This window comes from Phyllostomus discolor, chromosome 8 (genome assembly GCF_004126475.2).
Source record: "Phyllostomus discolor isolate MPI-MPIP mPhyDis1 chromosome 8, mPhyDis1.pri.v3, whole genome shotgun sequence".
Lineage (NCBI taxonomy): Eukaryota > Metazoa > Chordata > Mammalia > Chiroptera > Phyllostomidae > Phyllostomus > Phyllostomus discolor.
In genome coordinates, this window is record NC_040910.2 from 109342218 (window position 1) to 109481516 (window position 139299).

The 139299-nt window shown below is 55.1% G+C and overlaps 3 protein-coding genes and 1 long non-coding RNA gene across 9 annotated transcripts; 2 read left to right on the forward strand and 2 right to left on the reverse strand.

Annotated features, from left to right (window-relative positions):
- Positions 1 to 1014: 1014 nt before the first annotated feature.
- LIG3 (DNA ligase 3) lies at positions 1015 to 21891 on the reverse strand. 2 transcript variants are annotated; one of them, XM_036034073.1, is made up of 21 exons: positions 21770 to 21858; positions 20816 to 20890; positions 18823 to 19373; positions 15146 to 15289; positions 12909 to 13106; positions 12166 to 12317; positions 11307 to 11473; positions 11126 to 11203; positions 10854 to 11022; positions 9280 to 9435; positions 7266 to 7397; positions 6837 to 6916; positions 5925 to 6012; positions 5566 to 5643; positions 5129 to 5252; positions 4369 to 4511; positions 4073 to 4147; positions 3536 to 3682; positions 3033 to 3231; positions 2596 to 2714; positions 1015 to 1544 (listed from the first exon to the last, which is right to left on the reverse strand). In XM_036034073.1, the coding sequence occupies exons 3-21, from the start codon at positions 19367 to 19369 to the stop codon at positions 1311 to 1313; spliced, it is 3030 nt and encodes a 1009-aa protein (XP_035889966.1). In that variant the 5' UTR covers positions 19370 to 19373; positions 20816 to 20890; positions 21770 to 21858; the 3' UTR covers positions 1015 to 1310. The 2 variants fall into 2 exon arrangements, with proteins under 2 accessions (XP_035889966.1, XP_028377381.1); XM_028521580.2 differs by lacking the exon at positions 20816 to 20890 and having other exon boundaries at positions 21770 to 21891.
- Positions 21835 to 56011, forward strand: CCT6B (chaperonin containing TCP1 subunit 6B). 5 transcript variants are annotated; one of them, XM_036034077.1, is made up of 14 exons: positions 21835 to 21951; positions 36776 to 36839; positions 37599 to 37733; positions 40255 to 40428; positions 42059 to 42162; positions 44664 to 44774; positions 45152 to 45311; positions 47002 to 47084; positions 47434 to 47530; positions 47832 to 47979; positions 51932 to 52065; positions 53589 to 53691; positions 55191 to 55263; positions 55772 to 56009. In XM_036034077.1, the coding sequence occupies exons 2-14, from the start codon at positions 36837 to 36839 to the stop codon at positions 55842 to 55844; spliced, it is 1398 nt and encodes a 465-aa protein (XP_035889970.1). In that variant the 5' UTR covers positions 21835 to 21951; positions 36776 to 36836; the 3' UTR covers positions 55845 to 56009. The 5 variants fall into 5 exon arrangements, with proteins under 5 accessions (XP_035889970.1, XP_035889971.1, XP_028376611.1 ...); XM_036034078.1 differs by having other exon boundaries at positions 21847 to 21956; XM_028520810.2 differs by lacking the exon at positions 21835 to 21951 and adding an exon at positions 34755 to 35125.
- Positions 33401 to 34840, reverse strand: ZNF830 (zinc finger protein 830). Its single transcript, XM_028520102.2, has one exon. It carries the CDS (start codon positions 34803 to 34805, stop codon positions 33702 to 33704), a length of 1104 nt encoding a protein of 367 aa, XP_028375903.1. The 5' UTR covers positions 34806 to 34840; the 3' UTR covers positions 33401 to 33701.
- LOC118502242 lies at positions 52097 to 53432 on the forward strand. Its single transcript, XR_004904952.1, has 2 exons — positions 52097 to 52927; positions 52972 to 53432. It is a non-coding gene; the product is annotated as an uncharacterized LOC118502242 (long non-coding RNA).
- Positions 56012 to 139299: the final 83288 nt, after the last annotated feature.

The following is a 139299-nucleotide window of genomic DNA, read 5'->3' on the forward strand; positions in this document are numbered from 1 at the left end:
GACCTCCAGGAGCCAGCAGGCCCGAGGATGTGGGAGCCAGCGTGTGACCAGATGGCTGGAGAGCCCGTGTCCGGCCGGCGTGAGCTGGCACAGCCGCCGGAGGCCGGGGAACTGGCCTGACAAGAGTTGTGGGGAGAGGCCAGGACTCCCCAGGGCAGCGCCCAAATGCGCTGCCACTGTGGACTTCCCAGCTCTGCTAGAGAGCGCCAGGTGCTGGGCAGGACCTCCCGTGAGCCCATTTGAGCCTCACAGCCACCCTGAGATTCAGGTGCAGTCCGTCCCTGTCCCCATCCCCTTCGGAGGTACAGAGGTCTAGCTGGTGAGTCGTGTAAGGTCGTAGCTGTTAAAAGTCTCAGGACTGGCTTCGCACCGCTCTGTCTCTACGCGCCCTACGCGGTGCGGTGGTCTGGTCACACACGACAGCTCGGCCGTGCAGCCCCGTTCCACATGCTCAGCAGCCCGGGGCGGCCAGCTCGTGCCGGGCGGCGCACCGGCTCCTTCCCTTGCCGCAGGAAGTTCTATCGAACAGCACTCATCTGCACTCCATCGTTCTCCTTTTATTCAAGTAAATCAGCCTCAGGTGGCAAAGGAGGGAGGCTCTCTTTATAAGCAGACCAGATTTGTCCGCAGTCTTATTTCCAGGGTTCTGGGGAGGCGGATCCTCTGGGGGGCCTTACATGGCCCCAACGGCCACGGGCCCCACTTGTCCAGCCGACCGGGCCTGCCCCCCTCTGAGCAGACCCGCCCCGAGGACAGGGCAGCACGGGCGGCAGCGGCATCGTACGGTGCATCCTGTGTTCTCACGTGCGGCCCCACTCCCGCGCGAAGGGCTGGGCCGAGCACAGGTTTGCCGAACACCAGCAGCGTTCTGAGGGCCGGCTCCGAAGTCCGGCTTCAACCAGGGCCTGCACGTCGGGGGGCAGGGCAGGTGGGCCGTCTCGGGGCTTGGCTCTGGGGACAGCCCTCGCTCGGCTCCTTAATCATTGGGGGGGGGGGGGGGCTGGGGGACAAAGGTCATTGCAGGTATTTTATTCAGAAAAGGAGTAAAAGCTTCTTTTTAAAGAAAACAGATGACAACAAACCAGCACCCAGATCCGAGAGATCCATACAAGCAGCAGGAGAGAGGGCTTCCCTGGCGGAACAGAGCACCGGGCCCTGGCGGGGAGAGACCGTGTGTGGCCGGGGGGTTTGGAAGACACCGCTTGGAGGAGAGAGTCCGTCCCCACCCGGTCCTCTGCCCCGGCGGTAGACTGTAGACGCAGCCTGTGGTGGGGGAGGGCAGGCCACCAGGGGGAGGGGAGGCAGAGGCCCTAGCAGGGAGCGACCAGTCTCCGTTTCCGGATACAAGCCCAAATCCACTCTGGGGAGACCTGCTGGGCCTCAGGGTTCTTGTCCCCGCCGCCCAGCACATGTGTGGCCGAGGCCACGTCAAACTCCTGGACCAGGTCCCCATCGAATGCCACAAAGTAGCGCCTGAGACGGCTGAAGTCGGGTGTGGAGGGCGGCAGGTAGAGCCGCACCCCCGAGAAGATGTCCAGCAGCACCTGCGAAGCACAGGGTCAGGGTGGGGTCACTCAGTCTGGGGGCAGGGGGGTCTCCCGGCTGACGAGCACAGGCCAGAGAGCAGGGCTGGACAACTGCCGGACACACAGGGGGTCCGGCTGGCCGTCGGGACACGAGCAGAGTTCACTGGAGAGAAGGCACAGGCTTAACCGCGCCCCCAACCCTCCAGCTCCTTCAGAGTGTGCAGGACCCACACTCCGATCCCTGCCTGGAGGAGTGGGAGAGGGGACGGGCCCGGGCAAGGGGAGAGGGTCTCTCCAAGAGCTAGTCGGGGGCTGGCTGGCAGGCAGGGATGCTGCTCAGTCAGCCGGCCATCTGCGCACACACTGGGGGGCTGGGAGCCCAGCCCGTTACTGTGGGGGGACCCAAGGGCTTCAGGCAGGGAGAGACAGCAAAGGTTCTGCAGGTCAGCTGGGACAGGGGGGTTGGGGGTGGGGTTCGGGGCCTGAGCTGCAAGGCCTCTGCTTACTCTTGGCTGGCCGGGGTGTGGGGTGGCCTGACCACATTCCATAGTGACCCGGTGTTTACTTGTCTACCTGCCCTTGGCCGCCAGCTCCCCCAGGACTAGCGGCTGTAGTCAAAGACTGACAAGGGAGTCCAGGAGGGAAAGGGCTTCTCAGGTGAGGGGACAGTCACCAAGCCAGTCGGCACCCTCCCTGTCCTGGCCGGCAGCCCCGCCCCGCCCCGCCCTGAGCAGGAACTCACTGCTGCACACCCACACCAGACCGGCCTTCTCCCCTTTAATGCAAACTGTGCCTGGGGACCGGCAGTTGGGCGGGTCCCTGCAGCCTCTCCTGCTAGGCTGGCTGGCTACCTCCTGCCTGCAGACTCGGCTCTCCGTCCAGTCTGCTCGCTGGCCCTCCGCCTCTGCAAGGCAACCAGAGGGCACGGGGGAGAGCAGCTGCAGGACGGAGGGGGCTTGGCCCTTGGTCCCCCAAACACCCTTGCCCAGCTCTCAGTGTTCAAGTGCAGACTGTCGGGAACGTGAGGCCGAGCCGCCCCCGGACGCACGCCCATCCTTACCCTCCTCACTTTCGCCGGGCACGGGATCTCGTCAGAGGCCTTGCGCTTCTCTCCCACCTTCACAGGAGTCTTCACGCCCGGCCTCTCTGCCCCTCTCACAGCGGAAGGCTCTGCAGCCAGCGTGGGGCCTGCAGGGAGAGGTCGGGATGAGAACCCAGGGGGCGGGGAGCCGACACTGGCCCCTGGGGTGGGGCAGCAGAGGGCCCGGCCTTGCCCTGCAGTGCGCGCGGGGAGGGGCAGTGCTCAGAGGCAGCTGGTCCCCGGCCCGGCATCAGGTTTATCGAGCGCAGGGAGGGTGCCCAACAGAACGGCTTCTGGCCCGCGGCTGGACGCACAGCCGGAACGCGGTCACTGTCGGCTGCGAGGCCCGGATCCCGCGGTCCGCGTGCTGGAGCGGGAGCCTCCGCCCACACCGCGCCCGCCACCCCAGCGCCCCCTCTCCTTACCGCCTCCGCTGCCGGAGTGACGCAGCTTCCCCTGGGCCTTCTTGGCACTGGTGGGGGGCTGCTCCGGGGAGGCTCTGGCCTTCGGGGACGGCCCCGAGGCCCCCTCGTTCTCCCCGCTGCTGCCCCCCGCGGGGGAGCTCCCCTCGTCCCCGGCCACCACGGTGAAGTCCGCCCTCTCCTTGGACAGCTGGTACAGCTCCTGTGGGGGCGGGGAACGGCAGGCGGGGTCGCACCCTCCCAGCCACCGGCCTCAGGGGCGGTCTGTGCAGTCTGTTCTGGGCACATGTGGCTGGGGAGTGAAAAGGGACAGAAGACGGAGGAAGAGAGGCCGCTTCCTTGGCGCCGTTTCCTCGGGCAATGGCACAGGCGGTGCCCGGGGCCCGAAGCCCTTAGCGGCTGCTCCCTCCCCGTCCCCCCGCCCTGTCTCAGTGGCATGCGGGGAGGAGAAGACAGGACCCGTGAACAGCTGGGACAGCGGGGTCCAGGAGACAGGCAGCCGGCACCTTGAGTTGGGGGAGGTTAGTGGCCGATTTCCAGTCCTTATCGTCCCGGATTCGGGTGCAGCGAGGGAAGCGGATGGAGATGCCATCGGCCGTGTGCGCCTCGGACTTGGAGAACTCGGCCCCTGTGATCTCCCACACGGCGGCTCTCTGTGGGGGCAAGCCGGTCACCTCCTGGTTAGGAAGTGAACACCGCCGGAGCGGCTAGAAGCGCTACCGGTCAGTGGGACTGAGTCGGCACCGGCCTCGCTGCAGCTGCTGGCGCTGCGTGAGCTCAGGGCAGCGCTGTCTCCTGTGGGCCTCAGTTTCTCCCACTGCAAGGAGGGAGCGGGCCGGGTCACTTCCCCAGCAGCCCCCTGCGACTGGGGGCGGGTGGTCGCTCCCCCTGCCCACTGGAGCTGACGCCTCTGTGCTGACCGGCCCCTCCAAGGGGGAACAGCCCAGATCCCCGTCTCGGGGTGGACGGTCCATGAGGCTGAGACGGCAGCTCTGTGGCCCCAGAGACTTCTCAGGCAGGACTGCAGGCCACCGGGGTGGTACCTTTGGGTCTGGGACGATGAAGTCAGGGTAGTAGATCTTGTTGACCTTCAGCCAGCTGGGGATCTTGCTGGGGTCCTGGAGGAGAAAGGAGGCCGTCCTGGGCTGTCCCCGCGCCCAGGCCAGACTCAGACCCCCCCTTAGGCACGGGACTGTGGGGGGAGGTCGCACGCCCCAGCTCCCACAGGGTGGGCACCCAGAGACCATGCAGGCCCAATGCCGCCCCACGGCCGAGCAGCACCCTCCTCCCCGTGGAGACCGACGGACGACCCCCGCGGGCACCGGGGTCTCCTCCTCACCTTGCTGATCTTCACCATGTCCAGCTCCTTCTGCAGGCGGGCCAGCGTCGCGTCGTCGTGGCCCCCCGAGCACTTGGTGACCGTGCACCACTTCTGGCTGCTCGGGTCGTAGCAGCCCATGAGGAAGATGGACATCATGCCACCTGGGGGGGGGGTGGTGCTAAGCTGCGGGTCGGGGGAGCCCCCTCTGCCAGCCCCACCGGCCCAGTGACAGAGGGGTGGCTTGCTGGGGCGAGAGGGGCCCAGGCCGCGGCATCCGTGGGCCACGGCTCACCGTCTGGACTCCCTCTTACTGGCCGTGTAGGCCTGACCTTCCCGAGCCCCTTCTGCAAGGGGCTCCTCGTTTCCCCGCCAGCCAATCAGGATAACAAGCTCACGTGACCGGCCGGGCCCTGGCACACCCCGACGGGCTGCCTGACAGGGCTAGTCCCTCAGACCCCGGCTTCCCCCGCCCCACCCCGTCGGGACGCTGGGGTTTCCCCGGAGGAGCAGGCCGCCGGGCCCTGAGCAGCTGGTGGGGAGTTCCGCTGCGTCGGGCGAGCCCGGGGCACCCCCGTCCGACCTCTCCCTGCCCCCGTCTTGAGCTCTCGGGTGTCGCTGACTGCCTGAGGGGACCTGGGCCGCATCTGGGGCCCTGACCCCAGAACCCTGGGGGCACGAGTGGCCTTGCTGGCAGATCCGGCCAGTAAAAAGGCCCACCTACACCTTCAGGGGCGCCTTTCAGAGAAGTAGCATCCCAGGGCCCAGGGGCCACCCTGACCTTTGCTCCCCTGCCCGTAGAAGGCCCCAAGGACCACCAGGTCAGCTGTGTCAGCCATGGCCCCCTCGTTCAAGTAGTCTTTCTTCACTTTCAGCCAGTGCCGCTTTCCAGGCTCATAGGTGCCCTGCAGGGAAGGGGGAGAGACCACGGGCCAGAATGAACACTCCACGAGCCGGGAGTGGCTCCTTCACGCAGCACGCGGGGCTGCCACAGCGCCCGGGCGCTCTCCGGAAGAGCCGCAGGCTCCGGGCACTGCAGGAGACATGCTCCAGCCCCCTCTCTAGGTCCAGCACAGAGCTGTCCAAACCCTGGAAAGGTGCCCCCCCAGCACCCATCCCGGGCACCTAGGGCCGCCACTGCCATCTGCTGGCCGGGGCCGGAACGGCCCGGCGGGCGGGCTCAGGCCGCGGAGGCAAGCGGAGGAAGCGGTGCCTCACCTTCACGTCCTTCAGCACCAGCCCCTCCAGCCCCTCCCGGATCACGCGGTTGATCATGTCGACCAGGTCCGACGCTTTCTGAGGGAGCGCGGGGAGACGGGAGGGGCTGAGGGGCGTGAGAGGGTGCTGCAGGGCAGCCCTCCCGCCCCGCACACCCCTGAAATGCCCACTGGAAGCGGAGCACCCCGACTGCATACAGAGAACCAAGGGCTGGAAAAGCGGGGACCCCCCCCCCCCCACCGAGCTGCTGTGCTGGGAGACACAGGAGCCCTCAGAGGCGAGACCGGCAGCCCTGCCCCGTGCACGGCGGCGGCCCCCAGAAGAGGACGGGGAGCCCTGACGGTGCGGTCCGCACTCACGGACACGCGCTTCATTTCCGAGAACATGATCCGGTTGGGGATCTCCACCATGTTGTCGTGAAGGAACTTGCGCCGCTCGCACAGAGGCCTGCGGGAGGGGACACGCGGGCTGAGGCCAGGCCAGGGCCCCGCCCCCGCTAAGGGCCCCGAGGAGGGAAGGGACACAGTGACACGCTGATTCACGAGGGCGTCCGCCCCGGCGCAGGGCCCGAGTCTGCCGGTCCCGCCCGCCGAGGGCTACCGGGGCCCCATGGGGACCCAGGACAGACACCTGTGGCTGTGGCACAGAGCCACTCCGTCCTGGTGGCTCCTCCCTCTCCTTGATCCAGTCACCGGACACCTGTTCTCTAGCCCACATGGACCATGAACCCGGGTCCCACCTGAAAAGTGGTTCTGACTCTTGCTTTTCGTGCCCGGCACCCTGCGTCCTCCCAGGCCCGCCCACTGGTTCTTGGGTCAGCGGGCTGGCGGGCCTCAGGACCTAACACCCAAACCCCAACCCCTACCCCCACATTCCTTCTCCTTTCCACCTCCTTTCCCTTCCACACTCAAGGATCCAGGCCCGTGTGGGAGGGGTGGTGGCAGGGGCTAGCACTCGTTTTTGGGCCTGAGAATTTGGAGGGAGCCAAGCCAAGCTGGCGGGCTCTCCCTAGGACGGCCCTGCCCCCCGTCCCCCGACAGCCAGCGTGTCCTGCTGTCCGCTCTGCCGACAGCAACACCTCTGAGCTGGAACCGCCTGCCTGCCTTACGTCCCCGTGGGTGCTGACACCTGCTGTGCCCACAGTCTACTTCCGGTCAGCAGTCCCTTCTGCTGCGGCAGAGAAACGTGGTGGTGGGGGGGGGTGTCCCCACCCTCCTCTCCAATCCGAACCCCCCACCTGCCCACCCGGGAACTGGAGACAGACTCCTCACCTGTCCATCAAGCTGACCTCGTTGAAGTAGATACAGTCGAAGACAAACAGGCAGACGTTCGCGTCCTGGAAGGCGGCTTTCTGTCAGGGAGAAGGGCGCGCGGGTGGGCACGGGAGGGGAAAGAAGAGGGCGTGGGAAGCGGGTGGCGGCAGCGCCCTCCGGGGCCCTCCCCAGCCCCCGACAAGGAAGACCGTTGTGCTCCGAGGCCCCTGGTCCGACAGGGCACACGGCAGACGGCCCCGGACGGAACCCAGCCCAACCACGGCCACTTCCCAGTACGGGCTCCTTCTGATGCACCAACACACACGCACTCCGGGCTGACTCCCAAACAGTTCCAAGTCAAGAATGAGCGCCCCCCCTCCCCCGGACCGACAGCACACACACAGGCGCACGTGCACACCCGTCCTCGCACACCTGCCCGGCCCCTACCTTGTGCACGCCCAGCGTCCCGAAGGGCAGCGGCTTGCCCGTCTGGTTGTCGATCAGGAGCACCTCCGAGTCCAGGATCATGCTGTGGCCCCCCGGGAAAGCCTGGGGGATGTAGTCCTTGAAGTGGGCCACCTGCAGGTGGACAGGGCACGTGGGTGGGAGACACATGGGCAGCGGGGAGCTGAGGCCGGGCCACAGAGGGCACACCCAGGCCCGGGAAGGGACACATGACACGTGGAACACGTGGAAGCCCAGCTACCGTGCAAACAGACCTCGGCCCTGCCAGCCGCCGCCTGGACGGGAGGACGGGGCGTGTTGCAGAGCCTCCGCCCGAACCCAGGGGGCGGCCGGCCCATGCCGAGTCCCTCCCGGTGGGCTGCCGGGGAGGGTTCGGAGGAACAGGGAGAAAGAGAGACCGGGTGGGGGCAGGCCCCCCGGGAGGGAGGGAGGGAGGAAAGGCGGGCAGAGGTCTGTGGGAAACCAGACGGAGGGGAAGGAAGAAACGAGCCCCCTTGGGAGCAGCAGGGGGCCGTGAGAGAGTCTCCTCTGGGTGGAAGTTCTGAACCCACAGCCATCTTCGAAATGAGCAAGAAAGGGTTTTGGAACTGGGTTTTCCCGGTCAAGGCAGAGCCCTGGTCTCTGACAGTCCCAGACGGGGGAAGTCCCTCGGCCGTGCACGGCGGCCCCACTGAGCGATACCAGCCACAGCGTCCAGAAAGCACGACTGTGGTCCGGCACGTGACCCTCAGAGCGGGGACGGGAGAGGCCTGCCCCTCACCCCACCCTGTCTCCGTCCCCCGAGGGGCCGGGGCCGCAGGACAAACGAGGAAGGACAGCAGCTGTGCTGAGGGGGCGGGGAGGCTCCGGTTCCATGCTCCGGCCTCGTCCTGGGCACCAGCGGGGCCCGCTGAACCACCTCAGCAGGAGTGGCTGGTTCCTCAGCGGGTGCTTTTGTAAAAAAGGCTTTATTTTTTTAGAGAGAGCGGAAGGGAGGGAGAAAGAGAGGGAGAGGAACATCCACGTGGGAAAGAAGCATCCATCGGTTGCTTCTCGTACACGCCCTGACCAGGGCGGAGCCCTCAACCCAGGCACGTGCCCTGACTGGGGACCGAACCAGCGGCTTTTCGCTTCGTGGGGACGGTGCCCAACCAACCGAGCCACACCGGCCAGGGCCCTCAGCAGCTGTGCCGTGCACCCCGGAGCCAGTGAGCCTGCACTGCAGCTGCATGGAGGGGGGGCCACCGCCCGCCGAGCTGCCCTCCGGGGCACCGGAGGCGAACAGCCGGGCCGCTCCGTGACCCCGCAGGACGGCCAGGCCGAGGCGAGGATGTGAGCCGCACACCACGACCTCTGTCCCCCGGGGCGCGGAGCTGGGAAAGAAGGGGTAGCAAGGACAGGAAGCCCGCACACTCACAAGCCGCTGGAGCCAGGTATTTCATCCATGACGACACCTCTCCCTGACGCCCTGAGAGCTGGGGAGGGCTGGGGAGGGAGGTTCTCAACACCCCAGTGAGGGCCAGGGGCCTGGGCCCCCGGCGGTCCCCTGAGTGGCTTTGTTTGCCTCGGAATGGAAGCTGACCGAGGGCCGGGACTTTGTTTTTTTCTTTCCTCTTTTTTTTTTCACTACTATTTGCCCACCACCTAGAACAGCACCTAGCACAGACTAAGCATTTGGTGAGTGTTTGTGGAACACATTCATGAATGACAGCCCAACGGCCCCGCTGGAGGTGAGCCCCAGTGAGCCAGGGGGGGGGGGGGGGCAGGCACACAGGGAATGGAAATGCAGGTGACAAGCGCTACTGCGGGCGGCGCCAGGCAGGCTCCCTGTCCCCACGTCCCCGCGGGCAGGGAGGCGGCCCTGTCCTCTGGGCCTCCCGAGCCAGCTGGCACTGTTACAGGGGACCACAGACGCACGAGTGGATGCACACCTGGTGCCCACCAGAGCTGGACGGCCACGGGGCCTGTCCGTGCGGGCAGAAGGGAAAGGCAGTCCCGGCGGAGGGCGGGGCCCTACCTTGTGCGGCAGGACGGGCTTGAGGCTGCGGCTGAAGTAGCTGAAGTGGTCCCCACTCTTGTGCACCTGCACGCGCTCCCCGTCGTACTTGATTTCCGAGAACATGCCGTTAGGACACTTCTTCATCGCGTACTCGATGGACTTGCAGGCCTCGGCCTTGGGGGGCGGGGCCGGGAGGGAAGGGCCCGGAGCTCTACAGCTGGCTCGGCGGGGACGGCCGAGGCCCCAGGCACGGCCTCCGGCAGGACACCACCGAGGAGCTCGCGGGGATGGAAAGGGCTGGGCGGTGTCGTGCCTGGGGCTGACACGGGAGCTCGTGTTCTGAAGGGTGTGAATGCGGCTCCTTGTGGAGCTGATCGAATTCCACTGGAAGAGCATTTCCATTTTCCCCCAGTAATTTAGGATCGTGCAGGGCTTCTGGCTTATTATTAAACGTGTTGGTTACGTGAGCGCAGGAGGTACACAGAGGTTAAGACTCAAGAGTGCAGGGGACAGTGAGGCTGGCAGGGTGGCAGCGATCGGGGACACGACCCAGGAGTGCCCATCGGACACCCATGTGGACCGGACCTGGGCCACCGCGGCCGCCCTCTGGGGGCGCCGGTGCGTGTCAGATCGCACACGCAGCTTCATTCCAGCCCAGAGCACGGCAGATCACGTGACAGGTGCTAGTCACCGCTGTCAGTTTAGGAATGCACAAGCTGACGTTCAAAGAAGTCACGTACTCGGTTAAGATTCCAGAGCCAGTAAAGGGCAGGAATGAGGCCTGAATCTAGGAGCAACTCCACAGGTCGCGTGGTTAAGCACTAAGCTACGCAGCCCACGGCACTCTAAATGACAGACGGTTTGCAGGGCAGACTGCTGAGGGAAGGCCTACAAACGTGAGAACGGCCACTTCCGCGGGTGCCCGGGGTCCCGTCCTAGGGGGGACGTCTCTCCACTTCGGGGCGGGCTGTCCCACACTCCTGGGAAGGGGAGCACACTTCCTCTCCCCGAAGGCAGGACCCTAACCCAGGGCTTCCGTGTCACGACACGACAGTGTCATCGAAAGCACGGCACCCCACTGGGACAACCCCGGGGCCCCCCGAGTCGGTGTGAGGCACACCGGGAGGGCGAGCCTGCACCAGAGGCCCGGGACCGTCTGGCGGTGCTGGTCCGCCCTCCTCAAGCTTCCTCCTGCCGGAGGAAGAGGGTGTCCCACCGCGCCGTCCCAGGAGGCCTGGCTCTGCCACCGACTCTCAGAGCTCCTTTGGGACGGGCCACAGAAGCTCGGGAGTTACTTGCACGCCCACCTGTCTCCAGGGGAGGGTTTCATGCGTCACTCACACACGAAAACCAAACACCCAGGGAGGCGAGGGGATGCGTCCAAAGTTCTGCAGCTGGTTGGCTGCAAAGCTGGGCCCAGAGCTCGGTACTTCCACTAGGTCACGCTGCCTTACCCTTCTGCCTCACTCCCCCACCGAGGAGCGCTCTCTGCCTGCCCGCTCCTGCTTCCCCAGACCCCTGCGGCGAACTGGCAGGGGCTGTTGGTTACCCATGCCCTCGCGGACCTCACACGCAGCGGGGCGCACCCTTACCAGCATGGGCTGCACCGGGGTCATCAGGGAGGCCTGCACGCTGAGGGTCCGCCTGCGGCCCGGCTCCTTCTCCACCTCCTGCTCATTGTGCAGGACCCGCTCCACCACGTCCTGCAGGTTGCGCGAGGCTTTGAAGGCTTCGTAGGCATTGGGGTCGAGGGCGTCTAACCTGCCAGCGGAGACAGGAGCATGGGAACGGGGACCGCTGCCTGCGGCCCCGTCGCCTAGGAGGGCAGGCGGTCCGCCCCGAGGGGAGAGGGGCTGGCACTTACACGTGTTTGGCACCTGAGTTCATCTTCAGGTCGTGCTTGATCAGCCTGATGATGCATTTGAGGTCGTTGGCTGTGCACCTAGGGGCGGGGCACGTTCAGCTTGGTCTCTGAAGAGCTCCGAAGCCCCGAACCTTCCTTTCCCAGGGACTCCACCCCTCCAGGCCCTCCCCCCGCCCCGGACCTGGAGGCGATGTCTTGCAGGGCCTGCTGCTGCTCGTCCTCCTTGCTGAGCCCGGAGAGCCGCAGCAGGAACTCGTCCACCTCCTGGATGGTGAGCAGGCTCTTGGCGGCGGGCGGGAAGGACGTGCTCTGTTCGAAGAAGACCCGGATGGTCTCCGACACGTCGCCCTGTCTCCGAGAACCAAAACGCCAGCGCTGCAGCCCCCAAACGGCCAGGCACACCCCCGGCCCCCAGGGCTCGAATCAGAGATTTCAGTCCTTGCTCCTGCCTGAGCTCAGGCACGCCGACCTCACGCCTCAAGGGAATCTACCCCACCCACGGGGTCCGGACAAGGGAGGCTCCATCCACCGAAGGACAAGGACGAGGCCACCCGCCCTGGCTGGGAAGGGGACTCGAGGACTAGTCCAGGGCGGGGCCGACTCGACTCCTGCTAGCATCTGAACCAGGAGGCGAGCACGACCATCAGATGAGGCAGGTGCTCAGACAGAGACTTTCCACGCTGCCAAGGCTGCCGTCGTGAGCAAACCGAAGCCGAACGGTGAGGCCGACTTGTAGGAGGAACACAGCGGTAAAGAAACAGCCCTGGGAGCGAGAGCAGGAAGTCTCGAACCCCGACCCTCGAGAGCGAGGCTTTCGTGGCTCAGCAGTGATGCGGCTGCGGTCCTGGGAACCTTGTGAAAGTAGCAGCTGCGGCCTCACCCGCGGCCTCTCACAGCGGAGGCTCCCTCCGCTCGGTTTCACTTCCCCAAAACAGCACTCGCCCCAGCTGGGGAGCGGAGCCTGCGGCGGCCCGGCCCAGCACACGGCCACTGCAAGGCCGCCCACCCCCTCCCCTCCCCTCCCCTCCCCTCCCGCTGACCTGTTCCAGGTCTCGAGCCATGTCGTCCGGGTTGCAGTTAAAGATGCGGCTGAAAAGCTTCACAATCTGCTTATCGTTCAGGTTGTAAACACTCTTAACAACACCGGGTAGCAGCAGCTTCACCGTGAGGTACACGTCACCATGGAAACCATCTGGAGACGGGAGAAGTGAACCCTTCTTGACACACGGAGCTTACACAGGGAAGTACGTAAACTCCAGGAGCCGGAAGAGAGGTCTCCCCCGCGGCCTGTGCCCCCGCTGCTACTGCAGCAGAGGTCAGTTTGGTGGTTGCGCCCCTGCCCTCCACCCCGGTTCAGCCCCCGGATGAGCCCCCGCGGCGCAGGGCCACGACCCGCACCTCAGTGCCGCCAGCAGCAAGCACACCACGGATGCCCAGTGGCGACTTGGCAGGTGGGGGGAGGACGCAGAGTTGGAAGAGCCTACCCCACGCTGTGCCCGTGACCCACTCAACCCAATCACATGTGTAGGACAGTGAACCTCCATCCTGGTCAGTGGGACAGATTCTCCTGGCCTCCGGGGGCAGAGGAAGTCAGGTGCCCATGTGCCTGGGGCCCGGCACAAAACAAAGATGCGGGACTCTTTTCAAAAGTATTAAGTTTGGGGCCAGCAACAGCAGAGCACTAAGCCAAGCACGGGGCCCAGAGCAACTGCAGTTCACAGGCCCAGGAGTGCGGCTCCGGCTCAGAACAGGGGACCCGCCCCCGGGGCGCTCCGGCACCCACCTCCCGCGGAGCCCTTCCGGAGGAAGTCCTGGATGATCTGGGTCTTCGTGTTGTAGCTGGGGTTCTCGGCCACCGTGGCGCACAGCTTCCGAAACTCGCGCAGCAGGCAGTCCCTGTGCTTGGGGTCGCACTTGCTCGAGGAGAGGCTTCTCTTCGGCGTGGGGCTTGGGCAGGCCTCCCCGGAGCTGTTGGGCCTGGCTGTTGGGGGGGGGGGGCAGGGAAGGAGAGCCGGCAGAGGGGACTCGCTTCGCCTTCCTGATGAGGAAGGGGAGCCAGCAGGCGTTCGGCCGGGCTCTGGACGCAGCCCCACCGGACCCCCAAACAGCCCTTCGGGTGGATGCCGCACTCGTCTCACAGGTGAAGAAGTGCAACCCCCCGACACCTCACGGCGTCAGCGGTAAGCGAGCAGTGGCTTCTCGCCCAAGCAGAGGCCCAGGTGACGGGGGTCTCTGCCCGAGCGCTTCACATTCACAGGCGGACAAGGGCCCCTCGGTGCCCAGGCCGGTGGGGGCGTCTCAGCGCAGCTGTGAAGCCGGCGGCCCACAGGAGCTGGGGCGAGGGCGGGGGAGGGGTCAAGGGGCAGGTCTGCCCTAGTGTGAAGCCACTGCTGTCATGGGGGCGGAGCTGGGAGAAGCCCTGGAGGTCACCCAGCTCCGTCTCTTCGCTCTGATGCTGAGAGAACCACCCCCCAGCCCCGGGCTGCTCCCACCCACCTCCATCGCCACCTTCTTTTCTGCCTTAGGGGTTGTCACCAAGCGGGGTTCTTCTCCAGCCACCCCCAAATAACTGCACAAGTCTTGAGTGACCCCCTCCCGATGTCCCCGTGTCAGTTTACAAAGCGAATTTCTCTCCGCGAGCTTGCAGCAGAGCCATCAGCGCGCAGGCTGCTGAGGTAAGCTGCTTCTCGTCCGGGCTTTGTCAGTTATAAACGCTAGGGAGAGTTTCCAGGCACGGCGTCTCCAGAGCACTGATGGCCGGCAGGCTGCGAGAGCCAGAGCACCTGCTTCCCTCAATGTCTCCCCAGTTCCCTCCCCGGGTCCTCCGGAAACACGCTGTCCTGATTGTCACCTGGGCTCCTCTGTATTTCTGGCTCTCACCTACCGTTAAACACACACACACACACACACACACACAAAACCAAACCTCAGACTTGTAGATGAATAAAACCCCAACTAGTCCGACTGCCACTCTGACCGCTGCCTCTCCTGCAGCCCTGGGTGGACACTGTGGGGTCGCAGCCGAGGCTGCTGAGGCTCGGAGGGCCAGCGCCTCGCTCCCCAGAGCACGGGCCAGGCCCCGGGGCCGGCACCAGGGCCTGGGCCTTCTGACTGCAAGTCTAGGCTGCTTTCGCGCCCGTGCAGCTACCACGCTAAACGAGTTCCGGGGCCGTGCGTTTCGCCTTCGTGTCCTTTACCTGAGCTGGTCGCAGCACGCTCCCATGTGAAGAAGACACGACAGGGTGCGGGGGAAGGGGCACAGGTGCTGGAGTCAAACAGACCCCGGTGTGCGTGCTGACTCCACAGTGAACCTGAACGTCAGCTTTCTCATTCATAAAACAGACCCAGTGAAAGTACTTCCGAGGCTCACTGCAGCCACACAGACAAAACCACAGCTGTCGCGGCTGTGAGAGCCCCGACCCAGCCCGCTGCCCTCTGTCACGTGAGGCGCGTGTGACATCGGCCTCTTTCATCTCCGGCTCAGGCAAGTTCAGGGATGCAGTTTCTCAAAATTCTTTCATCATCAAAAAAACCCCAAGGAAGTAAAGGACAGGTTATAACAACCTGTCTGACCCATGTAACTACTTCAAAGGGAAAAGTCTGGACAAACCAAACATCTTTTTGCTACAACAGAGAATAAAGTATACAAAGAGCCCTAGCTGGGTGGCTCAGCTGGTTGGAGTGCTGTCCTGTACACCAAAAGGCCGTGCGTTCGATTCCCCATTGGGCCGTGTGCAGGAGGCCACTCTTTGATGGTGCGCTCTCGCTCTCCCTCTCTCTGTCCCCCGCCCCTAAAATCAATAAAAACCTTCCCTCAAGTGAGGATTTTTTAAAAAAGTATACGAAATAAAAATGCTATACAGGCGGAGCACTGAGAATTAGCCACTACCAGTCTCTGCTCAGATGGAAGCAAATTATTAATGAGACGAGACAGCACAGCCCTCTCACCTTCGTCCACAGCCCCAGACAGGACGCCAGATGAGAAGGACCGTAGCCCGGAGCAGCCCTGCCCTGTCTTACCTGCAAAGCCAGAAAACTTCCGGGGGTGGGTGCCGGGGGCCACTGAAGGCCCTTTCCCCGGAGACGTCACCTGGCCGGTGGCCGTGAGCCTTGCCTGCACGACGGCTTTCTTCTTGGGCGTGCCTCCCGCTTTGGAAGACAGATCTGTGGGCCCCAGAGAAAGGAGGGCATGCTTCAGTGGGAGAGCTTGGAGAAAGCCCCGGAAGGGCCCAGCCGCCGCCCGGACAGCCCCGACAGCCCCAGCAGCCAGGCCTGGAGAGCCGGGGCCAGCACGAGTGACCCGGAGCCCGGCTGCCAGTGCGGCAGAGGGGCCTGGTAACACAGGATTGGAAAGCAGAGTGTTCTGGGGACAAAGGACCCAGTTCCCCCTTATTAGTAGCTCCTATTTTCATCAACACTCTCTACCTCTTCGTCGACATAAACAGCCTCCCGGTTGTTTGGGGGGAATCAGAAATCACACCTCAATAGACAGAACTTGGGAACCCGATGCCACAGAATTAGCCCCCGCTCACAGGTGCAGAGGAAATGAAATGGGAACGGGGGACAGAGCCTGACGGTTTGGCACAGACAGGACCGCCTCCAGCCGCCACGTGACAGTGGACCACGGCCCTGGATCCCCTCCACTGAGTGAGGCGGGTTAGGAAGTAACAAGGCTGGGTCGGTGGCTTGGGCGGGGCCGGTGGGACGGAGGGCTGGAGAAAGGAATACGTGGGAAGCAGTTCTCTCTCCTGGACGTCTTTTCCTCTCGAGAAACGAGGACAGACGTGCATCCTTAGAGCCACCGCTAAAAAAGCTGCACTTAACTGAAGCCATGACTCATAATGCAGACACTACAGTCAGAAAAGACCAGAGGGGTTTGGAAGCACCAGTGTAAGATTTCTCGAGTAGGCATACATGTGAATATGCATGCATGTGTGCCTACGCTCTATGTATCTGTGTATGTATGTATGTGTGTCCTGTGTACACACATACATGTATGTCCTAGTCCCGGTCTGCTGAAAGGGCTTAAGAGCAGCGACAGCTCATGGCAACAAGGACACGGAGCGTTCAGACTTTGGTCTCTCAGGCCCTTCCTCACTGGCAGGGCCCAGGGCTTCTCAGAGAAACGGCTGAGTCCAGGGCGGGGGGGGATACATGGAAGGCAAGACCAGGGGCACGCTGTTACGCCAGAGGGTGAGGGAGCGCTTTAAAATGTTTTAAAAAGATGAGGGTATTCAGCACATAAAGCCAGCTCAAAGGGTCTCCCGACTGGCCAAGCGTGGGGCATTCAAGAACCAAATCAATCACCTACGGTACAGTCATAAGCCACCAGGCAAAAGAAGTAATCTGTGAGATGAAACAGATAACAAATGGATAGATAAAATGTATCAATAAATATCCTGTTCTTCAAAAATGGCAAGGTTAAAAAAAGAAAGACCACGGAGATGTGCCAGAGGCCAAGGAGATACGACTCCTAAGTGAAACCCCTGACCTTAATGTAGGAATTCTGTCCTGGAAGGGGAAATGCTGTAAAAGATACATTTTATCAACGGAAAAAACTGGGACACAGATGGTAAAGTATTGTATCGAGAGTAAATTTACTGAAGTTGTTAGCTGTAGTAGGGTTATGTAAGCACACACAGGCACAGCGCCACGTGTACAGAGCCCCTCCAGCAGTCCAGGATGAAGCTGCGTGTGGAAGGAGCAACGGCGTATGTAGCCACACACAGTGAGAAAAAGCCAGCGGAGTGTTAGCAAAAGGTGTATCTGGGTAAAAGGGGTGTAAGTGTTCTTTGTCGTACTGTTATTCTTGCTACTCTTTTGTGCGTTTAGAATTTTTTCCAAATAATAGGTGGACACACCGTACCCCCACGAACAACCAAGATTGGAACAACAACAATTTAGAGGCAGAATAACATCCAGAACTGACAGAGAATTTATCTGAATGGAAGTCGGACAGCCAAGAAGTTGAAATAGACCCGTTCATCCAGACCGGTAGGAGGGGCGGAGACGAGCAGCCGGGCGCGGGTCATGGCGTGGAGAACAGGGAGAACTGGGCGCATAAGGCAACCAGGAGCCTGTAAGGCATCTGGGGCGCGCAAGATCGCAGCGGGTGGACCCTGAGTGTGCAAGCGGCAGCTGGCGGACCCAGTGAGGTGGCAATTTCGGAGCAGGGCAGAGCGCGCAGCCCAGGATCCCAGGGAAGGGACTGAGGTCCCATGGAGAACAGAGCAACCGCCATTGTTCCCTCTCGACCCCGCCCTCACGTGCAACGTCACAATCTAGCGACTGAGGTGCCCCGCCCTGGCGAACACTTAGAACACCTAAGGCTCCGCCCCTCACTGTAACAGGAGCGACCAGATCCCCATGACTCATCCTTTTAAGCAACGGAGAGATAGCCAACCTATCAGATGCACAGCTCAAAGCACTTGTGATCAGGAAGCTCACAGAATTGGTTGATTTTAGTTGAAAATTAGATGAACAAATGCAGGTTATGATAAAAGAAATGAAGGAAAATGCACAGGGAACCAATAGTGATGGGAAGGAAACTGGGACTCAAAACAATAGAGTGGACCAGAAGGAAGAAAGAAACAACCAAACAGGAAAGAATGGAGAAATAAGAATTCAAAAAAACGAGGAGAAGCTTAGGAACCTCCAGGACATCTTTAAACGTTCCAACATCCGAATTCTAGGGGTACCAGGAGGGGAAGAGGAAGAGCAACAAATGGAAAACTTATTTGAACAAACAGTAAAGGAGAACTTCCCCAATCTGGCAAAGGAAATAGACTTCCAGGAAGTCCAGGAAGCTCAGACAGTCCCAAAGAAGTTGGACCCAAGAAGGAACACACCAAGGCACATCATAATCACATTAGCTAAGATAAAAATGAAGGAGAGAATCCTAGAAGCAGCAAGAGATAAGGGGACAGTAACCTACAAAGGAGTTCCCATCAGACTGTCAGCTGATTTCTCAAAAGACATCTTACAGGCAAGAAGGGGCTGGAAAGAAGTATTCCAAGTCATGAAAGGCAAGGACCTACAGCCCAGATTGCTCTATCCAGCAAAGCTTTCATTTAGAATGGAAGGGCAGATACAGTGCTTCTCAGATAAGTTCAAAGGTTAAAGGAGTTCGTCATCACCAAGCCCTCATTTTATGAAATGTTAAAGGGACTTATCTAAAAAAAGATTAAAAAAAAACATGTATAGTAAAAGGACAGCAAACTCACAATTATTAACAACCACACCTAAAGCAAAACCAAAAGAAACTAAGGAAACAACTAGAACAGGAACAGAACCACAGAAATGGAGATCACATGGAGGGTTAGCAACAGGGGAGTGGGAGGAGGAGAGAGGGGGAAAAGGTACGGAGAATAAGTAGCATAGATGGTAGGTTGAAAATAGACAGGGGGAGGGTAAGAATAGTACGGGGAATGCAGAAGCTAAAGGACTTATAAGTATGACACATGGACATGACTGAAGTGGGGGTATGTGGGTGGGAGAGAGGGTGTGCAGGGTGGAGGGGAGTGAAGGGGGAAATGGGACAGCTGTAATAGCAGAATCAATAAAGTATATTAAAAAAATAAAAAATAAATTTAGATTTGTGAATTAAAAAAAAAAAGAAAAAGGAAGGAAAAGCCCTGCAGTCTACGCCCCTTATTCCCCAGCACCAGGGAGACGAGAGAGCTGCGTTCGTCACCCACCTGCTATGTGCTGGCTTATCTGCTCCTTCTCGCCGTCTTCCAGCTCTTCCCAGCCTTCCAGCTCCGTGAGGTCCTCGATCTTCTTGGTGGTGGCCCGGGCCCGCTCCAGCTTCTCAAACATGCACTTTACGTGATACCACTCTTTCATCTCCCCCCCGGACTCGGAGAAGGGGTTGGGCACCACTTTGCCGATGCGGCACACGCCCTTCACGATCTTCTCCTTGCATTTCTTGCAGCCAGCCGTGCTGCGCTTGGCATAGTCCACACAGAAGCGCTGCTCGGCCATCTCGCAGGGCTCGCCGCAGAGTCCCGCATGCGACCCTGGCGAGGAGACGAGGCGGGCGGCGCGCGGTCTCAGACGGCCGCTTTGGAAGGACAGAAATGGCTCTCTCTTCTGCAGGAGGCGGCGCCCATGAAGCCGATCTGTTTCTGGCCACCGGCTGAACTGTTTTACGTCAGTCCAGAGGCGTTTCCGGAACAGGCACGGTTCTTTACGGCAGAGCGCGCGGAAGGTCGCCGGGAAGAGGATCTTGAACGCCAAAGTCATGCGGCTGCACAAACGGGTGAGAGGCAGAGAAGGTGAGAGGCAAAGGACAGGCTGGGCTTCCAGCGTCCCCAAAGGCCAAGGTCCTCCACAGTCCATGCTACCCCACCAAACCCTTCCTAAAGTGGTGACATATAATGCCTGCAGATGTGAAGAGTTCCAACAGAGGAAACTTCAGTTTGCAAAAGGGTGTTCAGTGATCTAATGTAGACACATGTAATTGGTAAAGCACAATCATGAGAGTCTAAATAAGCCCTGGCTGGCGTAGCTCAGTGGATTGAGCGTGGGCTGCGAACCAAAGTGTTGCAGGTTTGATTCCCAGTCAGGGCACATGCCTGGGTTGCAGGCCATGACCCCCAGCATCCGCATATTGATGTTTCTCTTTCTCTCCCCCCCCCTTTCCCTCTCTAAAAATAAATAAATAAATCTTAAAAAAAAAAAAAGAAAAAGAAAAGAGAGTCTGAATAACATAAAGGCTTTTCTCAGGTCAGCAGCAATACCTGATACTCAAAATGAATGATGACCCTTCGGTATTACAAGACCTCAAGTTCTTTTTAATTGCCAAGAAAAATGACACTGCCCATGCTGTGGCTCAGTGGATTGAGTGCCAGCCTGCAAACTAGAGGGTTGCTGGTTCAATTCCCAGTTAGGGTACATGCCTGGGGTGTAGGCCAGGTCCCCAGTAGGGGGGGTGTAAGAGGCAACCACATTGATGTTTTTCTTCCTCCCTTACCCTGTCTAAAAATGAACAAAATCTTAAAAAAAAAAATGAAAAAAAAATGACATTATGAAGTTTTTAATGTGAAGAATACATATATGCCATCCTCAGAAACTAATTAAACCACTCTTCAGATTTGTGACTTAATCAGAAGCCCTATTTTGAGAGATGTGACTTTTGATTTATCCCAAATAATCTGGAGAAGCAGACTGCTTGGGTTCATACCCTAGCTCATTAGCTGGGTGATCTTGGAAGGCTATGTAACCTCTCCATTCCTCAATTTCCTCAACTGTAACATGAGGCTACCGACCGCACAGAACCCAAGGGCTTGTCGACCTCAGAGAGAAGGCTCTGGAACAGAGCTGGGCACCCACCAGAGGCTGCCCTGTGCACTCAGCCTGTTCAAGCCTCAGCAGCTTGACCTGGGGAAGGCAAGGGCCCAAGCCACGGATGAATCGGCCCCAGGGGCAACAGGGGTAATTTTCTGAATTATTCTCGGTGCTCTGACTTTCAGTATCCCGGAAATTATTTTGGCCTGAGCGCCTCTTCGTGTGAAACTGCTGTTACATACAATGAAAAGCAGACTTCATTCCACCTAATGCAACCCGACGCGGAGGGACGCAGTTGGACGGGAAGGCAAAGGTGGCTGTACAGTTTAGGGACTATGCTGTCCGTGAGAAATCCCTGAGCCTCGGCGTCTTTATCTCTAAACCAGGGAAAATAACACCTACCTCCCGGAATGGTTGGGGAATTAAAGTGAGTACACGGATGGGCTGGTGGGCTCTGTGTGTGTGGCTCTGAACGCCCTGGAAATGTACACAGAATGTGCGTATTCATACGTGTACTTTTCCTGGAGCGGTCTGAGTTCCACGAAATGTCACAAAGGGCTCTCTTTATAAGCCCCATGAATTTAGGAACCGCAGAGCTGAAGTATAGGAAAGTACGACGCGCCCACAGGAGCAGCTCAGAACACACGGGGTGTCAGCGACTTGTATGACGCGGCCCCCACGCCCACAGGGAAGGGGGCCGACCTCAGGGCCCCTCGCAACGCCCTTCCTCGCTGGCCCGGGCCACGAGGACGCACAAGGCTCCTTTGAGGAAACCCGTGGGTCCCACAGTCCCCCACGGCGGCTGCTCGGCTTTTCGGCAAAGGCAGTCGAGACGGAAACCGTTGAGGTCTGAGCGCAGCTCCGGCCGCCTCGGCTCAGTGAGCTGCACCGGGCCGGGGAGGGGAAGCCCTGCAGACGCTTTTCCTGGAGGGCCTTCCCGCGGTGCTTTCGGGGCGGGGGGCGGTGGGCAGTGGGCAGTGGGCAGGGGCTGCTAGCTGGGGGCGCACCCCCGGGGCGCCGGGGGACGGGGAAGCGAGTCCCTGGGACTGAGGACTCAGCCCAGGGCTGGGGAAAGGGACGCGACGGGAAGAGAAAGGGTCCAGTGTGCTCGGACCCGGCCCGGGCCAGAACGGCTCCCGCGGGGGATCCTCCTTGGCGTGGACCCGTGGGGGTCCGAGGGAGACGGGAGCCAACCCCCACGGGCTCCGGGGGGCCGCCACGTCACGGAGGGTGTGCCTCGGGGCTCCGCGAGAGGGCGGGGGAGGAGCCGAGGGGGCTGGCTCTCCAGCCGCGCTAAACCCCGGGCTCCGGGCCGCCTCCCTCCCCACGGCCTGGGCCCGCCGCGCCGCTTCTCACCTGCCTTCCCGGCGCCGGCGCACCCCGCAGGCCTCCGACCCGGCGCCCACGGGGCGAGATCAGTCACCACCGTTGTGCTCTGTCTCTTTAAATCCGGGTCCTTGAGCCGGCCTCAGCGCGCAGGCGCAAAGGCCCAAACTGCGCCGCGCGTCCCCGCCCCCCAGCCAGCCACGTGGGCGACGGTAAGGTACCGAACAGTGAGGGCTTGGGCTTTGTGTTGGGGGTGGGGGGCGGGGGAGTGGTTCGCTAATCTTGACGGGGCCGGGGAAAAGCAGAAGTTACGGGGTGTGGTGGCACCCTGGGGCGCAGCCCGGCCTGAGCTTGTGAGGACTCTGTTGTTTGCTGATAATGTGAGAGGCTATCAAGTATCCTGCAAGATTACTGGTCGGGAACCTGCATGGTAATCAGCTCGAGGAAGGCGACAATCACGTCATTCAGTCTGCTTTTCTGTCTGCTCTCTGTCCTGTTGGCACGCCGAGCAGTGCCTGCTTGCAGTGCCTAGCGCCTGGGAAGCATTCTACAAATAATACTGAATTGAAAAGAGGCACTAGCTAGATCGAAAATGTAAAGGAGCGATGGGGAGAGTAGTCCCGATCGTGTGTCGTTTCAAGTGTCTTAATCTCCTTTAAATCTCGGGTCGACTTTTTGAGAGATTAGGATGGCCGTTTTTACAAAAGAGCGGCAGGCTCAGAGGAGGTAAGTGAACTTGTTCAGGATCCAGGAAGGGCAAGCGACTAGGCATTGTTAGAGAGGTAAGCCAAGTTGAGATCCTGAACCAGTCCTGTGTTAGTTGAAAAAGAGCTGGGCCTGGGGAGCCGGGAGAGCCTCATGAAGCAGCAACTCCTGTTGAAGCCGGGCAGGGGAGGGAGAGCCTGAGGTCAAGGAACTCACTGAGCAGTTCTCCACGCTGGCTTTGGCAGCGTGTACACACTGGAGCCATACACAGAAGATTAGGTTTCGCCCCTGTGCAAGGAAAAGGCGTGCAAATTCGTGAAGCGATCCATCATTTTAAGGAGAAACATTTTTTTCTTTGTATTATGTCTGGAGGCCCAAGGGCCAACTCTGGCGGTTGGATGATGCTGAGCCTCTGCCACTGCGTTTACTGTGCCGAATTAAGATGATGGGTGCTAATTGAACTCATTGCAGTGATTATTTCACAGTTGTGTGAGTCAGACCTTTATGCTTGCCCACCTTAAACTTAGGCAGCGAAGTATTCCAGTTCTATCTCCATGGAGCCCGGGGAGCAGAGGTTCTTGGGACAGATGGTGGCGGCCTGAACAAGCTCATGTAGTTGGGGCGGAGAGAAAGGTGTTTCGTGAACATTTAGATTTGAAATTATCTTCCAGACAGAGTGCTGACGTGGGTGACATGAGGATAACCTGAGTGAATAGGTAGATGATGGTGCCGTCCACTGAAGCAGGAAATGAGAGGAGGAGGCACATGAGGGGAAAGGGTGAGTTTTGTTTGCCCCCCCCCCCCACGATTCCATTGTCTGGAGTGGGGTAGAGCTCTAACGTGTCACAGAATAAACGAGGTGTTGGGATCGGAAGGTCACTGGAGGCTCAGGTCCTGACTGGCAGCGAGTGGTCCCGAACAAGTGTCTGTCGCTGCATTTACCGTGGTGTTTGGGAAGTCCCCACGACCGCATCTTTCTCCTGTCCCTGCCCTGTCTGGTGCTGTCACCAGCAGCCACATGTGGCTCTTGAGCTCTTGACACGTGGTTCCTCTGAATGGAGAGTGGCTGGAAGTGTGAAGTCCACCCAGATTTCAAAGATGTGTTACCAAATGAAACACTGTGAAATATCTCATCAAATATTTATAACATAAATATTTATAGCATAAATATTTATAGCATAAATATTTATATTTAGATATCAAATCAAATGATATAACATCAAATATTTATAACATAACTAACTTAGTTATGTTGATTACGTGTTGAAGTGATTATGTTGGATGTGTTGGGTTCAATAAAAATATATTATTAGAATTGATTTCAATTTTATTTTTACCTTTTTGGGAATGTGGTGACTAGACGTACAAAACGGTATACTTGGTTCACGTTGTGCTTCTGTTGGGCAGCGTGGGCCCAGACGTCCAGCCTGTTTGTACAAAGTGACGCCTGCGTCTTAAGCGCCACCTTACCCTCGGTGCCTAGGTGGGTACTGGGCACGTCGTAGGCGCCCAGCCCATATTCACGAATCAATGAATGAAACCCAGGAGTGAATGGAATGAATGAACGAAGCTCTGGAAGTGCTAAGCTCCCTCAGACGAGTGTTCGTCACATCGCACCTCTGACTGTGTTTGACACAAACGTGTCAAAAGACAAATGTGTGTTTTGCTTGATTAGATCTCCCAGGAACCCAAATGATGGATCGCTTTTACTCAAGCCTCTGAGGCAAAACGGAAGTAGCCGGCAGTTGTGTTTCCTTAGAGAAGGGGGAACTGCCACCATGGAGAACGAGCTACTGTGTGGTGGGAACCACCCAGACGTAGGTTTCCGTTACGGTCCACCACTGGCTGTGTAACCGTCATCTGTTTCCCTAGCTTCTCCGGGTCTCACTTTTCATGGCGACGTGGGGATCAGAATACCTCTCAGGAGTGTGTGTGACAATGAAACGAGATGACTTGTGTTACCTTGCAAACTGCTCGGCACTCTGGGGTGTTTCAGTAAATGTACATTCCCTCTGCTCCCCAGCCTGGCACGTTCATACCACTGCAGAGTTGAATCATTCAGTTGCTCATCGATCAGCCCATTATTTATTGAGTGCCTGCCCTGTGATAGGCACCCTAACAGGAGCTGGAGGGCAGCAGTGAGGCGAAACGCAGAAATCCCTGCGTAACGGGTGGGTGTGGGAGATGAGGCAGTAAACAGTCAGTAAAGTGCACGGCGTGTGAGATGAGGTGGGTGCTCTGGAGGAAGAGAAAGTAGAGGCGGATGGGTGGTCCCAGGCAGGGCAGGACAGGGTTGCAGTTGCGAACACGGGGGCCAGGAAGGCCTCACCAACCAAGTGACAGTGGAGTAGAGATGGCAAGGAGTGAAGGAGAGAGCCGCGTGGAGTTCTGGGTACAGGATGCAGCAGGAAAAGACCAGGATGTGTCTGTCTGGTTGGGGGATAGCAAGGGTGTGGCTAGAGTAGCAGGAGTAGAGGCTGAGAAAAGGCGGAGGTGAGGTCACAGGGTATCCCAAGACAGGTCTTGTAGGATCTTACAAACCACCGTGAAGGTGTTGGCTTTTATGGCAGGTTTGTGGATTGTACTGAACAGAGAAGTAGCGTGATCGGACTGGTTTTGGCAGGATTGCTCTCCCTCTGGCTGCTGCGTAGAGAAGTTGGGAGTGAGTGAGGCGGCTTCTGTAAAGATGCAGGGGAGAGCCCTGGCTGGTGTGGCTCAGTGGTTGAGTGCTGGCCTGCAAATCAAAGGGTCACAGGTTCGATTCCCAGTCAGGGCACATGCCTGGGTTGACAGCCAGGTCCCCAGTAGGGGGCGCACAAGAGGCAACCACACACTGATGTTTCTCTCCCTCTCTTTCCCTCTTCCTTGCCCTCTCTAAAAAATAAATAAAATCTTAAAAAAAAAAAGATGCAGGGAAGAAATGAGGGCTACTTGGATGTTAACAGTCAGAGCAGTAAGAAACGACCTGAGGCTCGTGGACCCCTCAGGGGTCTGTGGATAGGGTCTGGGGTGTCCTTGAACCTCCTGAAATTCTTATATGAATATTTGTGTGTGAGTGCATATTTGAAGGGAGAGTTTTGTTGGATGGAGTCTCAGGATCCAAATCAAGAACTGCCTTGGCTGCAAATAAGCAGGATGCCCCCTGCCAGTTCCTAGTCACTCCAGGTCCCAGGGTGGTGAAGCCCTTGCCCCAGACCTTGACCCCACGTCCTCCAGGGCACTGACCCTGTCTGTGAGCCTGTCGGAGCTCCTGCCATCCCTTTTAAGAACTGCCAGTTTAGATTCTTTAGGATTGTTACAAAAAAAAAAATCACAGGAAAATGGGTAAATTTTGTTCATTTTTTTTTTAAAGTTTGTTTATTTTTAGAGAGAGGAGAGGTGGGGAAAGAAGCATTGCTCAGCTGCCTCTTCCATGCCCCCGACCCAGGCAGCGAACCAGTGGTCATTTGGTTTGGAGGGCGGGGTTCCACGCACGGAGCCACGCCGGCCGGGGCAGAGTCTGTTGGTTTTTTTCTGCCGCTCACTGTGCTGGCTTGGCAGCTGTGGGCAGGAGCAGGGGAAGTCCCCACACTTTCAGAGAGGCCACGCGGGGCCAGTTCGCACTCCGTGGATTCCTGTTCTGATGACCTCTGGTCTGGGAATCGTGTAAACCTCAGCACTGAGAGCCGATGTTATGATTTGATTTGCTTAATAATCACCCGATTAGACTAAATTGTAAAAAAAACCAAACCAGCGGTGGTGTTTGCCAGGATAAATATTTAAAAGGGAACAGCTGTAGCAAGATGTAATCACTGAGATCAGCCCGTGGCCGTGGAGGCTGGTTCTTAACCAGAGGGGCTTCTTGGCCCCTCCTCCTCCGAACGTCTTGGCGCTGCAGCTGCCAGTCGGGAGGAGGACGGAGCAGAGAGGGGCTGAGTCAGGTGCGTCTTCAGGAGTGGCCGGCCCGTGACGCAGGGGTGGGCCTCGAGGGCAGGGTTGGAGTCACAGATACGGAGTGAGGGGGACTCCGAGCGGCTGCCATCCTTCCTGAAGTTCTAGGGTGGGTTTTCTGGCGTGAAGGCCTGCTGGTCGTATTGTTTCAGGAGGCCAGTTAATAGTTTTCAAAGGGCTAATAATGTGTTTTACAAAGAGTTGAGCCTGTTTGGAAAGCCAATTCAGTTCTGTCTGCTCCCCTGGGCTCGGGGCTGGTGGATGGGCAGCGAGGGTGAATGTTGGTTTTCCAGCTCTGATTCAGGGGCAGAAGTTGCAGACCAGGCTGAACACGTCCTTGCTCTCTGGTTCCTCATGCCTTTTCCTGTACACACACCACGGAAGCCCTGCCCCTTCTCCCCTCCTCTGGGAGCTCCCAGCCGGGGAGTCCGGGGTGCTCTCCCTCGCCTGCCTTGGGCTCCAGGCGCAGCCACCGGGAAGGGGAAGCTCCCTTGTTGGCGTTTCCATTCCACCCAGTGTGCTCTCCTGCTCTGACTCCTGCTGCACTTCTGACACCAGACCTGGGGGCTCCTACACCAAGCAATTCCACGACAGGCCGGGCGCCCTGCAGTCTAATCCAGTCCTGACGCTGTCCACCTGGAGTCAGTGTCGGACGGCATAGGGTGAGGGCTCCGTTGCACACCTGCCCCTCCCACCACTTCAGGTGATAATCAAGCCCAGCATGTGACCTGAGCTTCTGACTGGCCGTTCCCACCGCCCCCTTCTCTGGGTCCATTGATTTGCTAGAGAAGCTCGCAGAACTCAGGAAAACAGCATGCTTAGTGGATTGCCGGTCTGTTATAAAAGGAGGTAACTCAGGAGCAGGCGGTTGGAAGGGGTGCACGTGGCAGGGTATGTGGGAGGGGGTGCAGGGCATCTCCACGTGTTCACTCACCCAGAGGCTCCTGAGCCCCATCCTTTTGGGTCTTTATGTAGGCCCCGTCACCTAGATTATGATCACGTGATTGTTTAAACCGTTAGCCACTGGTGATCGAACCCAGGCTCCACCTCCCTCCCCTGCGGGAGGAAGGAGGGCGGGTGGGAGAGAGGGCTGAAAGTTCTAGCACTGTACTCCTGCAGCGGGTTCCACAGGCAGCCAGCACCCACACTTCCAGTGTCACCTCGTTAACATAAACTCGGTGTGGCCAAAAGGGGCTTGTTTTGAATAACAAATGACACCTTTATCCCTCTCACCACTCTGATCCTTTAGGGAAATTCCAAGAGTGTTAGGATCGTGGTGACAGAAACAGAGGAAGGCCCAAATAGATGCAGGAATTTTTTAAAAAGATTTTATTTATTTATTTTTAGAGAAGGAAGGGAGGGAGAAAGAGAGAGAGAGAAACATCAATGTGCGATTGTTGGGGGCTGTGGCCTGCAACCCAGGCATGTACCCTGACTGGGAATCGAACCTGCGACACTTTGGTTCGCAGCCTGCGCTCAATCCACTGAGCTACGCCAGCCAGGGACACAGGTATTTTTTATTATACTTCACAATGTCACAGTTACACACAGGTGGGGGTTTCTAAGGGAGTGTCCCCGGATAGCCTCATGCCCTGAGGGGGCGAAAGTGAGGCTCAGAGAATCGACTGGGTGGGTGGATACCACATGGCCAGTGGGAGGGGAAGGTCAGATTCTCCATATGATCAGCTCCATCTCGTCACAGTCAATGCGGAGTCCTGCCCAGTTTCTTACACTGTTTACACAACGCCAGACTGGAGTTTTCTTGAAGGTAGGGCTGCATCTTATTCATTTGTTCAACTAGTGTTGCTTGAGTATCTGTGCTAAAAGGACTCCCTTGCGTGTAACTCACTCAGTCCTCTCAGCAATGCCCCTGGAAACAATTGCTCCTCCTGTTTTGTAGCTGGGGAACTGCGGGTGGAGGAACTCACCCGGGGCCGCGTAGCAAGGAAGTGGCGGACCACAGGGCACGGGGCAACTGGTGTTTCCCAGTTGGAAGGTCTGGGAATTGAGGTCATTATTCTCGCTTCCATCGGAGCCTGCTGAGGAGTTAAATTGGTTGCCGGTGGGACGGGGAAAGCAGGGCAGTGTGGAGAGTCTGAGAAACCTCAAGAAACACGGCTTCCCAACCCAGCCGAAGTCTCTGGACAGCACCCGTGAACTTGACAGTAAACGTCTCTGCTCTTACTTCTTGCTGTTTTGGGGAACCCTCTCCCATTTCCCACATTTTAGTAGAATATTGGACTGGGAACCAAAGTTACATCCTAGTACTACTTTAGCAATGAACTTGTGGAGTGAGCTTGGATGAGATGTCCAAAATGGAGGTGATAATTGTTTTATTCATCTGGGGGTGTGGAGACTTGAAAATACAAGGTATGTGAAATCATGATGGTGCGGGGTGCTAGGAGGGACTTGGGGATTGTTGCCTTGAGTGGGCTCCCTCACTTGTGAGCATGCGCCTTCATCTGGCCAGGGGAGCTGCACTTTACGGGGTTGCTTTGAGGAGACATGCACGTCAAGCCTTGGCATTCTGCCAGACACCTGTCGGAATTCAGTAAATGGTAGCCGTCGTTAGTAACCCGACAGCCCGGCTTGGTTGGTTCTCACTCACAAGTATGCTTGGCAGACCGGCAAACAGGTACCACATGCACGCATGTGCACACATACACACACAAGCAGTAACCACCACCACCACCAACGACCACCCGGTCAGCGTGGTCCTGTGAACCCCCCTAGAGGTGACCGCTGGCTCCCCAGTGCGCTGGTAGCTGCCAAGTGCTGTTAGGAAAGTGGAGGGGCAGCCAGATGGAACCGCTCTCCTCCTCGGAGGCCGGGAGTGCTTTCAGTGAGGGATGGCTGGAGCCGAGACGCTGAAATAGCTTTGACTGCCAAGTGACAGGCAGAACGAGCCAAGCGAGATGGTGATGGCAGGAAAGGGGGCTGAGGACTGAGAGCAGCTGGGAGGCCGTGTGCACTGGCCGACTCTAATCTCTGCCGCCAACTCACTTTCTCCCTCGTTTCCCCATTTAAGGTGCCTCTGGGCCGTCAGGACTGCCCACGAGCTCCTGCTGACGTGTGGCTGTCCCTCTGCTGTGTGATGCCATGAAGAATTGTTCCATTTGTTTTTAAGTCCTCACCAAGGATATGTTTATTGATTTGAGAGGGAGGGAGGGAGGAGCGGGAGAGAACTCGCCCCGATTGGGATCGAACCTGCAACGCACATGTGTGCCATGACCGGAATGGAACCTGCAACCTTTTGGCGCATGGGATGACACTCCAGCCGAGCCACCTGGCCAGGGTGCCACACACTCAGTTTTCTAAACCCCTTTCACATGTCCTGTGACTCACCACGCCCTGTGAGGTAACACCATTTCGCAGTGCAGCAAACGAAGGCTCAGAGCGGTGATGTGCTCAGGGGTCACTAGCCATTGAAAATAGGAGAGTGGGAACTTGAACCTGGGTCATCTTTTCTCTCGCCCGTTCCCTGGTTCTTTTCATTACTCCACGCTAATCCAGTGGTTGTTACTGTTAAAGACTTTAGGTCTAAAGTATATTCGCTTTCCTGCAATTTTAACTCCACAGTTTTATTTTTTAAGATTTGATTTATTTATTTTTAGAAGAGAAGGGAGGTAGAGAGAGAAACATTAATGTGCGGTTGCTGGGGGTGATGGCCTGCAACCCAGGCATGTGCCCTGACTGGGAATCGAACCTGCGACGCTTTGGTTCACAGCCCGAGCTCAATCCAGAGCTACACCAACCAGGTAACTCCACAGTCTCACTTTGTTCCTTGGGATGTAAAAAGTAGTCATTACTTCCATCATTAAATGAAATATATGTGAAAGCATTTTATAGGTTGTAAGGCCCTGCGCAAAGTTACATTTGAAGGCTATTAGGAAGTCAACATTTTTTTTCTCCAAGTTAGAGGGACTGTGTGAAGTTGGTAAGTGGGTGAGAGAACTACCTTTGTAGCATTCACGAGAATTTTAATAGATTGTTGCCTGAATCACAGGGTTTTCTAAAGAGAAGAGGCTGGAGAAATCCTTGGGCTTAATCCGTCACACTTGAGAACGTTGTTGGTTTTCAATGTAAGGCCACAACCTGCTTGGCCGGCTCACAGAGGCACCCAGGAGCTCTCAACCTGTCTGTGGTGGGCAGGAAGGACCCCCCCCCAGCTCCTGCCGCTGCTTGCTCGGATCTCTGACCTAACGAGGATTCACCTGATTTGGTCAGGGCCCCGTGGCTCGTGCTCGTGCTCTGGGATACAGAGCATTGGGAGATTTTCTTAAAAAGGTTTCATTTATTTATTTTTAGAGAGAGGGGAAGGGTGGGGGAGAGAAAGGGTGAGAAACATTGATCGGTTGCTTCCTGTACACCCCCCATGGGGAAGGGAATCAGACCTGCGACCTTTCGATTTGCAGGATGATGCCCCACCACTGAGGCACTGGGAGGTGAGGGCTGGGAGCGGGTTTTGAGAGCTTTTTGCACTTCCTAAAAACCCAGTGGGGTTTGTGCGTGTAGTAACACACGTGGCAGTACTTAAGCTCTTCAGCTGTTACACGTGAGGGCTCAACAACCTCAGGACTATACAATTGTTGAGAAAGTTCCAGCCCTTCAAGGGCTTGGCAGTCAGGGCCCTCCATGTGGTTCATAAACTGCCTTTCCAGTCCCCACCCCCCCACAACCCCGTTGTCAGGGATGAACACTGCTCCAGTTAAACTGTCCTGCCCAGTGCCTTCTGAGCATGTTTTATTTTTCCTCTTGTGTACCTTTCTCTTTAAATCTGCACTTCTCATGGTAGCCATCAGTCACAAACGGCTACTGAGAACTCGAAAGGTGGCCAGTCTAAACTGAGACGTGCTGTTAGATACACCCAGATTTCAAAAACGTAGAACCCGGCCCTGGCTGGTGTAGCTCAGTGGATTGAGCACGGACTGCGAACCAAAGTGTCGCAGGTTCAATTCCCAGTCAGGGCACATGCCTGGGTTGCAGGCCATGGCCCCCAGCAACCGCACATTGATGTTTCTCTCTTTCTCCCTCCCTTCCCTCTCTAGAAAATAAATAAAATCTTTTAAGAAAAATGTAGAACCCCCCACATGTAAAATATTTCAATATCTAAATATCGGTTACATATTGAAACAATACTTTGGATATAATGGATTAAATGCATTACACATAATTTCACATTTCTTTTTACTTTTCATGTGGCTACCAGGAAGTTTTAAAACCTGTCTGTGGCTTGCAGTGTATTTTTAAATGGACAGTGCTCCTCTGGATCATTAGCCTAGCCTCTTAAGTCAACCCAGAACTGGACCCGCCATTCAAGCCCATCTTTGTACTTTTCATCTGCTGAAATAATAAAGCAGTGGATGATGGAAAACTCTCGGGTGTGGTTTCTTCCGTACAGTTCAGGCAGGCACGCCTGCTGTGCGTTGTCGGACCGAAGCTGCTGTCACCCATCAGCTGACAGCACAAGGAAGCAAAGGCTTTTTGCAAAAGGCAAGATAATATTCTCAGTAAGTATTAGATGATTTCTCTTAGGCACCCACACTAAAAAACCCTTCAATTCCATCTTTACCTCTCCTGTTTCTCTTCCACTTCTAGTCACTAAAATGTTATTTTTCCTGTGAAATTCTTTCAGTTCTACTCCTTTTCTCTCAATCTATACCTAATCAAAGTCTTGGTTACCCTGTTTTAAAATCTAGTTTCCAAGTAGTCTGCCAGCTTCCTCCCCCTGCACATTCATTCCAGTCTATAGACTATATACCAGCCCGTACTATATGTAATAATATAGTATATACTGCAAGTAAAGTTGTTTTCTGTAATTTTCTTGTAGCAGATACGATTTTTTTTTTTTGCTCAAAAACTTTTCCCACATTGCCTACACGAAGAATTTCCATCTGGTGTTCAAGGCTTTTTCAAACCTAATCTCTTGGTACTCTCCATAAAATCTGAGCTTTAGGGAAACGAGACCGAGTCTACACAAATCACTTAGAATCCTGCCTCACCTATACTGTACGAACCATACAAGTCCTGGTTATTATCATCACCACTCACTTTTGACTATGCCGTGTGCATTTCTATGTCCGGAGCACTGCTAATTCCTTTTTCCTGTTTGAATACCTCTGTCTCCAAAGAGAGAAGTAATGATTTAAACCAACAGTAGCACAAGCCAGTTGTTACTCAAGGAGAAAACTTACATAACAGGTCCTTGAGAAATGTTTTTGTTCAGTATCCTTTGGTTATAACGTTGGTGAAATGCCACAGGAATTGAACTCATTGATACCAATTACCTATGGTAACTGATTTCAATATAAGTAATTTCACTGCACATCCAAGAACTTACAATGACCTTAAGTGAGGCCTTACTGTACATTCTTCCTACAATAGACAAACCAGTAACTCTGAACCCTAATTTGCCATAAACTTTAAGACTGGATGGAACGTAAATAAAAGATAGTATTTCTTTTCTACAGTAACAGTGACCTGTGGAATGTGTTATTTACAAAATAAAAAGCTTGAAAAAATATGAATGGGTTCTGGATTTCGGGCAGTGGCTCTCCAACTTCGGTGTGATTAGAATAAACTGGGAAGCTTTCAAAGTTAATGCAGATGCCTGGCTCCCACTCCAGATTTGCTGAACTGAATAGTAGGGCTTGGGCACCTGAATTTTTAAAAAACCTTCAGAGTTGATTCTTAAGCTTTGTGGGAGATTTTCATGTGCCCCTACATCCAAGAATCCTTGGTTTAAGCAAGAGACACTTTGGGAGAAGGAGGCTGGTCACGCTTGGCGTGTTTTTCACCGTGTTCTCCTACAGTGTGTTTTTGAAAGAGAAACAATACAGGGAACTGATGAACTCTGAATGATGTATGAATCGGAGTAGTGTTCTTGAAAACACCCAAAGCTCCTGCACCCTCCAGTTTGATCAGGGGATCAGAAAAGAAAAAGGCACATATACCCCAATACACTCGGTATTCACCTAAAAGCCTGCCTGTTGGTCTTCTACTAATTTATAAATTTCAAAAACGTAATTACTAAGTAAATATGTATTTATGAACCATATTTACAACTTAGGTTTTTTTCCAACCCCCAATTATATATTGCAATCCATAAATACGTGAAAAAGTTGGCATTTTAATACAATGCTTAAAAAACTCCAAAACAACTCTACCTCAAAAATACTTTAAACCCATTTTCCAAAGTGCTATTTTCACAGGCTCCCATCTGTGCCACAACCACCTAGTCCGGGTATGGAGTAACCGATGGTGGAGGGAGTGGCGGCACTTTTCGCACAGTCACTGAGGGTGTCGGGAACACCGGGTCCTCGCAAACCTACAGCAAGGCCCCCTTCACCCTCCAGTCCTGAGACAGCAAGTCCTGCAGCTCCCCCTCGTCGTCGCTGTCGGCGTTCTCCTCTTCCTTCCTCTGCAGTCCCTTTATGGCCAGGACCTCTTTGAGCTTGTTTTTCAGTTCGTCCTGGCGATTCCGCAGCTTTTCCACCCGGCGGTAGCACTCGATCTGCTCGTCGATCTCCCCGATCTGCCGGTCCAGCCGCCCCTCCTCGTCCTCCTCGGCCACTATCGCTTCGGAAATGGTGTTGACCTGCCGCATGGCTTTCTGAAACTCGTCCCACTCTTTGTCCATCTGGTCCTTTGGGGCGTCCACCTTTCGTACTCTCGCGTCTATCTCAGGGTCGTCAAAAAAGCCTTCTGGTAACGCTTCCGCAGTGTTCTCTTTCCTTTCCACCACTTTTTCATGTATTTCTGCTTTCTCAATGGACCCCGAGTGCGGGACCAGAGGAGCCTTGGGGGGATTTGTATTGGAGAAGCCGCTCGGCAGCATGCCACCTGTTGCCTCCCGCGACGAGGAAAGTGCGTGTTCCTTGCCCTGCACGTCGGGCGGCTGCTTGCTGGCGTCCCCCTCTTGTCCTCCTCCTCCCTCCTCCTCCTCCTCATCTTCATAATCGGGGAGTAAACCAAGTCCCGAAGTCTTACCGAGGGTCGCTCTGCCGGGCTCCTTTCCTGCGTGGTCAGCGTTGGTGAGCGACGCGGACGTGGAGGGCTGTGCCTGGGCCACCTGCGAGGCCTTCGCCCTTTTAGCCTCCTGGCTGTCTGCGTCGGGCGCCTTCCTCTTGGCGGGCTGAGGCGCCGCGCTGGTGGACGGCCCCTGGCTGGGCTCCTTCGCGCCTTTCAGCTCGGCCACTTTCTCTCGGTGCAGCTTTCCCAGGACGTGGGTCTGCCACAGGAGCTCGCTCTTCACCGGGGTGTTGCACAGGGCGCAGCTCAGCTGCCCCAAACGGTTGTACTTGGCGAATGGAGACTCGATGCGCTTCCTGTTGGTGCTCAGGCGCTGCTTCTCCTTCATCAGCCGCCGCAGCTCGTCCTGACTCACCACCCGCTTCCCGGCCGTAGGCCGAGCCGAGGCGGAGGACGCCATCTTCGCGACCCGCCCCGAGGCGTTCCTGGCTTCCGGCGCGGCGACGCCTGATGGCGTCACTTCCTGTTCGGGCGACGTCTGATTGGCTGAGGCTCCAGAGCGTGGACGTTGGCGCCGGGTTTTACCTCGCAGTCGAGACCGAGGTTGTTTTTGCCGGTCAGCTGGTCCTCCAACCGTCCTGCGATGGCCGCGATCAAGGCGGTAAACGCCAAGGCCGAGGTGGCGCGGGCCCAGGCGGCCTTGGCGGTCAATATCTGCGCCGCCCGAGGGCTGCAGGATGTGCTGCGGACCAACTTGGGTCCCAAGGGCACCATTAAAATGTGAGGCGGCGGTTAGGGCGCCGGCGGTGGGTCGGGTGTCGGGACCGGCAGACGTTCCGCCTAGACACGTGTGAACACACCAGTGGGCGATTTCCCTCATTTTCACCCCTGCCCTGCGGTCATCTGTGGCCGGGTGGAGGAGGAGGAGAGAAGCCGCCCCGAGGAGAAGGCCCCACCCACCCATCCGACCAACTTTTCGTTAAGGCTTACGTGCAGTTATAAAGTGCATGTAATATTTCACATGAAACGGAAGCCAGCTAACTCCCCTGCCCTTGAAGACTGTCTGCCCATTTCCCCTTTGTGTCGGCCTTGTTTGGGGGTGCGGCGCAGCAGAGAGGGCACGGGCTTTGGGGCCTGGCGGCCGTGGGTTCAGATCCAAGCTCCCGCAGTAGCTGTCAGTCTTTAGCACGTGTGCCCAAGGTTTCTCCTGTCTGTTCAGCCTTTCAGCGTGGATTTATTTAGCGCCATGCTTCCCTTTAGGAGAGAGCGAGGGAAAGAGACTAGTGAGCGCAAAGAGGTGTGAGAGGAGGGATACAGTCTCAGGATCGAGAGAAATACGTTAACAGGGACACAGGTGCTTGTTAGGTGCTAACTGGGGTACGGAGAACGCAGAGACGACCGAGATAAAAGTTCAGCTTTGGTGGAAATGAACGTGACGTTCGTATGTACTATATAACATGTAGGATGTATTATAAAGTATGTGGCTTGCATTACACTTTTAATCACATAACATGATTATACCGAGGAAGGGGACTAATTATTGATGGGAGGAGGAAAAGACAAATAACAATTGATTTTTGATCATAGTCTTGAAAGGTGAGTTAGAGCTCACTAGCTGAAGAAGTGAACAAGGTCTTGTAGACACAGCAGTTTCAAGGACAAGAAGGCCAACTGGTGTAAATCCAACAAGTGAAAACAAACGTTATGTATTAAGGGAACCACGAGATTTCCTTTGGTAGATGGGGCATTTAAAATAGACGTAAGCCACACTGGGAAAGGTCAGCTATGTCATTGCTGAACAGTTTGGATTTAGCCTTGAGATGGGTGGAGGACATGGAAACCGTTGAAGGGTTTTAATCGGGGAACTGACCGAGCCAGTCTGCCTTTTAGAAAGACAGACGAAGGGTAGATTCCCATTCAGAGCTCTGGGGGCGCTAACCAGTCCAGACGGCAGATGGCGATGATGGTGGTGGGGATGGAGAGGAGGAAGTGGTTTGAAGAGGTGTTTAGGTTGTCCAGCTGACAGAATCTGACGCTCTAATGAATATGAGGGGCAGAGAAAGAAGCTAACCTGAGCGAATGAATGGTGGCGTTTCCTCAAAGTAAAACAACCTGCGGGAAATTCACCCACCTGTGGCTTGTAGACTTCCAGGTACTCTTCTTGAGCCAACCGCTCTCATCGCTCACCAACGACTCTTGTTCTTAAACGTGCACACGCTCCCCCTGGAGTGAAGTCGCTGTGGCAGCGTCTGGGGAAAGTGGCTCCGTGGGCCGCAGAGGGTGGTGCTGCGTGTGGGGGGCCTCCCCGGATTCAAGGGATGTTTTCCAGGCCCAGTTCTCTATATGGAGGAGAACGGAATGGCAAGTACCGAGCATGTCTCGCTTGGTGCTTGCCGTGTGAGGTTAATAACACCTGTGTTTCCTGAACAGGCTCGTTTCTGGTGCGGGTGACATCAAGCTCACCAAAGACGGCAACGTGCTGCTGCACGAGATGGTGAGAGCCGACGCTGCTGACTTCCATGCGCCTTACTGCGACTTAACTGAGGACATAACACAACTCGTGTGTCTGTAAACCAAGGCTGTCAACTGACTATTGCAACCAGGAGATACACTTGTAGGATTAAATGTCAAAAAAAATTTGGGGGGGCTGTTTTCATGTCTTTGTATACTTCAAGTAATAGTTTAGGGATACTTCCAAATTAGTTGTATTTTTTAAAAGATTTTATTTATTTATTTTAGAGAGGGAAGGGAGGGAGAAAGAGAGAGAGAGACATCAATGTGTGGTTGCTGGGGGCTGTGGCCTGCAACCCAGGCATGTGCCCTGACTGGGAATCGAACTTGCGACACTTTGGTTCACAGCCCGTGCTCAATCCACTGAGCTATGCCATCCAGGGGCATTTTTAAAAGACACTGCATTATGCTCTTCATAACCATGGAAAAGTAAAAAAGTCCTTTGCAATTTTAGTAAATATATTCCTCTTCAAGACTGAAGGATTTAATCTAATCTTGGAAATGTCATTGCATTCTTGAGCAAAGACACTCTTATAGAATGTTGAGGTCTCATTAGTTCTTAACTGTTAACTTCTGGTTTTGACATTTATTAAGCGTTGATAATACAACACTTGTGAACATGTAGAGGGAGGCTTATTCAATTCCTTAATTTTGCTATTGGCGGTTAGGTTACCTTGTTTTTGGTGGACTATGTCTGCATTTTCTTCTCTGTCTTTTTAAATCCGTCGCTTGCTTTCCCCAGCAAATCCAACACCCGACCGCTTCACTGATCGCGAAAGCCGCCACGGCCCAGGACGACGTCACAGGAGACGGCACCACTTCCAACGTCCTGATCATCGGGGAGCTGCTGAAGCAGGCTGATCTGTACATCTCCGAGGTACCAGAGTTGCGCAGAATTCGCATCTACATGGGACTTTATTTTGAATGGACCGTTGACTTTTTTACACTAGTAAAATGGTTTAGCTTTGGAGGGCAAAGGTTAATGTGAAAATATTTTTTCACATTATAAGTGGAAATAATAATGAACTGTTTTAGCCAAACCAATGTCTTCTATTGGAATTATGTACCTGTCTTTAAAATGAAAAATTTAAGATATTTAAAAAGGAAAATATGAGCCATTACTGATAAAGTGGAAACCAAATTACAATTTTAAAAAATAACTGGCCTGGCTGGCGTAGCTCAGTGGATTGAGCGGGGGCCGCGAACCAAAGCATCGCAGGTTCGATTCCCAGTCAGGGCACATGCCTGGGTTGTAGGCCATGGCCCCCAGCAACCGCACATTGATGTTTCTCTCTCTCTCTCTCTCTTTCTTTCTCCCTCCCTTCCCTCTCTGAAAATAAATAAATAAAATCTTTTTTAAAAAGTTAAAAAAATAGCTGGGAAAAACTTACTATTTTTAAAGTTAAGCTTACTGAGGTGACAGTGTACGTTTCAAGCGTACAGTTCTATAATCCACCGCCTACCTGTTGCGTTGTGTGCTCACCACCCCAAGTCTAGTCTCCTCCTGTCACCGCATGTTCGGCCCCCCCTTTACCCTGTCCATCCTGTCCCCACCCCCTTCGCCTCTGGGGGCCGCCGTACTGTTGACTACGTCTGTGAGATTTTTGTTTTGCTTTGTTTGTTTCTTTCTGTTTTATACCCCACATGTGAGTGAAATCATATGGTCCTTGTCCTTTTCCACCTGACTTGTTTTACTTAGATGCTCTCAAGATCCATCACGTTGCTGCAAATGGCAGTGTTTCGTCCTTTCTTACGGCCGAGTGGTGTCCCTTGTGTGTGTCTGCCACGCCCTCTCTATCCAGCCCCCACGGGGCTGTGTGCGGGTCTGGGCTGCTGGGAGCAATGCTGCAGCGAACGTGGGGTGCCTGTATCTTTAAGAGTAAATGTTTTCAGATGTCCTGGGTAGACCCGCAGAAGGGGGATTGCTGGGTCAGATGGGAAACCTATTCTTAATTGTTTGAGGAGCCTCCATGTTGTTGTTGTCTTCAAAAAAATATTTTGTTATAATGTCAGACCTATAGAAAAGTTACAGGAATATTCTAAAGAATAACATTTTTCTCAGATAAGTAAATGTATATACATGTGTTTATACTTATTGTAATGTACATGTTTTTGTTTTTTTTATGAATGGTATAAAAATAGGTTGCAGAGACCCTGGCTGGGTAGTTCAGTTGGATAAAGCATCGTCCCAATATGCCAAGGTTGCAGGTTCAAACCCTAGTCAGGGTACATACACAAGTCAACCAATGAATATATTAATAAGAAGTGGAACAACAAATCAGTTGCATGCTATCTCTCTCTCATAAAGAAATAAAATCTTTTAAAAGATTTTATTTATTTATTTATAGAGAGAGGGGAAGGGAGGGAGAAAAAGAGGGAGACAAGCATCAGTGTGTGGTTGCCGCTCACACGCCACCCCACTGGGGGCCTGGCCTGCAACCCAGGCACGTGCCCTGACTGGGAATCGAACCAGCAACCCTTTGGTTCATAGGCCAGTGTTCAATCTACTGAGCCACACCAGTCAAGGAACTAAATAAATCTTAAAAAAAAAAAAGAATAAGTTGGAGATATGACAATCTAAATATTTAAGTGTATATTTCTTAAAACCAGGGAATTCTCTTATATAATTCAGTATAGTGGTCAAAGCCAGGAAACTGATATTAACACTGACACATCGATGCAGATCTTACTCAGATTTCATCATCGGTCCCAATAGCGCCCTTCACAGCAGGAGGAAACCCGGGTCCAAGCGTCACATTCTGCTGTCCTGTCTCTGGTCCTCTCTAAGCTGAGCCATTGTTCGTGTTCCCTGACAGTGTTATTTTTAGAGCACGGGCCAGTTACTTTGTAGAAAGTCCCTCCAGTCGGATCCGTTTGTTTCCTCAGACTAGACTCGGGTGGTACACTTGCGGCAGGAGTGCCATGGAAGGGCCGCAGTGCTCCTAGTGCGTTGTGTCGCCAGGCACACGCCTGTCTGTCCCGTCGCTGCGGCGTTAACTGTGGACACCGAGCGAAGGCGGTGCCTGTCCGCCGGCTTTCTCCACGTCAGTGGGGATTCGTCGCCTCTGCAGGAAGGGGACTTCCGTGCCCCTTCCGCAGGGCACCGCACGGCCACAGTGTCCTAGTTTGCAGACATGAAAAGAACTTACGTCGTTGTTTTGTACTAGACTTAGAATTTTTCTGCAAGTTTGAGATTGTTTTAAATGTGAAGCAATGAAAAATCACTTTTATAAATTATATACATACACTTTATACATTATGTACGTACATACACTTATAAATTATATTCGTACACTGAAATGCTACATGTTTTAGACATACCTACTAATAGGAGAGGATGGTTACTTTTACTTTGCGTGACTCACCTTATAATTTATAGTTTTATGTTGTTTTAATAGGGCCTGCACCCTAGAATAATCGCTGAAGGATTTGAAGCTGCAAAGAAAAAAGCACTTGAAGTTTTGGAAGAGATTAAAATGAAAAAGGAGATGAAAAGAGACTTCCTCTTAGATGTGGCTCGAACATCTCTACAAACTAAAGTTCACGCTAAACTGGCTGATGTGTTAACAGAGGTCTGTGATTACGTTTACGCATTTAGAAAGAGTTTAGCCTGACACGTGGTTTTTTTCCCTATAAGATAATCAACTATCGCGTGTGGTTCTTTGGAACGTAAAATAAATCATGAAATCTGTAAGACGAACAAATGTTTCTAGGCTTGCTTACTGGCTGGATCTGGTTGGTCAGGACAGCTGGCACAGTTTTTTCCCAAACGGTCACCTGGGGGTGATGTGCTGGTCTCTTCAACCCGGAGTCCGTGTGCGCCGGGTGAGGAGCCACGTGGGGGAGCCGTGTGGGCAGCGTGCTGTGTGGTCAGGGGCCGCTTCAGTGAAGCGCGGCGGTTCTCACAGGCCTCGCGTCTGGGCAGTGCACGGCCTGTTGTGTTACTTCTGCACGCGGCATGCGTGTGCCGGAGGGACCAGATCGGGTATTTTGGGGAGCCTTGATCAGGGAGCTGTCGTTGGGTGATACCATCCTGCTTAGCTTTGCGGTTTCTGAGACGTGAATATGTTAATGGATCAGGAGTGATGAGTTCATCACCAAGTTCACAAGACATTGACGTGTAAGTCAGGGTGCCAGCATGCTGGTTTACCTTGAGAAATGTAGATACCGCATGGGTTGGAACGCCTGAGTTGTTTCTGGGCCGTTCTCCTTACCGACAGGAAAACCCGGCTGGGAAAGCAGACTAAAGTCAGAGACGTTCTGACTGAGCGAGCAGAGTCCAGGTAAAGACTCCGCTGTACTTTCCGCTTGGGGACACACGTGCATCAGGTGGCCCAGAACCCTGTGCTCTCTGGTCGGAGCCCCGGCTCTCCTTTGGCGGGGCAGAAGCGCCGAAACTCTCGCGGTCCGGTCTTTCTGTCGGTATTCCCTGGTGGGCTCCAACACCGATAGTCTGCTAAAGTGGGCAGATTTTCTAAGGTACTTTTCTTGCTTTATTTATGTTTTAGGATGGTTGTGCTATCACACTTAATTTCTGTCGTCGTTTTTATATTCCTTCCTGAGCTATAAGTAGCAGGGCGTACTGTGCTCTGCTTCTCCAGCTGCTCGTCCCCGGGGATACCTGGCAGAATAGGGGAGGCACGTCTCTCTGGAGTGTCAGTTCTCACTTTGCGATTTCTGGGGAAAAGCATTATTTCCACGTTAAGCCATACATGTGTATATAATGGTGTGACACGGGAAGTTTTCATGATAAAACACAAGACTTAAAGCTTTCACACTGCTGTAGCCAGCAGATGTGAGCCGTGCCCTTCTGTGACATCCCCTTCTCTTCTCCCACGGTGCCCTTCGGCAGGGAAGTTTGGGCGGTGTTGGTGCAATGGCAAGAGCAGTGGCCTGGCGGTCCCAGAGGCCTGGGTTCTAGGCCTGGTCCTGCTATTGCCGTCTAGACCTTGTTTTAAGACCATGACTTCTTAAAGTCTTGTATTACTTTTCTTATCTGTACAGGGAGGGTTTGGACCGAAAGATCTCTGAAGTCCCTTAGCTATAATTACGGGCCTCGGCGACCAACTGGCACTTTTTGGCCTGGCCCTGTGTTTTGGAGCCGCAGGCTCTTTCTCTGCTTAGTCTGGTGACAGATCACTTGGGCCAGTGGTTTTTTTCAGGAGCCCAAATAGTCACTGTTCCCACCCACGTCTCTTGCAGGCCGTGGTGGACTCCGTCTTGGCCGTTAGAAGACCGGGCTACCCTATCGACCTCTTCATGGTGGAGATCATGGAGATGAAGCACAAGTCAGAAACAGACACAAAGTAAATGACGTGAACTTGGGCAATTCGTAGACTCTACAGTATTTGGTTATCTTCAGATATTCTTTTGTTAATTTCATTAGTTATTCATTAACGTGTGTTAATTGGATACTTACCAGAGCCAGTCACTGTTTCAGGTGCCAGGAGTGAAAAGCCAACACAACAGAACTTCTCCAAGAAGCTGACATTTCCAGTTGGAGACAGTAAACAGACTGGTGACAGTAAATGCTATGCAGGGACTAGAGTGACTGTGTACGTGAGCGTGTGCGTGGTGTAAAGGGACGTGAAGCTGAGCTAGAGGACTGGGGAGGTCTCCGGAGAAACAAGGAGCTAGTCTAGCCCTGCGAGCACCTGGAAGGGGGGTCTTCCAGGCAGAGGGAGCCACAGTCGCGAAGGCCCCGAGGCAGACAGGATGCCCGTTAGGGGGCGATGTGAAGAGGCTGGGTAGAGAGTTGGACAGAGGTGTCTGGGGTTCAGAACAGTGGTCTGGACCGGAGCACACACTTGGCAGTCAGGCGGTGAATGGACGACGTAAGGCTACGAGCGGTGATGAGGTCGTCCAGGAAGTAAATACGGACAGAGGGAAAAGGGATGTTAAGGACTGGGAGCCTCGAGAAACTCCGCTGTCTGGAACTGGGCAGATGAGGAGCGGTCAGCGAAGGGGACCGAGGAGGGGACCGAGGAGGGGCGGTCAGCGAGGTGGAGGGAGAGCCGAGAGAGGGGTGTCACAGACGCCGAGAGAAGGAAGCGTCTCAGCAGGGAGAGAAGAGTCAGCTATGGTGCATGCCGCTGAAATTGTGAGCCAGTGGTTGTGAACTGAGAATTAACTGTTAGATCTGGAAAACATTCGTGGGTTTTTTGGTAGCTTGAATGAGAGCTGCTTCAGGGAAGGGGTGGGTGTGGACGTCAGATTGAAGGCGGGCTCGAGAGGGGAAGAAGGGAGGGTGCAGATGCAGACAACTCAGGGGAGTGCAGCTGTGAAAGGGGACAGAGAGCTGGGGGCGGAGCTACAAGGGGGTGTGAGGATGGGGTTGAATGGAAAGAACCCTCTGTTTAAAAGATGGGAATTATTACCGACAATGTGTGTCCTGATGAGAAGGCTCCCGTGGGCAGAACGGCTTGATGTGGGGGATCAGGGAGCAACTCGGAGCAGAGAGGGGAGCAGGACAGGAGGAGGGGCTAACCTTAGAGAGGGGCACAGACAGTTCTGTTTTAATTGTAGGGTGCTCAGGTTCAAGTGCAGGTGGATTGCTAGAGGTAGTAATGGCCCAGCATTTCATTGGTTCTTAAAGAAACCAGGTCATTCGCTGAGAGTGAGGAGGGGAAGGGTAAAGGAGACTCGGAGAGTGAAGAATATGGAACATGTAGTTTGTTTGTTTCCTCCTAAATAGAACATCGTCATGTTGTTAGGAGTTAAGAGTAATCCAGTTAGATTAAAACTTTGAAAACTTCGTCATTATTATATTTAACTGTTTGAAAATTGTTTCCTTAATGCATAACAAATATTGGTTATAAAAGATTCATAAGTAGAAATGACATTCCCTAATTGAGCATAAATGCATTTTTAAAGAGTTATAAAGATATTTAGTCTTGAAGGAACATTTGGAAAAGAGGAAAAAAAGACCCCCCAACATTATCCATATTTTTAAATTTTATTTTAATCATTGTTCAAGTACAGTTTTCTCACATTATCCATATTTTTATATCCCTAACCACTCAAGTATTATCCCACTCTTTTACTTTCCTTTCATATTTTTTCTTTTCAATGCCAAGGTGCTATTTTTTTTTTTAAATCATCACCTGAGGATCTGTTTATTGATTTTGGAGAGAGGAAATGAGAGAGAGACAGACAGACAGACGGACACACTGACACACTGAAGTGAGAGAGAAACACGGGTCGGCTGCCTCCTGTGTATGCCTGACCAGGAAGCGAACCCACAGCCTTTTGGGGCACAGGACGGCGCTCCAGCCAGTGTAGCCACCTGGCCAGGGCAAGGTGCTTGTCTTTTTAAAAAGAACAGTTATTACCGTGTTTTATGTGCAGTTTGTCACTGAGTGCTTGTCAGCGACCCCTGTAAATATTTTTCTGTGTTACTACGTAGTGTTCATGACTGTGGAAGAGCCAGGCCGTTGTTTGCTGAACAATGCTGTGTTGTGGACACGTAGGTTAACGTTTTAGTTGTTTCGTGTAATTATTTTGAACAAATGTGCCTGAGAAACTCATTGTGAGCCTATCTTTTGTTACTTGATCAGCTGTGGCATTTGTTTGAGCGCATAATTCAGAGGATAATTCTGGGTTGATTTCACTGAGACTTAACAGTCACAGCGTGTTACAGTAGGTTATCATTTCTAATTTTACTAATTATGTGTTAGGATTAAAGTTGGTGCAAGGAAACGGTGTGTGCCCTGGCAGTTCTGTTACAACTGTGCAGAGTGTAATTCTAATTTTATACCAAATTTTAGAGTGTATATTCAAAGAAGGAAACATTAAATATTTTTAATAGGTTGATAAGAGGATTAGTTTTGGATCATGGTGCCCGTCATCCAGAAATGAAGAAGCGAGTAGAAGATGCATTTATCCTCACTTGCAATGTGTCACTAGAATATGAAAAAACGTATGTATACCATTTACTCTTTATCGCTTTTTTTTTTTTAGATTTTATTTATTTTTATAGAGGGGAAAGGAGAGAGAAAGAGGGTGAGAAGCATCACTGTGTGGCTGCCTCTCACATGCCCCCTGCTGGAGACCTGGCCTGCAACCCAGGCATGTGCCCTGACTGGGAATCGAACCGGTGACCCTTTGGTTGGCAGGCCAGCATTCAATCCACTGAGCCACACCTGCCAGGGTTGCTCTTTATAACTTTTGAAATTGTTTTTTTCTAAAAGTGTTTTGCAATTTTCCTTGCCTCCCAAGTGTTTAGTGTAAAGGTCTACCTTTTCTTCTCTACCTCCTCTCACTACCTTTACTAGCTTGTTTTTATTACTCTTTCAGAGAGGTAAGCTCTGGCTTCTTTTACAAGACTGCAGAAGAAAAAGAGACATTGGTAAGAGCTGAAAGAAAATTTATTGACGATAAAGTACAAAAAATAATAGACCTGAAAGACAAAGTTTGTGCTCAGTCCAACAGAGGATTTGTTGTCGTTAATCAAAAGGTAAGAAAAAAAGTTTAGATTTTAACTATTTGTAAATATTTTTCATTGTTTTTATTTTTAAAAAATATTTATTTTTAGACGGAGGGAAAGGGAAGAAGAGAAACATCAATGTGTGGTTGCCTATGGCACACCCCCTACTGGGGACCTGGCCCGCAACCCAGGCATGGGCCCTGACTGGGAGTTGAACCAGCGACCTTTTGGTTCGCAGGTCAGCACACAATCCACTGAGCCACACCAGCCAGTGCTCTTCACTGCTTTTCAAAGTGTGGTCTATGGGCCCCCAGGAGTCCTTAAGACCATTTCAGGAAGTTTGTGAGATCAAAACAATTTCATAGTATTAATAATAACACTTTTTACATTGTGTTGCCATTTGCACTGACGATGCAAAAGCGATGGCAGGCAGACTGGCTGGTGCCTTGGCATAAGCAAAAGCGGTGGCACCGAACTGCGCCCACCGGTGGTCGTCATGCTCTTCGTTGTCTCACCGCCACACACGGGCCGTTAAAGGGGAAGCGGCAGGTTCATTGAGGGATGTATTAATGAAGTGGTAAAACTTACTGATTTTATTAAATGTCGGCCCTTAAGTAATTCCGTGTGACAAAATATCAAGTACGTACAAAACACGTTCAGTGTGTCAAAGTATGCCCTGGAGGAAGCGCTTGTGTAATTGAGTTTCAAGCTAAACTGGCTGCTTTTTTCATGCAGTGCCGTTTTCACTGGAGAGCGTGACTGGCAGACGGACTATGTTTAGACGCGGGCCCGTGGCAGGCTTTTCTCAGAGACGAGCGCGGAGTCTTGTCACTTCACGGGGCACGGCTGACGGTGCTCGTCGCCAACGATAGCATTTAAGCCTTCGAGCAGAAATTAGGGTTTTGGAAAACTTGTATCTGCCACTCTGAGTTCGACAGCTTTCCAATATTTCAAAGATTTTTCTGATGTTATTAGTGATGATAGTAGCAAAGGTGATATTTTTGATATTGTGTAACCATGAAATGTGTCGGCATCGGAAGCCCTGCCTAATTTAGTGAACCGTTATTTTCTAAATGCCTTAAAAATGCATGATTTTACAAAATACGCACAAGTAAATAATTCGAAATGCGAGATGGACAAATGGATTTGAACGCGAGAGAGTGTGGAAAGGTCACTGATGTGGTTTCACGTTCCACATGGAAACTGACCACTTGTTGGGTTTTCCTGTGGAAGAAGAGTAGCCACATTTATCTGAAAAGGCTTTTAAAATACCCCTCTCGTTTCCGTACGTGTTTCTGTGAGGCCAGGTTTTCTTCTTACACTTCAGCCGAAACGACATGTTTTACCAAACTGCACGCGGAAGCAGAGAGGACATGCGAGCTGTCGTCTCTTAAGGCAGGTGTGAAGAAGGTTTAAAACATGTAAAGCAGTGCCACTGCTCCCACTGTCGTTTTTGTTTAGGAAACTATTGCAAATTTTCATTTAAAAATGTTATTTATGTTAACATAAATGGGTTTCTTATATTAAATGGATTAATCAATATTTTGAAAATTCTTCCATTTTAATGTATAATATGATAAATATTGTAGATACAGCTCATATAAACAAAAGCTCTTTGGGTTCTTTAATTTTTAAGCGTGTGAAACAGTGCTGAGATCAGAACGTCTTAGAACTACTGGCTTGCAACATGCTTGTAACGTTTGCGTTAACTTGGTTACAGGGGATTGATCCGTTCTCGCTAGACATGCTCGCACAGCACGGCATAGTAGCTCTCCGCAGAGCCAAGCGGAGGAACATGGAGAGGTGAGCTCGCAGGCGGTTGCGTGCCCGAGGGTCACTGACAGTCGCTGAGAATGATCCCACTGTGCTCCTTTTAGCTCAGACGGAAACATTGTTGAGCAACATAGTAGCATACAAATTTCAAATTTTGTTTCTAATTTCGGTAAATAGTGAAACGGTTAGACATCAAGATTAACCTACCCCAGGCCTTTCTTGAAATACAAGGAAGGTTCTCATCTTCCTAAAACAGATTTTAAAAGCAATATAATCCAGTGACAATGTAGGCTTCCAGGTTAGGTATCTTTTCACCTATAAGAGATTTGTGTTCGTGTTTTCCATAACCAAGGCTATGTTGACATGCATGCAATTCCAGACTCTCTCTCGCTTGTGGCGGAGTGGCTGTGAACTCCCTTGAAGACCTCAGCGTAGATTGCTTGGGACACGCTGGTCTTGTGCATGAACATGTACTAGTGAGTATTTCTGGGGGTGGCGGTTATAAAGTGAACAGTAAAACATTCTTTTAAATACTAAACCTTTTAACTTAGGTTGTACATTTTGAGGTCTGAATAATCCACAGGATGGATTTTACAGTTTACTTACCCAAATGTTTGTTAAGAGTTCAAATATAACTTAACTGCCTTTAACATGTATTTAGTTACGCTTGACAAGAAAAATTCACATGAAGATTGGATTCTAATATTATAAACTAAAGGTCTTGGCTGCATAATGACATGACGTATTAAAGTAACATATTCTTGCATTATCCTTCAGGGTGAAGAAAAGTTCACTTTTATCGAGGAGTGTGTGAACCCTCGTTCTGTCACCCTGTTGGTTAAGGGACCAAATAAGCACACTCTGACCCAAATCAAAGACGCCGTGAGGGATGGACTTCGAGCCGTCAAAAACGCCATCGAGGATGGTACGTTCCTTTTTGTGATGGACTTGAATTTTCATATTTTTAAAGTGGTAATACATCTCATGGTATGTATACTATTTTCAAAAGTATTAATGATAACTATTCTCTCATTTCACTGTGGACACTTTATAGTTTGGGTTGTGAAGGTTTTTCCCTTTGGGATATTCTTAATAGTATGCTGCTTTTTAAATTATCTTCTGTTTATAAAGTGAAAAAGCACTCAATTTAATGCTGTAGTATCAATTTTCACTTTTTTTTTAAAGATTTTACTTATTTATTTTTAGAAAGGGAAGAGAGGGAGAAAGAGAGAGAGAGAGAAACATCAATGTGCGGTTGCTGGGGGTCATGGCCTGCAACCCAGGCATGTACCCTGACTGGGAATCGAACCTGCGACACTTTGGTTCACAGCCCGAGCTCAATCCACTGAGCTACACCAGCCAGGGCTTCAATTTTCACTTTTAAAGCCATGAAAAAGCTTTTACTGCTTCGAACTTAGTCCATTACCTCAGTTGCAGTGTAAAGTATATGATTGTCTAACCACTATGCCAATACAAAAAAATACTGAATGTAAACTGTAATTGAAAAAACTAAAAAAAAGATTGGGGAAGAATATTAGCACTTATTATTTATTGATCATTTATAAACTGCTTCCTCCTGAAAGGAGTTAGGACAGATAATTCAATAAAGCACACGTGTTTGAAGCAGAATAATACGCCCATGAGAAGACGCTCAGAATCACTCGTCACCAGGGAATGAAAATCGGAACCGTGAGAGATGCTGCCACGCGGCAGGATGGCTGTCATCAGAGAGCCGGCCAGTGCAAATGTTGGAGCCCTCGAGTACAGGGTCCGGCACAAGTGACGCCCCGTTTTATTAGGAACTCTTAAGCATGTCATTCTATACCATAACGATATCACACCCAAGCACACCATATGACATTTTAGGTGAAGTGTTCAAATTCAACGTAGATTTACCGTATGACCCAGCAAACCACCTCTCAGGTGCACACAAGAGAGCTGACGACGTATGCCCACACCAAGTGCTTGTACGCTGACATTCACGATAGCGCTGTTCACCGTACCCTGACAGTGGAACCCACCCAAACATCCACTGGCTGATGAACGGACGAGCAAAAGGGGGCATGTCCACATGAGGGAGTAGCATTCGACCACAGAAGGGCGTGAATGCTGATACATGGTCCAGCACAATGACTTTGAAAACATTATGCTAAGAGCCTAGACACAAAAGGCTGTATGTTATGTGATTTCGTTTCTGTGAAATACCCGGGAGAGGCAGAGCCACGCAGACAAAAAGTAGCCTGGTGGTTGCCAGGGGCCGGCGAAGAGGGGAGTGGGGAGTGACTGCTCCCGGGTACAGAGTTTTTTTTTTTTTTTTTTAATGTTTTGGAATTAGGGAGGGGTGATGTTGCACAACCATGGGAATATTCTAAAAAGCACTGTGAACTATAACTTTAAAAGGCCGAATTTTATTGCAGATGAATTATATCTCAAAAAATAGAGCAATTAACTTTATAAACAGTAGGCCAGATTTATCTGATAAGTAAAAACATAGATGTGAAATAATGGTAAAATGAAAGCTGAAATGGAAAATAAGAACCTAGGAAAAAAGAATATAAATACTGTATAGCAACCGTATTAGTCACTATAAATATTTAAGCTGCTAGAATATAAAAGGATATAATTGGTTATGTAGGTTTCAGTATTGAAAAGGAGAAAACACATTAGTTCCTATGTTGAAAAAATACGGGCTCTCTATAAGGGTCACTGCCTTTTTTGGTAGTAATTTTAAAAAAAGCTAGCAGCATTTTTACAGCAAGATCAACATACATGATTTAGGCATGTAGCCTTTGGTAGTTTGCCTTATTAGAATTTACACAAAAAATAAATCGGCTAATTTTAAAAAGTGCCTTCAAGCACTTAGTTTTTAACAAATATTTTTTAAAGATGTTATTTATTTTTAGAGAGAGGGAAGGGAGGAAGAAAGAGGGAAAGAAACATCAGTGTGTGGTTGCCTCTTGCGCGCCCCCTAGCGGGGACCTGGCATATAACCCAGGCATGTGCCCTGACTGGGAATTGAACTGGTGAGCATTTGGTTTGGCACTCAGTCCACTGAGCCGCACCAGCCAGGGCTCCATTCATTACAAGGGTTGTCCTTTCACCCACTGAGCTGCCTTTGCACCTTTGTTGAAAATCAACTGTCCGTATTTGTGTGTTTTTTTTCTGAGTTCTTTACTGTTCCATTGATCTGTTTGTCTTTCTCAGTGTTAACATCATACCATCTTATTACTGTAACTTTTTAAGTTTTGAAATCAGTGATGTTAACCCTTCAATTTTATTTTTTTTCAAGTTATTTTGGTTATTTTAAATATTTTGCATTTGCATAGGAATTTCAGAATCAGCTTGCCAGTTTCTACTAAAAAGACTGCTAGGATTTTGATTGGGTTTTCACAGAACCTGTAGATCAGTTTGGGAATAATTGATATCTTAACAATACTCAGTTGTGGGATATCTGTATTTATTTGGGCCTCCTTGAATCTATTTCAGTAGCATTTTACAATTTTTAGTATATGAGTCTTGCACATCTTTCCCCCCCAGATTGAGCGTATGTCATGATTTGCTGTTCTATTGCACATAGTATTTGTAAAATTTCAGTTTCCAGTTGTTAGTTGTTAACACACAGAAACTTTGCCAATCCCTGAGCTAGGTTTTCAAGTTTCATGGCATAAAGTTGCCCATACTATTCCCTTATTATTCTTACAATATCTTGTAGAATCTGTAGTGAAATTACCTTTTTCATTTCTGACATTGGTCATTTTTATTTCATTGATTTCCACTCTGATCTTTACTATTTTCTGTATATTAGGTTTAATTTGCCCTTCTTTTTCTAGTTTAACAAGGTAGAAGCTGAGGCCCTTGGTTTGAGACCCTTCCTATTTTCTAACATAGACATCCAGGGACAAAAGTTTCTCTTCGGGCGCTGCCTCAGCGGCATCCCACAGATTTTGACATGTTGCATTTTCACAGGAGAGTGGGATCCGGAAAGTTTTGAAACTTAGGGGTAATGTTCTATTGCTGAGGCTGGGTGGTGGGTAGATGGGTACATGCATTTGTACATTTATTCTTTATACCTTATACATGTAAATATTTTTTTGTGTGTATTTAATACTTAATGAAGAACTTTCAAAAAGTGTCAGTGGGAGGTAAGGCTGTAGTTGCCGTTGCTCAGACAACTCTTTTGAGCAGAGAAAGGGGATAGTAATTAAAACATGCTGTGGGGTAAAGGGGAGGTGTGTGTGTGTGTGTGTGTGTGTTGTTTTAAAGATGGGGGATTCCAAAGCAAGTTTTTGTAAAGAGTCATGAACTTGATAAAATCATACAGACAGGTATAAATGTCATATCCTGATACGAAAATGTGTTTAACTAGAGCTTTTGCCTTAGAATACTAAGAACAGCTAGTTTTCCCCTCCCCCTGACCCACAGAGCAGCTTGAGCTCTGCTGCAGCACAGAGAACAAATACTTCACTGAGTCCAAAGAACTGCCTACCCAAAACAAGTTGCCCACTGAAAACTGTGGCCTAATTATCTTGCCCCCTCAAATTTCCAAATTAGATATTACATTTAGTTACTTGCCCCTGGAAGTCATAAATAACTGCATTTTAAATGTAGTCATAAAGGAGTATGGTGAAGGCAGAAGAAACGCCTACTTTTATTTGCCGGGGGGTAAACAGTGAAATAAGCTATTCGTAGCCAGCCTGTACCGTGCCCAATTATTTAATGCTGTGTAACTTCGGGACGTTCATAAGACGTCTTTAAATATATATATTTAAATATATTTTAGATGTAGACAAGATAATAAAACACACTTGAATAGCTCGTTGCACTTTTCTCTGGTTTTTCCGTGTGGCGTGTCTTGCCCATCATCCCCCCTCCGACAGGCTGTGTGGTGCCAGGCGCGGGCGCAGTCGAAGTGGCAATAGCCGAGGCCCTCGGTGTGTACAAGCACAGCGTGAAAGGAAGAGCGCGCCTCGGGGTCCAGGCGTTTGCTGACGCCCTGCTCATTATCCCTAAGGTACGGCCGTCCGGACGGCCCCAGGACAGCTGCTTAGACCTAAGGTGTTTAGTGATAAATTGCTCACATCGTCTGACAGGTAACAGCGTAGAAGACAGGTTTGTATTTGCATTTCCTCACGTAGTTTTGTCTAAGACGTTTTACAGCTAAAGCAGGCAAACTTGTAGAATAACAGCTCAGAATCCTTGTAGGAGTTTGATGAAATAGCCACATTGCCCCCTTGCTTTATTCTCTGAATTCCAAAGTTGAGGTAACTGCAAAAGGTTTTTTTAAACAATGCTTCTTGATTGATTAATTATAATGAAAAGTTTTAGGATTTAAGATTTAATTAGATTTTGATGTAGACCTTTATTTTGTCACTGGTATCCAAAGTATTGTTATCACTTTAAATCGTGCAAAGTGAGAACTTCAGGCTGTTTAACACTCCCAAATACTAGCCTGCGTTTCATCGTCACTGTAATCCCTAGAAGAGAAACCAGATTTTTTTCATGCATCAGCAGAAAGACAGAGAACTACCATTTCTGTTCCTTTGCCCTACTCTGGTTGTGAACCCCTTAGAAATGCAGAAAAACTGTTTCAGATATGCTAGTAACTATGAAGTAAAACATTACTAGTAATGCCAGCAAAGTCTCTTTGATCATTGCTTTAAAATTATTCATGTTTTGTAGAAGCTTTGTGATTCCGAAATCTATTTTTTTCTTTCCTCAAAGCAGCAGAGTCGCTAAGTAATGATCTTAGAACTGACACACACTGGTAAACCTGGTTTGCGCTGGTCCGACCTTCCACTCCTCAGCAGTTGGTTTGGGGCCTCTTGCAAATAAACCCGGTTGGGAGAGCAGGTTAAACCCGGTTTGGAGTGCAGGTGAAATCCATTCGGAGTGCAGGTGAAACCCATTTGGAGAGCAGGTCAAACCCGGTTGGGAGAGCAGGTCAAACCCGGTTTGGAGTGCAGGTTAATCCCGGTTGGGAGAGCAGGTGAAACCCATTTGGAGAGCAGGTCAAACCCGGTTGGGAGAGCAGGTGAAACCCAGTTTGGCCAGCAGGTATCTCCGTCCCTGTTGTCACAGGTCATGACTCTCCTCATGTTGATGAAGGGCACAAAGATGCTGCAAATATTTTTTCCCCTTTGCAAGTGCCCAGAAAAGAATTGGAAGATGTGTGGCTGGAGGGACCAGAAGACACAAGAACAGCATTCTACTGCCTCTCATGCTTTTTGTTTTTAAAATCTTTTGCAAGGAAGGAAATTAATTTAATGGGGTGGATGTGGGAGAACCCTCATGCCCTCCTCAGGATTTATGTGATATGCATGGGGAAAGTATTTAAGTAAATAGAAAAATGCTAGAGATAGAAAATAATAATTTTAGATTCGGAATGAAACTCTTCAAAAGGAGATGATTAGTATATAATGAATGTGTTTTCCCAAGACTAGAGAGCAGTGCCTTTTTATATTTGATATTCAAATGTATGCAGAGGTATTCTACATATATATATATATATATTTATTATTCTTTTCATTTTTGAAGGTTCTTGCTCAAAATTCTGGTTATGACCTGCAGGAAACACTAGTAAAAATTCAGTCTGAGCATTTAGAATCAAAACAACCCATTGGCATCGACTTGAATACAGGTAAGAAAGTGAAGACAAATTAGCTGCTTAATACAGAAAAAGGGTACAGTATAGTGACCCAGAGCTTACAGTAAGTGGGTGGGGACTTTGGATTTTTTTAAAGATTTTATTTATTTATTTTTAGAAAGGGAAGGGAGGGAGATAGAAACAGAGAGAGAGAAACATCAATGTGCGGTTGCTGGGGGTTATGGCCTGCAACCCAGGCATGTACCCTGGCTGGGAATCGAACCTGCGACACTGGTTTGCAGCCCGCGCTCAATCCACTGAGCTATGCCAGCCAGGGACTTTGGATTTTAATATTTAAAATTTGGGTGCCTTTTAGTTTACTTTTGCACTTTTTCAAGTACTCATTCATTTAAGAAGCAGGCATTGAGTGCATGTTGCTTGACTCTTGGGATTCACACAGAACAAAACAACAATCACTGTCCTCATGAGCTTATGTTGTAGTGGGGAAGACAGACAATAAAAAATAACCTTAATAAATAAGTTGTTAGCATTTTTGGAAGTAATACATTCTCTGAAAAATAAAATAAGGGTGATTGTGAATGCTGGCTCACGGGGCGGGAGGAGGTTCCAGTTTAAAGGGGATGGTTGGGGAGGCCACTGGGAGTGGTGACGCGAACACACCTGCTGAAGAAGGGGGGTGGGGAGTCAGCCGTGCGGGGCACTTGCGGGAAGATGCCGGGGAGGGGAACCACCCAGTGGAAGAGGCACTGTCTGGCGGTTCTGAGCAGGAGGAGGGAGGTGAGGGAGGTCGCAGAGGGTCAGACTGTACAGGCGGGTGGGCCAGTCTGAGGGCTGTGGCTCTCCTGCAGTAGAAGAGGGAGCGGTTTCGAGCAGAGGTGTGGTGTGGACTAATTATGCCTAAGAGGATCACCGGCTCCTCTGTGCAGAGCAGTTAGCTGAGCAACTGCAAGGTTAGAGTTGCCGGCCAAGAAGGCTGTGGGCAAGCAGGGTTCAGCGGGGCGGGGGGGGCGGTGGTCAGCGCTGAGCTTTGGCAGGTCAAGTGCGAAGTATCTGCGGACTCCCAAGTGAAACAGACAGTTGGACGTCGGAGTCTGGAGCCCAGGAAAGAGCTCTGGGTTGGAGATAAAAACCTGAGAGCCATCGGGGTGCAGATGGTTTAGCTCCAGAGGCTGGCCGAGATCACCTGGACGGAGTGGGGAGGGGGGAGTCTGGACTGAGCCTCTGGGTGCTCTGGCAGGAGGAGCTCGGGGAGCAGGAGGAGGAGCCAGCAGAGCAGGCGGGAAAGGAGCCAGGCGAGGGTGCTGCCCCGGAGACGAGGGCAGGAAGGGCAGTCGGGAGGGCGAGGCCGGCTGTGTGCGGTGCTGCGCACAGAGGAGGCCTGAGAAGTGCCGCTGGGTCTGACGGAGCCGAGGTGGGCGGTGACCGCGGTGGTGGTGGTTTTGGTGGTGTATTAGCTATTGTAAGAGTATACAACAAATATTAACCATGTGTCCACATGTAGTATTGAAGTAGTTTCGTTTTTTACTTTGTAGGTGAGCCAATGGTAGCAGCAGATGCAGGAGTTTGGGATAATTATTGTGTGAAAAAACAACTTCTCCACTCCTGGTAAGTTTGTATTAATAAAAGAGAAGGACTTTTGGGGACATCATTGCTATATTACATTTTTTTCTTTGTTTTTGCCACCCTACAGTGGAAAAATGGTTAAATGTATGAAAAAGCGTGGTATGGAGTTATTAAGACCAGCTCCTGTCATTTTACAGTCCCTTTAGCGTTTTAGTTCGAGGAGTATAAGCTATGGGAGATGCCACTCGTACTGTTTGTTTGAGGGGGAAGGGAAGGAAAGGACTTGACTGAAATAGTGCCAGATGCACAGTGTGAAAAATCAAATGATGTGCTAAAGGTGAGGTCAGTGTTGCTGGAAAACACAGTCAGGCCTCCACTTTATCAGCAAAAGAAATGATGATGCAAAGGTGCTGTTTGTCCTTACAACACGTGACTCGTAAGACCTCACGGCATCACGGAAGAACAGGGTGCCCGCGGAGGCCGGACACGGCTGTGGGGAGCAGACAAGAGCGAGTGGGCAGGCTTGCTCACCTGTCGCCTTCCTCCTCAGCACAGTGATTGCCGCGAACATTCTCCTGGTCGACGAGATCATGCGGGCCGGGATGTCCTCTCTCAAAGGGTGATGGAGTGCCACGCCGACACTCCGGAGGTGACAGTGAGCACACCGTACGTCCGACTACCTTTACGTAGCCCGAGCCGTTCTCCATTGTTAACAATAAATGCAGTTTGTGTTTGCTGGTCTTAGTAGTCTCGAGAACATTTCATGAAGGTGTAAAGAACACAAGAATTTTTAAAAAAGATTTTACCTGTTTATTTTAGAGAAGGGGGAAGGGAGGGAGCAGGAGAGGGACACATGGATCTGCTTGCACAGGCCCCGGCTGGGGCTGGCCCGCAGCCCAGGCTTGTGCCCCGTCTGGTAGTCAAACCAGCGACCTTCTGCTTTTCGGCGTGACACCCCACCAGCTGAGCCACGCCGGTCAGGGCCACAAGAAATACTTTTACAGTCAAGGAATGATAATGAAAATACTTCCCCTAGGGGCTCTCACTCCCACCCTGACTGTGCATGTCGCAGCATGACGTGGTAAGGTGTATAGTGTGTGAGCCTGACGCTCCAACAGGGGGGGCCAGCAAGGCATGGGTTGATTGATAGATCAGAGCTCTGGAGTAAGGGAAGGTTTCCTGGTCAAGAAGGCCTAGCTCAAGGAGATGGGAGGACTGATTCTCAGATCCACCTTCAGAGGATGGAGTCAGGCATCCTTCATTGTCAAGGGGAGGGAGGAGGGGCGAGGCAAGGAGTGGACGCCGCTGCAGACAGGCAGGCATCGGAAGGGGTCCCAGGAAGAGTATGACATGTCGCACTCCCTCCCTTTGTTCCATCGGCCTGCTGACCCCCGCTGACCTGAGTCCAGTTATGGAGACTCCTGCGAATCTTTATAAACAGTCATGACTTCGCACTTCGTGGGGGACCAGGGTGCTGCTCACGCCTGAAGCGGAATTTCTCCAGTTAGTGAGCAGATGTGTGACGGGAACTATAAGCCCACAGGCCATCAGAGAGGAGCAGCATCTCCCTGTTACAACTGGGGTTGATCGGTGTCGTCACCACGTTTTTTATTCTAATACTTGGTCTTAGTTCTCAATTCCTGACATAAGAGCTTCTCAGAGCCTGGAATCTCTGAATTAGTAAGAGCGTCTTTTTGCATGCTAATGCGGTGACTTTCGGTGGACCCCTGGATAGCTTCAGGATGGGGGCTGGTTGCGGGCGGAACCCAGTTACGACTAGAGGGTTAGCCTTCCTCCGGGGAGGGGAGAGGGACTGGAGACTGACTGACTAATCAGCCATGCCTGCATGAGGGCGCCTCCATAAAAACCCCTAAACTGGGGTGTTCGGAAAGCTTCCGGGTTGGTGACACATCCACGGGCCAGGAGGGTGGCGTGCTCCAGCCTCCCCGGGGACAGAAGCTCCTGCACCAGGGCCCTTCTGGGCCTTGTCTTAGGTGCCTCTTCATCCGGCTTTTCATCTGTATCCTTTATGATGCCCATTACAACAAACTGGTGAATGCAAGTTTAGTGGTACCCTGAGTTCTATGAGCTGTTACAGCAAGTTATCAGACTGGAGGGAAGGGGTCACGGGAGCCTGATTTGCAGCCAAGTTGCATAGAAGTAGGAGTAACATGGGGACTTTGAATTGTCGTTTGAAGTGGGTGGCAGTCTTGTGGGACCGAGCCCTTGATCCGTGGGGTCCGCACTAACTCCAGGTCATCAGCGTCACAGCTGAACTGGGGGACACCCGTTCATACCTGGAGAGCTGGACAGCCAGTTCGTGTGGGAAGACTCCCACACGTTTAGGGTCAAAAGCATTGTGAGTGGAAGAGACAGATTTTCTTTAGGATGCTATTGACGTTTACAAAGAACGTGGTATTATTCTTCTTAGGCACTTTGGGCGACTTGAATGAACAAAATAGTGGAGCACAGTTTTAGGGGACCCAGGTCAATTTCTGATTTATCAGAGGGTATAAATGTAACAGGGCAAACGTTTTATTCCCTCAGAATTCCTTCAGCGACTTCCTGCTGCCATTCTCTCCTATAAATATGACATCCCCTTGCGAGCACACCTCTGGGTTTCATGGACACTCGACAGTTTATTGTACGTACAGTTTATTATTGTTCGCCTGGCGTTTTGGTGCATGTGATTGGCAGCTTCTGCTACACTGCCAGCTCTGCCAGCTTTCTCATTGGCTGGTTCCACAGCCAGGACTCACCCGGAAAGGTGGGCATCGTTGGCGCCAACACTGGGAAGTAATTGTCTTTGGCTTCAAATGCAGCAGTTCCGTGTCAATATTACAACAATATCTTTCTTACTCAAAACACTAGAATTCATCTATTGTACTTTTTACTGTTATTAGGCTGCTCACAGTTAACTTCTTTCCGTGGGTGCAGACTGAGGAGAGACTAAAAGAGGGCAGGTGCATCAATGGCCCGTTGGCCTGCTCAGTGCAGATAGGAGAGATCTGTTTAACCGTTTAATGCTTCAGTTGAAAAGCTCTTATTTTATGGCCTTTCCTCCCCCCACGTAGTGTGTTGTCAGCATCTTTTCGGGTTAATAACCATGTTTCTGAGCTTTAATTTTTTTATGGTTACATGACATTTCATTATATGACTACTTTGCAATATCTTTAACTAATTCTATTTTCAGTATTTTCCATTGTAAGCAAACAGTTCCTTTTCTAGCCTCTATCCTCATTTGAAAACAGGCGTACCCTGCGCATTGCCAGACCTTTTCTGTGTGCAGTGTTTACATTATGAAACATTTTCAGGGCACTGAAAGGACAGACAAAGATAATAAACACCTTTGTGCCCTGCCCCTAGTGTAGACAAATGGTGACATTTGTCACGTGCTTCCGATTTTCTCTAAAGAGAGTAAAGAGGACAGATGGTGTTATATTGCCACCCCCCCCCAGCCAGGCGCCCTCATGGTCTCCCCCCACACTTCCTCCCCTTAGACGAAGACTGCCTGTGTGTCGTCCCCATGTACTTAAAGGCATTTTTTTAGTACGTATGCATATGCCTGTAAAAACATCAAAAGTATTCTTTTTGTGTTTTTAAAATGTATAAAAAGTATATATTTTTGCTGCTTTTATTTCCTTCTTAACATAGAGTTTTGAGACTTACCGTTCATTCCCTTCGAGTGTGTTTTCGAGTGTGCCAGCGTATCTCTGTACTACATTTATCCATCGATGGAGCTTTTGGTTACTAATTTTGCATCACTTTATTTATACCATATTATTGACTATATTACCCATGCTGTGCTTTACATCTCTGTAATTATTTTGTAACTACCAGTTTGTACCTCTTAATCCCTCACCTTCTCCACCTGTCTCCCCAGCTCCTCCTCCCGTCTGTTCCTGCTCTGGTGTCTGTTCGGTTTTCTGGGGTCCACATGGGAGGGACGCACAGGGCGTCCGGCCCCTCCATCCGGCCGATTTCGGTCAGCGCGGTGCCCTCACGCCCGCCCGTGCTGTTGCAGACGGCAGGACGTCATCGTCTAGAGCAACGCTGACGGATGTGTATTTGTTGCCATCGCATTATTCGCACTTTTGATTTTTTTTTTCTTGAAGAAGACCCTTTAACATTTCTTGGAATCTCATCGGTCTGGTGGTGATGAACTCCTTCAGCTTTTTTTGTGTATGATGTGTGTTGTGGATGGAACTTTTTCCTCATACGCTAACCAAGTGTTCTCATACCCACCGTTTGTGATACCACCTCTGTCATATACCGAGTTCTGCTGCATTCCACTGGGTTGATCCCGTTTTCTTTATCTGGGTTTGTTTCTGGTTTGGATATTGTTCTGTTGGTTTGGTAGATTATTTTTAGACAGAGGGGAAGAGAGAGGGAGAGAAACATCAATACACGGTTGCTGTTTACACACCCTGCCCCCAGATGGGGACTTATCCTACAACCCAGGCGTGTGCCCTGACTGGGAATTGAACTGGAGACCCTTTGGTTTGCTGACTGGCACTCAATCCACTGAGCTACACCAGCCAGGGCGGCGATATAAAATGTCTTGGTATGTGGTAGGGTGCTTCCCCCTACCCTGTTTTCATTTACTTTAAAATTGTTTTGGCTACCCCTGGATCTCATTGTATCTCTTCTACATTTAAATTATTTTTAGGATCCGCTTGTTGAGTTCTGTGTTTTGTTAAGAATTGCAGTGATTTTATAAATTATTTTAGGTAGAAATGACTATATATAGATATTTTTATTTATATATATTTACTCCTCCCACTCATAAATATTTTATATCACTTCATTTATGTCTGAGTACCTCAGTTTCTTTTTATTAGTAAATGTTTTATTTTCCTAAAGTGTTAAACATTTCCTGTAAATATGCATTTTATCTTTGGTTAGATTTATTTCTGTGTATCTTGATTTAGAAGCTATTATGAATAGAATTTTTTAATAAAACTTTTTTATTTTTATTTTTTTAAAGATTTTATTTATTTATTTTAGACAAAGGGGAAGGGAGGGAGAAAGAGAGGGAGAGGAAACCTCAGTGTGTGGTTGCCTCTTGTGCGCATCTTACTGGGGCCGCAGCCAGCAACCCAGGCATGTGCCCTGACTGGGCATCGAACTGGCAACCCTTTGGATCTCAGGCTGGTGCTTGATCCACTGAACCGTACCAGTCAGGGCAAAACTGAATTTTCAAATTATTTGTTGCTGTACCATAGACACTCTAGTGGAGTTTTATATATTGACTTTTTTTTTTTTATTACACAGCCTTGCCGAACTCTCTTAGAGTGTAATATTTTGTGTATAGATTATTTTAGAATACTTGGGTTGATACATAGTTCAGTTCTTTTTTCTTGTACTATTTCTGCTGTTTTCCTGTTTTACTGAGTTGGCTACGACTTTTTATATAAATGGCAGTCACTTTTATCCTGTTCTTGCCTTCCAAGGGGATGTTTCTCGTATTTTACTGTTTTGTCTTTTGCCTGTGAAGTGCTGGCAGGTAGCTAGCTGCATACAGTTGTCTGCTCCTGTCTCCGTTTTGCTAAGGGTTTTTTTTAAAAAGTTATGATTCTTGAATTTTATCAAATGCTTTTCTTCATATGTTGAGTTTTTTTCTTTAGCCTGCTAATGTGGTAACCTACTTTCCTATTTTCTAATGTCCAATTGTTCTCGCCTTCCTGAGATGAACCCTACTCGACTGTGATGTGCTGTACTTGACTTGGAGACGCAGGGTTTTCACGTGGTCTGCACTTAGAGTGTGGTTTAGAGTCAATGGCATCTTCTATTTGCTTTTGTTCCGACTTGGCCACTTGTAATTCCTTAGGTTTTGGTCTGTAACCATTTGAGGAAGGGTTATGAATCTTGGTTGTTGCCTGAAAACTTCTTATTGCTATCTTCTGGTAAGTTGAAAACAATTTCAGCACCAAAACTTTAAGAATATGTGTCAGTGGTTTAGAGGGAAATAACAGAGAGAATGGTCGAGACTATTTCATGAACCGTTAACACTACCACTTCTTTTTTTGTTAAGATTTTATTTATTTCTTTTGAGAGAGGGAAGGGGGGGGGGAGAGAGAGAGAGAGAGGGAGAGAGAGAGAGAGAGAGAGAGAGAGGTATCAATGTGTGGTTGCTGGGGGCCATGGCCTGCAACCCAGGCATGTACCCTGACTGGGAATCGAACGTGCGATGCCTGGTTTGCAGCCCACGCTCAATCCACTGAGCTACGCCAGCCAGGGCACACAACCACTTCTTGATGGCAAGAAGGAGTATCAAAAACTCTGAGTTGAAAACTGATTAAGAAGAGTTGGAACTATAACAGTGAAGATCTTACTTGCTTTGTTTGTATTTTCCTTGTTATGAATGCATGAGAGTGATAGTTGATTAACAGTCTGTGTGTGAGCCAGTCTAAAAAACTTCTTCAGTAACTATAAAATAAAATGTATGAGTGGTAAGAAAGCATTATGTTACGGTTGAAGCGACAGCATTTTTCTTTGTCCCTGTATAAACTAATGGTGTATCTTATAATCAGTGACATTTTCAGTTTGATAAAATATCATATTAACTTTTTATATTCACTACATTGCTGGACTTGATGCTAATATTTATTTAGTGTTTTGCATGTGTTTGTGAGTGGGATTGGCCTTACAGTTTTGCTTGTTCTATTATCCTTGTATAATTCTGATGTCAGTGACATCCTAGCTTCCCAGAATGAGTCGGGGGGAGGGGTCCTTTTTTCCTTTTCTTTGCAACGGTCTGAGTCAGTAAGAGGGAGGGTTGTATCTTGCTTGTCAGCTTCGTCTTGGCCTAGTAGTTTTTTAAATGGGAGGGATAGAGTTTTGATAGGTGCTGATTCAATGTTCTTCATTGCTTAGGTCTTGAGTTTTCCTTTTTGAGTCTGTTTTGATCATTTATATTTTTCTAGAAGCCCTCTATAAAATGCCGCTTCTCCCTTAAAGTCAAAGTTTTCTAATACTCCAGTGGTCCTGGCTCTTTTTGGTAGGGCGGGGCTGATGGAGCGGGGGTGGGAGAGGATGGAATGTTTTAATGTATCCTTTTACATCTTTTATGTTTGATTTTAGGTGTTACATATGTCTTTAAAAACAGTCTATAGCTAGATTTTTATTTTAAAAAATCTAGTCAAACATTTTTTTAAAGATTTTATTTATTTATTTTTAGAGAGGGAAGGGAGGGAGAAAGAGAGAGAGAAACATTCAATGTGCGGTTGCTGGGGGCTGTGGCCTGCAACCCAGGAATGTGCCCTGACTAGGAATCGAACCTGAGACACTTTGGTTTGCAGCCCGCCCTCAATCCACTGAGCTACGCCAGCCAGGGCAGTTTTGTTAATTTTTAATGATTCCTGATATAGTGAATTTACTTCTACTGTATAATTTGGATACTTTCTGTTTATCCCTCTTTTTTATGCTTTTTCTCCTTTTATTACTTTCCATTGGTTTGATCCAATTTTAAAATTTTGTTCATTACCCCTTTTTTTCTCTGCTAGTTTGGACATGGTATATCTCTTATTACTACTTGAAAAATTTTAACTTGCATACTTAATATAGTTCATTACTGTCTGCTCCTCCCTAACAATAGTCTTTAAAACAGTTTAAATATAATCATTCCCTTTTGTTTTACATTTCCTTCAACATTTTGGTTTCATTTTATTTTTTATGTCCCCTAAATTAGTTGTAATAATAATTATTGTTCTATAGAGCTAGTTTCTTTTTACGATTTCCATATGTGTATCCATTTGTTAATCATTCTTTCTTGTGGCTGTCTTCTTCTAAATGGGTTCGAGTTCTTTCTCTCCCAAGTGTGTCTTCAGGCCTCATCTGTCGACCTCTGAGTTCCGCTTCCCTCCAAGCGTCTTCCCCGCGCCCTGCCGAGTGGTCGGTTAGCCGGGTGGGGAGCGTTGCTTTCTCCTGGCGCTTCGAAGATGCTGTTCTCTTGTCTTCTGCTGTTGCGTACGCTTTGCCACTTTGACAGCAGTGTTGCCAAATGCCTCTGCGTGGGGGGGGGGGGGGGGGATGGGGCGGTGCATACCAGTTTGCACTGTCATCCGTGATTTATAGAACAGGGGACCCATGTTCACCTCTTTAAAAACTCCGGTAGCCTACATCCTTTGTCTGCGTCTGCGCGTGACGCGGCCTCTGGGCGTCCGTTTCTCGCAGGAGCCCTGAGCAGAGCGAGGGGCCTCGCTGCTGCGCTTCGCGGGTGGGCGCGGCTTGTGCAGCACCGGGGAGCGGCGGCTTTCCCGCGGCTCCCGTGTCACTCTGGGGCCCGCTGTCCCCTCCTTCCTTCCGGTGTGGCCGTCTCTGTGCGGGCGGTGACAGCGGCAGCAGACCGGATCGTGCGTCTGCTTTCCCGTGTTCCCCGTTTCCCGCGGTTCACTTGATCGTTCTGTTTCGTTTTCCTCTGAAGGAAAACCTTCCTTTCTCTCTTTTAAGTTCAGCCACGTAAGTTTTTGTCTTTTTGCCATTTATTAGTTTATTTAAATTGTGTAAAATATACATAGCAAAATTTATCTTTTCAAGCATCCGAACTGTACAGTTCGGTGGCCTTAAGTGCATGCGCACTGGTGTGCAACCATCACCACCGTCCGTCTCAGGAGCTTTTTTCTTTCAAAACTGAAACGTGCGCTTGCTGGACAGTAACACCTCCTTGGCTCTCCCCACATTGTCTGTCAACTGACGTTCTCCTTTCTGTGAGTTTGACTACTGAGTAGAGTCATGTCATATTTGCCCTTCTGTGATTGGCTTACTTTACTTAGCATGATGACTTCAGGATTCATCCATGTCGTGGCGAGTGCTTGAATGCCCTTCCTTCTTTGAGGCTGGGTAATCTTCCATCGTTCGTGTAAGAGCCACATGGTGTCCGTCTGTCCATCTGTTGGTGGGCACTTGGGTGGCTTCTACCATTCGGCGGTCGTGAGTAATGCTGCTGTGAACGTGTGTACGTGAATGTCTGTTCATGTCCCTGCTTTTACTTTTTTTAAGTATGTACCCAGGATTGGAATTGTTGGGTCGTATGGTGATCTTCTAGTTTTTAAAGAAACCACCATTCAGTTTGCATACCTATTGGTAGTGCATAAAGGTTCTAATTTCTCTGCATCCTTACCAGCACTAATTTTCTGTTTTTTTATTTTTATTTTTTGATAATAGCTATTCAAATGAGTGTGAAATAGTATCTCATAATGAGCCATGTAGTTTCAAATGTGCTGCATTTTATTTGGCATTTTTCTTTTTTTTTTTAAAGCATTTTTTTAATTTTTTAAAAGATCATTTATTTATTTATTTTTAGAGAGGGGGGAAGAGAGGGAAAAAGAGAGGAAGGGAAACATTAATGTGTGGTTGCCTCTCCCGTGCCCCCCCAGGCATGTGCCCTGACTGGGAATTGAACTGGTGACCCTTTGCTTCGCAGTCCGGTGATCAATCCACTGAGCCACACCAGTCAGGGTTATCTGGCATTTTTCTGTGTTTGTGAACTGCAGTTGAGGTGGAGGGCTGTCCATGTCATCTTAGTCTGCCATGTGCTGTAACTGCCAGACCTCTCTTTTTTTTATCCTCATCCAAGGACATTTTTTCCCTTGTTCCTTGAAAGAGAGAGGAAGGGAGAGAGAGAAACATGGTATGAGAGAGAGAGAGAGAGACATTAATTGGTTACCTCCCGTATACTCCCGGATCAGGTATTGAACATGCCTGGACTGGGGATCGAACCCACAACCTAGGTATGGGCCCTGACTGGGAATCAAACCTGCAACCTTTTGGTTATGGGATGACGCTCCAAACAACTGAGCCACCCTGGCAAGGGCCAGACCCATCTTTAATGTAAATTGTTTAACTTTTTTCTCTTTTAGATAATAGCCAACTTTTAAATATGTAAAAACTTCATGACAGCTCCCTTAAAAATAAAAAAAACCCTATATCCTATATTTGTTTCATAAACCTCTCAATTTTGGTTAAAGTATCATGAGCCAAGAATCATTATCCTCCATCTGCCGTTCTCCTAATAGTCTGTTTCTCACCTGCCTTTTTAAAATAGTCCTTTCCATAACAATAACTGTTTCTTTGAGATCATTTTATTGGCGCCATCACGATTGTTTTATGTTTTGAGCTTGTCTGGTAGTCATACATTACCGCCCTCCCAGCCTCCCACAACGCCACTGCCCTCTCAGGGTTTTGGCTCTCGAACATAATTCACTTTAATGCCTCTGAGTGTGAAGGCCTTGTAACCACCCATTCACTCTCCCTTTATAGCTGCCTATATAATTGTCAAGGAGATCTAGGGGAACAAGGATGCAATCATTAAGGACATCACCACTGACTCCAGAAATGGTCTTGCTTTCCTTATCCTATTTTACATCATGGTCTTTAAGCCTATCAAGGAGGAAACAGAGTGTCTCAGGAATTACCGTATTTTGCCGTGTATGACGTGCACTTGTTTTTGCCCCAATCTTTGAGGGGAAAAGAAGGATGCACATTATACATGGGTAGTACCCGAAATACCTTTTGTATTTGTTCTTGTGTTTGGTCGTTATCACAGAAAATTCCTTGTACCATATATGTTCAAAAATAAATGCTAAAATTCCTTTACAATACACAAGCCAAGTATCTAAATGGAAATAGATAAAAAATTAAATTAAAAAATTAACATGAAAAGATTTTTTTCCCCTGAAAGTTTGGGCCAAAAACGTGGGTGCGCATTACACATGGCAAAATACGATAGGTTTAATCTTCAGTCGCACTTTTCCCAGCCGGTGTCGAGGCCGCAGAGGAAAGGCACAGGGAGGAGAGGCCGGAGGGTCGGGGTTTCAGCTTCCACAGACCGCTGGTTTACTGCTTTGGCGTAAAACAAACATGTGCCGCTGAGCTACTTATTGATGAAGGTTGCCTTGCAGCGTAACCTTGATCGTTGACTCTTCACAACACTGCTCCTCAGTGATTTCATAAAGACCAGCCTTTCTCTAGAAAGGGGATCTGGGGACCTGAGTGGGGGCCTCCACGGAGGGAGGTGTGTTTGAGGACAGAGAGCAGGGAAGCGCCAGGGCGTGGATACATTCCCGGGGACCACGGATGGCGAGAACGGGTTGCCCGCGACCTGAGGACGTGTCGTCCTCTCGGCTCCGCGGAGTCCTCGGCGCCACAGGACCGAGCTGAGCTGCTGACAGTGACAGTGTGCGATGGCCACGGTCTCTCTCCTCCTGAGCCTCCCTCGGCATTTCCTAGCTGCTTAGTCCAAGAATCCGCTGGCACTGCCCTCGGCCTGCTCGTCGCCTGGGCCAGGATGCAGCCACGTGTCTTCTCGGACAGTTAGCCTGTGGGCCCGGTCGGGCTCCCGCCCGTGCCTTGGAGATGGATCTGGACGTCAGGGCTGAGGAGCAGGATCGGGCCATGTGCTCGCCTGGCAGATGCTTCCGAAATCTCGAGACATGTAAGGCAAGGCTGTGAAAGCAGTGAGCCTAAAGCCATCTCTTCTGTTGCCTCTTGCTTCCGGAGCCCTGGAGCCGTGCACAAGGGCCAGTTCGTGGCGCAGTGCTTATCAGTAGGGGTGCTGGGGACCCCCCACCCGCCGCCAGTGAATGAGTAGTGAGGCTCATTCACTGTGTAGACTGTTCCCCCACTGCGGGTATTGAACATTCCTGGCGCCCTGCACTGAAGGCCAGTGCGCCCGCACTCCTGTGACCGCCAGGAGTGCCCCCGCATCGGGAGATGTCCTCTGGAAGCCAGTACCACCGACAGGAACTCTGTTGTTCGGAAGTGTGCCCACTTGTGTGTTACTTGTATGTATATCACCTGGTTCTTTGTCCTCGCTAAACGTCAGCCTCAAGAAGTTTCCTGTCCTACCCCGACACCAGTGCAGGTCAGAGAGTGTGATGGGCTCTCCGGAGGGAAGGGAAACCCCTTCCTTCAGCCACAGAGCCGTCTCTGTGGAGCGCAGTCGTCTGGCCACCGAGGGTGCCAGCTCTGGAGCCCTCGTGCACGGGATTGTACCCCACCTCTGCCGTCTGTCCGGTGTGCGGCCTGGGACCAGCCCACGCTCTAGGGTTGTTGGGAGGATAAGTTAGTATGTGACATTGCTTTACACGGTGCTTAGTCCATACGTTGTGCTTAACAAGCATTTACGCTATCAGCATTCTTATTACCGTCAGTAGTGTGCATCAGAGGTTAGGGGGACAGTCTGCGACGTAAGCTGAGTAAAATCAACCAGGGACGGTAACCCTGCAAGCTGCTGGCTTTAGCTGGGGAGCTAAAGAGGTGCCCACAGCGCTCTGACGGTGGGACCGGGATTGTGCTGCCCGGAGGCCGCTCGGGCGCTGGAGAGCGTGCCAGGTGAGTGTGTGCTTTCCTGCCCCCCGCCCCCCCTTGACAGACTCGCAGTGGCTACCCTGGACCGTGACGGATGGAACTCGTGCACTTTGGATCGTGCAGCTGCTGTTGCTGCACAGTCACAAGGCTTGTGAAAGCCATTGTCCCCACGGTGTAGGGACAATGTTCCTGCCTAAGCACTGCATGACGTGGACTGAAAGGCCTTTCCTGTCACTCCCGTTTAAAAACTCGAGAGATTCAGGCTTGACCTTACGCAGACACACGAGTGAGCCAAAGGAGTGTGGTTTCGGGCACTAAGAATATCCTGACACTCAGACCTCCCTCCCTCCTGAGGCTAAACTCCAACATTAGCATTTAATTTTTCTGTATGAAGCATTACTTCCTGGGATTTTGTTTTAAATGCACGTGTTCCGGGAAGAGTTAAGGTAGACGCCCTGACTCCTATCCTTTGAAAGGCCTGCAGGCAAGGCTGGTCCTTGCTGGGTTCTGGTAACATGGAGTTCAGGAGTGTTCCCAGCACCTTAACCGGTCCAAGTGGCTCACCGTGCCTGAGCTCAGCTGCCGACAATAGGGTTTATGCTAAATGTTTATTTCCCTTTTGGAAATCTGGGGTTTGGGTGTGTGTCAGGCATAGGCGCCTGTGTGATCTGCCTCTCAGGAAGAACCCCGGGCACTGGGTCTCTGATGGGCTCCCCTGGGTGGTCACGTTTCACACACGTTGTCACAGTTTGTTCCTGGGAAAGTTAAGAGCATCCTCTGACTCCACTGAGAGAGGGTGCAAGGGAACTGGCACTCACGTCTCCTCTGGACTTAACCCCATGCCCCTTTCCCATTGCCGACTTGACTTTGTATCGTCTCTCTGTAATAAGTTATCGTCATGAGTGTGACTGTGTGCTGAGTCTTGAGACTTCTAGTGAATCATTGCAACCGGGGGTGGTCTTGGGGATCTCCGGCACAGCATTCTTGACATCACAAGAAAACGACAGAGCAATATTTAAGCAGAAATCCTCAATAAAATATTAATAAGCTGGATCCAACATCACATGAAAAAGTTATATACAATGTTATACACTGTTATACACTATGACCATGTAGGATTAATTTCAGGAACGAAAGGTTGTTTTAACATCCAAATATCAATTAGGCACTTCTGGTTAAGATGGCGGCAGAGGTAAACACGGCTCACCTCCTTACACAGCCACAGTAAAATTACAACTAAAATATAAAACAGTTATCACTCAAAACAGTCAGAAATCGAGTTGAATGGAAGTCTGACAACCACAGAATTAAAGAAACCACATCCATCCTAATTTTAGGAGGGGTGGAGATGTGAAATGGACTGGTCACACATCGGCATGTGGTGGATACAAATTTGGGAGGGATATCTTGGGAGTGAGGAGTCCCAGCCCCACACCAGGCCACCTGGCCCAGGGTTCTAGTGTCAGGAAGGTAAGTCCCCATAGCTTCTGACTGTAAAAACCAGTGGGGACTCAGTCAGTGGAAGACATATCTGGAGCCAAAAGCAGTTCCCCTTAAAGAACCCACACACAGACTTACTCAGACTCACTGTCTATGAGCCCCATCACCGGGGTAGCAGATTGAAAAGCGCTAGTGGCCTACAGGGGGAACTGAAGTTTCTAGCATCAAGGCGGGAAGCTGGGGAACAGCTTTCTCTCAGACAGAAAGGCGGGTGGAGGCCATTGTTCCTTTTCTGAACCCTTCCCCCGGCAGAGCCTGCGGGGAGCTGCCATAGCTGAGACTCCATCAACCTGGTCAACACAGTTTGCCCCACCCTGGAGACCCCCTGAGGCTCCATTCCACCCGACCTGCTGAAGGGACTTTTCCATATTAAGGGCTGGTCGTGACTCATGCTGCACACCTTCCTAGATCCTCTCAGACAAGCAACAGCCAGTCTCAGTGAGCCTCCAGGTCTGGCACTAGCAGCAGCCAGCCTAGAGTCACAGCTTGGCTTCACCTGGGTATCTCCAAGCCCAGCACTAGGCGCAGCCATCTCAGGTGGCTTTATAGCTTATACAGAGTATCCCTGGGATGAACACAGGTTAGGGTTGACCTTAGCCTGCACCAACTGGGAAACCCCAGAGCCTGCGTGCATACCCAGTGTGCATACCCAGTGGACAGCTACAGGCCACGTTGGAGCACTGCTGCCCTGCCCCTGCAAGGCCGATCTTCCACGGAGAGTAGAACTTGATGGTGGTCACAGCCAGGCCTTGCAGCTAATTGGACTGGGTAAATCCGGCCCATTGACCTGCAAATAGCAACAAAGGCTCAACTACAAGAGGAGGGTGTACTCAGCCCACACAAAGGGCACACCTCGAATACCCAGCATGGGTGATAAGGGAGGCTGTGCCACTGGACCCTACAGGACACCTACTACATTAGGCCATACTACCAAGACAGTGAATCATAGCAGCTCTACCTAATACACAGAAACAATCACAGGGAGGCTGCCAAAGTGAGGAGACAAGGAAACATGGCCCAAATGAAAGAACAGATCAAAACTCCAGAAAAAGAACTAAACAAAATGGAGATGAGCAATCTGTTGTATTCAGAGTTCAAAACACTGAACTCTGGATGTTCAAGGAACTTAGTGAGACCTCAACAGCATAAAAAAGATCCAGTCAGAAATGAAGGTTACACTAATTGAAATAAACAACTTACAGGGAAACAACAATAGAGTGGATGAAGCTGAGAATCAAATCAATCATTTGGAACATAAGGAAGCAAAAAAAAAAAAAAAAACAATTCGAACAAGAAGAAAAATGAACCCAAATAAACAAGGACAGTATAGGTTTACTTGAACCCAAGTAAACAAGGACCTGCCTGTCCCAGGCAGGTTCTGGGACAACTCCAAGCAATCCAACATTTGCATCATAGGGGTGTCAGAAGGAGAAGAGAAAGAGCAAGAAATTAGAAATCTATTTGAAAAAATAATGAAAGAAAACTTCCCTAATTTGGTGAAGGGAGTAGACATGCAAGTCCAGGAATCACAGAGTCCCAAACAAGGTGGATGCAAAGAGGTCCACTCCAAGACATATTATAATTAAAATGCCAGTGGTTAAAAATAGAATCTTAAAAGCAACAGGAGAAAGAGTTCTCATAAGACTGTCAGCTGATTTCTCAAAAGAAACTTTGCAGGCTAGAGGGGATTGGCAAGAAATATTCAAAATCATAAAAAGCAGGGACCTATACCCAAGATTGCTCTGCCCAGCAAAGATATTCAAAATTGAAAGGCAGGTAAAAAGCTTCCCAGACAAGAAAAAACTAAAGGAGTTCATCAACACTAAAGTAGTAGTAGTAGTAGAAATGTTAAAAGGACTTATGTAAGAAAAAGAAGATGAAAACTATGAACAATAAAATGGCAGAAATACATATCTATCAACAATTGAATCTAAAAAAATGAGCTAAGCAAACAAGAAGAACAGAGACAGAATCATGAATATGGAGAGCATTTTGATGGTTGCCAAATGGGAGGGGGGTGTGGGAGAATGGGTGAAGAGGAGAGGGGATTAAGAAGTATGAATAGGTAGTTACAGATACATCCCCAAATAGCCATGGGGATGCAAAGTACAGTACAGGAAATGGAGTAGCCAAAGAACTTCCACACATGAGCCATGGACATGGACAACAGTGTGGAGATTGCCCGAGGGAGTGGGGGTGGGTGCTGGGTGGAGGGGTGCAAAGGGGGAAAAATTGGGACAACTGTTATAGCATAATAAAATGTAATTTAAAAACCCCAAAACCAATATAATATACCACATTAGTATAATAAAGGATGAAAACCACACAATCATCTCAGTATGTACACAAAACTGATTTACAAAATCTGTGATATAGTTCAATAAACCTGGAGTAGAAGGAAGCATCCTAAGCCTGATAAAAGACATCGATAAAAAGCCCACAGGAAACATCATACCTAATGGTGGAAGCCTGAGTGTGTTCCATGTAGGATCAGGAACAAAGCAAGGATGTTGACTCACCTTTTTGATTAGACATAGAGTACAAGAGGTTTTGACTAGTGCTACAACGAGAAAATGAAATGAGAGGTATCCATGTTGGAAAGGAAGAAGTACTGTAAAACTCTATTTGTTACAGAACACACAAGGGGGGCCTGGGATGACATACTATTATTGAAAGAAGGCCCCGGGTCCGTTATGTCCGCCGCCAGAGGAAAGACGTCTCTCAATGCCAGAGATTTGTGAAAAGGAAAGGAAACGTTTATTTAATGCTATATACAAACTTAAAGTAGTGACCTAATGTCTTCACCAAAATCCCAAAAGTCCCTTAAAACACCCACAAACACACAGTCCTTCCTTCCTTCCCCCTTTGCCCAGTCCAGAGTACCGTATCTCAGGGAAGGAAATAGAAGTCCATGGCTTAGGTAGTCCTCTGGTTCTTCCCAGTTAGTACTCCCTCTCGACTGGGAGACCTCCCTGGGTTCCCGGCACCCTCGGCTGAGTCGCCGGGATCTCTGCTAAAACCAGGTGGTGGTTCCCCCTTCTAAAGCTGTGGGGGCCCCACTCTGCCAGGCCGCGTGGTTCTCTCCTCAGGGCTGCAGGAGTCTACACTCCGTCAAGTCCACGTGCTTCTCCTTCTCCTCTCAGGGCCAAGGGAGTCTTCACTCTGCCAAAGCTGTGGGGTTCTCTCTTGCAGGGCTGCGCATGGCTCTCCCCCTCCAATGGCTGCTGCGTCTCGGTTTAGATCCCGGCGCCAATCTTCCTCTGAAGCCCCATTTCCGGCTCCTCTCACAATTGGCTACAGCTGCCAGATTCCGGGCAGGTGTGGCCCTGTGGTGTGGAGCCAATTATCTCCAGGCTCTTCTGGATCTTATTACAGATCCCTATTTGAGGCTCCCCTCTTGGCTGCACCCTGTTACACTCTCACAATTGGCTACACCTGCCAGATTCCGGGCAGGTGTGGCCCTGTGGTGTGGAGCCAATTATCTCCAGGCTCTTCTGGATCTTATTACAGATCCCTATTTGAGGCTACCCTCTTGGCTGCACCCTGTTACATATTTACAAACACCACTGTCTGGCACCTAGAAAACTCCAAGGCATGCATAAACACAAGTTTTCCCTAGAGAAGGGTACATTGTGAAGTCTGCATGAGAATGAGTTTCAGCGACCTTCTTCTGTGAACCCTGAGAGAGCCTGGCACTGTGGGGCTCGGACGGAGATGTTACCTGGTAGATTAGACACTTATCTGCTGCCTGCTATGGGGTTAATTTACCTACCGGAGTGCACAGGTGGGGAGGGAGACAGTCTGCTCGGACGTGCGTCTCTAAGATAAGGAGGAGATGAAGGTCTTGTTGTCGTTTGTACTCGACTGTAATGCCTCTGCCTTCTCGAGAATTACTGGGAGCCAGAGAGGCTCTTCCAAGGGCTGGAAGGAACAGGAGTTTTGGAATGAGATTCAAGTTCAAATCCTGCTTCTTTCCCTTACTGAGCTGTGGGGTTTTGTTACAGAACAACAAGGTGGGTGCCAAAGGCAATATACTATTACCGAAAGGAACCCCCCCAGGTTCGTTATGTCCGCCACCAGAGGAAAGACGTCTCTCAATGCCAGAGATTCATGAAAAGGAAAGGAAACATTTATTTAATTCTGTACAGACTTAAAGTAGTGACCTAATGTCTTCACCAAAATCCCAAAGTCCCTTAAAACACCCATAAACACACACAGTCCTTCCTTACCCCCGTTGCCCGGTCTGGGGTACCGTATCTCAGGGAAAGAAATAGAAGTCCGTGGCTCAGGCAGCCCCGGTTCTTCCCAGTAATCCGTCTCGGCTGGTAGGCCTCCCTCAGTTCCCAGCACCATCAGCTGTGTTGCTGGGATCTCTGCTAAAGCCGGGTGGTGGTTCCCCCTACTAAAGCTGCAGGGGTCCCCACTCTGGCAAAGCTGCGTGGTTCTCTCTTACATGTTCACAGCTGCGTGGCTCTCCTTTCTATTGCCACAGCCTAGTGGTTCTCCCTGCACAATGGCCATGGGAGTCCCCACTCTGGCAAAGCCGAATGGTTCTCTCTCCACTGCCCCAGCCGTGTGGTCCTCTCTCCAATGGCTGCTGAGTCTGGGTTTAAATCCCTGCGCCAGTCTTCCTCTGCAGCCCCATTTCCGACTCCTCCCACAATCGGCTACACCTGCCAGCACTCCCATATCCTTCCAGTTTTACTGGGCTGCCCTCGTGAGTCTGGGCAGGCGTAGCCCCATGTCATGGAACTAATCTTCTCCGAGCTCCCACGCAGGCACTGTAACTTGGGGGACCTGCCCCCCATTTACATCTTGGTGGGGAAGTTCCTTCCATCCCCCTGGCTCAGAGCAGGACCACAGGTATTTAACATATCTACGTAACCAGTTAAAGGTCATAGATGTGTTAAATGACCCCAGAGGTTAGCTGCAAAGCTATTGCTGTGCGAAACAGCTCTCAATGGCCTTGCTCCGTGTGTCCCTTCCCCCAACCCACACCTGTGAGGGCGGGGAGGGGTGGTGAGGACATCCTAATATTTCCCGGACACCCTGAGTTCTGGACCCCATTCCAAATCCCTATTTGGGGCCCCCCTCTTGGCTGCACCCTGTAACAGTTTTGGCAACCGGTCAGCCTCAGTGTCCAAATGGAGATGATGGTAGCGACTACTGTATCTGTCAACACACACATCTGACTGCTGGCGACTCAGATCAGGAATGATAAACAATACAGAAGTTTATTTCTTGCTCATGGGCAGAGGCAGGGAAACCAGGGCTTCCTTGGTATCATCTGGGACCCAGGAGCCTAATTTTTTCCCCCTGCTATTCTGAACACATGATTTTCATCCTCAGAGTTGCCTTCATGATCCATGATGTCTGTTTAAACCTCATCCGTTATATGCGAGTTCCAAGCAAGGGAAAGGGCCCGATGGGCCCACCTCAGCAATCGCTTTTCCTTTTTTGCAGCTTTTCCTGAAGTCCCACGCAGCGGCTTCCTCTACATTTTGTTAAATAACAGCTTCGTCTTATGGCTGCGGCTAATTGCAGTAGAGGATTTAAAACCTAGTCTTTCACTAGGTACCTTGCCCCTCGAGATTGAATCAGGGTTCTCATGCTGCAGAGGCAGGAAATCACGAGGCTCGCTAGGCAAAGCAGTCTCAGCCACATTACCCCGCCGAGGAAGTGGGGGGGCTCAGTCTCGCGATGCAAGACAACACCACACACAGGGCGGGAGCTCTGAAGTGTCCTCCCCCGCCCCTCCCGCCTGCTCTCTCTCGGGCTGTAATCGGGAGTAAATGAGTGTTCCGGGTGGGGCTGAGCATGGGGCGTAGGTGACAGGGGCAATAACCGAGGGATCCTTCCAAGGCTAGTGACTTTCCCATGTGTGTTTTTTCTTAAGATTTTATTTACTTTTAGAGAAAGGGGCAGGAGGAGAGAAAGCGGGGGAGAGAAACATGGACGTGAGAAAGAAACATCGGTTGTATACACCCTGACCAGGGGCCCAACCCCCCACCACCTAGGCATGTGCCCCGACCGGGAATCGAACTGGCAACCTTTTCCTTTGCAGAATGGTGCCCCACCGGCTGAGCCACACTGTCCAGGGCAACTTCCCCGTGTTTGAAAACTTGATTCAGTGCCTGTCATGTCATAGTGCCCGCAAGCACTTTTTGGATGAATGAAAACGTCTGGGAACCTGCCTGGTGTGGCTCAGGGACTGAGCGCTGGCCTGTGGTCTGAAAGGTCGCCAGTTCGATTCCCAGTCAGGGCACAGGCCTGGGTTGCGGGCCAGGTCCCCCGTTGAGAGCGGGTGGGAGGCAACCGACGTGTCTCTCACACATCGATCTTTCTCTCCCTCTTTTTCTCCCTCCCTTCCCACCTCTCTAAAAATAAACAAATGAATCTTTTAAAAGAAAAAGCATGGACTTTGGAGTCAGGCAAACCTTGTATTTGAATCTTGTTATTTGTCACTTCCTAGTGAGGTTACTTAACCCCTTGAGTCTCAGTGGTTAATACACTGGGGACAGGCATAGTACCTCCTTTACATCTAGACATGTCTGGAACAGGGTCTCCAGGGACTGTAGTTGGTTGAGTGAGTCCTGCTTAGTGCCGGCCTTGGGACGCTTGCTCGGACATTCTTCCCTTGTTGAGCCTGGCGGGGAGGGCGAGCTGGGGAAGGACAGGGCAGGGGAGGCTGGTCACCCCCTGGTGGGCTTGGACAGCAAGGCCATTCTGGGACCTTCCCTGGGCTGATCGCCACGTCTCCCTCTCCTGGCCCCGGGTCGTCTGCTCATGTGATTAAAGAAGATAGTTACCGTTGGTTTACAAAGCAACTTCATGTACATTGTCTCCTTCATTTTTTAGCGCTCACACTTAGTTCAGGGAGACAGAGTCCACTTGAACTCTGGTGGAGCTGATGGCGGGCAAAACTGGCCGCCGTGTGACTCTGAGAGGGAGCGAGGCCTCGCGGCAGGAGAGGTCTGGGACGTGTTCAAGCCCTGGCGGTTGAATTACAGGAGCTTTAGGATCCTCCCAAGCCCACAGGTTTATGGTTCTTCCGTCCTTATCTTCCCCACGAGAGTGCTGAGGCTCGGAGACACTGAAGGACTTGCTCAAGGTGAGATCTGGGGGAAGGGGGCCTTTGGATGCGAGAGACATCAAATGTCCTAAAGCAAGAGCTGCGGAGGCCCTCGGGCCCGTCTGATCTGTGCAGACAGGCTCGCCCTTGTGGCCCCCTCCCCCCGAGTGCTGGCCGCAGGGCTCGGAACCCGGTGCACAAGCTGCCTCGTGCTCAGGGCTGGCCCGGGGCTCCCCGCCGGCCTGGCTGCGGGGGAGACAGGGCGAAGGCTCCCTTCTCCGGCTCAGGCGGCCAGCATCTCCTGGCCCAGGGCCTGCTCGGGTCCGGCCCGCCCCGGCCCTCCCCAGCCTCTACGTTTCGCTGCAGGCGAAGGGCCCCCATCTGCACATCTCTCATTAATTAAAAATGCTACAAACCATCTGTTTGAGAGGAAGCTTCAGACAGGGGCTGCTTGCCTGAGGTAGCATGCTTTCATACCTCTCAACTTTAATTGAAAACTTATTTTTAGCATAAAACCCAGACCCATAAACCCTTCCTGCTGCGGGGGGCAGCGAGGTGGGAGGGGCTAGGTGGCCAAGGAGGCTCTGGAATCAGGGACGGTGCTCTGGGGCAGAACCAAGGAGGACTGCGGTGGCCAGCTTGTCAGAGAGCGTGGGGGCACGGAGGCCGTGGTGCACAGGGCGAGCGAGGAGCGAGTACAGACGCTGGCGGCAAGAGGCACAAGGGCAGACATGCAGGGGCAGAGGTGCAGGGGCAGAGGCGCAGGGGCAGAGGCACAGGGCAGAGGTGCAGGGGCAGAGGTATAGGGGCAGAGGTGCAGGTGCAGAGATGCAGGCGTGCAGAGGCAGAGGAGCAGGGGCAGAGGTGCAAGGGCAGAGGTGCAGGGGCAGAGGTGCAGGGGCAGGGGTGCAGGGGCAGAGGCGCAGGGGCAGAGGCGCAGGGGCAGAGATGCAGGGGTGCAGAGGCAGAGGAGCAGGGGCAGAGGAGCAGGGGCAGAGGTGCAGGGGCAGAGGTGCAGGGGCAGGGGTGCAGGGGCAGAGGCGCAGGGGCAGATGTGCAGGGGCAGGGGTGCAGGGGAGGCCCAGAATAGAGGAATACACCTTGGGCCTGGGGGCAGCCAGGAGGCCCACCTTCCCTCCCAACCGGAAGGCCTTGGTGTGAGTGGGGTCACTCCCCAAGTCGGTAACTTCCCCGCCTCGGCACACTGGAGTCAGGATGGGTCCTTGCTTTCAGCAATGTGATGGGATGTCTTCGAGATGAGACTATACACTTGGGGATCCGGGGCCACTGCTGGAGGCCCCCCCACAGGGAGTGGCTCTGCCTCTGTCCCTGCCCTGCCCACATCCCTGGAAGCATTTTAAAAGTCCTGTGGTTGTTGCCACTTACGAGGTGGAGCCAGGGTGGTGGCGATTCCAGCCAAGGCCTGGCACCCTGGACCCTCTGCCCCAGGCTGGGTTCCTTAGAGATGGGCAGGCGGCTCCATGGCAACCGAGAAAATGGCACCTCTCCTTGCCCATCAGCACGAAAAAGGCCCCCAGGTTCACCAGTGACGTTCAGCTACCTCCTTGCAAGCGCAGGACTGCGAGTATCATCCCCACTCCCCGGGTCTCCAGGGCAGGAGACCGGAGGCTGCAAACAGAAGGCGGTTTGCCCGAGGTCGCCCGGCAATCAGAGCCGGGCTGCTCCCAGAACACGGGCTTCCAGCACCCAGGCCTGCTCTCCCTCCGTGCCGGCTCGCTGCCTCTTCTGAGTCCCCTGTGCTCTGGCTCTGGGAGCAGAGTGGGTGGAGGAGGCAGGGCCAGTGTGCTCCGAATCTGAGAGCAGGCTTTTCCCTGGCCCCTCGGTGAGCGCTGCACGCCTTGGGTTTTCTCTGGAGGGCGAGTGTGGGCCGGCCAGCAGCAGCTATTCACATCCGTCCCCACCGCCCGCTGCAAAGCCTCCCGTAGGTCCTCAGTGTCGTGTACTCGGGGAAGAGGTGAGTGAGTGGCTGGGCGAGGGAACCGAGGAAGGAGGGAAGTGTGTCCCCTCCAAGGCAAGCCATTCCGCCAGCTGCCGAGACTCAGAAATCAGGGCGACTCCAGCCGGTGGAAACCAGCCAGAGACTCCGGACCAGCACGGCCTGCTCGTGTTAAAGAAGAGCCCCAGACAGGAAGTGTCGGGTCAGAGGTCACCAGCCCACTCACTGCAGGAGAGCCGCCAGGCCTGAAATCCAGGCCCCCCGACTGTCACCCTTTTCTCTCTCGCCCTGGGCAGGGATCAAGGACAGGGAGATCGGAGCCACTTAGAATGGGCTTCACGTCAAGTCACGCCAGCCTCTCTCTCTCCCTAATCTCCCCAAATCAATTTGCAAAACTTCCATTAATACTGTCAGGAAATCTGCAAGCTGTTTAAAGCCAGGGCCCCACAGTAACTGCCTGCATAATGGCTACCTGGGGGAAGGCAGACGTTAATGGCATAATTAAAGATTAGTGTGGCCTTGGGCAGTTCAGCCAAACTTACTTCGCTCAGCAGCTGGTGGCAGAAGAACTTCGAACTGGGGAAGAGCCCCCTTCTCTTCCCCCGTGGGCCAGGTGGTTCTGCACCTCTCTTACTAACCCTCCGCTTGCCCCCCCCCCCCCCCCCCGCCCCGGAGTCTGGGGTCTCCTGGGGAGGGGGACGGTGGGGCAGCAACTTGTGTGCCAGGTAGAGTGAGTCTGGTTCAAAGCAACGCTGGCCGCCAAGAGGGGCAACTCAAACTCTAGCAGGCGGCCGCATCACCTGGGCGTTCCGCGAATGCAGGCTCCGACTTACAGAGGCCGCGGCAAGGCCTGTGACTCTGCATTTCGGACGAGCTCCCAGGCGCCACCCGTGCCGCTAGGCCCTGGAACACACAGCGAGTAGCAGCACAGCAATAGGCGCGAGTCTGGAGAGGAGGGCGGGGGCTGCGGCTCCGACACGGAGGGACGCAGGAAGAAGGGGTGGCCACTGGGCGGTCGCAGTGGGGTGTCCAAGTCAGCCCTGACAGGGAGTGCTCTCTCCCTGGGTGGGAGTTCGTGGCCCAGGGGTTCAGAGAGAGAGCTCTCTGTGCAGTTCGGAGGCCTGTCTTCAGCACCGCGTGCCCAGCGACAAAGGTAATAATAGTGCTTCACGGAGCTGTGGGGACCAAGTGAGACCATTCACACGGAGCATTGGCTTTGGGGTTGTAGCAGGTGCTGTGTGTCCAGACGGTTTATATATATGCACACAAAAAATATTCAGAAGGTACTTTGGTTTCAAAAGGAATGTTTATTTGAGGAAAATCTAGTTCTTAAGTTTTAAGATTTATCTTATAATTTTTTTTGTATAAGTTTACCAAAATTGAGCAGTCTTTTAAGGGATTTTTTTGATGATGTTTGTTCCATTTACAAAGTTAATCAGATGCCTTCAACTATGTAAATGTCGTTTGATAAATTTAACATATTTTGTTTCAGTTTTAAGTACTATGCTTCATTTCTAAGGGATAAACCTTCCCAAGTAATTAAGTAATTCTTACAAATCCAAGAGAATCTTATCTTAAATGCCCTAATACTATGTATGAATGTAATATGATTTTTTTAGCTTAAAATCACAAATCTAGCTAGATTATTAAATTTAAGATTAGAACTAAAGGCAAGTGAAAGACGTGCTCAGATAGGAGGCCAGATTCTCAAACACTACAAATACCCGAGGTGCCCGTGTGCACAGACCCTTTAACATCTGAATTCCTTCGTCCTTTGGGTTTGAGTTTCTCAGACATTTCTGCACTCGGGGATGAAAGGTCTTCCCCAACGAAGGAGACAGTTGCACCGTCCCACGTGGTTTTAAGGGTCACCTTCTCAGACAGACGGTCCTGCATAAAACCTAGTGTCACGGGCCACGGTGCTGACTGGACTCTGCTCCATGGAGTTGACGGAGCCGGCTAAGCTCCGTGTCTGGGTGCTCGGTCAGCGGCCCCGTAAATGAAAGAAGGAGGGGGGGTCACCAAGTCTGCGCCCCAGAAGCTGAGGCCCCTCGTGGCTTCGTTCTTCAGTCCGCCGCGGAGAGGGGTGGCCTCCTCCTGGGCCCCGCAGCTCACGGTGGGACTTGGCGTTTTCTGGCCTCTCCAGACACTGAAATGTCCTCCTGTCTCCAGGCTCCAGAAACCCTGGACCTTGAGGAGATGCTGTCCTTCTGTTTATATTCTTTCTGTTTCTCAGAGTCACACGTCCTAGCCATTAAAACGACTTCCTTCGGAACTCTGGTTCTCTCTGGTAGTTTGGTTTAACTTCGTGGTCAGGCTCTGATAAGTCGGTGTTGTTATTACTATTGACACGGATCATCATAAAATGGACGTGAAGCGATTCCCTACCAGACTCCTGGGGCATCCGGGAGGGGGCCCCAGGGTGACCCCCAGCTTCCCAGGTCCTGCTGACCTCTGGTCGCTCCTCCTCCTGGACATTTACGGGACAAAAGAATGAGCAACAGCTTGGATCAGGTCAGAGACCTCGGGCAAGTAGCTTCACCTCTCCGAGCCTCAGTCTACCCCTCTGTGTGATGGGAATGGCAGTGTTTCCCTTGACACGGTTGTCAGAAGGGGCCAATGAGACAGAATGCAGGGTAGCACCTGGTGCGTTGGTGAGCGCTACAAAAAATTATGCCCTTATTATTTTTCTTTCAATTCATTTTAAAAACAACAGCGGATTACTTATAGATCTATCTACCTACCTATCTATGTATCTATCTATCTATCTATGTATCTATCTCCTTAATTACAGGGTAAGAGCAGATCTAAGCTGAAAGACTCAGTCTTCGTAAAAGACCTACCCGTCTACCGTGTCCTGTGGCCGTGGGGCTGAGTGAGGGCATCTCCCCGAGGGCAGGGCCCCCTCAGCACAGGCCTGGCAATGTGCTTGGCTCGGCCTGGGTCTGCTGGGGTTGCAGCTCTCTGGCTTTAGGGGGTCGTGGGCATTTGTCCACAGCCTGCCTTCTCCTCGCCTTGGGACCAGGCTGCCGTCTCTGGGAAGGAACCGGCATCCCGAGGGCCGTCTAAGGGCATGGGCTTTAGAGTCAGACGGCTGGGCTGGAACTCCAGCTCCGCCATCGTCTGGCTGTGGAGACCCAAGCGAGCCGTTTCCCCCGCCCCACCCCCACCCCCACCCCCACCCCGGCCTCTGTTCCCTCACCTGCAGAATGGGTGTGCTGAAGCAGACCCACGGGCGGCGTGGGAGGGCACGGGCTTAGGTAACACGATGGGGGCAATGGCCCCTGGCGAAAGCGCTGTCTGTGCACCTTTCCATAAGACCACCGCAGCATCAGAGTGCTGCGTTAGAATTATCATTAACGTCACTGTTAAAAGGGCGTTTCTCCTCCTCCTGTCACCTGCCCGGAGAATTTCCGAGAGGCAGGTCAAATGTCTCCTCTACTACAAAACCTCCCGTAGCCAGAGTGACGTTTCCCCGGGTCCTTGCTTGCTGAGGGCCCACCACGTCCCCTGGCAGGGTTCTCAGAACGCTGTTAGCGAGCCCCCGGCACGGTGAGTGCCGGACGGTGTCTCCCTCTTGTCTGTCTGCCTGGCACCCGGCAGGGCCTGCCTCGGCAGGTACTGGCTGCGGGAGAGATGGAGGAGCTCGCGGAGGGCCCAGCAGAGCGCCCAGCAGAGCGAGCTGCGCCCTGCCGCCCCCTGCCCCCACCCAATTCCACGTCCAGCAGTCACCCACCACCCCCTCTCTTCCTGGACTCCGCTCACCCTCCCCCGGCCCCTCCCTGGCCTCCCCCCCCCCCCGCCCCGCCTGCCCGCCCTCCACGTTTCACGCGCGGAACGAGATGCGGCGCTTCTGCTCCCCGCCTGAAGGATTCAATGCAGCGATGAGAAATGTGTTTTCTTATTGTTTCGGGAAGCCGCGCGGGGAGGCAGCGAGGGAGGACGAAATTGAATCAGAGGCAACAATTTGTCTTGTACTAAAGGGACTACAAGGGTTCGGGAAGCGGCGCTTTCCCTCCGCGCCCCTCCCCCCCGCGTTGACCTCCTTCACCGGGGAGGGAGGGAGCCGCGGCCGCTGGCAGCCCACACGGGCCTGCCTCCTTGTCCCTGAGTGAGGGGATGGGGACAGTGGTCTTGAACGGGGAACCCCCTGGCGCTACCCAGGGGCCTCTCGTCACTGTACGCGCATGCCAGGGGACTTCGCCCTCCCTGCCCCCGCAGCCTTGGCCTGGGCTTCCTAGGCGCTAAGGGGCCGTGGAAAGATGCGGTGGGAAGGAGGCAGGACGGCCAGGCGCTGCCGTTGCCGGGCGTGCCACCCGGAGCTCGCTTCCGTCTCTGAAAACGGGGACGAGGACAGAAAGGCGTGCCTCCGTGTGGGCCGGGCAGGTCGCACGACCTCCTAGGCTCCAATCCCCAACGTTGTCCTGGCGTTCAGAGGGGTTTCGCCTCCAGGGCTGTGTCACACGGACAGATGCGTATGAGATGCAGATACCTGCCCGCCAGGATGCGGCGCTGTGGTTTGTACAGGGAAACACGGCTGCCGTGCAGGCGAGGGCCGCCCGAGCGAGGCAGGCGCGGCAGAGACCCAGGCCCAGATGTGGGCTCCGCTCCTTATGTCCAGTTCTTTAAGAAAGTAGGGGCCCTGGCCGGCGTAGCTCAGTGGATTGAGCGCGAGCTGGGAACCAAAGCGTCGCAGGTTCGATTCCCAGTCAGGGTACATGCCTGGGTTGCAGGCCACGGCCCCCAGCAACCTCACATTGATGTTTCTCTCTCTCCCTTCCTCCCTTCCCTCTCTGAAAATAAATAAATAAAAAAATCTTAAAAAAAAAGAAAGTAGGCCTGTTCCTGAAATATGTACTAAAATACATTGTCCCTGACCACGTCACTTGCCTTTTAATTTATTTATATATTTTTTTCATGCAAAATAAACCATTTTATGTAGTTGAATGTATCCACCTTTTATGGTGTCTGGGTTTTGTGTCCTCCTTGGAAAGGTATCTTCCTACTTGAAGATGAGTACTTTTTTTCTTAGTACCAGTAAGCTTTCATCGTTTATGTTTAAATCTGAGATCCGGCTGGAATTCATTTTGGTGTGTGGAGTGAGGTGAAGATGGAACTTAAACATTTCCCAGAGGGCTATTTCTCAACTAGCAAACGTGGAAGTCCTTCCTGTTTGAATCAAATCGAGACTGAGCAGTGGTTTAGTGGTTGGCTCGGGGTCTTCGGGGTCCCAGGACCCTCAGTGACCCTGGGTCATCCTGAGCATTGGGAAGTTTTCGTGCAGGCCCGGGTCCACGGAATCCGGAGCCAGGACCTCGCGGCGGGACAGGCCCCCCGCCCCAGGGATTTTCCCGGGGGCAGGAGAACTAGGAATCGCTGATCGAACACCCACAGACCCTAACGACAGTGGGCGTTTCCTGAGCGCTCAGCACAGGCCAGGCGGCGCTGTACGTCCCCGGGGGCGGTGCGCTGGTCCGACCCTCACGCCCCCCTAGGGACTGCTACCGCTCCCACGGGCCTGACCGAGGTTTGGAGAGAAGTGATTTCCATGGGCCCCAGCTGCAGAGGCCCCCCTCCACCCCCCCGAACACGGGCTCTGAGGCCTGTCATCGGGTGGGCGCAGTGACAGCACCAGAGACAGACGGACACCGCCCAGCCGAGCGCAGCGGCCCGGGCGGCGGCGGAGGCTTGTCCTCCCGCGGGTGCGCAGGTGCGCGCCGGGGTCTGCCGCGCGGGGAGGGGCGAGCGCGTGCACAGGGAATGAGGCTCCTCGTTGGAGCGCAGAAGCCTGCTGCGGGAAACAGACGAGGAAACCCTTCATGTTCTGCAGAAGGCAGGCCACAGAAAGGGTATGAGATTTTACCGTGGCTTAAACAGGGGCACGGGTTTAAAAGTGTATACTGAGAGACATTGACTCAAACCAGTTTGAAGAGGAAAGTCTGAGGTCTGACGAGGCGCGCAGGGTCTCCGGGGGGTGGGGTGGGCCAGAGGCTCCAAGTCACCTCCCACTAACCGGGACCCGTTTCGGGTGTGCCCTTCCCTGCCAGACCCGGCTCTCAGGGTGGGAGGGGGAGGAGTAAGTGTGATTTTGAAATAAAGTGGCCCTGCTGGTGGTGCCCTGTGGGCGCTGTTCCCTTTGTTGGTGTTTGCTAGAAGCAGAGCCTGCCCTTCCGCCTGGCTCGGAACTCATGGAGGGGGCGACATGTCTGACCTCGGAGAGGTGTGGCTGAGCGGACCTCCAGGGACTGGCCGCCTGGTTCTGTTTCCTGTCTCCTGCCCTTGCTCCGACCCTTACCCCCTGCAAGGCCCCTGCCCCTGGAGTAGAGATGGGGGGTGCCCCGCTCTCTGCAGGGGTGGAGGGAGGGGGTGCCGCTGCACGCTGGAGGAGATGGTGGGTGGGGGTGGGGTGGGGGAAGAACCTGCGTGGGCTCAGGAGCTGCAGCTCCCGTTTGGAAAAACAAATTGCAGCGCATTTGTCATCTCTGGAGAGAAATTGTGTTGGGCAATTTCAATGTTTTTCTCGCTTTGATGCTCCCGTCTGTTTAAGGGGAGAGGATCGGGCTTGGAGGGAGTGGCCCTGGGCCTCCGTGAGTGGGAGTGGGGGCTGGAAAAGGAGCAGGAGGAGCAATGAGGGCGCCGTGGTGGCCGTGACGTCCTGAGAAAGGCAGCTGTCCCGGCGCTGGTGGGGCGGGGCTGGCGCTCTGGGGCCGTCCCCCAGCCCTGGGTGTGGCTGGGCCGGGGCCGGGCACAGCACTGCTGTGTCCACAGAACACCACCCGGCCTGGCCCAGGGGCCAGCTGGCCGAAGTCGGTCCTGGTCCCTGGCTGGCGGCCTCGCCCACGGGTGGCGGCGTAGGCCGGATGATGCAGTCAAGTAAATGCATCAGGTTTTAAAGTCTTCAAGCTCGGTGGTTCGTCTCCCCTCATCTGGTAGCTAAGAAACACTTCCCATAATGGCCCGTGCTGTGCGCCCGGGGCTGCTTCAAGGTCTTAGGTCTATTAACTCATTTAATTCTCACAGCAGCTCTATTATTCCCTTCATTTTATGGATGGGAAGCCCGGGATGCTGAGAGATTGAGCGACCGGCCCAGGGTCACGCGGGAAATTGGTAGCAGGAACTCAAATCTCTTGTCTCTTAGTTCTGAATTGGGTCCCAAGTGGTCATCTGTGTGGTCAGTCCAGTGGTGACCCTCGACGACCAGGTGTTGGAGAAAGCGGTGGGAAGGCGGCCAGGGTGTCCTAAGTCAGGGGGGATTGTTGGGGTCCACCTGGTTGGTTGCGGGAGCTTCCTGGAGCGGTAGAGATTTCTGGGGCAGCTGGAAAGGTCCGAAGGTTTGCCAGGCCAGGGCGGTGGGTGCCCCTGGCGGCGCAGGACACTGCACAGAGGCCGGGTGACTAGGCAGAGGGGACGTGGGGCAGTTCAGCAGCCTGGGAGGCCTGTCTGAGGACGAGGAGGAAGGGGCATCCGTGGGCAGCGTTAGCACCTGGGCTTCATTCATTCATTCATTCATTCACTCACTCATTCATTCATCAAACACTGCTGCAGCCTCTTCCTCACGGCAGGTCCTATGCTGGGTGGTGGGGACGGAGAAACCAATAAGACCCAGTCCCAGGCCTGGAGAGGATTGTAGGCTACACAAAACAGACCTGTAATAGAGTCCATTATAGTCTTATGCACTAAGGCTTTGGATGGTCAGAGGTCCCAGGGGAGCTTGAGGTCAGGGGAGGGGCACCTGGCCCAGACGGGGCACAGAGGGACAGTTGGGGGAGGCTTCCCCGGGGAGCTGACTTCCTAGCCCAGATGTGACGAGAAGCAGCAGTTCTGCCAGTGGTCCTGAAGTCGGCACGGCAGGAACCCCTGGGGAGCTCTTGAAAATGCAGATGCCCAGGTCCTTCCCAGACTCGGTGAATCAGAACCTCCCCCTGGTTATCCTCATGCACAGCCCACAGAGAGAGCCGCTGAATTACAGGGAGCGAGGAGGAGCTGACGGAGCAGGGGTGACAGCGGTGGGAGACAAGGGCGGCCTGCAGGCCAGCGGGTGGCGGGGCAGGGGGCTGCGAGCCGGATGGCTGGGGCTGGGACGCAGTGGGCTCTGGGCGAATGCAAGAAGAGCTGTGAGGGCGGTGGGTTCGAGAGAGCAGGCACACCCCCGACAGCCCGGGCCTTGGCCGTCCTGGGCAGGGACTCCCCATGCTCCCACCCCAGGCCCCGCAGCTGGGGGTGCTAGCTGGACGGGAACTCAGCTGATACTTCTGGTCCCATCGCTGCTTCTCCGGGGCGTTGCCAGCTGTGTGCCCAGCCTGCTGCTCGAGGTGGCAGTAGATCGGTAACAGAGAGCCCTGGGCTCACAGGGGCAGCTCAGGGCTGCGAGGAGGGCATGGGGGAGAGGCCTCTGAGGTGGATGCACGTTGCCTTGCAGAGACCCTAGAACCCCGAGGAAACTTGGGAGGGGCCTGCTGACTCACTGTGGCGGCCCGGAGCCCAGGGTAGCGGGGAAGCAGAGGCCACGGCCCCTGGAGGGGGAAGGACGGCAAGGGCCCACCGGCGGGTTCACGCCCTGGTTCCGGCAGGTGCTCTCGCGCGGCAGCGGCACTGCGGGTGCTGTGCACTCTGCAAAGGCCTGTCTCCGAGCAGGCCGCGCCTCGCAGACCGCTGGCACCAGCCCTGAGGTCCCAGTGTCTCGGGGTCCGACAGATCTGGGTCTGGACCCCAGGGCTGCCACACACCTGCTCTCTGCCCGCGGGCCACCGGGCCTAGGCCGCTCTGCTGGAAATGAGGGTCGTAATCCTAGCCTCGCGGGGCTTGTGGGTTTTTACAGCTTCTGGAAAGGCGATCTCGGGGGGCTCAGGGTAGCCTCCGTCCCTTCCCCCTTCTCAGGGCAGGGCCGTGGGCCCCCTTTAGGCCCTGCTCCTGCCCAGCGCAGCCTGGCTGTCTCTGCTGTCCACGTGGAGCACCTTGTCTTCAAGGCCCCGGCAATGCTTTCCACGTTCTCCTGGCCCGGAAGTGCGTCCTGTGGGACGTGTGAGGTGTGGTGTCTGGGTGGGCCAGCTCGTGCCGGGAGGAAGGTGACAGGGAGTTACTGGGGGCGCTGCCGAGGAGAAGGCTGTCGGCAGCTCAGGAAGGGTCCTGGCGAGATGCTCGTTGCTAGGTGACCGGCAGAGGCTGGCCAGGAGAGGTGAGCAGGACCGCTGCGGAGCAGCAGGGTCTTTTTCACAGTTAGCTTTTCAGTGGATTTCTGCCCCGTCCAGGGTCCTGTCCTCCTGCTCCCCCTCCCCCGCCCCCTTCTCTGTCTCCCCCCACCCAGCGCCCTCAGAATCAAGTGCCTGCAGGGGTGGCACGGGGTTCCAGGTTGTGGGCTCGAGGTTCTGACTTTCTTCTCCCTTATCAGTCTTTGCAGTATGCGTCGTGTGTGTATGTTTGCGTGGGCATGTTTGTGCATGTGTGTGCATGTGTGCACACATGTGTGTATACGTGTGAACATAAGACGATAGTTCACAGAGGGGTGGCATGGCCCCTGCTTCCCCGTACTGCACGCCCCTCCGGAGCCAGTACGTGCTGTGTTCTCCCACCTACCCAGTTTCCATCAGCCCCCCGACCCTCACGGCTGCCCGACGAAGCGCCCCTCCATGCCCTTGTCTCACAGATATGAACAGCTTCAGACGGCTTCAGCGGGCGAGTCTGAGGGCCCCAGCCGAGAAGAAGCCGGAGAGTCCGGCTGTGCACTCGAGCCCCGAGTAACGTTCTGTGGTGACAGGGTCCCTACCCGGTGAAGCCGTCCCCAGCCACAGGGAGGGGGGGGCAGGGCCAGTGCCCCCGCTGCAGGGGGGTGCTCGGCAGACCTGAGGTCTGTGTTCACACGGGTCCCTGATGACTCACTCGTTGACCCACCCCCACCTTCTATGGGCCTCATCGCCCTCACCGGCCAGTGGTCCTGCTGAATCAGTGCCCCACTGGGGGTCCCTCCGGAAGGAATCCGAGTCCCCAGCCATGGCCCGATTCCTGTAGACGGAGCGGGGACAGTGGGCTCAGATGGACTCCCCGAGCCGGGGTCAGGCAGCTCGGGTGGGTTCCCAGGACAGGGCCCCTGACAGAGGCACAAGCCCACCCCGCCTCTCCTCCTGGTTGTCCCCGGCTCGAGCGGACGGATGTGGAGTGTGGCTGATGCTCGGGCACTCAGGGCTGGAACGTGGAGCCGGCCGGGTGCTGTGGCAAGGGGGCTGAGATGCAGCCCGGGAGCTGACCTGTCCACAAGACACTGGGGGCACCACTGGGGACATCACCAACCCGTGGGCACATCCCCTTGCTTCCGCTTCGGGTGAGGGGTCAAGGGCTCTGACCCAACCCTGGAACCCAGGGCCCTGAAACAGGAGGGGTGTGGCTCTTCAGGTGGGGGGGCTCACAGTGGGAGGGGCCACGAGGACAGCCCCCACCTGGCTTCAGAACTCCCCCCGAAATGTCAGGGTTCGTACTCCGGACAATGATCAGCTGGTGGCATCTGGTGACCCATCATTCCGACTCGGCACAGACCGGGAGCTCTCACTGGTGCTGCCTTGCCCCGGTGTGACCGCGTCCCCGTGGTGGGGGCTGCCGACCCCCGCCCGGCCCACGGACAAGGACCGAGGCGCAGGAGCGGTGAGAGGTTTCCCAGGCCCGGTCGGTAATTCGGACGAGACGGCTCAGGACCCGCTCAAGGCCACGCCCTGAAGGGCTGACTCGTGCCTGTGTTTGGAGCAGTGAGCACGCGCCTTGCTGTGTGCCAGAGCCTTCGGAGGCGACGTCCCATTCAAATCCTTTCAGTTGCCAGACGAGGCAAGAAGGACTCTCCCTCCGCAACAGAGGAAGAGGCTGTGGCTCAGGGAGGGAGGGGGGGCAGGGCTGGGGTGCACACCCGGGCCAGGCCGAGCGGAGGCTGCCCGTGGAGGCCCGGCCTGGCCCTGGCTGTGACGTGCCGGTTAGCGGCGTTTCCGCCGGCGAGGGCACGTGCCCCCTTGCCGCAGCCGTGTCCCGATGAGGCGAAAGAGCGGGAGGAGGAGGATGTCTTTAAGGAAATGGGGCTCTGGGCTGAAGGCAGCAGAGACGTTTGTCTGCAGGAGACGCTCTGCTCCCTGCTCTCTGCTCTCGGCCGGAAGGCTTCCCGGGGTGGGGGGAGGCTCCCCCCCCCCACCCCCTGCTGGCTCCCGTCGTTCGGTCCTCGCTCCGCCCACTTCTCCCCTCCAGGCAGCCCCGAGAACACGGCGCCGTGGCCACACTCGCTCGTCGTCCCCGCCCCGGGCAGACCGGGGCTGGAGCCCTTGGAGCTGGGCTCGAGTGGCAGCAGGAGGAACTCGGGCTGGATCCCAGGAAGCACTTCCAGACCGTTAGGGATCGAGGGAGGGTGCACGGAGGACAGGTTTTCAGGCCCAGAGCCGGCAGGAGGGGCAGTGGAAGGGCCGAGGGGAGGGGGGAGGGGGTGGTTGGTGGTGCATCCCCTCGGATCCTGTGCTTGCTGGGCGGGGGAGGTTCTGACTCAGGTCATCTCCGCCTCCTGGTTCCACGCCCATACGCTGGACGTAGACCCCCACCTACACCCCTAGCAAAGAGACTCTGACCCCCCCAAACACCCCCACCCCCTCTGAGCTTACAGAGATTTCAGGAGTTTTGAGCCAAGTGACCTCCTCTCCTGACTGCCTGTTGGGGGCAGCCTTGCCCCACGCACCCTCTGGAAAGCCCCAAAGAGCCCCAACGCTCTAGGCTGGGCGGGAGCTCAGGGAGGAGGAGGCCGAAGAGCCCAGTTCCCCCCTCCTCCTTTTCCCTGGGCCCGTGGAAGGGGAGAGGGGGGAAGGCAGTGGCCTGAGGGGTGCAGCTGGGTATGTGGGTGGGGACATCCGGGGGCTCTGAGGGCCACCTCAGGCTGGTCCAGGGGAACGGTCCCCACCCACACTCCAGAGCTCTCCAGTGCGGGACTGCGGCCACGCTAGGGCCCCATCTGCAGGGCCCTGATGGGCACCCTGGGTGGGCAGTGTGGACGAGGCAATGGGGGGAAGGGGGGGAGCTAGGCAGGTGGGAGCCCCGTGGCAGGAAGTGTAAGGCAGGGAGTGACCTACATCCTGCCTCTGGTCGCCTCGCTGCCCACCTGCCAGGGTGTCCAGAAAGGCAGAGGGTGGCAGGGGCTTTGGGCTCAGGAAGACAAGGCTGAGAGGCGGGGGTGGAAGTAATGGGGAGAGGGAGGTGAGGAGACACGGCTCAGATCCCCACGGCCGGGAGACCTTGGCCTTTCTGGTCCTCCGTCTCCCCACGTGCCCCTGGGGCTGAGGGTGCCTGTCCCCTGCGGCAGCTGAATTCAGTGCGGGGCGAGGAAAGTGCTTGGGGCAGCCCTCTCCAGCCATCTCCTGGTCTCCTTCAGTGCCCTCAGGCTGCGGGGGCAGCTTGCCCTCTGGCCAGAGCGGAGCCTAGTGCTGCACGGCCCTGCTCCCCAGGCCTGCCACAGCCACACACTAGCCCGGCGTCCTCGGGCACCTCCTTGAACTCCCTGCGCCTCCCTCTGCTCATCTGGCCGGTGGCGTGATGAGGACCCCCACTTCCGGGGGCCATCCTGGAGATGCGGTGAGTGAGTACATACGCACCACGTGCTTAGCCCAGTGCCTGCCGCGGTGCCTGCCATCGTCATTACCGTCACAGTCCCGTACACCCACCCCACCCGGGGCTCCTCCCAAAGCCTCCCCTCAAGGGAGCTGCTTGGGTTCCCAAAGCAGCCTCTGCGATGGGCCCGGCAGAAGTCCCACCCGTTGTACAGGGGGGCACACCGAGGTTCGGAAGATGAGGCGACTTAAGATCACACCACCTCCTTTCAAAAGCGACTCTGAAGATCTTTTCAGCATGCACGTGGCCCCGAGCGCCTCGCTGCTCCGTTGCAGCCTGGGACTGCCAGCAAGCCGGGCCCTGAGTCCCCCCCCCCCCCCACCAGCCAGGGAGGATGGCTTCTGCCCCCACCCAGGTTCCCTGGGGTGACACCGGCAGGGCCTGTGGGCGTGGTGAAATAAAGGAGGCTGGTGGGAGGCTCCCTGTCCCCGAAGAGGACTGGGAGGACTGGGGCCCAGGTGGCTGGAGCAGGGGGAGGGCAGGATACGGGGGCACCTGCAGCCCAACCCGTGTGCGAGTTTCAGCTGCCTCGGAGGCCCTGGGCTTCCTTGTAATTATCATTCGCAGGTGGCTGGGTGCCCGGGGTGAGGCTTGCATCGAACAGGTGAGGCTTATCTCCCGGAGCCGGAGAATCGACTCTGTAATTGACCGGGATGTTCTGCCTTTGATGGTGCCCCCCGGTGGTTTGGATACAAGCACGTGGGGGCGGGGGGCCGTGCTGTCCGTCTCCGCCGAGCCTCTGGTCCTGGACTCACACAGAGACTCAGACCCCAAACAGCAAGGGGAGGGGAGGGCACTGTGGGGAGGAGGCAGGGGCATGGAACGCCCGAGGGTCATGATGGCATGGACCAGAGCCCGCACTCCAGGGCCAGACGGGCCGCATCGGAGTGCCGGCTCTGCCACTGAGCAGCTGTGTCACTCCAGTCAGCTCCATGAACTCCTCTGGTCTCCCGTGTCCCCGTCTGAAAACGGGGCTAATGGTGTCCGTGGGACACCGCTATTGGGAGGAGTGCATAGGGTAATGGGTGTGGAGCGCCCCGTTGAATGCCGGCTTTACGCACGGCCCCCGAGCGCGCGGGGAGCTCTGAGGACCCACGCGGTGCCCGGCTCCAGGCGGAGCTGGCCCTGGGCTGGAGGGGTGTAGAGTGTCAGCAGCTCCCCCCTCTGTTCCAGAACATTCAGAGAGGGTCCAAGTACGGCAGAGGGACACAGCCAGAGTTGGGTGGGGACGTCCAGGCAATGCCCCGCTTCTTTCAAGCTGCAGCGGAAGGCCGGGTGCGACCCCACCGGGGACAGGGCTGGGCGGCTTGCGGGGCACCTCTTCTGTCTGCCGGGAGGAGGTTTCTTTAGGCGAAACAGGAACCGGAGGGGGAAGCCAGGGTAGAGGAGGAGAGCAAGACGGGTTGCAGGGCGCACCCCGCCCTGGGGAGGAGGGGGGGCGGGGTGCTGACGGACACACACCACCCCGTGTGGCCGAGGAGCACCTGCGGGCGTGCGGCTGGGAGCCTGGTGTTCCAGGGAGTGAAGGGCCCACTCGTGGAGCTTGGAGGGCCTTTTAATTTGCCTCACAAGAGGCCTCCATCTCCACGTGTCTTTCTTCACCGACATTTCCCGGGAAGCAAGAGGGCGGAGGGGAGATGGGGACAGCCGTTCGGAGAATTCTCCCCGCCTCGGGACCAGGACTGTGGGGAGAGGAAGTGGTACGGGTTGGGGGGGGTGCGGGTGCCTGCCTGTCAATTGCGGGTGCTTGGATGCTTGTGTAAGAGGGGGTTCCGGGTGGCAGAAAGCATGAGGACGGGGTGCCGTGCACTTTCTGGTTTGGCCACTTCCCAGCTGGGGAGACCTGAGCGTGTCTCTGGGCCTCAGTCTTGGAATCTGCAAGATGGGGCCGTACTGCCCACTGCCCAGAGTCACGCCAGCATGCCTAGGAAATGGGTCAGGTGAGGACTGGCCTCGGAGAGGTCTGTCAGCTGGCAGGCGGGTTATGAGATAAGGCCAGCAGCCTCTGGAGCACAAGCCTCCGTTTTAAAATATGCAAGATGGGGTTAATAATAATAGTACTTCCCTCACAAGGCTGTTTGCGAATGAAATGAGTTCCATGTAATTGTTTGGCTCATAGTGCTTAATAAATATTAGCCATTATTACTGATTTTATTACCGTTGGTTAGCTATGGAGGCGAGCTGTCGCGCCCCAGGGTTTGGTCGCAGGTATCAGACTGGGGGCCGGGAATGGGGCTTGGCCTCAAGAAGGAGGCCGGAGGCCGCAGAGACCACCCACCGGAACTCGGGCCCAGGTTACAGCTGGAGCCCCTACGTGGTGCAGAGGCCCGGGTGGATGATCAAGTGTGGGGCGTGTGTCCACGCGTGGCCTGTGGATCCCTGTAACACCCCCCCCACACACACACACCCTCAGAGCTCTCCCAGTGCACTTCCCGCTCACCTGGGGTTCTACCTGGAAGGGCCAGGCTAAGGTGCCCCTGCCAGGGGCACCTGTATCTCAGGCACCTGCACACGGGCCTCCCATGTGGCCAGGCACAGAGAGGGGCAGGTCCAGCCCTGAGGGAACCTGTGATGTCATCCCACCAGGGCTTTCGAGGTTGAGTCCCATCGGAGGCTGGTCCCTTTCTCACAGAAGGCACAGTGCTGGGAGAGCCCCCCAGGGGCTGCTGGTCCTGATCGGGGAGCGAGACCGCGGCCTCCAGGCCCGTGGAGGCTCCGAGCTAGCTGGTCTGCGCCATCACGACCCTCTGCCTCCAAGCATCTGTTTGCATTCACTGATTCATGGGAGAGGAAGATGTAGTTAGCGGGGAACCCAGACCCCGAACTCCGTCCACGCCTGGGGTGGCATATTCAGAGCCCGGTCTGCTGGGCCGGTGGAAGACAGGAGGCTGGGGGATGGCTGGAGCCCTGAAGATTCACCGTGGGGGGCTGGCGTGGCCTGGCCGTGAGGTCTGCTGCCCGCAGCACGCCTGAGGACAGGAGAGGAGGGAGCTCTGGGAGCAGGCGTGTGGCTGGTCGCCAAACCCATCCGAACCCAGGGGCACTGGTAGGCTGAGTGTCCCCAGAAATAAACAAAAACTGTGTGTGTGTGTGTGTGTGTGTGTGGACAGTCATTTCACTTACTCTCTGACCCTTTGGGGGCCCAAGCAGCACTGGGGTGGGACGCCCCCGCCGGCTTCTGCTCGTAAGTCAGATTGAGGGAACTCTCCCCGCCCTGCATGAGAATGCTGAGTTCTTGGTACAGTGCCTGCTGTACAGTGGGTGCTCAATTATATTTGGTAAAAGTGATAATAAGATTTTTTTTAAAAAACCTACCTCATTTAGTGAAGGGTTTATTATAGCCAATTTGCAGAGCAATTGCGAGTGGAAACCGAGACCCATTCAGGGGTGAGATGCCCCCTGGGAGAGTGTCTGCAAAGGCTTGAAATCTCTGAGCTGGCAGATCGGGTGCTTGGAGCCAGCGGTACTCGGGCGTCGTTCGTGCCGCGCACACCCACGGGCGGGTGAAGGGAGGCCTAGTTCAGTGTTTTCCGAATGGGGGAGCAGAGGGTTTGTCAGCAGGAGAGGCGGGACCGGGGCGGATGACCTGGGAGTCGATCGGCTGTGAGTGCCGGAGAGGGTCTGGCACTCCCAGGATGCCGACGCTCGTGCTCACTGACCGTCTTCCTCCCACTCCCCTGCTGGGCTCCTCGGTGCGCCAGCCCAGGCATGTCCGCGTGGGCCCTCCTTGCTATCAGGGGGCACGGTCCCCGGTGGGGAGGGGTCAGCCGGCCTTCCAGCGTCCAGACTGTGGGAACTGTCCCTGCGGGGGACGTGGCAGTCCAGGCAGGCCAGAACAAGGTTATTCCCTGTGTCCGTTCCTCATGTTCTAGTACCCGGTGCCTTCCTGGTCTCCCTCTCTGTTTGTAGGCACGTGGGGCACATTTCAAAGTCGGGGCCGCTGGGCACCTCGTCTCAGAGTTGCCAAGGGCAAGGGCCCATGTTTGGGGTCCTTCACGTCGCAGCCCTGAGACCTGGAGCCAGCCCTGCCCGAGCTCTGGTCTTCCCACCGTCTGGATCCCTCCCCGACGTCTCCCTTTTCTGAGGTCCTGCCTCACCTTGCCCTAGAGGAAGCCCATGGTCAGCGTTGCCACCTCTTGGCCGTGCAGGCATGGTGGGGGGCTTCAGGGCTACTGTTTGCCCAGGACCCCTGGGCCGTCCCTTCTGGCGCCCACACATTTGAGAGGAGTGCCTAGGATGGGCCGAGCCCTGGACAAGGGACAGCGCGCACAACCCCAGCGGCGAACCTCTGTTGCGTGTGCGCTGCGTGCCAGGCACTCTTTGCAGTACGTTACATGTCACATCCGTGTCGAACTGCACCACAGCCCTCGGGGATAGCGACTGGTTCTTTTTTTAAAAAAATATTTTATTTATTTATTTTTAGAGAGGGAAGGGAGGGAGAAAGAGAGAGAGAGAAACATCAATGTGCGGTTGCTGGGGGCCGTGGCCTGCAACCCAGGAATGTACCCTGACTGGGAATTGAACCTGTGATGCTTTGGTTTGCAGCCTGCGCTCAATCCACTGAGCTACACCAGCCAGGTTCTATTTTTATTTCACAGATGGGGAGACTGACGCTCAGAGAGGTCAAGGCCGCACAGTCACAAGGAGCCCAGCAGGGACAGGAGTACGAGCAGTCCGATGCCCTAGTCTGCACAACGTGCCGCTCCACTAGAACACGTCCCGTGCATCTGTCCTTACAGTGGCCCCTTGCACAGATGGGGAGACTAAGGTCCTGAGGATGTAGGTGACTCGTTCCAGATCACGTGGCTACTGAACAGCAGAGCCAGGACTTGAACCCCCCTTACATTCTGACTCAGAACCCATGTGCTTTCGACCACCTGTGCTGAGATGGACGGACGGGCTGCATTCCGGACAGCCTTATGGAAGGAGGGACGGGAGAGACGCTTGCAGCCCCGGGAGCCCTGGCCTGTGTATCGGGGTGGGTGGGTGGACAGTGGGGAGCCCGGGCTGGCGGGTGCAGGGGCCTTGGCGTCTCCTGACCGTGCGCTTCAGTGTCCGTGTCTGTGCTACGGATTCCGTGTGGTGCCACCGCCGTTTAAAGATTCCAAAACTGACAAAGGAGAAAACCATAACCACTCCCTATCGGAGCTGTTACTTACCATTAAGAGTTTATCTCTAAGTAGCAGAATAATCATAACACATAGCACCCACGTGGGGCTGATTAGCTTTGCTGTAAGTTTTATTTGATTACGACATGAAAGGCTGTTCATGACTCAGGACGCAGCTCTATGGCTGCTTACGGCTGAAGAGGAGAAGGAGAGGAACCAGCAGGGCCCAGGAGCGGCCAGATAATGAGTGTGGTGCTTTAAGAGCGTGGTAATCAACAGAGACCATTTGTGCGGCCCCTTCTGGTGTGGAGAGCCGTGGCGTTCTCCCCACGGGGGCAATGGCCAGGAGTCTTGGGCCTTCACAGGGGGGGGGGGGGGTGGAGGGGAGTGGGACAGAGACAGCGTTTGGTTTGTATAAAAACCGCGCACATGGGCAAGGAGGGCATGTATTTCATTTTAAAGACAAAAAACCCGATCTCATCTCACGCCCGAACCTGCATAATAATAATCTTTATGTTTTTTTTTAAATGCTTACTGGGTGCTGGGCAGTGTTCCAGGTGATTACAGAGCAACCTTATCAGGTAGGGGACATTATTCACATCGTTGTACAGGTGAGGGGAGCCAGCCCCGAAGGAAAGCTGGAAAGGGCTGGAGCCAGGCGAGCCATCAGCCGTCTGGTTCTGGGGCCTGTTCCTTTCTCACTAGGCTGTTCTCTGGGGGGCTGCCTTCCCGCCCCCAAGAGCCCGGCTTCTTTGGGGCCTCCAGGGGCTGGCGAAAGTTACCTGCTCTCGAGGGGGGGTCTAGCTTGTCCCAGGCTATGTCACTCAATGTCTCTCAGCCGCATTTTCCTCGTCTCTTAGGATAGCGCTTCCTGGTCCACCCCACAGGGTGGCTATGGGTGACTCCTGGTCTGTGGTGAAGGGCTGCTGGCCCCCTCGGGGATAAGGCGTGGTGGTGGGCAGGGGGAGGGAAGCCCCCGCAGGAAGACACAGGCTGGGACCTACCTGAGACCTAGCCGCAGGACCTTTGCACATGCTGATCCCACTGCTGGGAGAGCTCCCCGCTCCCCATTCCCCATGACGGGGTCTTTTAAAACTGAGCTGTCAGCTCGAATGCTGCCTTCTCAGAGCGACTCTCCTCTCCCATCCCTGGAAGACCGTCTGGCACCCCTACCCCTGTCTGTCCGGGTGCTTTCCCTGGGTCCCTACCGGACCCAGCCCTCCCTGCGTGTGGATTATTCAGGTGGAGGCTAAGGGCTTGTTATGGGGACGAATAGTCTGGCAAAAGCCATCTGGCTGGAGCAGACAGAGAGAAGGAGAGAGAGGGAGAGAGAGGGAGAAGGAGAGAGAGGGAGAGGGAGGGAGAGAGAGAGGGAGAGAGGAGAGTGGCATTTACTGTCAGGAAGTGACTTCCCACGGTAATTAAATGCTCCCGTGTGTGTATATGTCCATGTGAATGTGTGCATGTGTCCGTGTGCACGTGTGTGCCGGGGAGTGTGTTTTATCACTTCCCCCCTCCGTGGGCCTGATCCAGCCCGTGTCACTCCAAAGCCCTGGTCTAAACCGAGCACCATCCTCCCCTCACGGGAGGGAGGAGGCGTGGTGTGGATTGATGTTTTTGATTAAAAAAAAATAAAAAAGAATCAAGGCCTCAATGAGGTTTCACGAGAAATGGCCAGAGCAGCAGGGCCAATGGGAGCTGATTACATAGATGTGTTTAAACTCTCAGCTGGGGACGGATGGCTTCCATAAACCCGCTGGGGCCGAGGCTCCCCCACCCCCCGCCCTGGGTTATCTGGGGGCTGCTTCTCCAGCTCACAGAGGAAAGGGATGGATAAGTGCTCGGACGAGGGGCTGCCTGTCAGGTGGGGGGCCCGTGGGGCGCCGACGGACTGTGGGAGGGGCCCTTTCCCTTCCAGAGCACACGCTCTGCCTCTGCCCCACGAGTGTGCCTCCGGGTGACACCGGGCTGGACAGATTCTAGCCCGGCCTGTGCTCCAGACGTGCCTGCAGCCCCGAGCGGGGACCTCGGTCCCTCTGCGCGCGGGCGCTCAGTGTGTAGCGTGGGGGGGGAGGCGCTCAGTGCGCAGCGTGGGGGGCGGGGCTCTGGAGATGGGCGGAGCCGATGGCCGTGCCGCGCGGCTGCTGGCTGCTGCGCTTCACGCCTCTGAGCTGCAAGGACAGTAGAAAGGGTTAGAATGGCGCACTTTTAAATGTTTATTTGACCACGACAGAAACAAAAAAAACTGACAAAAATCAGGTGAATCTGAAGTTTCCTTCCCGCCTTGATGCTCTGTGGGTCGACGATCCCGGATTCGAAGACACGCTGGAGAACTCGTTGTTGTTTCAAGGACAGGCTGGGTGACCTCTGCGGGGCCACTTTCCCTCTCTGGTCCCACCCCCTCCGGTGCTGGCGGAGGGGGGTCTCCAGACCCCGCCAGCTGCTGGCCCTGCTTCCTGTACGCTTCCTGCCGTGTCCCTGCGGTCCCTCCCCTCTCCAGAGGCCGGACCCCTCCCCCGCCCCTCTTCGGGGCCTCCACCACCGCTGGCCCGGGCCTCCCGTGGCTTCTGTTAGGGCCTGAGGGGACCTCTGCTTGGCCGTTCCCAGGCCACCGAAAATGTCATGGATAATTTAGGAACCCGAATCAAACAGGAGGCTGGAAGCTCTGGATTTATGAAGAGAAATGAGTCAAACGTAACAATTTACGAGGAGTTCAGAGGAGCAAAGTGGAGGGGCAGGGGAAGGCTGGGTAGGGGGGGGTCTGAGAGGCTGGGGCAGGCAGAGGTGAGGGTGGGGCTGGAGACAGTGTAGGGCCCTGGGCCTTGTCGCCCAGACCACTAGCCTTGTGGGAAGTGTGTTGTGTGTCCTGGACGAATGGGGCGAGGGGAGTCCAGTGAGGGGAAGGGACCCCTAAGGAATCAGAGGGAGGGGGTGGGTCCACAGTCCTATTTTGGTCTCCCTGTGGTCCGGGCCTTGGCTGGGTACGGAGGAGATGGGAGGTGAGGGCAGAGGGGGTGGGGCACATTCTCCACTTTGGGGGCAGGGCATGAGACCAGAATCGAGAAGCTTGGTTGGCCTTCCAGAGAGAGCCAGAGAAATACACACACACACACATGCACACACACACCCTCAGTTGTCTAAGAGGCTTCTTTTTTAGCCTTTTCCAAAGGTTTTCTGGGGGAACCCCCAGTCTTAGGGTGGTGAAATACTCCACCTAAAGCCAACCCTAGAGGCCCAGAGGGATACCCCTCAGGCCACCCCTAAGGTCAAGGCCCGGGAAATGTGTGTGTCCCAGTAGAGGTGGGTAGGAGTCTGATTGGCTTTGCTTCGGGGTTACCCAGGGCCGGCTGGGCCCGGCCCCTTCCCCAGCATGGTTTCTCCGGGGTGGTCCCACCTTCTGTCCAGGTTCGTCTGTCTGGGATAGACCCAGGAGGGGCACGTGGGTTCACGGGCACGTGGTCCAGCACAGATGGCTGCGTCTGAGGGTCAGGGAAGGAGAGACCGGGGTGGGCCCCAGGGGCGCCAGAGAACCAGTCACATCGCCTCCTGGGGCTCAGTGTCCTCACCTGGAAAGTGGGGGTGGCCTTCCCTTCCCTCCGCCTGCCTTATACACACTTGATATCCTCTGAAGCGTTGCATCCAGGCGGTAAATCCTTCTATTGATTTCACATGGGAATCCACCCCGATCACTCCTCCTTCCCAGGCTGTATGTTTGTCACATCTGACATGAAGACGTCAGACAGTCAGGTCTCGGCCCCTGTCTGTCCTGGACAACACCTGGCGCTGTGACGATCTCGGGACCTCAGTGTCTGACCAATGTGTTCCTGGCTGAAGACGGGGCTTCCGGAGACCAGGACTCGAGGGGGCAGGACACTGTCCAGATATCCACTTAATAAACTGACCTCTGGCGTAGCTCAGTGGGTTGAGCGCGGGCTGCGAACCAAAGCATCGCAGGTTCGATTCCCAGTCAGGGCACATTCCTGGGCTGTAGGCCATGGCCCCCAGCAACTGCACATTGATGTTTCTCTCTCTCTCTCTTTCTCCCTCCCTTCCCTCTCTAAAAATAAATAACTAAAATCTTAAAAAATAAATAAACAGACTTCTAGGTGGGGTGGGAGGGGGGCCTTGCTGCTTTTTCTTAACCTCGTCCCGGGCCCTCCCGAAGCTGTGGCTGGACATGTGCCTCCTAATGGCCCAGGTGGGCGGGTTGTCCCTTCGAAGGATCAGGAAGGTTTCCCCAGAACTCGGGCCACGCAAGGCAGAACGCTCCCATTTCAGGAGCTGAAGGGGGGGGCAGATGTGAAGGGGGTTAAAGCCCCCGGAGGCGGGGCCCGAGGTGTGCTGCTGCCTCGGGGTTTGTCAGTTAGAGTCGCCCGGCCGTCACTGAGCTCGCGCTGCACGCTGAGCGCTGTTGCAGGCACGTTCCCTTTGGCTCCGCAGCAACAACGCGGGGCAGACGGTGTCGCTCCCTTCGGGCGGCTGAGAAGACCGAGGCTCGGAGAGGCTCAGGACCTGCTTGGGGCGACACATGGGAGTGGGGGGTCTGGGACACAGGCCCCAGCCTGTCTGGTCTCAGAGGCAGAGCCCCCCTCCCCCGCGGAGCAGCGATTTCTCATTCCGGGCCATCAGGGCCACAGTGTCACCTCACCATCGGTCTCTGTTGATTTGTCCCTTTCCTGTTTCTTCACGTGTCTAGTGATTCTGCGTTGCATCCTGGATGTTGTGGATGTTTGGGAGAGACTCTGGGTTCTGTTGTATTCCTCTAAAGAGTGCTGAACTTTCGGTTTTTCATTTGGGCTGAGATCGAACTTCCAGCTCCGTGGCCCCTCTGCCGGGCAGCCGCTGAAGTCTCAGCTCAGCTCTTTCACCCTAGCTGGGCTGTTTGGGTCCTCCCCGCATGTGCACGCGGGCGGCAGGGTCGGCCAGAGGGTTGGGCGGAGCTAACACACAGAGTTGGGGTCAGCCTCTGCGACTTGCTCCCCTCTGGGATTTCCGCCGTCACTTTCCAGCCGCCGCGGTCACCCACGTTTTCTCCTATTCTTTGAGACACCAAGGCTTTGGGTGTCCTTTAAATTCCACTATCCTATAAGACACTGACTGTGGTCTGCCTTCAGGAGAAATGCTTTAAAAACATCAGATGTCCCCGCTGTAGTTTTTGCAAGTGGGAATTGCGGCCCCCTAATTTCTGCCTGATTCTTGTGTGACCAGTGCCCCTGGGCAGTGTTAAAATGTTCCACCCAGAGTTCCTAGCTGTTCCCTGTGGAGGACGGGTCTGGTAGGAGCCACTGGGCCGTCACCGAAAGTCCTGTCCCCTTTCTGAGCACGTGGTTCCTCTGAGGGCGCGCACGAGGCAGGGTCTGTCTCACAGCCACACCGGGCCCGGTGGGGTCTCGAGGGACCTGGTCTCCGACTCCTAGTGGTAGCCGTTTATGCCCAGACAGTGACGTGTTGTGATTGGCTGTTGGAGAGGTCGTGAGGCCGTGTCCGCGACAACCTTCTGAGTGGCTTTGCCTCCTGTGTGCGTTTCCCCTTTAACGTCACCTTCCCTGGGAGGGGCCAGCGTCAGGCCACCCTGTCTGTGCCGTCACGCAGGGGCCGGGAGGGAAGATGTGTCCGTCTCTCCGGCACACTTTTGACAAAGTCTCCATCCGGAGGAGAACAGGGCTCGGGAGTGACAAGGGGGCCAATTCCCCAACGTGCCAGTGTCATCCAAGTGTATGTCTCTTTAAAACCTGCCTTCTCGAGTTTGTCAGATGGCCCCCACCCGTGCCGGCGCTCCTGGCCACCTTCTGGAGTGGCAGCTGCTGTGAGCCAAGGGCCGGGGAGAGCTGGCTTGTCCCCACGGGTTCTTTTCCCCTTTGTTGGTATCAGAAAGGCCAGAGTGTGGTGGCAGAAGTCCATGTGCTTTTAGCAATGTGCCTGCATGGGAGGGGTTGTTTCTCTCCTCCTTTCCTCTTAAAAAATTCTCTCGTGTGTCAGAGAGAGGGAGCCAGGAGAGAGGCGTCTCTTTGATGGCCGAGAATTATTGTTTTAAAGGCTTCATTTAAGCCACTCTCAGCAAAGCTCGGACATCTGGCTTGTGGCGCCCGCGTGCCAACTTTCAGGCTGAGCGGAAGGCGTGAGGGTGGCAGGCGCTGGGCCGGGGGAAGACGGCGGAGCCTGCAGTGGCCTGCTGTGGCCTGCCGTGGCCTGCAGTGGCCTGCCTGGCCCTCGCAGCTGCTGTCTGTGCTGTTCCTCCTCGTGGGCCGGGGCGGAGGAGGAGACCCACCTTCCTGAGCGTGTCTTAGTGCTGGGCACAGCCTGCTCAGGTGAGCGTGTCCACACCCATCTCTCAGGGGTGCCAGTCCGACAGAGCCAGGAACGGAGCCTCGGGGAAGCGGGGTGGGGGTGGGGGGGGGAGCGCAGGAGGGTGCACGTTGTCGTCCCGCACACGTTCCACCCCAGGCACTTTCACGTCCGCTGTCGGGTCCGGTCCTTATAACGACCCCAGGAGGAGGGTGTCGGTGCCCTTCCATTCCAGATAAGGAAAGTGAGGGCGCAACTTGCCAAAGCCCACCCCAGAGGCGAGGGGGCGAGGGGCCGAGGCAGGCGTCACTCTCCAGGCTGGAGCCTGTAGGGCAGGAGAGTCAAACTCCTTGTCACCGGGGCCACATCAGCCTCGTGGGTGCCTTCAAAGGGCCGAATGTAACTTTAGGACTGTGTAAATGCAACTACTCCTTAACCAGGGGCAAGGACCTCGGGGCTGCTGCTGGGTAGAAACAAGGTGCTGGGCTGGATACGACAAGGTGGAGGGCCGGGTTCGGCCCGTGGGCCCGGTGTTTGCTGCCTGTGCTCCAGAGCCTGCATTTCTCCCATTCTCTCCGCTGATTCTCACGGGATCCCCGAAACCGGCTTCTCAGAGCAACAGGTTCTCTCCCTCCTCGAACGTGGGTGGGGCCATCCTCTGGCTGGGGGGGGGGGGGAGAGCGGGAGGGAGCTCTCTCTGCAAGCCACTCCCCTGACGGTGCAAGGGCAGCGTGCACTGGCCCCGGCTGGAACCCCGGCCCCCCCACCCAGCTCTGTGCATGCTGAGCGAGTTGCTCATTGTCTCTCGGGGCCTTCGATGTCCCGGGGGACGACAAGACCCTGCTGTGAGGACCCCAAGCTAGAAATGCATGCAGAGGCCGGCGGCTCTGTGTCCAGCACAGAAGAGGTGCCGGCAAGTGCTGCTGGCCGCTCCTCTCCCTGCTCCGAGCTGTGAGCGGCCCAGGGCTGGCCCCAGAGCGGGAGCTGAGGTGCAGAGGGCCCTAGGACAGCAAGGGAGGCTGGGATGGGGAGCAGGCACCCTGAGGGGCCCCAGCTTTTTCAGTTGGTAGGTTGGAGGAGGCCAGCGTCTGACCTGGTCAGGGAACCTAGGAGAGGCCGTGGGCAGCTCCCTGTGGGGCTGTCCACCTGTGTCAGCCCCTGACCCCTGATGGGCCTCAGCGCCTGGAGGTCCACCTGCTGGAAGGATCCCTCAGAAATCGTTAGGCCTTGCTTTCACGCTTAATAGGCAGGGAAACCGAGGCCGGAGAGGGCAAGGGCCTTGGCTCAGGCTCCGTAGCAGGTAGGAGGCAGAGCAGTTGCTGGGCCCCAGTTCTTCAGCTCCCAGCTCCGAAGCCAGGGCTGGGTGGGCGAGGAGGGAGGTGGACTGGCACAGCCCGAGGGCAGTGGGGCTGTAGCCCCCCCAGAAACTGCAGCTCCTGGGGCGCAGCGACCCTGACCTACAGCTGGGGCGGGGCGGGGGTAGGAAACGACGCTGGAGGGGCTCCCGCTCCTGCCGACGCACCTGCACCTCCAATCTGTCGGGGAGCACCCGTTCACCTGCTCTCACTCGGTGGCTGCCTGGGGGCCGGGGGCGGGGGGAACCCGCCCATCGGTGTGTCACACCCAGGGGGGTCTCCGAGCAGCCAGGCAGTGAGGACGCCCGAGATCCCAACATCTTGCCGCTGCCTCTAAATCCACTTGGGAAAGCTTTCCTTTCTTTCCTTTTGTTCCTTGAGCCTCCGTGTTTTCACGTGTAAGACGGAGGCAAGGGGTCCCCGTGGAAGAGAGGGGTGATGGCGAAATCCCCAAACGATGCTTTGGAGGCCGTAGGAGTGGAATCAGATAAATACAGGGCATCCCCATCGTGGTTCGGCCATTCGATCCTTTTCTCTGCACACTCCCTCCCTCCCCTCCCCTGCCCTGCCCTCCCCTCCCCTCCCCTGCCCTCCCCTCCCCTCTCCTCCCCTCCACTCTCCCTCCCATCCTTGCTACCTGTTGAACATCCGAGGAGACTGGTCTGAAGGCAGGACCGGGAGGCGGGGCTGCGCAATGGAATCATGTAGGAAAGGGGGAGTGCGTTTGGGGGAGGATTCCTTGAGACCCCCAGGAACGAGGGAAGCACGGGAAAGAAGGAAAAGAAGAGAGGAGGGAAAGGGGGTCAGATGGGAGCCAGCCCCCAGGAGAGCCCCGGGGAGGGGAGTTCAGGGGGGTATTACCTTCACCCACTGGGCTGAGAACCGAGCTGAACCTGGGATGCCTCCCGCCACCCACCATCCATGGGCACTCCCGTTCTGTTCCATCACAACAAGACCCTCAGGGCGCTCCTGCCCAGGTTTGCTCCAGGGAGCCCGGGAGCAGCGGCTGCTTTGGCCCTGCCCGCTGGGGCCCTCGATGGGGCTGTGAGGGTTGGCCCCAGGCCTGGGAAGGAGCCCGTCTGGCTGACATCTGGCGGGAGCCTTCTCGCACTCTGGGCTGCAGGCAGCCCGCCCCGTGGGGCTCCCCTGGGCTCCTCCAGCACCCGGGCCACCCTCCCCATGGCACCCTGTCCCCACCGCGGGGCTGTCTGGAGAGCGGCACCCAAACCTTTTCTCTGCAGGAACGAACCTGGGCCCAGCAGGGAGGGGAGGCGACGTGGACACGGTCAGGTCCCCGCTGGGCGGGTGGCAGGGCCAGGGCCAGGGCTCGTGTCTGCCACCTGCTGCTCATGGGAAGGCAGGTCTTTGGCGGCGGCCTGATGTGCGCTGCCTTGCGGGAGCCTCTTCTTCTTCTTCTTCTTTTTTTTTAATTAAAAAGATAAAATTCAGAGACAAGAAGAATGTGCTCGAGGCTGGATGATGGGCTTTTGCAGGAATGAAGGATTTGACTGGAAAATTAGTCATAAAATAATAAGAATCGAAAGATGGGCTCGGACTCTGTCTTCCTAGGCAGGGGCAGGGTCTCCGGCCCCTTCTGATGCCGCGGCGCCACCGTGTGGTCCCGGCAGAACGGGCGGGAGAGCGGTTGCTGTGAGGCCCATCGGCGGACACCTGTGTGGTCTTGGGTTTGGGTGCTATTTCCTTTTAAAAATTTATTTATTTATTTATTTTTAGAGAGGGAAGGGAGGGAGATAGAGAGAGAGAGAGAAACATCAATGTGCGGTTGCTGGGGGCCGTGGCCTACAACCCAGGCATGTGCCCTGACTGGGAATTGAACCTGCGACACTTTGGTTCGCAGCCCGCGCTCAATCCACTGAGCTACGCCTGCCAGGGCAATTCTCTCTTTTTCAAAAAGATATTTTATTTATTTATTTTTAGAGAGAGAGGAAAAAAAAAGAAGAGAGGGAAACATCAATATGTGGTTGCCTCTTGCATGCCCCCTACTGGGGACCTGGCCCGCAAGCCAGGCATGTGCCCTGACCGGGAATCGAACCTGCGACACTTTGGTTCGCAGCCCGCACTCAATCCACTGAGCTACGCCAGCCAGGGCTTGGGTGCTATTCCTCTAACAAGGGAGCCCCATCCTTACCTGGGAAACTCAAGGACAGCCTTGAGTGTGACCTCATCAGCTGATGTCCATTGTGTACAGACAGAGCCCGGACAGGGGGCCCGGATGATGGCCCTGCGAGGTGACCGCTGTCTGAGCTGGTCACCCTGGCCGCGCTGTGAAGCGGTGCCCCGATCTCCTCATCTTCAGACCAGAAGCCGCAGCTCCTGCCCCTTCCCGGGATGCTCCAAAGACAGAGAACACTTCATCTTGCCATTTCTCAGCTCAGAGATTTTTATTGCGTAGGTGCCTGATACATATTTGTGGAAGGAATGACTATTTTATTAGAGAAAAATGAAGTGATGAATGGGAGATATTAAAGTGGAGCGTGAAGGACTTTGCAAGAATCCGTTAAGGCTCCCCATCTCTGGTGCGTGGGTGGCCTGACACCGAGGGGTTCCTTCTCCGTGGGCCCCGCTGCGCAGGGACTTCCCAGGGAGGCGGGTTTCTGCTCTGGTGCTCGTGCCCCTCTGGGGCCGCCCCGCGGAGCGGTGGTTCGGGTGTCTGCCTCTGAGGCCGGGCCTGGCGCTGTGGCACCTCCCACAGACAGATGGGGGGCAGGGGTGGGCTTTCTCCCGGGGCTGGGGGCCTGCCCCCTCCCAGGCAGGGCCGCAGGAGACACGGGCGCCTCTGCTCGCTGTGACCGGCCGTGGGAGGAAGCCGCGGGGTCTGTGGGCCTGGGGCCGAGTCTCGGCTCCGTCAGGTACTCCCGCGTGTCCTTGGGCGAGTTGCTGAAAACCTGCCTCTTCTCTCACGGGCACCGTGGGCTTATTCCAGGCAACAACCATGAAGATAATAAGCTGGACTTCGTCGAAATGAAACACCTTTTTAAAAAGATTTTATTGATCTATTTTTAGAGAGAGGAGAAGGGGTGGGTGGGGCAGAGAGACGGAAACATCGAAGCCAGAGAGAAACACCCATTGCTTGCCTCTCGTGAGCGCCCCGTCCGCCTGGTCCAGGGGCAGAACCTGCCCCCCGGGCGCGTGCCTGGGCCCGGGATCCACCCTGCGACCTGTCACATTGCAGGTGACATCTGACCGACTGAGCCACGCTTTCAGGGCTCAACATGAAAAACCTTCGTGCCTCAGAGGACCGTCAAGAGAATAAAAGACGGGCTACAGAGTGGGAGAACATATTGTCAAATTATGTCACTGATAAAGATAACGGTGTGTAGAGTATATAAAGAACTCTTCCAACCCAATAACAAAAAGACAAATAGCCCAATTAAAAATGGGCAGAGGATCTGAATAACCATTTCTCCAAGGTAGGTGCACCCATGGCTAGTGAACACACGGAGAGGTGCTCAGCGTCACCAGCCGGTAGAGAAACGCACATTCAAACCGCCGCACGACACCACCGCACCAGAGTGGGACGCCGATAATTTAAAAAGGACAAACAGCGACAAGTGTTGGTGAGGATGCGGACCAGCTGAAACCCTCACGCACCGACGGTGAGGGTGTAACATGGTGCAGCCGCTTGGGAAAACGGCTTGGCACTTCTTAAAAAAAGAAAAGTTAAACACGCGTTACCGCATGATTCTGTGATTCCACTCGTGTGTCCCTGCACGAGAGAGGTGGACATCCATACGTCCACACGTGCTCGCGAGGGCCGGACGGCAGACGCACCCTCAGCGGCCATCAGCTGGTGGACGGATGAACAGAACGCGGTGTGTCCATGCAAAGAAGCATTCCGCCGTAAAAAGAAATGGAGCACTGGGGCACGTTACAACCTGGGGCAGCCTCGGAGACGCTAAGTTAAAGAAGCCAGGCCCGACAGAGCACGCATTTGTGTGACTCCCTCTGGAGGGACCGCCTGGAGAGGCAACGCCGTGGACACAGAAGGAGGGACGAGTGGTTGTCCGGGGCCAGGGGGAAGCGGGGGCTGAGGGAGCAGGCGTGTAATCTTTTGAGGGGTGACACCATATTCTGAAGTTGATTGTGATGATGGTTGTGCAGGTCTGAGACCGAAAACCCCGAGGTCGTGCACTGCGATGGGCGAATCGTGTAGCGTGTGAATTATAACGTATCCCAAGAAAGCCGTTACCGAGTGGGAGTGCGGCTGCTAATGGTCTACCTCCCAGCTTTGTTGTGCGGGTCGGGAAGCTAAAGCAGAACGTCCAGCACATAACGAGCGCCCGGCACGTGATAATTATGTCGTTATTAACATTATCGCCGGGCCACCGGAGATCGTAGGTGAGAAGGGACCGGATAGCTAGCGAGGTTCCCGACGCAGAACTGGTGGCAGCCATGTGAGTGCGTGTCTCAGTCCTTTCCTGGCGAGTCCGGGAGGTGCGGGGAGGCCGCCCTGAGCCAGGACTCTGGAGGGATGGCCCCGCCGGCGGGAAGGGTTCCTTGCAGCCCCAGGCGGGAGCCTCGGGTGGGAGGGAACCCTGGCCAACGTGGGGTCTCGGCTCTGTCACCGGGTCTCTTAAAACCACAGGCCTTTACGTTTCTCTGGAGAAACTCAAAGGGGCATTTGTGGTTCCTTCCCAGCCTGTCCGTCAAATGGTCACTGCTTCACTCCTCCTGTCCCCTCCCCTCACTCAGACGGGGACTCTGCAAGTTCCCCTCTTCGTTCTGGGATTCCTCAGTGAGGAGGTGGATTATTGTTTTTATTAATGCCCCCCCCCCCCGAGCATTTTCCATTGGAATCCTTCCCTGTGGCCTAAGTGTCCCCTCCCAGTTTGTCCTTGTAGTGCAGGGTAGCTACTTGGAAGGGTATTTTTACATGATTTCACTCCCAGGAGCGGGGGGTGGTGGGGAGACAGAGCTTAGCTGGGGGTTGTGGTGGGAGGCTCTGGGGCAGTGGCGCCAGTTTTAGTGGTTTTAGTTCTACCCCCAACCTCAGGTCGAGGACAGACAGAGCCCTGTCGCTCGCCCTCCTCCCGATCTTCAGTTCCGAATGGTGGGTGTGGGTGCGGCCGGAGGGGCTGGCGGGGCTCAGGGCGAGTAGCGCTCTGTGAATTCCTTGACTTCTCCGTAGTGAAGTCTGCTGGGACAGAGCGGGGGTTTCAGGGTCCCTGTTTCACTTGGGGTGTGTGTCTGTGTGTGGAGAGAGAGAAGGAGAGAGAGAAAGAGAGGGAGAGAGAATGACTAGAGTGGATTCTGCAGCATATGCTGTGCCACCAAGATTCCCCTTCTGTGCGGAGGCATCTGTCCCCCCAGCGCAGGACTCTCAGCTGAGTTGCTCTCCGGGATTGCTCCAGCTACCAAGGAGCTGCCTCACCCACCGCCTCGCCTCCTCCCAGACCCCCCTGCATCCAATGACAGCTCTCCATGGGGAGGGAGCCCCTTCTGCAGGGTGGGGCAGCCCGCTCAGCGTCAGGGACTGGGAGGCCATTCCAGCTCCAGGGCTGTCTCTGGGACCAGGTGAAGTCTTGGTTGCAGGTGCAACACAGTTCACCTCCTCCCTCTGCCCCATTCTCCTTCCTGCACCCTATTCTCAGGGTTGAGCTGGGGGAGCCCCTCTAAATTTCCAGAGCAGAAATTTCTGTTTCGGAGTTTGTCTCCCCAGTGAATCAGACCACAGGTAACGAGAAAGAGAATGAGGAGAAAGAAGATGGGAAAAGCAGGAATCACGGAGGAAAAAAAAGATGGACTCTTCGAAGATACGGGTCTGTGTCTGGAACTCCAGCGGACGCCAGGTGATTCATCCGCCCACCTCAGCGCGGAAGGCTCTGCGGGGAGCGGAAATGACCCTCATAAAAGGGCAGGTGCAGCTTAACAACCAGAAGCGGGGCAGAGCTGGGGAGGAAGAATGATGGGGAAGCCACGTAGGATACCTGGAAATAAAAAAGATTATTGTTGAAATAAAATTCAATACAAAGATTGGAACGTGACGTGAAGGAAAATTCTTAGAGAGTAAGGCGAAAAAGGAAAAGGGCAAGAAAAATGAGAGAGAAAAACAAGACAGCCAGAGAAATATTCCGGGAAGTCTCACATCTGAGCAGCGGAAATTTCAGGACAGAGAAAACAGAGGGGTGAGGATGATCAAGGAACAAAGCAAGATAATTTCCTCAGCCCAGAAGCTACCCAATGGAAGGGCCTACTCATGCTAGGCAATTGGACAGCTGTATGAAAAAAGAGCCATCACATCCTGTACGCAAAAAATTATTCGAGATGTACTATGGATCTCCATGTGGAAAGTGAAACAATGAAATTTCAAGGAAAAAAGTCCCTCAAAGTGTAGCTGTATGTCCTTCTGATGGGCAGAGATTTCTTAAATAGAATACAAAAACGACTAAGTATAAAAGAAAGTATTGCTAAGTTTAAGCTAAAAACTCCTCTTTGGAAATATTCAGAGAGTGAGAAGACAAGTTGGAGACTTAGAGAAGTGTTCGTAATACATATACCAGCTGAGAAGGTTCATCTAGAATGCATGTGGCAATCCTACAGATCCATGAAGTAAGAAACTTTTGCTTTTAAGAATGAGCAAAAGAGGTACAAAGTCAATAAAACAAGTCAATGAAAAAGTGCAAATGGTCAGTAAACACATTCAAAGGTGGTCATTACTATTAGTCATCGGGGAAATGCTAATGAAAACCATGGCGAAGGCCCACTGCACCCCTATTCGAATGCCCGAGATAAGGGGTCAGGTGAGCACGTGGAGTGACTGGACCCCTCAGACGTTGCCACTGCTCGTTGACATTTGCGCAGCCACTTTGGGAAGCTCTTTGCCAGAATCTACAGACACTAAATACATGTCTTCCCGGTGGGCCAGCGATTCTACCCCCAAATGTAGCCCAAAGGACCACGAGTACTCGTTTCCACCGAAAGACATATACACGAGTGTCACAGAAGCATCGTTCACAGTAGTTCAGAACTGGGACTATTCCACATGCCCATCGCTTTTCGTATAAACTGTGGTACAGGTGCACAGTGGAATATTACTAAGGAGTGAAAAAGAACCAGCAACGCCTACGTGAAATACCATCAGTGACGGTCAGAGACACCATGTTAAGCAAAGGGAGCCAGGCACAGAAGGTACGTACCGTAAAAGCTCATTTATAGGAAACTCGAAAAAGGCAAAAGTAGCCTATAGTGAGAGGATCTGTGTAGCTTACAGCATGTAAGTTACAAAGTGACATGTAAGTTCCAACGTAAACAAAACAAGGAGGGGCCCACTCAGTGCCCAACACAATAAATGAAAAAGAGGCCACACCAATCATATATACCATCTCAAGTCGGAAGAGCAACGCGAGAAAAGAGTGTGCTAAAGATTTCAAGAGGGAGGTCGGGCCCCTTCCAAAGCAACAAGAATCCAACTGGCAGCTGGCTCTCACCAGCCACATAGGATACCTTCAGAACTCCAAAAGGATTTTCCATCTAGAATTTCTATATCCAGCCAAACCGTCATTCAAGTTGCAAGGACTCAGAAAATTTACCTCCTGGAAATCCTTCTTAAGGAAGCAACTTAGGGATGAGTTACAATGTGTGAGAGAGTAAACCGGGAAAGGGGAAGGCCAGGAATGTACTCAGAAGGGCAGGGCTGAGCTCCAGGGCAAGGCCCGCTCACTGGCCCAGGGAGCAGCTGCTCAGACTGGACCCAGAGCGCGGAGGCCCCAGCGGGCGAGGGCTGCGTGCTGGTCCCCGCGGAAAGGGAGGCTGGGCGGGATGTACTTTGCAAAGACTTTGAAAGAAAAAGAATTGGGCATGTAACAAAGACGACTAAGACAAAAGACTAAAGAAAGGCAACTTGAAACTTAGCTGTAATCATAGCGTGCTCCTCAGCTCCTTAGTGGAGAGTCTTTACCCAGGCACAACAATGTAAATGCTTTTTTGTGATTTTCGGCTCTTAGAATCAATCTGAAAGGCCCGTGGTGGTTGCAGAATAAGTGTGAATGTTATCAGCTTTACAGACATAAAAGCACGGATGGCGGAAGTTAGGAGGTGAGAAGTGAGGGAGAGAGAAAGAAGGAGCATCAATGTCCGCTTTCTCCAAAGCGCAGCTTGGGAGAGTGGAAGACCCCAGAGGTAACCGATGGAAGAACTAAAAATAGCAACACGGCAGGAGGGGGTGCAGGTGGTGTGAGGGCGATGCATTCTCATCTGTTACAGTAGGAAGTCAATAGATTGTGTCTAAAACTGATGAAACAAGAAATATCAGCAGAAACATGTTATTTAGAAAAATGGGGGTAAACATACGGAGAGACGTTTTAAGAAGTTAGACAGGGCTGCCTGGGGGGACGGGGCTGGGAGTCGGGAGCGGTGCAGAGGGATACTGCATTTCACCCTGTGCTTGTATTTCTTCGAATAAAAAAAAACCCGTATTTTTAGCCCTGGCTGGCATAACTCAGTGGATTGAGTGCAGGCTGCGAACCAAAGCATCGCAGGTTCGATTCCCAGTCAGGGTACATGCCTGGGTTGCAGGCCACGGCCCCCAGCAACTGCACATTGATGTTTTTCTCTCTCTCTCTCCCCTCCCTTCCTTCCCTCTCTAAAAATAAATAAATAAAATCTTTAAAAAAAGAGCACTCTTATTTGAAAACAAAACAAAACATATATTTTTAAAGAAGACAGACACAGGTCAGTTTCCGGAGGCCAGTCAGGGCCCCCAGGAGCCCTGGGACAGCCCCACGCTGGGTCAGGACTTGCGGTCACACTGCGACACGGGGGGACGGAGCTCATTCCGTCTCCATAGGAGCAGGGGTTTGGGGAACTTTGGAATGTCACCAATTCTTGCCAGGTCTTCTCTGTGATAAACTTCATCCCTCCCCTGCTTCCCCCTCAGAAACACAATTCTCGATAAATAGCAAGCTCATAAATAACTCGGGGCACCGTGGCTCCTGATGGAACAGTGACAAGTGCTGTATCTTCACGAGATCAGGAGGAGTAACAAAGGGAGCTCAGGGAGGGGCTGGGGGCCCCCAGAGCTCGTGAGATTTTATGAAAGCTCTTTGTTTTACGCGGCCCATTAACGTGATTCTCCCGCAGCGTAATTAAACACCGTTCAGAGTCGTCACTGCTTTATTAGAGTGCACGTGGCGCCTAGGCTTCCGTGGGTGAGGGGTGGGTTCCGAGTCTGCCTGAGAAAGGTGGCGAGCGGGCTGGCCTGGGTCCTCATTCCGGCTCCCCTGCTGGGTGGCTGTACCATCTGCGGCAGCCCCTGCTGCCCCCTCGGTCTCAGTCTCCTCATCTGTGAAAGGGGAGAACTGGGCTGGACCTGCGATCCTAATCTGTCTGGGGTGGCAGACAGATTTATTTCCTTCCACGAAATGCACAGCCACGCATACAGTTTGTGTGTGATTCAGAGGGCTCGTGGCTCTCTGACACCTGTCTGTGGTCCTCCTCGGGGGTGTCCAAACTTTTGGCACCTCCGAGCCAAACCACACGAAGAAGAGTTGTCTTAGGCCACCTATTAAATATACTGCACCACCCTGGCTGGTGTGGCTCAGTGGACTGAGTGCGGGCCTGTGAAGCAAAGGGTCGCCAGTTCGATTCCCAGTCAGGACACATGCCTGGGTTGTGGGCCAGGTCCCCAGTAGGGGAGTGGGCAATAGGCAAACCACACATTGATATTTCTCTCCTTCTCTTTCTCTTTCCTCTCTCCTCTCTCTAAAAAGAAATAATATCTTAAAAAATAAATACACTGCAGCATGTAATCACAAAAGGATCTCATCATGTTTTAAGTAGATTTACAGTTTTGTGTGGGGCCGCATTCACAGCCATCCTGGGTCGCCCTCGGCCTGAGGGCGGCAGGTTGGACACTCCCTAGAGTCTGAGCCACTGTTCCTTGGAAACCCCGGGGTTCTATTCTTTTCCTGCCTTATGACTTCCAGCCCCCGACAACCGGTGTTAGCCTTAGCCGGACAGTCGTTCCAGCCGGGTGAAGCAGAGAACGCCCTCCCCTCCCCAGGGCCCACCTTGCATCACGCACGTGCTGGCGGTCGTGCCCGCTGCCCCGACTCGCAAACACGGCCAGTCAGCGGGCCAGTGTGGGACCCAGCGCTTGTTCCGGTCAGACCTGCTCGGAGGAGACCAGCTCCGCAGACCCCACGCCCCTCCTCTGAGCGGGGAGGCCTGGCCTTCCTCCCGAGGCTGCGAGGTGGCGGGGAGCTTGGTGCGGTTCACTCTCGGGTTCCCCGTCCATTCTCAGCCGGTTCCCTGGTTATCCCGGGCCCCAACTCTCCCTGTTACTCCTCCTCTAGAACCCAACTCAGTAAAGAATTTCCTCCACTTCACAAGCTAATCTTTTCTCCCCTAGCCTGGGGAGGCCCATGTGCCTTGTCCTTCGTCCCTGCACTGTGTCTGGGTCCCCCTGTCTCCCGTGTCGGCCTGGCTACTCAGCAGCCCGACACCCCTCTCCCAGCCTCCCGGTCTACCGAGAGCTCGCAGGGGAATAATAACCGTCCTTTCCTGAGTGCTGTCTGCATGCTCGGTGCTGAGTACGGCGTCGCCGGCCCTGCGGTACACAGGAGGAAACTGATACTCGGAGAGGGTGAGCAGCGTGGTCAAGGACACACAGTGTGCGCTGTCTGTGGTCGGCAGACTTACCGCACGGCCTGTGGAGTCCTCTCCCCTTCCCTGCGGGCTGGACTCGGTGACTGGATTCTAACCAGCAGAACGCGGCCAAGGTGATAGAGTGTCACTGGTAGGGTTAGGTTTCCAGAGCTTGTGGCTTCCTCCCCGCTGGCCGCGCCTCGCTGTGCTCTCGGCTTGCGCCCGTGGATGCCGCAGGCAGCCGTGCGGAAGGGGCCCACGTCACAGCCGGTGAGAGCCGGAGTCCTGCCAGCAGCCGCACGCATGGGCTCGCTAGTAGATTCTCCCCCCAATTGGAGCATCAGATGAGACGGCGGACCCCGGGCTGACACCTCGGTGGCGGCCTCGTGAGGAAGCACGGCTTGCAGAGGACCCAGCCGGGCTGCGCCCACGGGCCTGGCCCCCAGGAGCTGTGAGATCGTAAATACGTGTTGTTCGGAGCTGCTTGCTTTCGGGCATTGCTGTGCAGCGACAGATGACTGACGTGCGGCCCAGCTGGGCCGGGGAGCGGGGTCTGTTGGGTGCCGAGGCTCTGGGTTCATTCCGATGTCCCAGGCTGCCCCTCTCTACCCTTGCCCGTTCGCCCCGGTGGGGAGGAGCTATTGGCAGGAGCAGGCCCTGTAGCCCCTCAGTGTCCAGATCCAGGAGTGGGGGCTTATGCTGCGGGGGCGGGGAGGCGGGGTTCAGGGGGCAGTGAGATAGCTCGGCCTGGAGGGATGGTTGGTTGGAGAGCACTGGACCAGGAGTAGGAGATGCAGTTTTCATCTGAGCTTTGTCTGGATGAACTTTGTGACGTGGGACAGGCCTTCCTCTCTTCTCTGTGCGTCCATGGGGTTGGAGGATGAGAACGTCATTAAGATTCATTCCCACTGTCTCTTCTGAGGTAGAGGTGGGTCCTCCGGGTGCAGGACACCCATTTGGGGCACGCCCAGCTCCGGGGTGGGCTTGAGGGCCGGACAGAGGCTGTGGGGAGCTGCTCTGTTTGCTTCTGGGGAGGGGGCCGCTGTGACCCGAGTTCCTGGTGGGAGTCCTGCCTCCGTCACTGAAATTCCTCTCTCATCACCACTTCCTGGGGGTGGTCTCTCATCACCACGTCCTTTTTAGTGACCTTGGGGTGCGGGGAAGCCCTCTGGAGTGGAAGCTTTGTTCCCAGAGCAGAGGGCAGGGCAGTGGGACTGTGAGTTTGCGTGGAAGGTGCTCACTCACTGGGCTTCGGCGGGGGGGGGGGGGGTTGCATTTCCTATGCGCAGGGGTGTTGCAAATGGGCCATCCTCCTCCTTCAGTCCCCGGCCGTGGTGATCTATGCAGCGGCACGGGTGGGCCAGGGGGGCTAACACGGAAGAGTTATTCAACTTCTTCTTCCTCTTCTTCCCTGGCGCTTCTCCATGTCCAGGCAAGGGGCGAGGGCAAGAGGGGTGTGTCCCCATCGCCATGGATCCCAGCGGCGGGTGCCCACCCCAGCTCCTCTGTCCGTCTCTGAGCCGCGCAGAGTCCCTGGGGCTCGGAAGACGCCTCTTCGGACGCTCTAAGGAGGCAGAAATGCTGAGGGTGGAAGCATGCGGGCCCGGAGGCCAGCCGCTGTCGTCTGAGTCCTGGCCCCAGCGCTTGCGAGCAGTGTGCGACTCGAGCAGGCCTCTCTCAGCCTCAGTTTCCGCACAGAGCTGTGAGCACGGAGTGTGGCAGAGAGAGTGAGGCGTCGGCATGGCGCTGGCGCATGGGGAGCGGCCACCAAGTGTCAGTGACCCTCCGCGTCTGGAGAGGCGACCAGCCTGCTGCCTGCTGAGCTTTGCCTCTTCTTTGTGTCACCAGCTGCCTCTCTGGCGGTGCTGTCACTCCCGTGAAGGTGGCACTCCGGTTCAGCTCGACCTTGCTCTCCTGTTGCTTCTCGGCTGTGTCCTGTGGCAGCCGAGAGAGGAGGAGGGGGAGGAGAGGGGGAGGGGGAGAGAAGAGAGTGCACACTGGAACCCGGAGGGGGGGGGGCAGGCTTCTGAAGCCCACCTCCGCCTGTCTGTTTATACCCCACCAGTGGTTCTCATTTTCGTCCCCTCCTTTCCTCCCGCATCTGTAGAACGGGGTCACCAGCCTGTGGAGGGTGTTATTCCTACTTGACAAAGAGAAAAACTGAGGCACAGAGAGGTGGAGTGACTTGCCCAGGGTCGCACCGCTGGAAAGCAGAGCAGAATTCAAACCCTGCTGCTCGGCCTCCTGTCCAGGACCGTCACCACGGTCCCAGGGCTTCGGGCTCCAGGCGACCCTGGGTGAGCCCCCTCCCCGGCCCCCAGTTCTCTGGCCTGGAAACGAGGCACTGGGCCCAGACCAGCCCCGAGGGCCCTGACGGCCCAGCTCCGTGTCCCGGGTGGAGCCCAGGTCTGGCTGGTCCTCAGATAGGAGGACAACTTCTCGAACTCTCTCTGGCTCAGTGGCTGATGGAAAATTCCTGCCTCAGATTTGCTGGGCCTTTCAGAGTCTTGGGCCCCGGAAGCTGAGGGTCCCGCTTAATTATTCAGAGACCCATACCTCCTCTGTAAGCAAGAAATCCACTTGGACAGGCAAGAAATGCCACAAATTGTTTTTTTGCTCTTTGCTTAGAATTTGGTGAGGGGAGCAGGTCTTGGGAGGCATCACATGCTCCTGGAGCCCAGTCCCTGTTCACTTTGGGGGGTAAATGCTGCGTTAGGGGCAGGGGAGGCCCTGGGTCAAGGGCAGGGGGAGCAGCCCCACGACCCAGGCCCCCGTTCTCTCGTGAGCCTGCTGAGTGGCTTTGGGAGCGTTGCCATCCCTGTGGGCTCCCGCCTTCTCATCTGGAAAATGGGTCCCCAGACACCGAGTTCCATAAGAACACTGCAGTCATGAGGACCACTCAGGGCCCGAGAGCGGTCCAGAACTCACGGAGGTAAGAATAACGGTGGTGTTGGCATTCTTCTGGTCCCGTCGCGGACCTGGCGGCCAGGCAGGGCGGGGAGTGGAGGGAGCGGCAGGGGAGGGGGCAGGGATCCCTTGTCTCAGGAGTTTCCTGGGGAGCAGGACGCTCAGCCGTCTCTCCCAGGATTTCCGAGATCTCTTCTCGTGTGGGCTCCTGGGGTCTTTGGGTCAAAATGGCAGGAATTCACCATCGACGCTCCAGGCCAGACAGCAAGCGAGGGGGGAAATGGGTGCTCTTACACGGTGCCCACCAGGCTGGAGACTTCCCTGCCCTCTTCCTGCAGCTTTGTGTGGCCTGGAGTATTTCGTCCGCTTTACAGATAAAAAAACACCCTGAGGTTTAGCAGAAGTGTCACAAAGTGTCGCCTGCACGGGGTCGCACAGTGGCAAGTCGCGGAGTGAGGCCGTGACCTGAAGCACGTGTGGCCCCAAGGCCCTTTCCCGTCACACTGTCACACCGCGGGGCATCGGCGGGAGAGTCAGCGCTGCAGCTGGAAGCGGCTTACACGGCCTCCCAGGGCCCCAGCCCTCCGCGTGGACGCAGCCCTGCCAGAGTCAGCTGGTGGTCCTCCGCCGGCCGGCCGCGTCTGGGTCCCTTGTCTCTGCAGGTGGCCACGGGGCGGGTCGCTGGTCGTGGAGTCGGAGCTCTAAGAGGAGGGAGAGGCTCCCCCTAGAGGCCCCGAGGGGCGGTGTACGCGCACTACGCAGCCTCCCGCCGCCGTTGCGGACACCTCCGCCGCTCCTGCTCCTCTCCGGGCCGGCGGACTCCTGGGCACACATGGCCAGTGCAGCTGGGGGTCAGACGAGGCCAGACCAACAGAGGGAGGCCAGTTAGGTCACTGCTGCCTTTGTCCAGGCCGGCAGTGACAGGGGTTCAGGCGGGGGCGGGAGCAGGCAGGCAGACGCTGTCGGTGCTCCGCCCATGCCCCGCCCCCCACTCATCCTTTCCATGCACAGGGACCCAGGGTCTGCCAGCCGCCCCTGGCGACCCTGGCAGACTCGGTCCCAACACTGCCCCTGGCTGCCGGAGCCCGCCCCAGGCATCTCTGCAGGGAGACGGGATGACCTCCTGTCGTGACTGACAAGACTGGTGGTTGTAAACCTCAGTTCCCTCACTGTTTTTCTTTAAAGATTATTTATTGATTTATTTGCAGAGACAGGGAAAGGGAGGGAGAAAGAGAGGGTGAGAAACATCGGTGCAAGAGAGAAACAGCAGTCGGCTGACTCTCGCATGCCCCCAGTCGGGGGGCCTGGCCTGCAACCAACCCAGGCACGCGCTCTGACCGGGAATTGAACTGATGTGACCTGGGTTCACAGGCCAGCACTCTGCCCACTGGGCCACACCAGCCAGGGCCCTAGAGTGTGCTCTGTACCGTCGTCCCCAGAGTCCCTAGGTTGTCCTCCGTGGGGGACTTTCATGACACATCCTGTACTGGCGTGCGCCTTTCCCGTTCTCCTGCTGACGCTTCCTGGGCTCACGTCCTGAACAGACATCGTGCACGCTGACCCTGGTCTCGGGCCTGCGTCTGGGGGAGCCCAGCCTAAGACACACGGCCACAGGGCCACGGGACTTACGGACAGGCAGACCCGGGTTGGGGTCGGATGCCACCGTGTAATCGCCATGCAATCTCGGGCAAACTGCTTGGCCCTCTGGGGGTCTGCCTCTCCCCGGCCCCGGTGAGCCGGGGGCAGGGGTAATGCCACGGGGGTCTGGGGCATTCCATGAGCAGTGCTGCTGACTCACGGTAGACACAGGATGAATGGGAGCTGTGCCTGTGGTCGAACTATGAAAGGACCAGAAAACCACCCACATGTCCAGTTACGGGCTCAGGGTCAGTGGGGATGGGAAGGAGGTGGCGGGGAGGGAGGCGTGGGTTAGGAGGCTCTCTCAGACAGGTCTGAGGGAGCCGGAAGTGAGGGTGCAGGAAGAGGACATCTGCTGGGACCTTTGGGTCCAGGTACCACGGGCCCGGGGTTGAGGGGGCGTTGACTGTGGGAGGCAGGTTCCCGATTTCCCAGAAATGCTGGGGAGGCTGGTGGGAGAGCGAGGTGCCCCACAGGCTGGTCATCCCTAAGGAGTTTCCCATGATCCTGTGAGCACCCCTGGCCCCGGGGTTCTGGACCCCCCGAGACTCAGGTTTGCCCGGCCCCCCGAGGTCACTTGCCGCGGACCCAAACCCCAGTACCCATCACGGAGCCTCGTCTGATGGCTGTGCACCCCCCTTCTGTGCCCAGGCTTCCCTGGGAAGTATTTATTACATGTCAGTGTGATAAATGAAAAGTCATATTTTACTGTGAATTATCCCCAGCCCAAGCAAAGCTAGATCTATAGCCTGGAGAGTTATTAAGTGCTTACCACAAAATGCTATAAAAACCTCATCATTTTCCCCAGGGGCCTCTCCCACCAGGGAACGGGGAGGGAAGGAGACGGGGAGAAGGGGCAGCTGTCTCGGTTGTGGGAGGGGCCCTGCGGCGGGGTCCTGGGGTTGCTGGCCTCCTGGGTTTGGCTGGGACCTCGAGCAAGGTTCTGGGAGGCCTCAGTTTCCCCGTCTGTAGGCACGTGCGCACGGGCAGCCGTGGGTTTGGAAGCTGTGAGCCACGGCCACCCCTAATGCGGCTGATAACGTGAAGGGTAGCGCTGTAGTGAAACAGAGCCAGAGACCCACGGAGTCTGGCTCGCATGTCGTGGAGCTGCCAAATTAATTGTACAATGTAGAGAGGGGCCATACAGTTTAATTTTTTGTCTGATTAGGAAGCCCCGTGCATCAGCCAGGGCCCCAGCAGGAAACAGATGGCACACGCACATTAGGATAATTCCAGGAGGGTTTTAATAAAGGAACAATTTACAAAGGTGCGGGAAAGGTAGGGAAACAACAGGGGGGAGGTGTGGAACCTCAGGGTTGGTAATAGCTGTTCCCAGGCTAAGCCCCTCCTCCGGCTGTGAGGGGGAGAGGAGGGAGGGGGAGCCAGGAGTCGGTGGTGCAGGCTGCTCCCAGGGAGGCTGTGACCTTCCGTCCTGGTGTCCTGAGGCCCAGGGTGGCCCTGCGGGGAGGGAGTCTGGGAGATAGGTACTCTGCTCTCTCCTGTGTCCTGCTGGGGCTCTGACTGGCCAACCCAGCCAGCGGCCGGGAGAGTTGAGGCCTGTGTCGGTCCCTGAGGGCCAGCCTCCCCAGGGCAAGAGCAGGGTGAGGGTGGCAGGTGGATCTGAGTGGCAAACGAAGGGACCCAGCCAGCTCCCTTCCCCCTTCCCCCTAATGGCCCGCCTCTGCTGGGATATTTCAGGGCTGGGAGCTGGTGGCCTCCCAGAGCGATGATGGGTCCCACTGTTGGGCAGCCCCGCCACCTGGGACTTCTTCCTTGGAGCAAGCCGACCTCCGCTTCCCTGTCCATCCTCCGCGCTTCACAACCAACACGAGAGTTACTGCTCTGCACGTCAGAGGCGAACGGGGAACAGTCACGTGGCTGCAGGTAGCCGCGGTTGTTCCCTTTGCCCGGCACACCCCTGTTTCCGTGGCTTCTGGAGCTCGATCTCCGTCGACTCCCCTGAACCCCGAACAGCAGGGATGTTCCCGCTAATTCCACGCCCCGCCCCTATGCTCACGGGACACCCGCGCCGTCACCTCCCGGGAGCTCTCAGAGCGACTCACAGGCAGGGCCCGCGATTTCAGTGGGCGGGGCTCCCGCGGGCTCGCGCACATCCGCTGCCCCCTGCGCCTTCTCCCCCGGGCCCTCCGCCCACGGGGCACGCCCAGCACGGTGGGGGCTGGGCACCCGCCTCCGCCGAGGCAGGGGGCGCAGCGCGGGGAAGGGCACCTTTCCCAGAGCCTGGCGTGCCTGCTGGGAGCACCTGCAGACAAAGTGTCTTTCAGACACTAGTCCGGGAGGACGGTGGGGGGGAAAGGTGTGGCGAACGCCTTCACCCGTTTCTTTTTTAGCTAGGCACCTTCTTCCCAGCCGCGGCCCCGAAGACCCTGCTTCCATGGACTCGGGATCCCAGGGATGGGAGGGACCTCCGAGGTCTGGGTCTCTCTCTGGGGAGTAACCCTGGAGAGCAGGCTAGGATGGTGGCCGGGCTTCTGCTTGAATACCTCCAGGACAGGAGCCTCGCCGCCTTTCAAGGCAGCCAGAGGTTCTGCTGGCTGTCCTGTCAAGGAGAGTCCTGGCTGTGCGCTGGAAGGCCTCGGGGGAACCGGCCGGGGGGGAGGAAAGCCCAGTTCACCTCCCACCTCCTCCCGGCCTGGGGCGGCTGAGATTTCCCGTCTTCCCCTCCGACCAGGGGCTCCCCACCTCAGCAAGCTCTGGAGCTGCGACTGGGGTGCAGCATCTGGTGGGCACCTGGAGGAGCCTCCTCCCCCCCAGGCTGCCCTCTCATCATCACCCTAGACCCCTGCTCTGTGTCGGGACCACTTCTGTCTCTCAGACCCATCTTCCTCCCAAAACATCCAGGCTCGGTATCCCCCCCACCCCCGACCCCTTCCCCTCTGCCCTCTGTTGGGCAGCTGTGGGCTTCCAGGCTGGACCTCTCCCTGCTCAGGGCTGGTAAGACCTCTGGACCCCGAGGAGGAGGCGGGGGCACAGAAGACGGAGGGCATAGGACCTCACCAGCTCCTCTTCACAATAGGTCCTTGGTCCTGCCAGGGAAGCCCCCTCTCCTTGCGCTCCCCGCATCCCGTGGGAGCTCCCCCATCCTCTCCCTCCCCCGTCCGGGCTGAGCCCTCCCACCCGCCGCCCTCTCTGTGCCCTGTACAGACAGACGGCGGGTGGCTGGCCCGTCTCTTCTCCTGTCCACACCACTCTGCCAAAATCCTTGATTTATTGCCTTATTTTAAAAAAATAACCTTTAAAAAGCAGCACAGATAATGCCTGTTACTGCAGAAGAATTAGAAAATATGGATACGTATAAAGAATACAAAAGTCATCCACAGCCCCGGCTGGCTGGATGGCTCAGTTGGTTGGAGCATGAGCCCGTACACCAAAAGGTTGTGGGTTCAATCCCCAGTCAGGGCACATACGGGAGGCACCTGATGGATGTTTCGCACTCACATTGATGTTTCTCTCTCTCCCTCCCCCCTTCCACTGGCTCTTAAGTCATAAAAACACAGCCTTGGGCAAGGATTAAAAACAAAAAGTCATCGACACCCTCCTGCCTGCAGACATCCCCCCGCTGGAACTGTGGGTGCATATCCTCCCAGACTTATATACAGATGCCCGCCCCCTCCAAAAATGGCACCGGACCATACCCATTATTCTGCAACCTGCCTTTTCACTTGAAAGGTAAGCGAGCATTTTCCTGTGTCAATGAATACCCCGCAGTGTTGCAGGTTTATGGCCACACGCTGTTCTGTGTGTGCCTGGGCCGCCACTGGGGTTTTAACTCTCAGGGTGGGGGGAGGGGACAGTGTGGAGCTTGCCACCCCCTCTCCCACGCATACAGGGTGCCCTCCGGCCTGGTCTGTCGGCAGCCGCTCTGCTGCCCCCTGGGATTTCCCTCTGAGCTTCTAGCAGCTCAGCCAGGACTTGGCTTGGGAAATATGTTTATTCTTCTCACCTCTTGCCTCCTCCTTTGGATGTGTAGCGCTCCAGATTTATGTATAAAGATATTCCCCCACTTCTCTACAGAAATGGCATCATGCCATACATATATTTTGCAACCTGCCTTTTCACGTGAAATACAGACTTTGCCACTCGTCCTTCCCGCACCTGCATCCGTGCTGCCGGTCAGGGGCCGGCCTGGGCTCCGCGGCTCCCCAGGGGGCCGTGGGGGGTGTTTGGGCAGAGAGTGGGGGTCGAGTGCTACTGGAATTCTCGGTTAATGGGATTTCTCATTTCCCCTTCCCTACACGTTTGCAAGTCCGAATCGCCCTGTGTTTCAGAGGCTCAGGCCGGAAGCTGCCTCCTGCAGCAGGACCCCCCTCCCTGGCAAGCCCGCCTATGGGGTCTGGGCTGTTACCCTGGCTCTGCTCCTGCGCACTCGCTCTGTGGCCTTGGGCACGTTGCGGAGTCTCTCTGAGTCTCGGTCTATCCATGAACTGGCGACAATACTAGTATCTGTCTCATAGGGTTTTGCCTGGTAAACAATTGGTGCTTTGTAACTATTGCTTGTTGGTATTGTCACAAACCCTAACTTCCCTGGGGTCTACAAGCTCCCCGAGAGCAGAACCCGCGTCTTCCTCAGTCATCCGCTGGTCTCGCTGGCGCTCCATGCCCAGGACCTAACGCAGGGCCTGGCTCCCAGTCAGCGTGCACCACTCATGGCTTAAATGAGTCCAGACCCAAATCCCAATTCCTAGACGAGGACACTGAAGTCCAGAGAGGGTCCATGCTTACCAGGGTCACACAGCAAGGCGGTGGCGAGGCCCAGCGGTCCAGCCTTCCAGGCCCCTGGCCCTTCTGAGGCATCTCCTCCATAGGGCTGGCCTCTGCTCTGAGAAACCCTGTCTCCTTCCAGCAGTCATTAGCTGGCCATAGCTATTTAAGAATTTTCTGTCTGCAGGATCCGGTGGCTAGAGTGCTCCTTCCAAGTGCCCGACTCTGTGGTCCCGGGAGGCTAGGTGCCCCTCCCCACCCCAGCATTCCCCTGACCCTTAACCCTCCAGCCCCCCTCTCCCTCCAGCCCCCCCCCCCCCCCAGGCATGGGCGTGGGAGGGAGCCCGTGCCCCTTCCGCCCGCTCCAGCTCCCGGAGCTCCCCTCCGCCTCCGCACCTGTCTCCTGGCGGCGGAGGGCTGTCATCGGGGGTGCAGTCAGGCCGCACACTCCATTACACCAGGGGTGGGCGTGAGTCAGGCATCTGGGGGCCGGGAGCCCAGCAGGCTCAGGCACAGCGCGGCAGGGCAGAGCTGGGTAGCCAGGAGATGCCGCTGCCTCACCCAGAGGTGCATGAGCTTAGCAAGGAGGGGAGGGGTGTCCGACTGCTGGCCCCCCAGGCACCCGGTGCAGAGCAGGGGAGGAGGGGGTGGCTGGGCTCTGAGTGCCTCCCGGGAGTAGGGGGTGGGGGTGGCGTGTGACGGGACCTGTCTCGGCACTCCTTGGGCAGTGGCTGCTCCTCCAGTGCCGTGAAGGGGGGCCCCAGACAGGCTGTTTCCGGGGCTCTGGCCCTGGTGCCAGGGGCCCCCTGTCAGTGGAATAATCCCATGGAAAGAACCTGTGCTTTGGAATTTGAGTCTTGGCCCTTTGGCCCTGCCATTTTCTTGCCGCGTGACCTTGGGCAGGTCACCTGGCCTCTCTGAGCCTCGGTTTTCTCATCTGTGAAATGGGGATAAAAGAGTACGTGCATCATAGGGTCTTGGGGAGTCGAGCGCGATTATTTCTGTGCCCAGCAACATCTCAGCAGACCTTAGTGTCCCCCCACGTCCTGTCCACTCTTTGGCACTTCCCCCTCCTTCTCCACAGACGGCCCAGAGGGGATCGTGGCTGCCAGGCCCTCAGGCCCGCCCACGCCTGTCCAGCGAGGCTTCCCCAGACGCCCCGCCCCCAGCCAGACCCGGGTGCCTGGTTCAGCCCCCTTTGCTCCTGCTCTCGGCCTACGCTCCCTTCAGGGGCCTGGCTGCTGTCTCCTTGCTCATTCTCCCACGGAATCAAAGGTTCCTCCCCGAGGTGAATGCCCAGGGTGGGGAGGGTGTGTGGGCTCCCATCTGGGACCTCGGGCGGAGCAGACAATTGTCCTGCACTGGAGAAGGCTCTCTGGGGTGACTCCTATCAGCCCCATCAGCCACAGAGCCTCAGTCCTCTCTGTGGCGTAGACCCCCAAACAAGGTGCTCGGACGGGGTCACTGAGCCAAGCCCCTCCCTTCATAGATGGAAAGAGTGGGGGCCCCAGAGGCAGTGACCCGCCCGGGGTCAAATAGTTGGGAGGCGGCTGAGCTGGGACCTGGGACTGGTTTTCCTGATCCCAGTCTGCAGCCCCCGCTGCGTCTCTGTCTAGCGTCCTGTGCGCGTCTGCTGGGGGCACTGGGAAGTGGGCCCGTAGCCCTAACCCTGACCCCCTGGTTTCGGGGGTTTTGGTGTCCAGGGTTGTGCCTAGGATCTAGGGTCTGGTCGGGGAGGGGACTGTGGAATGAAGTGGGTTTGGGTTCTACGGGGGCCACCGGATTTGGGCCTGGTGGCTTTTCTTTTAAAAAAATTTTTATTCACTTATTTTCAGAGAGAGGGGAGGGGAGGGAAGGGAGAGAGGAAGAGAGGGAGAGAAACATCACTGTGTGGTTGCCTCTCACATGGCCCCCCACCAGGGACCTGACCCAGGCATGTGCCCTGATTGGGAATCGAATCGGTGACCCTTTGGTTCGCAGGCTGGCGCTCAGTCCACTGAGCCACAGCAGCCAGGGCCTGATGGCTTTTCTTTCTTTCTTTTTTTTTTGTGGTAAATATTTTTTTAAAGATTTTATTTATTTATCTTTAGAGAGGGAAAGGAGGGAGAGAGAGAGAGAGAGAGAGAGAGAGAGAGAGAGAGGGAGAGAAACATCAATGTGCTGTTGCTGGGGGTCATGGCCTGCAACCCAGGCATGCACCCTGACTGGGAATCGAACCTGCGACACTTTGGTTCGCAGCCCGCGCTCAATCCACTGAGCTATGCTGGCCAGGGCACGTGATGGCTTTTCAAAGAGTGTAGAGGATTTCCTGGGAGTCCTAAGTCCTTCCCTAACCTGAGCACGTCAGGTGCTTTGTAGATTCAGCAAGGTCAGGAGTTTGGGGAGGGGGGTGCTCAGCGGTTCCCAAGTCCAGCGGGGCCTGGCTGATGTCACAGGGTCTCATCTTGAGTCTCATTCCAGTTCAGAAACCATGACCAGTGGCCCCACCTCCTTTGCCCCTGCTCGGGTGGGAGAAGCAGAGGTTTCCAGGGCGTAGACTTAGCCCGGTCCCCCCACCCCCAACCCCCCGCCCCGCCTCCCTGCAGGGGCGTGCTTTATTTCCTCCTTCTGCACCCCGGGACCCAGCAGCATTAGCCTCCCCTCCGCTGCAGGCTCAGTGCAGGGGGTACCTATAAAGAGACTTAGCCGGCACTGAGGACATCAGCGAAAAACCAGACGTTTAGCTCCGGTGAGCTCGGGCGTCACGGCAGCTTTGTGTTTTGGAGTTCAGTGCCTTTTCTATTTTGAATCGCGTGCGATGGGTGTGGGTAGGGCCCTGCCGTAATCTTCTCAGTGCTTGCTCGGCACTTTCAAAGGTCTCGCTCTGCCTCTAAGCAGATGCATTTGAGGATCACTCGAAAGCTCTAGACTCTCCTTGTGGAAAACCACAAGTATGTATAAACTTCTTGTGCGTACTTGCAGACTTCATGATGTCTGCCTTGTTCAGAGCCCTTGCTTTTAGAAGTCCAGAGGGTAGAGTCACACGGCTTCCCCTGCTCTCCAGAGCAGGGTGGATGGACCGGCTAACGAGTTTGGGGGCATGCCCTGTTTTCAGAAGTGCCTGGACTGGTGGGGGAGGGGCGTCCTGCAGTGGGGGGCGGGGAGGGTGTGGCGGAGGTGTGGGTGGGAAGCTCCTGGTCTGATGGGGAGGTAGGCAACCAGCGGTCCGGGAGTTCCTGGGCCAGTGCTCATGGCTTGCAGAGAAGCAGACAGTTATGGAAGGAGCTAAACTCATTGGTGGCTGAGAAAAGGCCGGAGCTTGAGTTGAAGGGCTGGGAAGGAGGTGAGCGCAACCTGGGAAGACTTCCTGGAGGAAGGGTTGAGGCTGATCCCAAGCAAGGTAAGGTAGAGGGAAGTCAAAAGGAGGTGGTCAGAGGGGTGTCTGCCAGGGTACATGCCCAGGTGTCGGTGCAAACCTCGTCCTGCTGAGCTGCCACAGAGGGTGCCGTGTGGCGACACACCTGCTCTGTTGTGCAGGGTCACCTTCAGGAGCATCTGCTGGTTCTCACCCCTGAGAAGGGAGAGCAGCATCAAACAGGAATCCTGGAAGGGCTTGGATGGGTTTTCCCGCCCCCCTGTCCCTGACTGCCAGGCCGGAGGGTGCAGGAAAGGCGGTTCTGTGTTTGTCACGGCCCAGCAGAGCGCAGAGTGGCAGGCCGACAGCCAGGCCGAGTGGAGGTGATGTACGGAGGGTTGGGACAGGCCCCGGAAGGGAACGTGCCATTTGTCCTTCAAACACAGAGTCGCGCTGTTTATTTATTCGCTTACTCGCGGCATGGGGAGAGCCGGCTGGCGCACTCTGCCGTGGGGGCGGGAAGCTCAGGCACCGGGAGGGGGAGGCTGGTGACCTGCTCGCCCGAGTCCCGAGGGTCCGCAGCCACTGGCTGCCCTGGTGGGTCAGGCCTCGGTGGCCGGTCCAGCAGACAGGTGACCCCACTCTCTGGGTCACCCCTCCCTGCCCCCGCCCAGGACTGCTCTGTAGCTTCAAGATTCCTGTGGCTCTGGAGTTAGCTGCTGCTGCAGACTCATGTCAATACTGGGAGCTGTGGTTTCGAGTTGGGACAACGTAGACCTGTTTCCTAAAGCACCGGGTCTGTGATTGTGTGTGATTGTGTGTGTGTGTGTGTGTGTGCGTGCTTTAAATGCATCATGAGTCCTGTGGGGCCCCTGGGCCCCGTCGAGAGAAAGCATGGGGCCCAGGTGTCCGTGCGACACCTTTCTCGCCGGCTGCAGTGCCCCAGGAAGGGAAAGGGAGACCTCGGGGTGCAGACCTGCCACCGGGAAGGAGGCAGACCCCGCGGTTCTTGGTTCTCCTTCAGCATCCTCCTGACAGGCGGCCCGAGACCCGGACCCGCACGCCAAAACCCCGTCCCCTCATTTCTGAAGTTTGGGGCGTGGCTCTCCTGTCCCCAGACTCTTCTTCGTCTTCGTAGCTTTCCAAGTGGGAACATCCCTCTGGGCACCGGGGACGGCTGATCACTCACTCCCTGCCCTGGTTCCTGCCGCTGGGACCGCCTACGGAGATCTGTGGTGTTAACCCCCAGTGAGGGGTCGTGGGAGTGCAGGGAGGGGCTTTGGGAGGACCACTTGTCTCGTTGAGCCGTCTAGGACACCTCTTTAACTCTTTTCTTATTTACTGCTACGAAGCAGCTACCTCCTACATCCTTTTTTTTTAAAAAAAGATTTTATTTATTTATTTTTAGAGAGGGAAGGGAGGGGGGAGGAAGAGAGAGAGAGAGAGAGAGAGAGAGAGGTCAATGTGCGGTTGCTGGGGATCATGGCCTGCAACCCAGGCATGTGCCCTGACTGGGAATCGAACCTGCGACACTTTGGTTCGCAGCCCATGCTCAGTCCACTGAGCTACGCCAGCCAGGCTTTTTTTTTAAACCCATCTGTGATTGCTTCATTTGAATGCTTTTGGGGAAATAACTACACGAGGCAGGAGAGGCCAGGCTATGCGGTGGTAGCCGTAGCCTGAAAATCTTAGCGGCCCAGGACGACCGAGGTTCACCTCCGGCCTCTGCAGGGCCCGCCGGCCGTGGCCTCCAGGGGGCAGTCCGGCCGCCTGGGCCGCTTCCGTCTCTGTCAGTTCCGCCGTCTCCCCCCCACGAGGTGGGGTTCTCAGTCCCGACCCAGGGAGACATGGCCAGGCGGTCACAGGCTCTGGCTCTTCCGTGCTTTGCCCTGGGCGTCACACGCGTCACTCTGCCTGTTGGCCGGAGCTAGTCACGGGGCTTCGTCCAGCTGCGTGGGAATGGGGAAGTGCGAGCTTCCGGACGGAGTGTTCGGGGAGCACCCTTCTGTGCCCCCTCTGATGCCCCCGGGGAGCAGGGGCAGGGCTGCCTGGGCCCTCCGAGGGGAACCTGCCAGAGGAGACTCGTCAGAGCATAGTCGGGTCAGCAGGAGCTGGAAGGGGCCCAGTGAGCACCTCGGCCCCCCGCCCCCTCACCCTCAATTCGTGGATAATGACAGTGCAGCCCAGAGACACATCAGGCGCCAAGTCACACAGTGAGACGCAGGCAGGGTGGCCCCGGCCGGGGGTTCCCAGGGCCTCCTGCTTCAGCACGTCTGTCCTGACCCCCCTCTTGTGGCCTGGCCCTCAGGGGACGCTTGGGAGGGCAGGTGGGGACCCGGAGCTCCCCGGGGCCGTGCAGTTCAGGGTCCAAGGGCCGGGTCCTGGCCAGCCTCCGCGGCCTGGCTCTGTTCATCCTGCTCACGCTGGCCGATGCACCGTCCTGCTGCCCCAACAGCTGCTCTTCGGCGTGGCCGCGATGGACGGCAGCAGGCGGAGCGAGCAGGGGCAGCAGGGAGGACACAGGAGGGGCAGTTACGGTGGAGCGAACCTCGGAACGGAGGCCACTCTGCTGACGGGGCTTCTCGACGTGACTCCAGTGAGTCCGTGATGCCCGGGGCCCCCTGCCCCCCGAGAGTTCCTCCCCCACCGTCTCTGGGAGCTGACCGTGAGGACTCGGCCGACCCCTACCCTGCTGACCGCCTACCCTGTGCCAGGCACCACCCTGACCGTGTCAGCCGTCCCCTCACCGGACCCCCACAGCCTCGAGGGAGCTGAGGCCCTGCGAGCTGGTCCCTGGGGTTCCTGCCCGAGGCCCTGCATGCTGACTGAGCTGGCTCTGAGGCTCCTGGCCTCCTGCAGCTTCCAGGGCAATGCAGAGAGGATCCTGGGGAGTCCGTGAACTTGGCCGTGAGAAAGTGCCAGCTTTAGTTTCACTGACCTCTAACTGCAGTGGAACACCTGCCTTCCTGTGAACGTGGGAAACACACCCTCGTGGAACGAGCAGCCCTTCGGCTTCGCCACCGATAGAAATCACAGGCATTGTCATATATTACAGTTGCTTTTTTAAGAAAAGAGTGTACCTATTTATATTTAGAGAGCGGCAAGGAGAGGGAGAAAGAGAGGGAGAGAAACATCAATACGAGAAGTAGGCGCTGTGTTACCTCGAATGTACGTGCGAGGAAACTGAGGCACGAGTGGCTCGGGGCCCCGTCTGAGGTCACACGGTGGTGGCGGGGTCAGGACTAAAACCCCTGCCCTCCGATCCCACAGCCAGGACTGTCAACGCCAGACCTGCCACCTCCCGTGTGACACGCGCACTCCGGCAGGCCGTGTGTAATTCAGAAACGTGCCTAATGCAACACAACCCGGACAGAGGCTGGTCGGTGTCTCTGTGTATCCGCCGGAGCGGCGCGGCTGGGCGGCGCGGCTGGGCGGCGCGCATGGGCGGCGCGCACGGGTGGCGCGCACGGGTGGCGCGCACGCAGACGCAGCGCACCTACAACGCACCGGGGCTGCCAGCTTCGACATGCTTCACGCTTAAAGAGGACGTGTGGGGTACACAGGACTTCAAATCTTGCATATAAAGTGAGACTTTATTAATATCTTGGTATCGCGGTGTCGAATTCACATAATGCAAAACCTCATAAACCATGAGGACACTAGGCTGCCGAGCTACGCGGAGTTTCAGCTGCGGAGGGAGGCTGGGCTGCGGGCTGCCCCAGGAGAGGCGCCTCCGTACTCACGCGGGTCCCCCGGCGCACGCGGAGCCCGGCGGCGCCCAGCAGGCGCTCGGCCAAGGCTGGTCAGTGAGCACGGCCTAGTTCAGAGCCATGCGGTGCGTGCGGCTGGCGGTGCTCTCTTTCCAGGAGGGGCGATCTCTTTAAGGCTATCCTTCAATAGTCACACGCAACAGTTTTGTTCATCCCCGATTCGCTGCCTCTTCTTTTCCTTCCTTAACAGAAGGAAGAGAGGGAAGAGACGTCCATCATGAACCCCGAAAAGGGGCGGGACAGAAAAGCCCGAGGGCGGGCGACAGGGCAAGTGGGCCAGCCTAAGGAGCGGGGCTTGTGTGTCAGGGCACGCGCGTGTGTCCACCGGGGTGCCTGTGTGCCGCCGTGGAAACTGACTCTGGGTGACTCAACAGGAAGGGACTCGGTGTCAGGTTCTCGTGAGCTCCCCTGGTTTGTACGAAGTGCCGAGGCTCGTCTCGGGGGGCGGCAGGAACCCCAGGGCTCCCGTGGAGCGGGCGGAGGACGCGGAGCTGGCCACCGAAGGCCCACCCGGCCAGCTCGTCCCCCCCAGAGGTGACCCTCCGCCTTGGTCCCCCAGTGCGCACACCGCTGGGGTTTCTGAGCAGGAAGGCTGGGTGCCAAAGGGAAGGGGACGAGGGTGCCGATGCGCCCAAGGGGCCGTGTGCCCGCCGCTTGCGCGCTGAACAGTCAGGTGGGATGGGATTGTGAAGGTCGTCTGGTCCCTGCTCCTTGGGACCCGGGGTTCACATCCAAGTGGAGGCGGGAGCAGGACCAGAGCTCTGTCTCCTGGGTGTTCCCTCCGAGGGGGGGGGGCAGACAGGAGCACTTGAGTACCTCCAAGGGCTTTCAGAGCTCCGTGTCTTTGTCACGAGGGGTCAAAGGTCCTTACACCAGCACTCCTCCATGGGGCCCCCATCGCTCCACCCCAGCCCTCTCTGAGCTCTGGGGGGGGGGTGGCGGGCCTCCTCGCCCACAGTTCCTGGGGGAGCCGCTGCCCCCACGGGGCTGCACAGCGCGGCCTGTTTCTCACTGATGGAACGTGGGCTGGGGAACGTGTTCCGGCCCCGGGGGCTACGGCCCGGATGCGTCTTTCCCACCTGCTCTTCCCCGGCTGCCACCCAACCGCGGGTCCACAGCCAGGGCAGCCTTGTCGCTGCCCTTGAACGAGGCAGAGCCTTCTCGGCAGGGCCCGCAAACCACGCACAGAGCCCCCTGCGTTCCCCTCTCTCCCCATGGCCGTTCCGAGAGCCAGATACAGCCCTGCATGAGACCTCAGGGCGCACCTGTGGTGGCCGCCAGTGTTGTCCTGATGGACACGCCCAAGGGGTCGAATGGCCTGCCCAGCGTCGATGCCTCCTTGCTGACTCCTGGCGGCACCCCGTGCGACGGTCTGGTTTTCTCAACCAGCGGCCGGTTCCTGGAGAGCCAGGACAGCCAGGACAGCGGCTCCCGCTCCCGCAGGCTGGGGACACCTGGCACCCCTGGTCGCCTCCCAGCCACCCCATGGCGCTGCCCTATGAGGCCAGGCCGGGCACTGGCCCCACGACCAGGGGCCACATCCCCCCACGTCCCTGGACCTCAGGCAGTCGGGAAGGGGGCAGTGGGGCCAGTCACCAGGAGTGGGGAAGGCTGCATGGAACAGGGCCCGAGGTGAGGCAGGTCTGGAAGCGGAGGCTGCGGAGTGGGCCGACGACACTTTGTGGAACCGAGGACCGGGATCTGGATTGGGGCCAAAGCCCCCATTTTGGGGTCTAGCTCTGCCCCCAACTAGTCTGTGACCCCACAAAGATCTCAAGTCCCTGGTGACAGCCACAGAGACCAGAGCCCAGGCTCCTGCGCTTCAGCCATGGATGGACTCTTTCCGGAAACCACCCTTCTCTCTCTGTCCTACGCACCCTGATTAGGATGCTAATGGAGGGAGGGGGAGGGGCGAGGAGGTTCGGGAGCTGCAGAGCCCGGAGAAATGGGAGCCCGTGGCTAATTAAGGGCTCCGTGTCAAACAGGCATTCCAAGTAGGTAATTTCCATGCTATTTGAATAATAGGAAGAACTTCTACCATTTCTCAAGTTTCTGGTTGGAAAGAGGGGTGAAAAGGAAAAGGAGGGAGAAGATCGTGGCTGGAGGGTCCTCTTTGCGCTCCCGGGGAAGCCGAGGGTGGCGGCATGGGGCAGGATTGCTGCAGGAGGCAGGGAGCAGGGAGGGGGCGGTATTCTGCCAGAAGGTCCTGGGAAGCTCCCCGCAACCCCGGACGAGGGTGTAGTGCAGCCATACGGGATGGTGGCAGATGTTGGGTCCCAGTAGAGGTCAGGCGCGCCCTCTCGCCGCCTTTGATCCCCCAGGTCGCCAGCACAGGCTGTGACATAAGTGGGGAAGGGAGGAGGAGGAGGAGGCTGACCGTGGTGGTGGTGGTGGTGGTGGCGGTGATTTCTGTTTTGGAGCTGAGTAACTGAGCCCCAGAGAGCAAGGGTGAGTTTCCCAAGGCCACGTTCATTCACTCACCCATTCAACTTCCCGTGGGTGCCAGGGCCTGGGGCTGTTTGCCTGTGGCCCTCAGATGTGAGGGTTCAAGTTGGCCAGGTGACGGAAGGGAGGAGCGTATTCCTGGCCGAGGGGACAGCTTTTGTGAAGGTGTGCCGTGCCGGGAACAGTGACAGGCCCCATGTGAGGGGACAGTGGGGCTGGTGGGCTGGGCCAGGCGTGGGCGTTGAGGCTGAAATGCTTGGTCAGGGGAGGGATGAGACCACGAGCCAGGGCCCACGTGCCTTGCTGGGACACGTGGACTGGATCTTCAGGCCACGGGCCCCTAGGAGTGGCTGAGGAGGTGCTGGGGGAATGCAGATGGTCCCCCGGCCGCAAGAACCACTATCTCTTTACCGGAAACCAACCCCAAGAGCCCGGCCTCCGTCCCAGCCCCCCGAGCCCCCTCAGGTCACGGGGGGGCCCAGAAGCAGAGAGCCAGGCCTTGGCGTGGAGACACCTCGCTGCTTTGCTGGGTCCCTTCTTCTGTCAGCTACCTACGGATGCATAACAAATCACCCCAAATGCATCAGCTTAAAACAGCATCGAACATTTATCATCTCTCGCAGCGTCTCCGGGTTAGACATCCGGGAGCAGCCAGCTGGGATGGAGCCGCTGGTCCCAGGTATGTCCTGAAGTTGGAGTCAAGATGCTGCTGGCCCAGGCCGTGGTCACCTGAGGGCTGGGTCGGGGCTGGAGAGTCCGCCTGAAGGTGCCCCCTGCCCCCCACAGGGCTCATTTGCAGGCCTGGCCTGTGCCGGGTGGTCGGGAGGCCTCAGCTCCCCACCCCCGGGGCCTCTCCACTGAGCCGCATGGGTGTCCTCACAGCACAGTGGCCGGCTGTGCCCAGAGTAAGAGAGAACAAGGTGGAAGTGGCAGTGTGGCCACGTCCCCTTGGTCACACATCACGGGAGGGACTGCACCAGGGCACGACCCAGGAGACAGCACCCCTGGGGGCCACCTTGGAGGCTCCGCAGGGAGGAGCATGCAGGGAGAGCCGGCTGCGGTGGCTCCTGTCGCAGGACTGGGGACGCCAGGCTGGCGAGCGGAGGTGGCTCTCCCCAGGGAGAAGAAGGGCGGGGACTCCCTGGGTTGCCAGGACGAGGCAGGTGCTGGTGGGCTCTGCCTCCCACTTGCTGTGCGACTCTGAGCGGTGGTGTTCCAGGCCCCCAGCCGCCGCGGGCCAGCCTCTCTGTGACAGGGGAGGAGCTTGTTCCGCTCTGCCGGGCTGGGAAGGCCCCGGATCCGGTTTCTGAAGGATGGAAGTGAGTGGCAGAAGGTGGAGTCTTCCCTCTTCTCACTCTTAGTCCCGTTTCTTCGCACAGCCAGATAATCCATTCTTCCCAGAAGTCTTTGCAGCACCCAACTTGCATAATCACTCCAATAAGCACTATTCCTTCTTTTAAACTAGCTCTCAGCTAGCAATCTCCAGCTGGTTTTGGGGCCTCCCTTTTCTGCCCCCACGGCCGCACGGCTCCCTGGGTGGCTGGGTTCTGTGTTTGCGCTGCTCACGTCCCTCTCACCACCTACCCCCACGTGGCTGTGCGGCCAGAGCCCAGGGCTCAGAACCGGCCAGTCTTCTCAGCTCGTCTTTGTGGTGAGGGGTGAGGGCCGAGGGCTTGGTGGTGAGGGGCTCAGGGTGGCAGAAGCAGAAGGGACCTTGGGGGCATCTCATGCAACCACTGCGTTTGACAGGTAAGACTCAGAGAGGGACACGGAGAACCCAGGGTCACACAGCAAGTTGGCAGCAACACGGGGCCGAGAGTCCGAGGCAGACTTCTTTCTGGCGTCACTGTGGGGCACCCCCGGGAGGTGCTTTGACTTGTTATTCTGGGTGGGTCCTGTGCCACCGTGGCTCTGGCACCCCATCCCCCTGGGAGAGGCAGGGCAGGTGCAGGGGTGGTACGGAGCGAGAGTGCCGTCAGCGTGGGCCAGCCAGACCCGGCGCCAGGCGGGGGAGTGTATACCTACAAGAGAAGAGCAGGACGTGGACCGAACCACTGAAGACTCACGCTCGGTGGAGAAGCACCAGAACGACCTCGCCAGAGAGGGTGAGGACCTGGGGGCCTCGGAAGACCCTGAATATTGGCTGAAATCTGAGAGGCTTCTGTGAAGAGGAGGGGTGAGCTCCTAGCCTGCTGGACTCGGAAATGGGCCAGGCCAGGAGGAGGCCAAGAGACAGGGAACTACTCCGTGGGCTGGCGGCTGCCGCTCCCGCCTGGCTGTGGGCATCCCCTGTCCCCATGGGAGAACCGAGGGCACTGCTTCTCCCCGGCCTGGGCCCCCAGCCAGCCCTGTGGCCTGTGGCCAACGTGTCCTCGGCCTCTGCTGTCCTGTAGGGTGGCCTCCCTGAGTCCTTGACCCCCCATGTCTCCCCAGGGGGCGAATGACCCCAGCCCACTACTGGCCAGTTTGGCTGGGCAACTCCCCCAGGCTAGGACACCCCTGGGAGAGACACCCGTCCACCAGGGGGCAGTGACGTGGTGACAAGGTCCCCGTTCCCCGGGTGGGTGGACTTGGCCACCCGGAGACACTCGCGTGGAGAGGGGTCCTCCAAGTCCTCGTCTTGGGCCCTTCCCCTCCCCTAAACCGTCCTCCACCGTGAGCTCAGAGAGGCAAACCCATTTTGATTTTGGCTGGAGTCAAGCTTAATCCCAATTTTTATTTATTTATTTATTTATTTAAAGATTTTATTTACTTATTCTTAGAGAGGGAAGGAAGGGAGATAGAGAGAGAGAGAAACATCAATGTGCGGTTGCTGGGGTTATGGCCTGCAACCCAGGCATGTACCCTGGCTGGGAATCGAACCTGCGACACTTTGGTTCCCAGCCTGCGCTCAATCTGCTGAGCTAAGCCAGCCAGGGCTTTAATCCCAATTTTTGAAAAAAATCTGTTAGTGCCGAGAACATATCCCAGGTACCCGAGAGGAGAAGGGTTTCTGGATTATTCACTTCGGGGCAGGGGGTGCGTCTGGGCCACCAGATGGCAGGGACCAGGGCAGGAAGTCACACGCGTCCAGGGCCTGTCTGTGCCGGGCCCTTCACACCTCCGTCTGGGGTTGAGTGCTGCTGCTGTGGTGGAATCCCTGTCTCCCGTTTACAGCCGAGGAGCCTGCAGACCAGAGAGGGGAGGCGCTTCCCTCAGGCCGCACAGCCAGTATCCGGCAGAGGTGGCTTTGGAGGCTGGGCTTGGGGGGGTGCCTATGTCTGGGTGCTTTTCCTTTGTGCTACACAGGCAGGCGGGGTCCCACCCCTCACCCCTAAACTCTGCAGCTGTCGGCCTTGCCGAGAACCTCAAGGAGCTGGTGAGGGGTGGGGGGGCCCCCAAGGCAGCCAGATTTGCCACCTGCTGGGGGGCTGGGGTAAGTAAGAGAGGCGCTGACACTAATTGGGGAGCAAGAGCCCCGCCCGGCACTTTGCTTCCTGCCTCAGCTGCTTGGCCTGACAAAGGCCTTTGTCTTGGCTGGCGCGGTGACAGTCTCTTGTCGTGCTCTCTGGCCGCGTGCGGCCTGGCTCCTTCTCAGTGCCGTTGGCGCTTCCCCCGTCTCCCTGTCACCGTCTCAGACAAGGTCACCGGCAGGAGACCTGGGGCACGGCCCAGCGAGCTCCCGACTAGCTGTGTGGTCGTGAGCAAGTTGCTCAACCTCTCTGGGTCTCCGTTTCCCCGCGTGCAAAGTGGGGGTAGAGGTTGGATGAGAAGGTCGTGACGTTTCCGTGGCGATTTCCTTCCTGTGTTGATGACAGGCCTTTGGAGGGCGGTGGGAAGTGGGAAGTTAAGGTCAGGGAAGAGGCCTTTTTATCCAATCACGTTATTGTTAGAGAGAGATGTCATTTGCATGTAATTGGCACTTTCCTTTTAATAAATCGAAATGCTCTGACACACCCACCCCAATTTCTCCCTCCCTCTCCCGCCACCTGCTTCCTGCCCCCTCCCCCTACTCCCATCAGCCCTAACCCTGTCTTGCCGGGTTGCCTTGCTCCAGAATGATGACCAAGTTGGTCCAGACGGCCGTCCCTCAGCTCCAGCCCCTGCTTGCCTTTGCCGTGTGGCTCGGCCTGGTGGCGTCCATGGTAGACCCAGAGCTGCGCAGCGTGGCCCTCCTGTTCAGCTCAGAGAGGCTGAGCGAGCTGCCCCCAATCCCACAGAGAAGTGGCGGAGCCCGCCTGGCTCTGAGATTGCGCTCTCCTTGCTGCGGTGGGCTGTTTGCCTCTGTGGTGACGCGCACAGGCCACACCAGCGGCCTGGCTGGAGGTGGTGATGGTGCTGATAGAGATAAGGTTCATGACTCAGAGGCATGGGCATCGCTGGGAGCTTGTGAGAAGTCACACCCACTGAGTCCGCATATGCACTCGCCGGGGTCCCGGGAGAGTGTGTGCACACCGGAGGGGAGAAGCGCTGCTCTAGGGTACTCCGGGCACGCTGGCTGCCGGGCTCCGGAGCCTTCTTCCGGTGCTTTCCGGAGGCAGCTCCGCACAGCAGCAGAGCCGGAGGAGCCTCGGCGGTTGTGTGACCCGCGCGCTCTGGGGCTCTGGGGTTCCTGGGGGCATCCTCGTGGCTTCCCCGGAGTGGGCTGGGGCAACCGCCGGCAGCTGGGGCTCCAGAACACCCCTGCTGTCTTGAACACCTCCCCTTGGGTGAGCTTTATGGACTTCTCCTGGAACCCAGTTTCCCTGGGGTGGGGTGGATCGTTAGGGTGTGTTGACTAAAACTATGTTTTAAAACGTGTTTTGTTCCATCCTTCTGTTTTATGTGATGAAACTGATACTCAGAGAGACAGAGGCCTACCCAAAGTCACACGGAATATGGGACCAGGATTGAACTCTATCAGTTGGGAATGTTTTTGGCTGCCAGTAACAGCAAAGTTAACTAACAGAGACTTATGCAAATAAAAAGCTTGTTTGAAGAAATAAGAAGCTCAGGCACAGACCGCTGAGGACTGGTACCATGTTCATCCCTGTGATGCATCAGTGGCCCAGGCTCTTCCTGTTTTCTATTTTGTCATCCTCCCTATCTCCCCGCCCCAGTCGAAAAGCTGGGGCTTTAAAGCATCCTCGTGGCAGAATATGGCTGCTGCTGCTCCATACCTTACATCCACATTCCAGGTGAGAAGAAGAGGGAAGGATGAATGATGGATGGGCAGAGGGTATTTTTCTAGTTAGCTCTTCCTTTTTATTCGAGAAAGAATGCCCTCCTCTGAGGCTTCTGCCCGTCTGTTTAGGCTGTAACTGGGTTCGTGGCTACTCCTGGCTGGGAGATAGCCAGCAGAAAGGCCTTGGGTCCAAGCATCTTCCAGTGAATGCCTTTCTGTCTGGGGATCCTGTCCTGGTATCCCGAGATTCTTCAGGGTCCCAGAATCGCAGCCTTTGGGACGGGGTGGGATGTGTTTGAATCAGAGAGGCACCCGCTCATGTCTTAGGGCTCGAATCTCCCACCATCACGATGGTCTTTGATGGGAACCGTTTTGTGTGGGGGTTGGGAGCTCTGCTAAAGACAGACGTACACATCTGGGGGCTTGGGAGCGGAGGAACGGCTCAGACTGCAGACCCCCAGGGCCCGTTCTAATTCTCCGGCGACCTCCGAGTCTCACGGCTCCTGATGAGAACACGTGTAAGAAACCGCATGCCTAATTTTGCTGAAAGAAATTCCAATAAAGCTTCATTAGACTTTTGCGCAGAATTAATGTAATGGATGCTTAAAAGCCATGCTAATTAGGCTTTGTTATTCACCAGAATGTCAGGTGCGTGGGGTCTGACGCCCTCCCCCACGGGAGCTGACTTTTTTTTGGGGGGGGCCACCTATGGGAGGTGGATTTGTCAGTGGTGGGAGGTCCCATAGCATCTGGCCCCCACGTCCCAGGTCCCGGTCACGCCTTTCAGGGTCTGGAGTCATGTAAGTTCATTTGCCTGAGGCTGGAATATTCTCTTTACCGAGATGACAGATGACACACGGTTTCTGTTGGTTTTTATTTTTTGCTTTTATTTATTTGGACATTTCCAACTTTCCCTTTTTGTCAACCATCCTAACATCTGTGCTAGAGTCACGGCTCTGGTGGGTGGCTCCCTTGCTCAGAAGCCTTCGATAGCTCCCTATTGCCTGTCAGGTGAGTCCCAAGTCCCGGCTTGGCATTCAGAGCCTGCTGGTGCTCGGCCTCAGCCCCCTTCTCCGGGTCCTCCTGTTCCTCTCCGCGTGTGCCGAGGGCTGGCTCCCCCCAGGACCGGGCCTTCCCAGCCGCCCTGGACTCTGGCTGCACCCCTGGACCCCGCTATCTCAGCCTCCCAGCACCCACGTCTCTCTCCCCGTTTTGCAGACCAGGCTGCTGGCCCTCAGGCTGTGAGGCCCCGACCACTCGGTCATCCTCGCGTAAAGCACCTGGCCCGTTTTGGGTGATCCCACAATTCC

Bases quoted from the DNA above. Each gene is read 5' to 3' on its own strand.
- LIG3 (XM_028521580.2), bottom strand. From the start codon at position 19,369: ATGACTTTGGCGTTCAAGATCCTCTTCCCGGCGACCTTCCGCGCGCTC. The intron at 4,512-5,128 runs GTCAGGGTGGCC...CCCCCCCCCCAG, and splicing joins CTACGGGCAGGGGAGCAAAG to GTGGCATGATGTCCATCTTC. The intron at 3,232-3,535 runs GTGCCGGCTGCC...CCGCCCCCACAG, and splicing joins CTAACCTCCCCCAACTCAAG to GAGCTGTACCAGCTGTCCAA.
- ZNF830 (XM_028520102.2), bottom strand. From the start codon at position 34,805: ATGGCGTCCTCCGCCTCGGCTCGGCCTACGGCCGGGAAGCGGGTGGTG.
- CCT6B (XM_028520810.2), top strand. From the start codon at position 34,989: ATGGCCGCGATCAAGGCGGTAAACGCCAAGGCCGAGGTGGCGCGGGCC. The intron at 36,840-37,598 runs GTGAGAGCCGAC...TGCTTTCCCCAG, and splicing joins ACGTGCTGCTGCACGAGATG to CAAATCCAACACCCGACCGC. The intron at 53,692-55,190 runs GTAAGAAAGTGA...TTTACTTTGTAG, and splicing joins TGGCATCGACTTGAATACAG to GTGAGCCAATGGTAGCAGCA.